This window comes from Puntigrus tetrazona, unplaced genomic scaffold (genome assembly GCF_018831695.1).
Source record: "Puntigrus tetrazona isolate hp1 unplaced genomic scaffold, ASM1883169v1 S000000653, whole genome shotgun sequence".
NCBI lineage: Eukaryota > Metazoa > Chordata > Actinopteri > Cypriniformes > Cyprinidae > Puntigrus > Puntigrus tetrazona.
In genome coordinates this window covers 250,574-363,769 of record NW_025048274.1, presented here as the reverse complement: position 1 = coordinate 363,769, position 113,196 = coordinate 250,574, and the positions used below count along the sequence as shown (strand labels likewise).

Genomic DNA, 113,196 nt, shown 5'->3' with positions numbered 1-113,196 from the left:
CAGTATTATAAATCATTGTTTTTTATTAAATGTATTATTATTCTTATAAATTTCATTATTATTACTTTTTTTATTATTTTATTTACATTACTAATATAATTATTTTTAATACACTCAGTTCGTTCACGCAAAGATTTGACGTATAATAGTTTTGCAGATAGTTTCATTTATAAATCTTGTGCAGTAAAAATAAAGCTCAACATGAGAAAATGCAACAAAATAAACACTTTTAAATACAGCCGAATTTTGGGCCAGTTCTCGCCAGTAGCCATAAAGAAATCACAACCTTAAAGCAGGGTTACGCCCTGTTTCAGCAGACACTGATCAGCAGAGTGGATGTAGCGACAAAGAAGTACGGTCGTGTCGCCAGAGAACGCATCCGCCTTCGAAACTCCGCCGACGACACGCACTTGAAGTTTGCCACGGTGATTTTCAACCGCATGTCAACCGTTCACTATGATTGACACGATGAGGACGCCGAATATGCCGCTTATGAGAAAGCGTTCATACCAGCTCAACGCCGCGCAGGCGACACGCTTCAGTTTCAGCTTAATAACAGCGATTTTGTTAATGGCGTCATGACTCAGCATCACTTCCGAATGGGGATGACCGCTGCTCGCGTTGTGTTGGACACGATTCATCGCCGATGGTCGATGGGTCCATCACAAAGAAACGGCATCATGAATAAGGAACTGTTTGCTCTTGAAGCTTAAGCCTGCAGTAGTGTAAAAACAGCAACAAGGTCTGCTCAAATATTGACACATGTTTTCAGAATTCGTAATACAAGAGTTCATTTGAATACAGCGGTGACAATAAGCAAAGATTACGTACGCCGCCCGCAAAATATTTCAGTCAATAGAGCACCATGACACTGTGGTGGGAGAGGTGGTGAGCAGCTTATGAGAAGCTGCAAGAAAATATGAAATTGAATATCTTCAGCTTGGGATGTTAATAGCCTGCCCAGCTGTTGGTATCAGCGTGTTATTCAGAAGAAAAAGAAAGTTTAGCCACAATTATCAAAATAACAGATTTCATTTTTTTCGGGAAAATAAATACTATTAATAGATTGACGCTCGAAAGAAGCATGCTAATTAACATTGCCGCAGTGGTTTAGGTGTTATCAAGAGCTCACCTTAGTTTCTTTTTTCAAAATTAGAAGCTGCAGGCAATATTTAAAAAAATATTGTTATTGTTATTGTAAAAATTCAATCTATTAAGAGCTAGCATGGTTCATGATTTTCACACTATTAAGATACACACAGCGAGAGCAGCGGTAGAACAGGTAAGCACAATTTTCAAACACTGTATGTCTCTAAAATACGAGCAATTTTCAATGAGCCTTATCATTATAGTCTGAAAACTTGAAAATCTGTACATATTTGGTATTTAATCATTATTATTTAAAGTTAATTTTCATTTGGTCAGTTTTCAGATTTAATAAATGTTATTGTTTTGTTATAGCTTTATGAAGTTGCTTTTTCATAAGCGTACTTCATTGTTGAGAGACGCCAAATTCATTATATTAAAATAGCGTTGTAGCAAATTGATTCGTTGGCAGTAATGTACCTTATTATTTTATTCTTTCTTTTATTTAACTGAATATTTGTTTTTTTAAATAAACATATTTTATGATTTTATTATGAAGACATAATGTTGAGATAAAGATTTCTATCATATTATTTAATAAATACACACATGATATTAAATTAGCAATGCCATTTTGGCTTTTAATATTATATTACATATATATATATATATATATATATATATATATATATATATATATATATATATATCATACATATATATCACTACGTACGCCAGCCGACAAAAATATTTAGGTTAGGTTAGGTTAGGTTAATAACAAATATTAAATGTTTAGAAAATAAAAAATGTATACCAGCCATATCATCGGTAAAATAAGCTGAGAATGAGACCATTACTCGTTGTTAATGAGACTGAATATTCGCTGAATCAGAACCCACGCCTGAGAACAGCGAAGAGCTTCAGGGATTAGTGTCTCATGGGATTCAAGCAGAACTCCAGCCATAGTGATCATTTGTCAAGAAAGAACTTCTGCAAACAGAACAGTCAAATTGCAACTCTTCACATCACCCAGAAACAAAATTGCATCAGTCGCTATAATTTATCCATTTGTGTTCATTTTATTTTGATTTATTCATGCGAGCAGCAAAGCCGATGATCAAATTATTAAATACCAGCCTGAAGTGAATTAAGTAGCAGAGAGCACGAGAAGTTGCTAGTAGGAATGAGCTAACAGCAAGGACAGTGTTGGCAAAAATTGAAAAGATTTTCAGACCTTGTCAATACTCACTTTTACAGTAAAGCCAGCAGTCCGACATCAGGTCTAAACTTCTGCTTCATAAATAAGTTACACTGAAACAGTTAAATAGTTGTTTGTTTGTATTCATCTTTCGAACAGAAACAGCTGTACAACAAGAGATCGAAAGCTTAGATGAGTAAATAACAGAGATGTCGTTATTTGCGTGACTACATTATGATCGAGATCACTTTCGCAGGGGTTAATGTCACCGAAAAGTAACGCATTCGCGAGCGACGCAAGCGTACAGACCACGCGTTGTCGCAAATTAGCAGAGCTGGCGCTGAGTGCCACCCGATGGAGTCACGCTTCTCAGAGCAACGGGAATAATGCTGTAGCTGCCCCCAACAGGTCTCCTTCGAATTTCTCATCGCCTCTGGAAGCTTCAAAAATATTCAACAAACCATGAATACCAGGGTAACACTTTCTTACTGGAAGAAAGTAATTGAAATCACATTAAACAGGCAGATTGCCAATGACCACTAACACTGATTTTGATGGTTCAAAGACGAGTTTTCAGCATGTTGGTCTCTATTTCATCACCTCCCAAACCTGTTAATCATTGTTATCAGAGCATTTAGTTACAAAGGTACTTCAGTTAAATAGGTGCCCAGTGACCATCGCTGCAAATCATAATCGTTCAGGAAATGGTTATAGCTTTAAAAAATTAACAATGATAACAATGAACTATTAAAATAGTAATAAAGTAATATATATTGCAATGATAGTTCAGTATGTAAAGGTGAAAAAGAGAATAAATAAATAATGCGGCATTGACAGTTGCGCACAAGTGAATTCGAATATTTCGTATTTGTGTCCGCAGTGTCATTTAAAAGAAAGATAAAAGAGCAAGATTTAAATGAAAGCAAAGATAAAATAAAGTATCTGTGTCACAGTCAACATTATTTCCGATCAAAAATAAATAAAATAAAATAAAATAGCGCATAAGAATATAAAGTACCAATAATATTTATTATCATCGTCATTGCTTACTTATTCAATCATACTTGAAACTTAAACTCAATTTGTTATAATGATTAGCAGTTATCATTCATATTTTATTTACTTATCAGGGCCTGCTCGATAAGACAGCACAATGGCTTTCTTTTTCTTTGCCAGATGATATGCTTAAATGTCAGCATTCATTCATCCATCAAATACAACAGCGATATATGGTATGGGCCCAGCAAATAAAAGACATACACAGCCTGTGAATACATGACGGTGAAAGAATGTCGCGCTTGAAAATTTGGGGTGTTGTCGCAACGGTTGCCAGTGTGGCATGGTATTGATGTCCATCCGGCTGGCCATGATGTTCATCGCCAAATTACACTACATTTTTTGGCAAATGTATAAGTATTTCACCGAGATCAAATAATAATAAACATATGGCTCACCCCATTAAAATCGTACTCGAGGACGTTACACAAAGGTCAGCGAAGCCGAGACCAATTTCACAGACATTACTCGTCTCAGTCACGTTAACATCGAATTGTAGCCGCTTCAAAATAAATAAAACGTCACACTTCACACAGTTTGGGTGGGCTTAGTACACTTTATTCTTCCAGTTGGCACAAGAAAAAGACACAAAGAACAACACAACGTCATTTCATTGAATGTTCGTTTACTCACACACCGCCGCCTTAGTTACCGGGTCAAAAACATATCTTCGCCTAAAAGAATGGAAGCTAATAGAACTATCAGAAATTCATTGCTTTCATTGTAAATAACATTTTCAGTAAAATTATCATAAAATTAGTTGCAAGTGTTTTGGGCACTTTTCCATAGCGATTTAGGTTTCACCAATGCGCATAAAACGTAAAAGTTGTGACCATAAGATCGAGCGAGCTTGAATGTTTGCAGGTGGCACTTAAGCAGTGTTGGCTGAGCTCATTACGCATGTAAATTGTAATAAGAGCTCGTTTGCTGTGAGTTTTAAGTTTGACAGAAGAAATAAACTTAAAGTAACAAAGAAAGCTGATCATAATCGTTGGGATTAAAAGAAAGGTGTGGCCCGTTTCAAGTCACAATTTCATTTTAAAGACATATTGTTTCTCGGTGTGAAAGGAATTTGTTGACTTCTATTTTTGATGTCACTACGAATATTCTGAATCACCGATAATTAATGATAAAGCTCTTGACAGATGATCTACCACAACATAACCAGATTAAGAATCATGTCAAGTTATTTCACCTGCTCTTCCTTCTGTCATTCCGTCACTTCAATAAAGTAGTCGGGTAAGTGCAAAAGTTAACATTGGCAACAGAATGCTATAGCGACCATCAAAAGTGAAACTATAGAATGCTCATGAATATCTAAACATCTGACTTTCTACTACAGGAAAACAGCGTACTCGTAACACACTTTAAATTGTTGCATAAAAGTTAGTACCTGATGCTGCAGAATTAAAAGTTACCTAATTTAAAAGTCTGAAATTGTAATTATGTTACAATGAGAGCCTAACATTTTATTTCACCTTAAGCTGAAATATTCTTTGGTGAAAGGGGAACAGAAAGATATTATTGCTTTTTCCTTCATTACGATACACGAGTGTTCAAAATAGTCTATTTCTTGTGTTGGTTTAGAGAAAGATCCAGGTGTGGGAATGAGGTAAAAGGAACATGACAGCTGCGACAATGTATTAGTCTCATATAAATATGAGAGAAAGACAGAGAGAGAGAGAGAGAAAGAGAGAGAAAGAAAAGAGAGAAGAGGCAGAGAGAAAGAGAGGAGAGAGTATATCGGCTTGCATGGTCATCATCACAATACAATGCAAACAACACATTTAAATGTGTCGAACAAAGCCTTCATGTGTAAGCGTGAGATTAGCAGCGAATGCAAATAAACAAAACTTTCTTGGTCATCGTCAGATGCGCGATTTTCATTTCAGCTTGTACTCATAAAATATCACAATCATAATTACTGCTATTTTGTTAAGCTTTATCTTCACAGCGAGACTCGTGGCCTCATTTCGGCAAATAGTAAAGCCATTTTCTCGAACATTAAAAGTCACTGTATGATAAATTTATCAAACCATTATTTGCCATTACAGAATATAAGATATCATAAATAAAACAATATCACAAAAAGCCCGCAGAAAGAATTGAAACGATTAACGCCTTCAACATATTCTTAGGTTTAAACAAAAGACAAACCGCAATAATAAGACATGACAATACAAAATAAAACAGATTAAATAAAGCTTTTGCCGTTATTATTTAATTCGTTACATAAGGACTTCAGTATTGTTGTTACTTTCAAAGCCATTAAGTGTTTTCGTTGCCTTGTTTAAAGAATAGCTGCCGCTGCATCAAAACTTCGAACAATAAAGCTTGATTCCACGGCAGTGAATGTTGTCAAAAGTTAACATTCTAGAAGTGTTGTTAGATTTACCTCACAAAGACACACAAAAGAATCCGGTCATATATAAACATTCTCTCATCTTTACTCTGCCGATAAAAGCTAGTTTTAAGTTTCAATTGGGAACTTCTGAAACAAATAGCTTTCTTAACATAGCTATCTGTCATGGTCAATCAAATTCTAATTATCATCATTATTAAAAAGGGCTGTGTTATAGTTTGCTCAAGACGAAAGAAAATTATTGAATAGCTGTTAATAAATTGTCTTAAAAATAAGATTTCACATCATTATATTTAGTTAAAAGAAAATATTTACAAAGTTACTTCATGCACATTTCAATAAGTCAATTGGCCCGAATTGGTTTCTTCTTTCAAACACAAACATAGCGTTATGGCACGCAGCCTGACATACTGGATTATAGGTATTTGGGATTTAATATGCACCATTACAGAGTGCTTTTGTAGTTTATTTTAAAGATGATGTTTATTGCTAAAAGTTAATATTATTGTAGCGCTGCCGACTCGAAATGTAAAACACCTTTCAAGTACTATTGCATAAACTCACAGATGCTTATATGCCGTGATCAAAGAGAGCATCAGTCCGGTTTAGACTGTTATTAGCCGTAAAGATCGTATAGATTAATTTCCACAAGAATATGTCGTTTATTAAACAGAACATCTTCTAGAGTTACGTGAATATTGCAAGAAGCTGCAGTTTGTTGAGCGCCACGCATCACAGGAATGACTGCATTAATGCAATATATCGACTCAGGCGTTAAAGACATTGTATTAAGGTGCAGTAACAGGCCTGTCTGATGAAATAACACTGCAGTTTTCATGTGCGGTCTCGGTTGCGATCATGTTTTCATTTTGTCTTCTGAGCCTAGTACGATTTGCAGCCTGACTTTCCCGACATCGTGACAGGACACAAATACCAGAGCAGTGAGTTACCCACTAGCACACACACACAATAATAATAATAATAATACTGATTTCCCTCTCCTGACACACCAGTGTCGTTGTTGAGTGCATGTTAAATGAGTTCAAATGTACCATCATTAACACACAAAAATAATAATAATAATAATAATTATAATAATAATAATAATAATAATAATACTGATTCCATTGTGAATATTCGTGTCGCTGAGTTAGTGCATACAATGATCAAATGTAACATTAATAACATCAATGGTCATTTCAAAAAATACAATTACATGGCTATTACATTACATTATTATTATTAATACATACATATTATTATTACATACATATTATTGTATTATACTTTCTTTGTTAGATCATTGTAAAACTGGCGTGCGAATTTCATCACAAATTCTCTTCGCTACCAGACAAAATAAATATATTAATAAAAGGAAGAAAAGAAAGAAAGAAAAGAAAGAAAGAAGTTAAAGAAAGAAAAGAAAGAAAGAAAGAAATAAAGAAATGTACTCTACATGGTTTATTGAACATAGAAAATGAAAAATGCTAAAATAGTTAAAATAGTTCATTAAAATGTTCATTTATTTATTTATTTATTTCATATTTGGAATAAAGTGAAAAGCCAGATTAGTTCATTACAGTCTACATTGCAATATATTAGTAAAACTGTAGTATTAAGGTACATATTAGAACTTCTTTTAGGCTGAAGTCACAGATTTTTTATTGTCATTTATCTTCTTGGTATAGCAACATATATGCGTACGAATGTTGGCGGCAGCTACCTAAGTGCCATTCGACAGCTGACAGTTGCCAGGCGGTGCCGATGATGGGATGTGCTCATCGCTCGCTGAATGGCGTTGTTAGAAAAGCTTGGAGATTGTCGTCGCTGTCACATGTGCGGTGCAGCATGTCAGATACTACGAACGCCATAAAACTTAAAGAGGTGAGCAATTCAGACATTGCCAAAGTGCCTTCCTTTCTTCTTCTTTCTGTGCGTAGCGTTTTGAGGTTTTGTTGAGCACCGACGCACTGCCGATCGATCAGGTTCGGTGCGAGACCTTTCCGTCAACACCATCTTCAATGTTTGGCTGGCCATACCTGTGCGTGCTCAATTATTCCCGCAGGCCATGGTTCCGCCTGACTACTAATAAACAAATACATCCTTCAAGTTGCATAGCAATTTCTTATAGGACTCAAGACGAAAGTAAGAAGGTGAAGTATTGATGATAAAGGGCAGAGCTACTGAATATCTTTCAGCAATGCTTGTGCCGCATTCAGCACAAATTCAACTTCATTTTGTTATATTACGTTAACAGATATTAAATAAGAATAAATAATAGAACAAAGTCAATGCTTAATTTTATAATATATTAAAATTATAATATTGTGATATTGCGCCACACTCAAAGATATAAAGACAGGCTTGCTGGGAATTTCAGCTGGGATGCCAAACAAATGTTAAAGAAGACACTTGTTTTCAAGTGACATTTGACTATTACAAAGCAAAAGTCTCACTGAGAATTTCTCGAAAGAGCAGGAGATAGCTATTGCAAATCAGGCCCTCATACTGAATGCATAATCTCGATAGTAATAACACAAGACCGAAATCTCCCAGCTTATTTCACAGTTGAGGATTGCTTCACTTTCTTCGTTCAGGGAGTGGCAAATATTTTCTGAATTTAAAGAGACTATGAATAGCAGCATACAAGCTTGAATTAATAAATGTTTTAGTAGTCTTCATTGCGGAGGTAAGTGAGGTTGACAACAGTTATTTGCAAAAATGTTAAAATTAAACTATTGTTTAAATGAAACTGTCAATACATAATAGAATTGAATACCAAAAATTACTTATTAGTGATGAAATGGGGAATTTCAGCATTTCATACTAGTTATTGCATTATTTTTCATTACATTGCTTCCAGCATTCATTGATAAAATTTCACACGACTCTTTTTACAGTTTGTTACTCTATTATTCACATTAGACAACTGTATTTTTCGTGGGGAAATTGGGGCATGGCACTCGAGCCAACATTAAAGTCTGTAAACACAAAATTGAGTCACAATATTTAGATTCATTATAAAGCATTGCATGGTGCAGATCATAACAAAGAGATATTCCCAAGTTCGTTAGACTCGCCAGCTGACAGCTTGTTTTTGTCTTCAACAGATCAGAGTAGTTAAAACAGCCAGCTCATAAGAAGGACTACACTGACTCCATATTACATCTATTGCCTTCGATTCTCTTCGCTCCGTCTTTAAAGCCTGGTAGACTGGATAGCCTGTAGCTCATTCCTTCTCACATACAATACACTCAGAACAGGATCACCATAACCCAGTGCAGCAGGAAGATTACCTGCCCATACCCAGTCAATGGAGGGGTGTTGGCGTGAGTTTTCCGGCAGAGACGTCACTGATGCCTGTCGCAAACATTACGCCATGCCAGCAGCTACCACCCCGAACATGATTGCATAACACGCAAATTCACGATTGCAGCTTTAAATCACAACACAGATTATGTTGATGTTATTCGTGCTGTAATGTTGCACGATGTAGTCTATGCTGGCTTCACTGTTAAAATATTAGAGCATTACAGACTGGCAGAGGTTAGAATAAGACATCATTTCTGCAGTTATTTATACAGTCGCTTTAAGACAACACTTGAGCATCATCTGTAACGTTTCGCGCATCTGTAGAAAGTGCAGCACCTGTCTTTTTGTATTAAAACATAAATGTTGAAATAAGATGATAGAAAGTTATTTCTCAGGTGAGATCAGTAGCAAGATGCGCAGTTTAAGATACCCAGAACGCCGACATCAATAAGATCATGATTATGAAATTGTGACGGGAGGACAATCCACAAACATGGCGTGGCGTTGTGGTCGAGAGGCTTTATTGAAGAAAAGTGTTGTGGCCAGCAGTCAAGGAAGTAGGGAACTGGAAATCCTGTTAGCCAGAGTGCAGGTGTCGTGCAGTGCCCAGGAAGGTCCGTGGTAAGTCGTCGCACACGCCACTTCTTCTGACACAATCTCTCCCGACATGGCTTATCAACACCATTGTGATTACTGACCATACTTCTTTTTTTGCATATATTTGCAATATTTGGTTGGCATTGCCAAATAGTCGTCATTACGCATACCGTGTGATATCACCAATCAAGTCACTTTACCATGCTGGTAACACAGTTGTCAGCAGAACAACAGTATAAAAGTAGAAGAATATTATCGATAGGGATGTATAATGATCCAGATTAAACAATCTATTATTGCAACGCAGAAGACAGTCTTGGCTCAATTGACGAGCTAACGCCAGAAGTTGTGCAACCTCAAACAAAGCCGCAGTAACAGCGTGCAAAGGAACAAACCATTCATACAAGAATGAGAAATAAAAATCAAACCAGGTTGCCGTTCTTCTTCGACGGAGCGGCTCAGTCTTTAAATGCAGCCGTGTCAGACAGCGTAAATGACCGAGCGCGTATGTATAGATCAGATCTGGTGATTTTCCGAGTGCATATCTAGGTTTCGGTTCGGATGAACATAATCCCGGGCGCCGATGCACGCCTTCCGTTTCCATACAACCGTAGACAGATTAAGAAAGAAACAAGACTAATGATACTTCCTATTAAAAGAGCAAACACACACAATGTGTGTTTTATGAGAGTAATTGTTCAGTTACTCCACTACGAAGTTTCGCAATTTTGCGATTTGAATATTAGCAGTGTTGGTGTTACGTGTAGTGGTTAGTTAAAAGATGTTCGACAGAAGGGTGTCTGGCTTCTAACAAGTTGGAGACAGTCCAGAGCTTAGGTGCTAGATAGAGGTCAACAGTCAATGTTGATATTCTAGTACATCAAATGTCAGAGTTTTATCACAGCGACATGCAGGACATAATGCGCTAAAGAGCTGTCATATTGGTGAGCTAAATATTCGTAAGCTTTATAGATAGTTAATAAGATATTTCCAAATACATTCGATATAATACTTTGGATAAAGCCAGTGCGTGCTGAGAAATGTGGTTAATATGAGCATACTTCAGCAAGCTCTAGTAAGGTTTAGTTGCCGCAGTTTGACTGCTGAAGTTTGAAGAATACGCAGAACAACAACAAATACATTACACACCTAATTTAGAGGTCATAAACACATTAATAATATTTTCGCATTAGATGTTGAAGATAGTGTCGTACTTAGACATATTTTTAAAACACAAGTTTTACAGATGCTGGAAACAGCCAAGAAAGATTGTTGAACAAGCAGCACACCTGTTCCTTACGCCAATGAAGAAGGGTTAGGCCGTGTTTCTAGATTACAGCATGTGGTTTTAGGCTAATTATTAGCACTTCGTTTTTTTCAGAAGAAGTTTTTTATAGTCGACATGTATTTCAGCATTTCACTTGTTGTGTATCATTAGGTTGTGCTGAAATAGTGAAGTTATATGAAATATTTCATACTGCGGCTGCGCTTGATGTACCCCGTGTTGTTGTGCATATATAATAAAAATTACTGATTGATTGATAAGCTGAAAGATCATTAGCATAGCAGTATCGCTTTCAGAAACATATAGTTGAAAGTAACGCCCTAGCACCAAAATTTCATGCCATTTCTTGTGATAGAGATAATTATCATTTACCGTTACAACCGATAGAGGTCAGATAGATATGATCGAACCATGTTAGCAGCGCTCTTTCATCGTGCCAACATAGCTTCTTTTGTGTTCATCCACAGAATGTTGCGATTCATAGTTGAATGTTGCGTTGTTATTTACCGTTAATTACTAATGATAAAATCACTTATCCGATGAAGAAAGCAGGTCATTAGCAATCCCACGAGCAGTTCATACAGCAATAAAGTCATTTGTTCAAATTTTGATTGAAATCTGCAGAGCTGCTCATCTTTTCTAAAAAGCGTCACAGTTGCAGACAGTAGGTTTTCAGTATCTTCGACAGAAAGGGAGATATTAGAGATTGGTTCGTACTCACACCTAAATAAGATGCACATTTGTCAAGAGTAAGTCAGCCAGCTTGAAGGCCTTGGGAGCATATCTCTGACGACAATGATGATATCATCAATGGTCTATGACTGGAAGTTAAGATTTTTGGTTGAAGCCGATGGACATGTTGGTTTAGATGATTTGAACAGTTTGTACAATTTCCTGCCTCCTATAATAGAGTATCGGCAAGCCAGGCTATTTATAGCTCACTAACCGACGAAATCGTAGCCGACCGTCGCATAAAGCCACAATTTTATATGCAGGGCGTGCGCCCGCCACACATTTTAAAGCTTCCGACCAAAATGGCAGAGCAGCAAGCGTATCTACCCTGAACTGCCTTCTTCTCAGCGCCTCGCACAACGTTCATCAAGGCATCAATAGTGTCTTCAGCCAGCGGGGATCGAACCTGTGTCTGCGCTGACCAGCGTCGGCATCGCTGACCTCAACAGGCGCAGGCGCCAGAAAGTCAGCACCAAAACAATCAACTTACTTCGAGGAGTCCAACAGGAATGCGATCTAATAAAGGAAAATGCCAGCAGCAGCTCGAGAGACTACCTGCCGACAGAGGTGCATTGGCAACCAGCGGTGAACTTCATAAAGTCCCCTTCAAGAACGGCTCCCTGACGCCTCTCGGATGATTCAAAAACAGCCGTGTTCAAATGCCGAGTCGAACCCACGAGCGCTTCTTCGGTTCACATAACCTCCTCGTGCCCATCAGTCACCGCACTTTTCCACGACCACCCACTGCTCGCACCGTATAAGCTGGTTGAAACCGCTGATTTGTCGGCAAAGCCGGGGCAAGAGCTGGGGGACAGATAGCCATTGAAACAGGCTTTTAACGAGCATCGCCAGCGATCCTCACGGACCTGGAAAGGAGTAGGCGTAAGACACCGATTTATCTTCCCGATATGCAGCGTCACGTGAGCAGCTTCGCACCACCGCAGCCGAGCCGTCTCGGTGGACAGTCAATACCTTTCGACTACCGCCTCATCGCCGTTGCAGAAGCCAGCAGAGCGTTTCGCAGCTTTCGCTGTGTTCAAATGACAACGTCGAATCTTGAGCAGCGCTGAACACTTTCAAGTTCAGGAATAAAAAGAGGAAGATTTGGCACTCTTCGTGCGGGATTACGTCGGAAGAATGGTACCTTCGCCAGCTTCAGCGGCTCGATTTATCACGTTACATCTTCAAAAGTCTTCTTCATTTCCGATTCACCTTCAACCGCTCATTAGACTGGGGAGGAATTATGACAGATATCATCGTGTGACCTAAAGCCTTCAGAACGGAGGTAACCGAGAACCTCTGAGTCAGAGACCATGTCTGTAGCCACACCCTAAACACATGCCGCATTAAAGCTCTGTTCGGCTTTTGCAGCGGAAGTTTAGCAAAGGCAATAGATGACAAGCCTTAGTACTAATCACTACCACCAGAATGGCCGTATTGCCCTTTAGAGTTTAGGTGACTGTGACAAGTTCAGATATTATGTGTGACTACGGATGTTTAGGACAGGAGGACTTCAGGTGTTCCCGGGATCCAGTTTAAGCAACACAGGCATGCAGCAACAAAAGTCCTGACATTCTTTAAGTCAATCTTTCCTTCAGAGGCTTGCAGCCTCTAGTAGTCTCAGACGGCCAGAGCTGGGAATTACTGCAAGAACATCGTAATCCAAATAGTACAAGAGGCGTTTCCAGCTTGAGCGGCTTATCGGTTGCTTTCCATACCTGAGGCTGTTGCTTGTTTCGGCGGTGGTAAGACGGGACTTCCGGCTTCTTTCGCAACAATGCCTGCGCGGTGATTTGCTGTTTTGATCGGTTTAGAAAGAACAAAATCAAACGTTGTGAACACTGGCGGGAAGCTGAACCTTCTGGCTTCTTAATATAGGTCAAGTTTTTCGTGGTTCGTCTAGATAAGTATTGATGTTGTTTTCCACGTTGGCGAAATTGTTTGTTGAGCGATATCGCAAGACACGACGGATAGATAAGTTATGGGTGATGAAGCACCTTCTGGAAAGTTTTCTTGGGGATAACAGCTCAATTACATTCAGTGACAACCTTCCACTACAAAGCGCAACTTCCCGCAGATCCCGGTTGCCCTCAGGTGGCGCTGATGCTCAGATGGGTTGGGGCAGTGTTGTCCCAAAGAGCCAGGGCTGATACAACAAGCTTCATATCCTTTGTGCTTATCTATCCCACGACTAACTGATGCAGCAGAAAGGAATTACGTATATTGGAAACCGGAGCTGCTGGCAGTAAAGGTGGCATTAGGAGGAGGGAGGCATTGGCTGAGGCCACATACATTCCTTATCTGGACAGACCACAGAAACCTGACCTATATTAGGAAGCAAGAGGTTAAATCTCCCGCCAATCATTGGGCCTGTTTCTTTAACCGGTTTGATTTGTTCTTTCCTATCACTCAGGATCCAAGAATTCCTAAACCAGATGCACTTTCGAGACAATTTGACCTGCCAGAGGAGGAGTCTGCCAGAGTCCATCTTAACACCACTGGGTAGAATAGTAGTAGCCATCCAGTGGGCATGGAGGCAGCCATTAAGAAAGCCCAAAACCAGCAGCCAGATCCAGGTAATGGTCCACCAGGACGCCTTGTACCTAATCAACTACGTTCTGATGTGCTGCAGTGGGTACATGCTTCTCTCTTCTGACATCCTGGGGCTACTAGGAACATGCAAACTTTATCCGGGGTGAGGTTTTGCATAAAGCTGCAGGTGAGGATGTCAAGACTTTTGTTGCTGCATGTACTGTGTGTGCCCAGAATAAGGATCCCAGAACTCCACCTCAGGGACTACTACATCCCCTCCCTATCCCTAAACATCCATGGTCACACATATCTCTGGATCTTTGTCAAGCAGGTCTACCTAAATCTCAAGGCAATACAGCCATTCTGGTGGTAGTGGATAGATTTTCTAAGGCTTGCTATCTGGCTGCCTTTACTCTAAACTTCCCACTGCAAGCCAGACTGCAGAGCTTCTAATGCAGCATGTGTTTAGGGATTCATGGCTTCCCCAGGACATGGTCTCTGATAGAGGTTCTCAGTTTACTCTCCGCTTTCTGGAAGGCTTTTAGTCATCATTGGTCACACATTAGTCTATCATCTGGTTTCCATCCCCAGTCTAATGGGCAGACAGAGAGGTGAATCAAAAAAAAAAAAATAGAGAAGACTTTGAGATGCTTAGCAGCAGATAATCAGACCACTGGAGCCTTGATTAATTTGGGCAGAATTTGCACATAACACTCTCTACTATCTCTTCCATAGGTATGTCCCCTTTGAGTGCCAGAATGGCTTCCTCCCTCTTTTGTTCCCTGGACAGGAGCTCAAAGCATGTGTTCCAGCTGCTGCTCAAATGGCCTGGATTGTCGCATAGACCTGGCAGAAGGCACGGGCAGCTCTACTGAAAGCTTCCTCAACAACAGCGAGACAATCAAACCGGAGGCGGAGGCTGGGACCAATTTGCCGGGCTGGTCAAAGGGTGTGGCTGTCCACCAGATCTTCCGCCAAGTAGTGGAATCTCTAAACTGGCTCCACGTTAGTATTGGCCCTTTTAAGATCCTCAGGAAGATAAATCCAGTGTCTTACCGCTTATCAGTTTCCAAGATCCATGAGGATCCACCCAACGCTTCATGTCTCTCGATTAAAGCCTGTTGCTTCTTCTTCTGTCCCCAGCTCAAAGGCCTGCCCCAGCTGCCCGTGATTAACAACGGACAACCAGCTATACAGTGCGTAGGCTGGGTGGATTCTCGCCTGTCCGTGGAAAAGTGCAGCATTTGTCACTGGGAGGGTTATGGATTCAGAAGAGCGCCATGTTCTCGGCTCTAGACATTTTGACCCTGGAGCTTTTATTTCAGTTTTTCACCGCTCTCAAAGAATTCATCAAGGAGAACGTCAGAGCCGTTTGTAGGGAGTGGACTCCTGTAAGAGTTCACCACTGACTGTAATACACCCTAGTCAGCAGGTGGCGCTCTTCAGGCTTCTGCTGAACTGCTCCTTCTGTTTGCCCTGGATAGGTGACACCTGTGTTCAGCACTATTTAATGAGTTTGTGCCATGCTTGTTTGTTCAGTCTTGAGCCTTGGTTTGGTGTCAACTGTGATAAGTCTGTCTTGAGTTTATGCTTTGACTATCATGTCTACTTTGTTTTTCCTCGTTTATTGGAGTCACTGATTCTCTGTTTTGGTTGACTCTTTTTCCTCAAGTAAAGTTGGATTTATTTTGAAGACTTTTTGACTCTGGGCTTTGCCACTCTGCACTGGAATTCATTTGTTGGGAAGTTAGCCCAGCCTGTCTACAGAGCACTGAGTCTAGTAGACCTGGGTCTGGATCCTCACCTAAAGTAGAATCCACTGTGTCTCCTTTTTGGTGGTTGTTGTATGACACAACCAATACAAGTATGCAGACACTTGGCTGAGAAGAAAATCTGTGGTTCAGGATTAGATACTCACTAAGCAAATTTCATTGCCATTTGAGCTGTAGAAGGGCTAAAATGTGTAACTAAAAGACACCCTCACATATAAAATTGTAAATTCATGTGCAGCAGTCAGCCAGCAGTTCTACATCAGTTAGTGAGCTATAAATCGCTTGATGAAAAATTACACCTAATTTCATTATAGGAGAGTAAGAATTGTACAAACTTGTTAAATCATCTAAACCAGCAACATGTATGTTAGACTCATTCCATCTAAACTATTAAAAAAATCTGCTTCCAGAAGTCATAGACTTTATTTTGACCATTATTAATCCATCATTGTCACTAGGATATGTTCCCAAAACCTTCAAACTGGCTGTAGTTGCTTCTCTTATTATACCACATCTTGACCTCTAAAAGATTTAGTAAATTACAGACCAATCTCTAATCTCTCCCTTTTCTGGTCAAAGATATTTAAAACTACTATCCTCACAACTGTATTCTTTTTAGAAAAACAGAGCCAAGATTTTAATCAGAATTTAGACCGTGAATACAGTACTGGTACTTCGGAGGACTGCTCTCATTAGAGTTACTAATGACCTGTTTTTCCATCGGATCGGTTTTATCTCGTTATTAGTGCTATTAGATCTAGCACAGCATTCAATACTATCGATCACAACATTCTCTTGATAGACTAAAAACTATGTTGGCATTAGAGGAAGCGCTTAGCATGGTTCAGATCACATCTATCTGATCTCTATCAGCTTCAGGTAAATGATGAGGTATCATCCTGCTCACAAGTGAAATATGGAGTTCTTAAGGCTCAGTGCTAGACCGCTACTTTCAACCTATACATGCTACTCTGGGCGATATTATCAGGAGACGGTGTTAGCTTTACTGCTATGCTAATGATACTCAGCTCTATCAATCAATCAATCATTTTTATTTATATAGCTTTAACACAGGTTGCATCAAAAGCATTGTACAGTATGAAATATTTACATAACTCATATTTCAGCACAGCCTGGTGATACACAACAAATTGAGAATCTAACAGAATGCATAGTCGATATAAAAACTTCAATGCTAAATTCTGAAAAAAACAGAAGTGCTAATAATTGACCCAAAACCCCACATGTAATAATCTAGAACACAGCCTAACACTTGATGGCTGCCTACACTCTTCACATCAGTATGAACTCCAGGTGTGCTGTTTGACAGCAATCTTTCCTTCAAAACCATGTTTCCAGCATCTGTAAAACTGTGTTTTAAAATATATCTAAATTAATGCACTCATGCTTTCTTAACATCTAATGCAGAAATATTAATTAATGCTTATGACTCTAGGTTAGATACTATTATTGTAATGCTTTATTTGGTGGTTGTCTGCACGCTTGATAAACAAACTTCAGCTAGTCCAAATGCAGCAGCTAGAGCCCTTACTAGAACTAAAGGGGTTATGCTCATATTAGCCCGGTTTTGTCAACACCGCACTGGCTCCCTATCAAAATATTACATCGGATATATTTTAAAATCTTATTAACTATCTATAAAAGCCCTGAGAATGGTTTAGCCTCAATACTTCTGAGCGAAGCCTATCACATTATAGTCCTAAAATGTCCGCTGTATTCTCAAAACTCTGGGCCATTTGACAATACCTAGAATATCAATATTGACTGCGGGCGGCAGATCCTTTCCTCGCCCAGCACCTAAACTCTGGAACAATCTCCCTAACTTGTTCGAAGCAGATACACTCTGTCAAGACACATCTTTTAACCTAACCTACACATAACACACCAACACACTTTTATTATTCAAACTGCTAAAGATTTTTAGGCTGCATTACTAATTAGATTAGCTGGAACCTGAACACTACTTCATAAAACACACATTGTGTGTGACATGCAAATAGAATGGCATCTACGCTAGTATTATAGTCTTGTTTTTCTTTCTTTAAATCTGTCTCACAGTTTGTATCGACTAGATGGTGCATCAGCACCCAGAGATTATGTTCATCAGAGACCAGAACGCCTAGATGCGCTCTCCGTGGAGAGATCACCAGATCCTGATGCACACACACATACACATTGGCCACACTCAGTCATTTACACTATCTGGACACAGCTGCATTTAAAATTGAACTGAGGTTGCTGCTGGCACTGGTCAGGAGGAGAACTGGCCCAACTAAGCCTGGTTTCTCCCAAGGTTTTTTATTTCTCCATTCTATGAATGGGGTTTTGGTTCCTGTCACTAAGTTGCCTCTGGCTTGGTTTTGTTGGGGACACTTAACTTCTAGCGATTATCGCTGAATTGATTACAGAGACTGTCTCTTACGACAATAAATTGTTTAATCTCAAGTATTATACATCCCTATCATTGTATTCTTCTACTTTATACTGTTCATTCCTTTGATACAACTGTGTTGTTTAAAGCACCATAATTAAAAATGACTGATTGATTGATATCTACAGTATGTCACAGTAATGTGGGTAATATTTGCTTTTAATGCCAACCAAATATTGCAAATATATGCAAAAAGAAGGCATGGTTTCAGTAATCACAATGGTGTTGATGCAGCTAGCGCCAGAGATTGTGTGTTTTAATGTGCGGACTAGAGGGTAGCGCAAAGTGCCGCCCAGATTCCGCCCTTACCTGGACTCCTTCCCCTGAACACTGCCTGACCTGCACCCCCTGAAGCACAACAAGGACACCAGTTCTTTATTTGGACACTTTCCTGGACACTTTATTTGCACCTTTTCTTTTAATAAAAGCTCCTCCGAGGCCTGACGCGCCCACTGTGTTCCAATGCTGGCTCCTGTCAAGGCGCTCTTTAATCATGACTCTGTCTTGATCTTGTCAGCATTCTGAGACATGCGCCTAAGACTGCACATGACTTGCTGATCTCACCTGAGAAATAAGCTTCCTATCATGCTATTTCAGCATTTGATGTTTCCTAATACAAAAGATAGGTGCTGCACTCCTACAGCGATGCCTGAGAGGCGTTACAAAGATGGTCACCAAGTGATTTGTCTAAAGAGACTTTTGCTATAAATAACTTCACAAGTAGATGTCAACTTATTCTAACTCTACTTACCAGCTCACTAATACTCTAATAACACAACAAATGAGAGTTAGTAGATACATAAATGCACACATTACCGCTTGGTTAACATCCAACATAAGTCTGTGTTATTAGTTTAAAGCTGCAATCCGTAAGTTTTGGCTGCGTGCGTGTTGTCACAATCTATGTTTAAAAACGTGGAATTGCAGTTCCTTGCAGAATTATTCCACATGTTGGGTTGTACTTCGGCATGGCTCCAGGAAGATAAATCAATGCGCAAAAAGAACGTGTAGCTGCCAAATACTACACCGGAGTGACTTCTGCACTTAACTCTTTCTCCACGACAAGATATCTCAAGTAGTTACAATGCTTCCTGCCAAAAACAAGATATTATGGTGATCCCTGTTCTAGGTGTATTATATGGTAAGGAAAGGAATGACACAGGACATCCCAGGTCTACCAGGCTCCAAAAAAAAAAAGACAGACGAGTGATCAGAGACAATGTAGACTGCAATATAGGCTCAACAGGCAGATCATGCTTGTAGATTGTGTTTTAAATCTCTTCTGAATCTGCTTTGGGACAAAGTAGGCTAGTCAAAGACGGAGACAATTAACAGACCCAGAATATCTCTGTTATGTTGTTATGTATAAATTATCCGTTTCTGCAGGATCCTCACATGCACTATAGCTAAGTCTAGTAGCTGTGGACTAATTTTTATGTTTACAGATTCTTAAATATTGGCTCAGTGCCATGCTTGAATTTCCTACGAAAATCTAGCTGGATCTAATGTGAATAATAGAGTGGCTAAATAATAAAAAAAGTCATTATGCTTTGTCATGGATCGCAGGGTAATGTAATGAAAATAAATACAATGCTAGTATAAATGCACAAGTTTACTACAGCATTTTTCATCACCTAATAAAATTAGAATTTTTAATTGTTCAATTCTAATTATGTATGATTAGTTTGATCTAGTCACATGGGGCTTTTGTTTAAACAATGGTTGATTTTTATAACTGTTTTACTAAATAACTGTTGTCAAAGCCTCCCTTACCTTCCAGCAATGCTGGAGATCAACTAAGGCATTTATTAATTCAAACATGTGCATATCTACATAGTCTCTTTTAGGTTCAAATATTTGGCTTACCCTGACAGAAGAGGTTGAGCAGGTGCAACTGGTAAATTGCTGGGAGTTTTGTCCAGGCTGTACTATCAAGTTATGCATTCAGTATGAAGTTTCATGGTTCAGAGGTTTTTTAACAAAAACTATCTCTTACCATCTTTCAGGGAAATTCTCAGTGGGACACTTTGTAATGCGCCAAATATCACTTGAGAATAAGTGTCTTTTAACATTTGTTTGGCATATCTAAAGTCCCAACAGGAAATTCCCAGCAAACCCTGTCTTTGTATATCTGGGTGGCAATGTACACATTATAATTTTAATATATTATAAAATTCAAAACGCTGACTTTGTTTCTTTCTGTTCTATTTAGATTTATTCTTATTTATTATCTATTGTTGTGGTATGAGCAAACAAGTTGATTTGTGCTACAAACAAACCTGGAGCACTGAAAAGATATTCAGTAAGCCTGCTACTTTTTATCATCAATACTTCCACCTTCTACTTCGTGCCAGGATACTCTCAAGGAACACTTGGTGCAACTTGAGGAGGATGAGAGGGCCTTCAAATCTTGTATTTGACAGTGGGGGCCTTGAGTCAAAAAAGTGCTGAGAACTACGTATTGCAGGGATGAATTGGAACACCTTACAAACGGGAGGCCATTAACCAGCCAAAGGCAGTGGAGATGGTTATTGGACTGGAAGGTCTCAGCCCACCTGCACACCAGACCTGGATCGATCAGCAGTGCAGCCAGTGTCCAACCTCAAAACCTCCAAAACCTTCACTTTAGGAAGAAGAAGAAAAGGAAGGTACAGCAAATGTCTGGATTCTCTCACCCCCTCTTAAGTTTTATAAACGTTCGCTGAGAGTATCCTGACATGTGCTGCAAATGCACCACATGGCGATAGAAGACTGACAATCTCCAAACACTTTCTAACAACTATCTAACGAGCAGTGTCAGGAGAGCACATCCCATCATCATGAAACCGCCTGGAAGACGCAGCCTGTCAGAAAACTGAATTCCAGATAGCACTTAAAGATCTCACCATGACATTCATTGCACATATATGTTTGCACTTGCCTCTGCATTTTAAGTAAGAGATAAAATGACACAAAATCTGTAACTTTCTAACCTCAAAGAGTTCCTAATGTGCATAATACCACAGACACTGGAATATATTTTGAATGTAAGACTTTATGGTGGACTTGTCTGGCTTTCACTGAAATTCCAAATGTGTAAAAATAAATAAATAAATAAATAGACATTTTAGGAACTATTTTAACTATTTTAGCATTTTCATTTCCTACACCAATAAACTCCTTTACATGTGCAGTGCATTTTTCTTTCTTCTTTCTTTCTTTCTTTCTTTCTTTCTTTCTTCTTTCTTTCTTCTTCTTCTTTCTTTCCTTTTATTAATATATTTATTTCTATTTTATTTAGTCTGGAGCAATCATTGGAAAGGGCTAGATGAAATTCACGTACTCAGTTTTACATTGGCTGATCTACAACAAAAGTATAGTACAAATAATAATAATAATAATATTAATATTAATACATTAATAATAATAATATTAATACACACAATAATAATAATTATTATTTTAATTGGTTGTTGTTGTTATTATTAATTTACATTTGTCATTTAGCATGCACTTTCAACAAAAGCGACTTGCAGATGAGTACAATAGATCAATTATTATTATTATTATTATTATTACATATTATAATTATTATTATTATTATTATTATTTTTTTTTATTGTTGCTATTATTAATTTACATTTGGTCATTTAGCATGCACTTTCAACAAAAGCGACTTGCAGATGAGTACAATAGATCAATTATTATTATTATTATTATTATTATTATTATTATTATAGCGTTACAGGAAGAGGATTTTCAATCGCTCTCGCCTGGAGTGACGTGTGTATTACGTCACGATGTCGGAAGTGAATCCGAACAAGTCGAAGGCGCTGGAAACCAGAAGATAAATGAAAACATGATCACGAAGCCGAAGGACCATAGAGAGAAAACTGCGGTGTTCTATTTCATAAAGAGACAGGTATTTGCTCACCGTTGCCAGTACAATTATACTTTTAACGCCTGAATTCGATGTGCATTTAATGCAGTCGATTCGCAAAATGATGCGTGGCCCTTCAACAAGCAAGCTGTTGCAGTATTCGCATAACTCTAGAGATGTTCTGTTTAGTAAACTGACATATTCTTGTGGGGCAAAATGCATGCAGTCTCTTTGCGATAATAACAGTCTAAACCGGACTAGTGCTCTGCTGATCCACGGCATATAAGCATCTGAGTTATGCACAAGGTATTACTTGAAAGGTGTTTTACATTTTCAGGTCAGCTGGAAGCATACGTAGTATTAACTTTAGCAATAAACATCACATCTTTAAAAATAAATCCTTACAAAGCACTCTGTAAGTAGTAGTTGCATGGTAAAGTCCTGATGCTCCCACTACAGTATGTCAAGGGATTTAACGTACCGTGGCATATGTTTGTGTTTAAAGAAGAAGAAGAAGGTATTCAGCTGTTTAGTGACTTAGTGAAATGTGTATGAAGTAATTTTAATAGATATTTTTCTTTTAACAAATATAATGATGTAGATCTGATTTAAGACAATTTGCCAGTAAACTGAGCTGTTCAATGGTTTTCTTTTCCGTCTTAGTTTCAAACTATGCTTACAGCCCTTTTTAATAATAATCACAATTAAATTTAGTTGGCTATGACTAAATAGCTATGTTAGAAGTTATTTGCTCTTGTAGAAGTTTCCCAACTAAACTGCAAACTAAGCTTTTATGTTTTTAGTTGGCAAATAAAATGAGAGAATGTTCTCTGTTAGTTCTCTTTATTATTTAATGCTTGTGAAAATTAAATCTAAAATAACACTTCTAGAATGTTAACGCTTTGACTGAACATTCTGTTTTTTCCGATGGAATCAAACTTTTTATTGTTCAAGTTTATAGTTGTCAGTTGGCCTAACAATAAACAAATAAACAAAGGCACTAGTAACAAAAAGTGCTTTAATATCAGAAGTCCCTTATGTAACAGATTAAATATGTAACTAAAAGCTGGGTCTTTGTTTAGTCTGGTTTTGTATTTTAGTATTGTCATGTCTGCAGCACTATTGTGCGGTTGTCTTTGTTTTTAAACTCCTAGAACTATGTTAGAGGAGCATTTAGTCGCTTCGGGTGTTTTCACTCTGCAGGCACTGTGAGTGTTGTTTGTTTGTACTCATAATTCTGTAATGGCAAATAATGGTTGTCGTGGTTGCGCAATTCTAATGGTGGCACAGTGTTTCAGAGGAGATGAGCTGCATATTTCTGTAGAGATGAAGTTCACACAGGCTCTCACTGTAAGTTAAGTCAAGGCTTGGAAATAAAATAAACAGTAATTATGATTATGAATATTTTAATGATAATTTAAACTGAAATGAGAAATCCTTAAAGCACACGTATCTGACATTATTCAAAAGTTTTTGTTTATTTGGCGTCGAATGCTCAGTATCACGCTTACACATGGAAGACTTTGTTCATTTTGATTTAAATGTGTTTGTTTGTACTTGCTTATTGTGAATTGGATATTCATGCAAACCGACTTTCTCTCTCTCTCTCTTCTTTCTCGCTTCTCTTCTCTCTTTTCTCTCTCTCTCTCTTTCTCTCTCTCTCTCTCTCTCTCTTTCTCTCATAATTTTATATAAGTTTATGCATTTATGCTCTGTAGGTACAACAAATAAATCTGTTTACCATTCACACACCTCATCTCCACACCTGATAACCTCCAACTTAACCTAAAGTAGATATTTTGAACCTCATTGATTATCATCATGTGGAGAGAAAAAGCAATAATATACTTTTCCATAAATATACACTTTCACAAAAGAAAGTCATTTCAGCTTAAAAGAGGATGAGGTTGAATAAAATGTGTTAAATATATTATAACATAATTACAATTTCTGAACTTTTAAATTAGGTGTTTAATTTGCAGCGATCTTGCAGCAAATTTAAAAGTGTGTTACGGATGCATGTTTTTCCTGTAGAGCAGAAAGTCAGATGTTTTGAATGTCATTCATGAACCCATTCTATAGTTTCACTCATTTTAATGGTCCCCTTTATAAACATTCTGTTGCCAATAAGTAACTTGCACCTACATGTTGACTAACTTTTTATTAGAGTGTTGCAGATTATTAGAAGAATGGTAGGGGTTAGGATTAGGAATAATAACTTGACATGTTCTTGGAAAATCTAGTTATGGTTGGTAGATCATCACAATAAAGGGCTTATCATTTAATTATCAGACAGTCTGTTTATATAGAATCTTCATAAGTGACCATCAAAAATAAAGTGTTAGCAAATTCCTTCCACAAATACTCTGTTTGTCTCAAACAATATAATGCTAAATAAATTGTGACAGAATTTGAATTTTTTAACCTTTAATCTAACTCTGAGTGCCAGTCAAGCTTTCTTGTTACTTTAAGTTTATTTCTCTGTCAAACTTAAAACTCACAGCAAACGAATGCTTATTTTTTAATTTACATGCATCAATGAACCAGCCAACTTGTACTTTAGGGTGCCACCTGCAAAGCTTATTCAAATCACTCAGTCACATGGTTGCAACTTCTATGCTTTTAGTGCGCATGATTGGTGGGAACCTAAACTTTATGGAAAGTGCTCCAAACACACCACAAAAAATAATTTGCAATGGTTTTACTGGAAAAGTGAGAGTTTAATGAAAAGCAATAGAATTTGATAGTTTTAATATTAGGCTTCCATTGCTTTTAGTGTAGGGTATGTTTTTGGCCAGCAACTACCAAAATGGCGTGTTATTAAGCAAACATTAAACAGACATTCAGAATACCGCAATGGTGAGCGCGTGTGTTCCTTTTTGCCCTTGTGTCTTTGTCTGGCTGGAGAATAAGGGTCTTTTATTACACCCAAAACTGTGGAGTGTGACGCTACTATTTAGGCAGCTTTGGTAATTCAGTGTGCTGTGGCCCAGATGAGGCCGTGAGCTAATGTCTGTAAATTGAGTCTCAGCCGCTGATGGCTTTATTAATAACCCGTCCTGTCAATTTTGATTTTAATGGGAATCAATTACATATGTTTATTATTTAATTTGATCTCAGTTACTACTTATATCTACATTTACAAAAAAATCTTAATTAATGAAGACAGCGTTGGACGCCACATAATTGTGGATGGATTTGTAATACCCTATGCACACTGGACAGCCATTTTAAAACAACACCCCAAAATTCAAACGCATTATTCACTTTACCGCCATGCTTGTTCTGAATCCGCTGTATGTCTTTATTTATGATTATACCATATATCATGATTGTAATTTGATGGATGGATGGATAGATTTTAGGTATAATTTTACCTTATAGTGTGACATTTATATATCAATGCCTTTAAAGAAAAAAAGAAACATTTGGTGTTACTTGATCTTATCCAGGCAGATTTTTGGTAAGTTAAATAAAATATATGAGTAATAGCTGCTGAATACATTACATAATAAATTAAGTTTAAGTTTCAAATATAGTTGAATAGAAAACTTTTAAACAGTATTTGATGATAATAAATAGTAATGAATGCTATGGTGCCATCGCTGTTTTACTTTATTTTATTTTATTTATTTTTGATCAAATAAATGGTAAATTTGCGAGCAATTTAAGATTTATTTTATCTTTCTTCATTTCATCTTATCTTTTATCTTTCTTTAAATATTTACGGACTCCCAAACTGCAAATATTTGATTCACTACATAGTTTGTATCAATGCTACTGCATTATTTATTTATTCTCTTTTTTTCACCTTCATACTGAATAACATCATTTTAATATATATTACTTTATTATCATTTTGCTAGTTCATTGTTATCATTGTTAGTTTTTTTAAAGCCTTTTCATAACATTTCCACAGATGCGAATATGGTTACACTTGATGGTCCACTTTAGATACTTTCAACTAGAAGTACCTTGTAACTAAATCTCTATTAACTAGTAGTAGGCTTTAGGAGTTAGTAGAATAAGTTAATATGTAATTTGCAAAGTTTCAGTATCTTTGACCCATCAAAATCAAGTGTTAGTAGTTATTAAGTACTAAAGTCTACTTATATTCTAATGACATGTAGTTTCAAATTTATTTTCTTTAGTAGAAAGTGTTACCCTGAATATTCATGCGCTTGTTGAATATTTTTGGTGTTTAGGAGGTGACTGGAAATGACCAAGGAGGATGTGCTGAGGGAGTCTTCAGAGGAGACTCTGTTCTGGGACGCTACAGCATTATTTCCTGCTACTCTGAGAGAGCGGTGATCCATCAGGTGGCCCCAGCCGCCCATGCCTTCAGACTGAGCGTGATCTGTACACTTGCATCACTCACTAAATGCTGCTTCAGCTTCAGTTTGACATTAAGCCCTCAAGCAAAGTGTTCTGTGCGCTTTATGTAGGCTTCACCAAATGTCTAGGGACACTCTGGGTTATTTATCTCATCAAACTCCGTCTGCTGTACAGCCATGGATTTATTTTATATTTCGTTCAGATGGCCTGGGCTATAAACAAACAACTTATTTGTATTGCTTTCAAGTGTAGTTTTTATTTATGAAGCAAAGTTTAAATCTCTAAATTGTGGACTTGCTTAAGCTGCTGTAAAAGGAAGTATTGACAAGGTCACAGAAATTTCTTTTCCAATTTTCTGCCTGCCGTACTGATAGTTATCATTCCCTCTCTGTACTGGCTTCTCATTCACTCTCACACTTCACTTAATTCACTTCAAACTGAGCTGTTTAACTGAATTTGAGTCATCGGGCTTTAGCATGCTCAGTATGGATAAATCAAAATAAATAGATTTTTAAATGGATAAATTATACTGACTGATGCAGATTTTGTTTCTGGAAGGATGTAGAGAGTTTACAGATTTGACTGTTCTGTTTTGCAGAGTTCTCTTCTTTGACTCCAAATGATCCTCTGTGTCGTGGAGGTTCTGCTGGATCCAAGGACTACTGTCCCTGAGCTCTCGGGCTGTTCTCAGACAGTGGGTTCCCAAGTTCAGCTAAATATTAGTCTCATTGGCAACGAGGTGAGAGTGATTCTGAGTCTCATTCCTGCATTTTTACCAATGATATATGAAACTGAACATACATTTTTTTTATTTTCAAACATTTAATATTTATTTATTAACCTCTAACCCTAACTCCTAACCCTAAATATTTTTTAATCAGCTGGCATGCACAAAGTGATATATATATATATATATATATATATATATATATATATATATATATATATATATATATATATATATATATATAATATAAGTATTAAAATAAAATACATTATTAATTTAATATCAGCTAGTGGCCAACATTTCTTTTATTCTATATTAATGTGATGAGGAAGCACATTCTTCAGCTTACTAATATTAGTTTAAACAATGAAAGTCATTAAAATGTATTTATTTAAAAAAATAAATACAATTTAGTTAAATAAAAGAAAGAATAAAATAAATAAAATTACTGTGCACGAACGAGATCCAATAGTCATTTACTACAACATATTTTAAATATAATGGTTTACGCTCGATTCAATAATGAAATGCCTTCGCAGAAAACGCCCATAAAAATATAATATGAAAAATAATAACATTTTATTAAATCTGAAAAATTTATTAATGAAAATTAACTAAATAATAATAATTAAATACAAATATGCCTGGTTTTCAAGTTTTCTCAAGATTATAAATGTAAATGGAGCCGTTTAGAAATTGCTGCAGTGAGTTTAGACACCTAGTGGTTTAAAAAGAAAATTGACTCAAAAGAATCTGTTCTACTGCTGCCCCTCCGCCCCAATGTGCCCTACCTAATGCCTAATAAGGAAAATCATAGACCATGCTAAAATGTATCGTTAGATTTTTCCAATACTTCAATAGCTTTTCAATATTTTTTTAAATGTTGCCTGCAGCTTCCTAGGTTTTGAAAGAAAAAAAAAGAAACTTAAAGATTTGGGCTGCGTAACACCCTGAAACTGGCAATGTTAATTAACGCAAGAAATGATTTACTACTGCTTCTTCAGACGTGAGAGTCTAATTGGTATATTTATTTTTCCAGAAAAAAAAAAAGAATGTTCAGAGGGAGGGAATGCAATTACACATTTTGATAAAAAATTGTGAAACAAACTTTCTTTTCTCTTTTCTGAATAACACGACTGGATGTATTGTGCTTACCAAGGCCAGGAGACAACATCCACAAATACCACCCCCATAAGCCTTTCGCAGCTGTCATAAACATACCCACACTCTCCTCCCTGGAGTGTCGGGCCCTGTTGACTGGAAATATTTTCGCAGACGAAGCGTTGTCTCTGTCAACATGAAATCTTTAGCAGGTTGTCCCATGCGTATTCAAGTGAGTTTTTTTGTATTGCAGATTCTGAAAAGAGGCTGTGGTGTCAATGACAGAGACGGATCTACTGGATACGACTTTACTGCACTACTGCTGCAAGGCAGGAGCCCAGGAATAGGTGAGTTTGTATTCGTAATTAACGCTTTGTGATAGCTTACATCGGGTAGAAATCAAGGACAGATCGCGATCCAGCACAGCACGGAGCAAACGTCGCTCGATTTCAGGTGATGCTGAGAGGCGCCAGTTTCGCTGGCCAGCCGTTGTCGCTGGAGCTGCGCCGGCCCTTACGCAGCCGCTGATCTAACATGAACGTCACCACGCCAGATTCGACGCCCTCCTCTCATCCGCTGGTCCTGCAGGCGCTACAGCCGAGGTGAGGGGAGATACTGGGATGACTGTGGAATCGGAATTATGCAGTTTGAATCTCGTGGCAAAAAAACTCAAAGTGCTTTGTGCGAAGATGTTCGTGTGTTGGGCTCTGTGGAGGCTGATGCGACTCGTAGCGATTTTGACTTCGGCACTGGCGCTGCACATCGCTGGGCCCAACCTGTGCACCTCTGCAGTGAAGTGTCTGCTAGAGCTGGGAGCCAACCCTGCTTTTAGGGTTTGTGATTTCTTTATAGCACTAACGGAGCTATTTAAAAATTCAGCTGTGGTTAAAAAAGTGTTTATTTTATTTTATTTACCCATTTTCTCATGTTGAGCTAGGGCGCAGGACTTACTGGCCAAGTTTACTATGCATAAGAACTATCTGCAAAAACTAGTTTTAAATATGGTCTACATCATGCCCTAACGTGAGACCAGTTTTGAAGGTGAAGCAAAATATTAAAATACCATTAGTATAATAAATAAAATAATAAAAAAATAATAATAGTAAATTTATAGAATAATAATACATTTAATAAAAACAAATAGTTTGTAATACTGCTACTACTACTAATAATAATATTAATAAAAAATAATTGTTTAATTCAATTACAAATAAAAATTAAATAATATAATATTTTATTATACATGTATTATTATTATTATTATTGTTGTTGTTTATATGATGTTTTAAAATGTTCAACGTAGGAAGTAGATTTTAATAATAATAATAATATTTTAATAACATAAAAATGATATTAGTGATTATTTTTTCAAAAATAAAATCAAACAAATAAATGATTGTGTGACTCTATGTATGTACTCTGTGTAGAAAAAGTCTACTGTTTATTTCCCAATGGATGGTTGTGCTGTTCGCTTATGATAAATGTATATTAAGTGAGCACACGGGTCAGGCTGATGCTCAGCACATTCACGAGCCAGCTTTATTATTTTCCTTTCAGTCTGTCCCCATCAGCACAGCGTAAATTAGCCATGCTTATTTCTCCCTAAACTCATTTACACTCAATGGTGACTGCTCAGGCCATTCTCCTCGCAAACACCAGATGTCACTGAATTATTGATATTATTTAAACTTTTGTAAATGCATGCATTTCGGTTCAGCGGGCCTTTAGTACAAGTGAGAGGTTTGTTTGTATGTAAAGGGTTTATCGGCTCTTTCTGCCAGAACATAAAATAGGAACTGGCGTGATGCTCGACTTCGCCGTTTTTTTTCTTCTGTGTTGTGAGGCAGCCAGAGTTTTCCATCCTTCATTTTACCCTGCATTATTTCTGCCAGTAGTGCGCTTGTTTGTTGCCAGTGTTTTTCTCTGCATCTGTCCATTGCTCAGTCAGTCAGGAGATGCTTTTGAGGTCAGTTTTTGTTTCTCAACTGCAATTTCAATAGAGATATCACAAAGGCCAGGGAAACAAACATCAAATCATCTGATAACGTCGTAGAATAACAGGCTTGGCAGATCTTTCGTCTGTGGAGAATGTTCTGGAGCAGCTGAGGTTTAGCTATAAAATATGCCTTGTTGCTGCATCAACACTGACAATTGGAAACAAAGGTAGAATATGTGGGATACGAGTTGTCAAATCCACGTTGCTCACCGTCACTTAATTACACCTGTTTCGCTTAACATTGGATCAGAAACTTTTAAACAAGTTAACATTTATCCTTGGACTCTTCAAATAGGTTTGTATATACATTTATACATCTATTTTTTTTGGTTTCATTTACGCCCGCTAGTTTCTTACGATATTATTTCATACGCCTGCCAGTGGAATTATATGATCCAGTGAGTCATCCTTTATCCAAACAGACATGGAGCTCTACTGAAACAGCTAAAACGGGTAGCTGGATCTTCCTGCAGATGCTTTTTTCTCACCACTAGGGTGCAGTCTTGTGCAGTGGAAAGAGACGCATTAAAGAAATAGGCTGAACCTCATTTTTTCTTTTTCTTTTTGCTGTGCAGTGTCAGCTTCAGTTTCAAAAAATATCATTTTGTTGTTTGCTCTTTGATACCAGAGGAGCATAATCAGCACGCTTTAATTGTGGAAATTCCTACATTACATAAAGCAGTGATTGAGGCAATGAGTCAAGCTTGCTTAATTACATTTTTTTTTTTTTTTTTTTTTAAAAGACGGTACTCGTGGTTTCAGCTTTTCTAGCTTGCTTTGCCATGCAATACAGAGCTCGAGAACTTTATCTTCTAAGCATCACAAGCTGCTATTAGCGAACCCTTCCGCTCCTCAACAGAAGATGCTTTCAATTGGTGACACGAATGATGATTCAGCACTCGTGTGCGCGCTCATGTTTGCGTTGCGTTTTTATGGTCTGTTTGGATTTATGCATGATTTACTATACAGGGGTATGGATTAAAGACGGCGCATGTAAACTCTGATTATTGTATAAATTACCATATTTTAAGGACATAGCAATCGATATTTGGCAAAGGATTTTTCAGCCGTCTATGTGCAGAGTAACGCTTGTCATGCAAAACAAACTCTGTCAAGATGATGGTGATAAACATTTATTTAGCATTGCTTTGGATGCAGTTCAGTATTAATCCCAGCTGACGAGGATACAACTCTAAGCACGGGTTAGAAAGGTGCTACTTGTCAGACATTCAGACCAACAGTCAGCATATCTCCCATCAGTGTGCGCCTACATCATCCATCTCTCGATATTTTGCCTGACGCTAACAGAGAGTCGCAACTTTCAATTTTCTAGAAGATTCAGCTAAAAAAAAAAAAAGACTCAAAGTGAGGGGTCTGGAGTGTGGTTTGCACATTTTTTTTTTTCACCTGTGAAGCTTAAACCTAGCTACCTGGTAGAACCCACTTACCAAGTGCGACATGTTAGTGGATCAAGTTCTTTGTCGACCCTGGAACAACATTGTGATTAACCAATCAAATTTGAGCAATCAGTTTATAGTATTTGTGAAGTTTTAGGCTACTGTCAGTGTTTGGGTGTGTCAAGAACAGATATAGGTTATTTATATAGCAGGTATATACAGATACAGGTCATTCTTAAAACGTATTAATTAGTTTTAAAACATTTATTTCCAGACTTTTCTCAGAAAATCCATAGATTTAACTTAAACGCAAGAACAACTAAGTGATAGTAACAAGTCTTAATTCATGACTACGAAATATTACATTTCCCCGCGTGTTTACCAGTAAGAGAGATGAGAAAGCAGGATTAGACGTGAACACAAATAACATAAATCATCCCAGGTGGAATATAGAGGGTGAGACAGGCGAGGTTTTTGGGAAAAGAACAAATCATTCAGCAAACAGATCACAGAACTGCATTGCTTGTTTAATGTATAGCGTTAAGATTACACGTGAATAGTCATTATACTCACAATGTTTCAGATGGGTAAATTAACGGCGTTGTTTTAATCGTAGCACCCTCCGGGTGTTTTCTGGAATGGATCACTGGCCGTCACACCTGTGTGATTTAATAAAACAAAGAGAAGCCTTAAATGTGCCTTAAGGCCATAGTTTACAGAGACTTAAAGTGAATACATCTACTTACTATGTTGAAGTTATTTTCATTTTTTGTATATCTTTTGATTGATACAACAGCAAACGTGCTATATCCATCTACTAGATTGTTGAATTATGTGCTGATCTTCAGTCATACTACAGAATATCATAAACATGAAAACCTCTAGAAACATGTTAATTAAATTAAATAAATAAATCTTGCCAGTGTAAGTTATGCCAAGCTTACTATGTTACTTGGTAATCCATACAAGGCTTTTTAAATTTCTTAAAGCATGAAATTAGAAATAAAAAGACCCAATAAGATGTTAATAAGTAATCTAACATGCTATTATTGCAAAAATAAATTACATGTTAAAATATATATAAAAAAATAATAATAATAATAATAATACAGCTTTGCTGGCTTGGTGAGCAGAAGGTAATGTCAAAACACTGAAAATTTTACTGTTTAAAAACTTTTGATTGGTAGCGCAATATACTTACAATCGTGATATTCACACAGCATTACAATGAGTTCGTGAGGCACTTCAATAAATAACTTAATTGTAAAAAAGTAATGAGAAGAAACAGTTTAACTGACCCATCTTGTGAGCAATATCAAAAGTACTTCAAACTCTGAAGTAATGTATTGTTTTTTAATTCAAAAGAAAGCGACAGTTTGAGTAACTATCTTGTTTTTTTACTCCTTAATTTATCATCTACAGTTTGTATAATGCATCTACTGACATCTATAAATTATTAACGATTATAAACGCTGCCAAGTATAAATAAATAAAAAAATATATATATATAATAAATTCTAAATCCAAATATTGTCCTGCTGAGCTTCATCCCGCGCCTGTTTGAATGTTTCTGACACAGACTCAAATAATAAGTCAAACTATATTTTTAGCGCCTAGATAAATTCTTGTCTGAAAATGAGATCGCAGAGTATGTATTACAACATTTTATGTGGAAAATAAGGAGTGGAATTCATGCATTTAAAGGATTCATAACGCCACGAGAATAACACTGGCATAGATAATGTTATAAAATGCTAGTTTGTTGTTTCCCAACTTGTGAGAAGCTCAGATGGCTGATGAACGCCTTCTGCCTGGAAGAAGTCTTCACAAGATTCACTGACAAGTGATATGTCGATATTGAATTGATTCAACACATTTTCGTAGTTGTAGGGAACAAATACTCCAGTTCAGCTTCAATCACAAAACTAGTTGGAGACAGTGAAAATTTGAAATGTTAGTTGAATGAGTTGTCAACTCAAAATACTTTTTTTGACATTATATGTTAGCTTATATGCAAATGTTGATGTATTAGAACAATGCTAGTAACTTCACAAATAAAAAAGAAGTAACACGCTGAATTTTTATTAGATCTACTTCGAACACTAATTTGCCCTTAAGGTTTTTTCTGACTGACTAAAAGTGCAGTTAATTGTAAATTCATTAAATTCAAATACGTCACTTATATTAATAAACCATGCGATCTATAATAATGAGCCTGCAATTTCTGTAGTCTATCAGCACAATACAAGCTTCATACAGTGCACCAACGTAATGATTATGAATGCTTCAGGAAAGAGAAAAAACAAAGATTAGGGCCTGCCCAGCAGTAAAATAATCTACTGATGTTTTCTTTTTTTTTTTTTTTTTATACAACAAGACTGGAATATCATCTCCACAGTGGATTGTGCACGCTTTATACATGTTAGATGAAAAAATATGTTTTAATTGGTTTATTTAAAAGTAATTTAAATGATATTTGTGTAGATATGTTTGTATGTCTGTGAGACAAACAACAATTTTTAGTATTTATTATGTGGTTTGTTTGTTTTAATAAGCTTAGGTTTAGTTAGTTATTACATACTATTAAAAATGTTGTCATTATTGCGTAACGCTCGCATTGGGTTTATATGGGTTTGGTGGGAATTTGACACTTTGGTATACTTTGATATTTTGGCTTCACTTTTCCAGTTTTTTTTTTGTACTCAGTCAAAACAAGCAGTCAACAAAAGCTCACTACAAGGTTTCATCCTTACTGCTGCCACTTTCTCCAAAAATTATGAATGATAAAAATTCAGTTGAGGCATTTAACCTCTCACGCAAGCACTCATTTTCTGTCTCTGTTGTGGTCTCCAGTAGTTTGTTGTTATATACATTCTTAACAAGGCTATTTTAGACAATTTGTCTGCCATTTGTTTCTTCACTGAATTTGGCTTAATACATTTATGTGATCGCATTAAGTAATAAATACATTTGATCCTTCATTATAATTTGTCCAAAAACGACTTTATTCTACCTCCTGACTAAAGGTCATCCATGGACCCTTAAAACGCTGCATAGGTAGGTCACTTACTAGATATTAGAATGGAGAAATTGTCTCATGCTGAGTTAGTAAAGACTCAGTTGATGTGATAGAACTGCATGAGGCAAAAACATTGCCCCAGCGGTGTTGTTTATCTGTGATCCCATTACAAATCGAGAGCCCTAAGTTTCCGTTTGTCAGAGCTCTGCATTTATATGTCTGAAAGATGGAAAGTAACTCCGACACAGCACCCTGCTGTCTTAAGAAATGTGTGGTACATCAAAACCTTTCAGTTTTTCTCGATGCAGATGAGGCTCTCAAAATGGATGTCCTAAACATGGACTCCCTCATTCACATATTAATGAACACAGGGTATGAGGCCAGTAGAGATGGCAGGCACATTAAGCCTAAAGCCATAGGTAGAGAGCCAATGGGCGAAGAAATTCAAACACAGTTACTGCTTGCTCGCCAGCCAAGCCATGTCAAGGGCGACACATTTGTTTTGGCCATCTTCCTTGTCTGGTTCCAGCTCGGTGCCTGCCACAACACATTGTTGGATAAGATAGAAGAGGCACAAGAAGTCCACTGCTCATGCAGTTGGCTGTATAATACATTTAAAAATGGCGTAGAGCTGTGCTGCAGTAGAGGCATCGAGCTGTTTGGCCGGAGGGGGCTGATGAGACATACTGTTAAACATTTTTATCTAGTGTGCAAGTCCTTGCCGTGTCTTTGCATTCAGTTATTCAGTTTAGCCTGCACCAGTATTTTCTGTATTCTCCGGAAATTAAGTTGCACTAGGTCAAAATCACATCGTTGAGTTGTTTATAGAAGTTACATTTGTTATATTACATGAAAGTAAATAAACATTATTATGTAACGCATAAATGTAAAAAAAAATAATAATAATAATAATAAATAAAGTTATAATAATAATTACAACTCATGTATTTTTGTTCCTCTAACTTTAAATTAAATTTAACAAACATAAATTATAGTGGATTATATATATATATATATATATATATATATATATATATATATATATATATATATATATATATATATATTTATATTATTTATATATTTATTTATTTTTAGTATATGCCAATCTAAAAATAAATTATTTAAATAGAAATAAACTTGGGCTTATGTAACCTCTCTCATTTGAAGTGTTTTTAGGTTTAATGTTATAATTGCATTAATTGCATTGCATTACATAAGCTGCTTTGGAACATAAGTGTCAGAGCATATTTCAGACGCTAAAAGAAAATAGTAATGACCATTAACACTTATTTTTAATAAAATGACAACTGAGCTTTATACAGAGTAGTGTAGCTAGAGTAAAATCATTTTTTCTTTGGGCAGCAGTTTAGCATGATTAAATATTGCATTTAAAATTACTATTTTTATGAACTACAAAAAAGACAATTTTATGTCAGCAATCAGTAGTAAACTCTCTAGCAGCCTGCAGCATTTTGCAATAGGAGGTTCTTTTTGATTAAAGAATGTGTCTATTAATATCTGCTACACCAAGCCACCCTCGAAATAAAATAATTTCTGTACTGTTTTTAATAATAATAACCAAATGATGAAAATAGACAGGTTGATATCTTTTCCCACAGTCTAGTTTAATATAATTTCTAGATTTTTTTTTTTTTTGATTTTTTGATTTCTTGAATCACAAAAAAATAAAAAAGGTAGCCATCCTAATTGAGATTCTAATTAAAGCGATCATGAAAATACAGTTTAAAAAAAATAAATAAATAAAAATAAAATATTTCTCCTTTAATGGCTTTAGTATAGTGAGACACTTGTTAGATGCTGGTAGTGAATCCAGATAACTTTTTTTTTTTTTTTTTTTTTTTTTTTTGCTTATTTGCTGCAGCTTAACTACTTTACATTACAAGTAGCTTGTTAGCTGGGGTTTCCTTAAAGCTGACCTGGTAAGGGAAATCCATCCTGAAATTCATCATTCTCCCCTATTTTATGGTGATTTTGTTATGCCTTGTACTGTGGCTCAGCAACTTACTAGAACACTTTAGTTTATTTAAAGGGTTACTCCACCCCAAGATTGTGTCATTAATCACCATAAAAGATTCAGAAAAGTATGAAAGACATCTGCCATCAGTGGCTCAACCGTAACTTTACTTAACAATTGGGTACAGTAGTTGTAGCACCATTTTGGATAGCGTAAACTTTTGTGTCAGCTGAAATTCAAATACATATAGTCTTTTGTACAAATCAAAGCATAAATATGCATACAAGACATACTTTTCTGTCAGTGGGGCCGTCATAAGCCTCCTGGTTTTCATCAAGAATATCTTAAATTGTGTTAAATTTTGGAACGACACAGAAAGGTGAATAATGCCTTTTTGTGTGTGATGATAGAGTAACTCTTTAACATTTTGCTATTTCATTTAGGATGTTTTTATGTATATATTTATGTACGTTTTTAGACATGTTTTCACTGAACTTTTTAACAAGCGTGCTACTTCTCTTATCTTTTTAGAATGATAAGGGCCAGTGTCCTGCTGATGTTGTTCCAGAGCCTCTAGATATGCCTCTTGAAATAGCTGATGCCGCTGTCCAGGCTAAAGAGCTGCACACACACTGCTGCAGGAGGTCCTCCCCAGACCCGGCGCTCTTCTCCCGCTTCTGCCGGGCGACCTCTGGGTCTCCTTTCAGATAAAGCTCGTGCCCAGCTTTCAAGTATGGGACTTAGCATTGGAGACAAAGTTATCATAGCCGGTCAAAAGGTACTGCATAGGTTTAATGAGCAAGCATATTTTATTTATATTTTTATTTGTATTGCACGTACTGTGGCTTGCCTTATCTAAACCTAATCGTCATTATTTTTCACCAATTGGTCTCAACGTAATTTTTATGAAAACACAATAATAATATTAACATCATTTTAACATGCATGTCAGTGTACAAGTTTGTTGAGCTTAAGCATTTTTAACAGGGGTGTACTTATTTAAGTATACACTTCTGAATAAAATCTTAAGACCACGGGAAACTTTACAAGATTTTATGTTTCACGCTGGTGGATTGTAACCAGTTTGTAGCAATGCTTAAAATTGCCAAAAGAAGAAACAGGACCAAGAGACAAAAAAAAATAAAAAACTTAATTTAAACTCAAATAGGCTGTTCATAAGCTGATCAAAAGTTTAAGTTTTTTTATGTCATTGTTCTTCAGGCAGTAACGATGTCATGATTTCCTGATGGCAAAAACAAGTAGTCTTTTAGTGTGGCAGGATTGTTGAGCCCCACTCACAACATCCGATCACTGCCAAATAAGATTCTGAGAGTTATGGGACCAAAAAAATCACCTGCTCTGCGCCGGAGAATCTGACAGACTGTCCGTAAAGACACAGGCTGATCCTCAACCCAAATTAAGGCCCTTACAGATGCTGACTGCAGCTCAATAACAGTAAGACGCGGTATCTGTGAAACAAGGATTCCTCTCCTACTATGACGCAAACCTGCCCGTTTGTAATTTGTAAGATAGCACCAAACATGAGACATTAAAAGTGTGAAGAAAATGTTATTCTCTAATGAGAAACATTTAGCAGTCCTAATGCCTTCCAACGTTACTGGCATGTTAAAGAAATCCCATTGAAGATGTTTTCTACATTGCACAGTGGAGAGACTCCATCATGATCTGGTGTGCTTTTTTCCTTCAGTGGGATAATGGATCTTCATGTTGTGCAGGGAGCCAAACAGTGGTGAAGTATGTGGACATGTTGCAGGTGCATCCTCTAGACTGAGGACCTTGTCTGAGCGGTAATGACTGGGTCTTTCAACAGGACGACAGGATGACAGTGTTACTGCCTGAAGAAAAATGACATGAAAGCCACATTTTTGTGCAGATTTGAACTTTTAAGTTATGCTCTTGAATCTATGCTCTTGAACTTTTGATCAGCTGATGAACAGCCTGTTTGAGTTTAAATACAGTTTTTTAATAAATTGCCTATTTACTATTTTTTGTCTCTTGGCCCTGTTTCTTCTTTTTGGCATTTTGAAGCAGTACCACAGAACCTGGTTACGATCCACCAGCATGAAATATAAATACTTGTAATGTTTCCTCTGGTCATAAGATTTTGTTCAGTAGTTTGTAATCTTATATTTTATTATATAATGCTTTTCTGTAGCATATGTGTCTTAATATTTTGAGGGACCCCTTTGTGTGTGTGTCTAGCAATGAAAAGTCATTGTGAGGGCCATTTTATGTGTGTACAATAATTTATTTACATGTCTTAAAACCATGATCAGCAAGGTATTTGATTTGCTTTAAATGCAGTGATTATGCAAATGTGTTAGGTCAGTGCAAACTAAATTTAAAGATTCACATTGGCAGCAAATTTGTATAAAATGTATATCTGCTTTGAAAATCAAGGACATGTGTGTGCTTGTTGGTCCTCACCTCAAATATAAAGATGGCTTACAGATGCTAGAGTTCAAACGTAACAGGTTTGCTGTGATTGATATTGATTGGAGCAATTGAGAAATCAAATTTCATAGAAACAGGTGCACCCCCACACAATGTTCTGCAAAATGAGAGTTGTCGGAAAGAAATGACTTCATGCACTGCTCCCAGCCAAGAACTAAAATGTCATTGAATGGTATCCTGAAGCTGCCACGCAAAATCAAATCTGTCCTACATTCTGTATAACCGTCTGCGATTCACTACAGCTAAAAGGCAGCCGCATTGCAAAGCTGCAGTCCATTGTGACATCATCAGTAATGGACAGAGATTTAGCCGGGCTCTCAAATCCATTTGCAGAGGGTACAGAAAATAGTGGGTCAGAAAACTGAAAGAAGAGTAAAGTAGAGACTAAGGGCTTGCTCATCTGTATTGTCATCGCAGAAACTAATTCTTTTTACATTTTTCTTTTTCTTTCTTTTTTTTTGACTCCCGCCCGCTCTTACCTACACACCAAATTATCCATTAATGAAATCCTCCGCCACATTGGGACTAAAGTGAGCAGAGTGCCTAGAATCTGCAGATTGGCTAATCAAAACCCCATTATCTTCAGGGATCCTTGGCGCCCTGGCTTTCTTTGATCCCCATTTTACATTTAACGTTATTTTTATCCAAGCTCATTTGCCTGTTTATGAATGTCGCGCATAAGAAAACAAGGTCGGCTCTCCGAAGACCGTCGAACGGGCCTAAATACGTGCCGCTGTGTGCGAATGTGCTTGTTTGTTTCTGGAATAAAGTAATCACTTTTCATTGCCCTCCGGAGTGCACGGAGCAAGATAAAGAGAGCGTGAAACAGGTCTATTGAACATGTATTATCGCCTCGGCAGCCCACGCCAGAAAACTATTTCTCACACTGTCCCCACAGAGCCTCCCCTCCGTTTGTTAAAGTGTTTCAGCAGGATGCTCCTGTGGTCCCGTGATTGAATGCATTAGGGAAAAGTGTAAATCTTAGTTTACTCTCTGGCTGTCGCTTGTTTTGCAAGGCTGGGATTCTGCGGTTCTGCGGCAGTACGGAGTTTGCTGGGGTCTTTGGGCTGGAGTGGAGCTTTACCAACCAGTGGGCAAGAATGATGGATCAGTAGCTGGCGTTCAGTACTTCACCTGCCCGATTAAACACGGTAAGAGTAACTTACCAACTGGAAACTTTTTTTCGCATAATGATACTTGCAAAAAGTTATGTTTTTCGGACACTTTTTTCGGAAATAGGCTCATTCTCCAACTCCCCCAGAGTTAATGAGTCGAGTTTTACCGTTTTGGAATCAATTCAGCCGATCACCGAATCTGGCGAAAGCACTTTTAGCATAACTTAGCACAGATCGCTGAATCCAATTAGACCAGTGATATTAATCTTGTTAAACATATGTAATATGTATAGTTGGTGATGTCTGTTTTTGAACAAAATCATTTCTCTCCGCCCCTTTCCAGGAATATTCGCCCCCCTTTCTAAAGTTAGCAAACTATCGGAACGCCGGAAAAGCAGTCCCCGCCAGCCCACTGCTCCTGTCCCCCACCCAAGACGGATTGATTTGGCTCGGTCACGCCCAAAGGTCAACACAGGTACATTTCTCATTGACCGGTTGTTTAATGATCCCCTTTACATCTCACAAACCCAATATCAGGAGCATCCCAGCGGCCACCACGGACTCAAAGCTAATTACCATCCCAGAGGACCTGCTTGATAAATAAACTTACACAAGTGTGAACTGCAATAGTGGTGATAAAGCAGTTGGCATTACCACTTTATTATGTCCCCTTTGGGGTTGTAGGGACTATAAAAAGCTGTGTGAGCACTGAGGAATCATTGAGGGAGTTAATGTCACTTGTGTGCCATTACAGCCTTCACCCCAGGGCCCATTTATACAGATGTGACACCCACCGATGTGTGTAGTGAATCACACTAACATGCATAAACTCTGCTTTTGTCACGTATACAAATGAAAGAGGACAAATGACTCATTTAAAGTCTTCCTGTATTATCATACGTGACAGAAAAACCCAGAGGGATTTCATACAAGGGAGGTTGATGTAACATACTTACTGAAAATGTAAGATACACAATATTGTATTTCCTTTTGTTGAACTAATTTTGATAAAAGCAATATTAAACTTGCAGTCTTTCTTTTGATCAATGCTTATGTATCAATATCAACTTGGCTGATATGTCATGCCGATTTTCAGTATAACGTCTCTTGCTGATATGATACTATTTGAATGCGTTTTATTGGTTTCATATCATATTCTAGCCTATACTTTATTTTAGAGGATAACATTTTAAAGGAGAAGGCACTGAATATAATATAGGCAAACTAGCCTACTTCCGCCTTAGAGCGAGCTGATGAAAAACAATAAATATAGTCAGTGCTTTTGTTTGGGAACGCAGTTTTGTAAAATGCTTATACCAAAATATTTAGACAACAGACTTTGCTCATTCATTTCAGAATGACCATAACAACATATAGTTGCTGTATGAACGAGATCGTTCAAGTTATCCTGTCTCATAGTGCAAAGTCACATTAATGTTTTCATTGCACATTTCCCTTTTATCTTAGTTCATGCACATTTTTTCTGATTAGATAAAAAGCTGATCCTGCTCAAATATGCGCATAAGGTTTTGAATTTTAGAATTTATATGCATCTTGGCGTTTCCATTCTCTTTTTTTTTTTTTTTTTTTTTTTTTTTTTTTTTTTTACAATAATCCAAAATGCGATGGAAACATAGCTTATGACAGGACCTAAGATGTCTCTGTCTTAAATCATGATGTTAAATACATTAGTGAATAACTACATAAACAAACACATAGACACATACAATTTTGTACATTCAAAGAAAAATTGGAAAAAAGACTGATAATCATATCACCCACACACAGTTCTAAGGGCATCGTTTTAAGCAGTACAGTATAATAACACCTAAATATCCTGTAACCTGCTGAGACTTTCATTTCTCATAATACCCGTCTCATGAAGAGAGGTAGTACCCACACAGACTTCCATTAGTGCACTAATGCTGATATACAGCAGTTTCTCTCATCACCTCTGTTACACTAGAGACGTTGCCTTGCTCTTTCTGTGTGGCGAGTGTTGACTTGACTTGACCAGGTTGATGTAACATTGTTGATCTGTTTGCCTATTATATCAGAGACGAGCATTTCTACTGTGTCTTCCTCTAGGGCACAGGTATTGTCCACTCAGACAGCTAAATGCAGACATATGGATCTCAATAGCTTTGTGTGGCAATAGCACTTTTATGAAGAGCCCTTAAGGCATTGTAATACGACAAATGTTTGTTCTACTTCCCTCTTTGGTTTTATCATCCCGATTTGTGTGTGTGCGTGTCTGTAGTTACGTCCTGAAAAAGTGTAACTCTTTATTAACTGTTTATAAATAAGTAATAAAGTTATTCTTGTTGACTAGTTTAAACTGTACACCACAATTAAATTTACACACTGGGTTTGTAATGATAAAAATATTATTACATTATATTTAGGCATAAGATTTTAAATAATTATGTTAACCATGTAAATAATAATAATAATAATTTGTAATAATGACACCTGTCAGTGATGTTATCTCCCAATAGAAACACCTCCCTACTACAGTCCCGCCTCCTCACATTGTTCGACAGCTTTCTGTAAAGACATAGGAAATGATAACGTAAAAAGGAATCACGATTCCATTTAAGTTGTGGCAGTTTACATGCATAACGCAGAGAAAGTGAAAAAGCAAATGTGGTAATTAATATCGCAATTTAAATATGACTCATATCTAGTAAGACATGGGAGTACAGTTGCAAATGGACTTGGCTTTTTCATTTGAACTGAGTCACTGTGCAATCTCAAAAGCAGAAATGCATACGGTAATTCAAGATTTGCATTCGGATTATCGCAATTTACGCGCTCACATGTGGGAAAAGGCAATTAAAATTACAATTTGCAATTCCTTTTGAAAGAAGTCCAGTATATCCTTCCATATCATAGATATGAACCTGAGAGAATTATCACATCTTTTCAGAGAAGCACAATTATATTTTATCGACAGCTTTGTTATGCCCACCCATTGTTCCTAAACCTCTTTGTCACGTTCTTCTCTGCACTTTGATTGGGAGGGGTTGAGTCACACTGGGCACATTAAGCCTAATATGAACATCCTAGAAAGGCGACAGAAAGCGCGCTCCGTAGGGTACTTGTGAGTCACTCATGGACAGACTCCAAATGTGACGCACATTTAAACACACAATTAGAAGAATGCCACCGCGTGCACCTCCAACACGCTCACAAAAACCATATCCAAGCAACACGTCGTCTTTTAAAATGACACTTTAACGATGTCACCATCCTCTCGGCCACCACAGAAGAAACGACAACTGCATGCTGTCCTCTAATCAGTGCCTTTTCAAGGTGTTTCTTTTTCACTTCTATCCCTGAGGCGATTTGAATAGTGGACTGTGGTGGATTTCCATGTTCCCCGTTGATTGATTGTCCAATGAAGCCAAACTTAATGAGCAGTTCTCACATCAGGCTGAACAGACTGGCAGTAATTTGTCATGAAAAGAACGGAGGAGAAGTGGTGTGTTTGTTATCACTGTAACCCTTTGCATTAAATCTTAATATTTTTTTTTATGTGGTTGTATAACCGTCTTAATTTCACTTTTGATGTAAACTGTTGATATTTAGTAGAAGATCATTTTTCAAGAAAATAATAACAATAAAAAGTTCATATTAAAAGATCTCCAAAAGTCCAACTATATGCAAACTGAGAGAACTTTTTATATTTGATGGCCATTTTGTTTTGTTGATTTCAGTATGATAAAAGGATATTTCATTGAGCAATGCGTTCCATAAAAACAGATGATGAGTCTAGCGCGCGTTTAATGCTTTTGCTTTAGGGTGGGCCATAAATGTTTTGGCTGCATAAGAATGAATTCGTAAGATTTTAATGTGCATGTTGTGCTTTCATTTTGGGGCGTCTTTAAAACACTCCACGTATACCCCATTTGAATTGAGTGAACCAGATTTCACGGACACTTTTATAATTCATTTCCATTTTGCTACTTGGCATTCTTTAGTGTTTATTATGTTCAGCAAAGCACAATGCACAATTTTTCCAAGCTTTATATCCTAAGGATGCTGAAATTGTTTCTCTTCAAGATTCACAAAGGCAAAGTTAATTAAAACTTTAAAGTGAAAATCTCTTTTTCTTTACTATGTAGCAGATGTATTTGATAGAGAAAATGTTGATGTCTGTATAATGTCTGTATAAGAAACTAAAAGTTGGTTCCCAAAAAACCTCATACTTTATTATTGTATAATTACAGTTTATTAATTTAATATTAGGAATACTTCATTTTCATAATCACTCTACAGCTCCTCATAACCGTATCACTCCTGTTTTCTTTTTTTCTCTTTATTTCTGTCTCTCAAATATCTGGATCTTTTATACATTGGTTTGTTTAAAGTATATCATATTTAATTGTACAATTACTTGGTGTTTACCCCAATGACCAACCTGTTTAATTTATTAAACATTTGCTTATATTTTATCAGACTTTTGTTCTAGTAAAGTATAACATGAACTGTTTCCACTGTTTGTCTTTTCATGATATTTATTCCAGCGTTAATATTGAACTGGTTAGTCTTAATAATGTTTGTAAAGGTCAGGGATGACACGATCTTGGTTGTTTTGGTGTGCTCACTGTGCATATATTAGCATTTTGAGGGGTCCTTGGGGACTGCGTGTTGAAACACTCCAATAGATGCTGATTCTTTGTGTGGGCCTCGTGTACAGAACTAATGATTCTGATGCTTTTGTTTTTGTGATTTCAACATGATGCACATTCCCTGTTTTACATGATTTATATGATGCTGAGAAACTGGCGTCCAAACTCCAGAAGTCTTTGAAAAGACTGATTGTATGAAATGTAATTCCACACAGGATTGCATCATAAAACAATGTCGTATTGAGGTGATGGGAGGTTGGGGGGGTGCAGATACGTTGCACCCAGTGACGTTGTTTCAACTTGAAATTACTTGTTACCCCGCTGCCTAAACATTTTTAGTTTAGACAACAGTTGTCATTTAAATTAACATCATTTAACGTAACTTGCCTCAAATAAAAAGTGCATTAAATTTGTTTGTTTTTTATTTTTTTTGTCCCTTCATAATATTCAGATTGAACCATTGATGGAGTATTCTGATGATGTTTTTCATTCTTTCCTGGACCTTGAAAGTGCAATTTACTTGGCAGTCAATGGAACAGTCACAAGTCTCCCAGTTTCCATCTGAAATATCATCTGAAATTGTGTTCTGAAGAATTATTACCTTAAGCCAATTCAAAATTAATGCTCTCTTTGTAGAGACAATATCTTTATCAAGCACTTTTTCTGATTAACAACTTTGCTGACAGTTTTCCTTTAAGGATAGCCATGTTAAAAACCGCAAAAGAGATACTTTTCAAAAACTCATACGACCTGCTCTTTAAAGGAGATTGTATTTTGATGTTATGTTATATAATGGAAATAAGTCTGTCTTCAACTCTACCTTTTAGAAGTGTGCTTTTCATTTCATTTTGAAGCTATGTCTCTAGCTTCAAGTACAGTTAAAAGAAGATGTCCTTGGATTTTAATTCATTCTACATACCACTGCCACCTCTTAAACGAGGGTGGGCTAATACATTGGTCTGAGATAACATTTTTGGACTTTGTATTTTAACAGACTGTGTTTAGGGCATTAACGTCCGCTCCAAAAAGTCTTGGCTCTCGCTTATCAATTAGCCTCTAAACTCACTGCATTAATGAACTCTTTAGCCCATGAAGGTCTGTGAATATGATGGCTTAATGAGAGCCCTCATTCCAAACTGCTTTCCAAGGGCTGGAAGGTTAAAGCTGCTTCTCTTGTGTGGCCTATTTCTTGGTCCTTTAAGTGCGGTAGATAAAGTTTTTAGGTCTTGTTAGATGTCTGCGGTACTCTGCCAAGACTTGGGCACTTTTCCATGCTTCCACAAGATTAAAATTTGGCTGGAACTCAGGCAGGCTTCAAAGACTCCATATGAAAGGCCTGAAATGCTAAAATAATTAAATAAAGCGATTTTTGCATTTCATTTAGTGTCTATTGGTAAATTAGTTTTTATTAGTTTTAAAGCAACAACTTTGAACAAACCGTTTACTCTGTGTATACAACTTTACATTTTACCACCTGAGACTTGCATTAGAAGAGGGTACTGAGCCATACCTAGGAATCAGAATGTAATTGACAATTTTTATTTTATTGAATTACATTTTTTTACAGTTCAACATGAATGTCAAATGCCTAGTTCACAGAATTGCAGACTTTATATACCATGTTCTTTTAGCTGCATGTGCATCTGTAATATAAACACATGAAAACCAACAAGGTAATCGATAGCGTTACCCAAAATTCTGTGAAGTAACTTTGTATTAGTATGGCCGCTCTTCCAGTAATCTGTAGTAAGTAAAAATAGAAATGTTATTTTCTGTTATTTTTCCAGGGGCGTTTGAAGTTTTGTCATTCACCCAAAATAAATAGTTTGAAATTCACTCAGTCTGAAGTCAGCTGGGAAGCAGATTGTTTAGCAGCATTCTCATAACATGTCACGTGACCTTTAGATGTTGGCAAGCCTCAATTGCTATGTTGGGTACTTGCGACTGTTCAGTTTTAACATTTATTTTTTCAGTGCAAGGACAGATTTTTGTGCTGCTCATATTCGTTGAGGTTTTTCACCTGGTTTATCATGCTAATTATTTAGTATGATAATCACTGGTTAATTATTTAATTGGTTTGACCACTTAGTGACATTATAGAGCTTAGCTGAATTAATTTTAGCGCTAATCCATGTAATGCTTCTCCTGCAATTACCGATTGCAGCGTTATGAACCTTTAACACTTGGCTCATCAAGCGACATTCACACTGACAGCTATTTGCAGTGACAAAGTGACCTGAAGTCAGTAATTTTCAGAGTTGGCAGTATTACGTGACATGAGTGGCGGCGACCAATGTCGATGTGTTAAAGTTTAACTTTATGCAAATGAGTAACACAACATGGCGAATACCAATAGAAGTGATATCCCTTGAGTGAGATATTATACAGGCAAGAAGGAGGAGAGGTTAATGGTAACTGGGAGTAATTTGTCTGTTCCATATGGTAATGTGGGGCAAAAAAGATGTGTAGGAAAAAACTAATGTAAAATTGTATTCATCAAATCGTGATGCATTTTTTTCTGGAGTTACTGTAGATTCGGTGGCACCACCAAGAAATGTTTACTTCCAAGAGAAGATTTATATATAGTTATATAGTTCCGTTCTATCTGTCTGTACAGGTCTTCTTTCACGCAGTTGTTCTACCTCCTCGTCCTCTTTGGACTCCAGACAAGCATCCAGACGACCACCGCGGCCACTCCCACGTCAAAGACCACCGCTGAGGCCATGGCAGGAAAGGACCCTCCTAGCACCAGATCTGCTCCCCTCCCACCCGCTTCCTCACCGCAACACCATACTCTGGTATCTCCTCGTTTCAAAGTCTAGTTTTTTGCTGTCTACAGTAAACAGGATTTTGTATTTGTATTTTAAATAATAATGTCCAATAACATTAACACAAAATGAACCCTGAGGAGGGATTAGATTCTTAACACGGTCTTGCGTCACCCACAGAGACTAATCCCACAGCAAATATGTGAACATAATTGAGTTGATTATCCAAAAAAACTACTTAATAATGCATTATCCCTTTGCTGACTCATGCTCTGCTGTGCGCTATTCACAGCACTTACAGATAGGAATGCATCGATCAGGATCGGTATCAGGTCATTTTCTGTGGATCAGGTATCGATCAGACGAGACGGATCCAGATCCGATATCGTTCGTACACTAACTATTCCGTGATATCATCGAGCCCCAAGAAAGGCAAAATAAACATTATAAAGCCCCATAAAATGCTTGTGCACTACATTTCAAGTGTTTTGAAGCTGTTCAGTGTGAGGTGCAGATGAATATTTTGTCATTATATTCAAGTTCGCTAAACTCTTCTCTCTCAGCTGCGGCTGTCTGTCATCAATCACTTTTATCTACAGCGCTTTTAACAATACAGATTGTGTCAAACCACTAAACAGCATCAAATAGGAAAATAGACTGATAGTAATGTATAAGTCATCCTCCATTCAGCACTCAAACTGCGCGTCACGTTCAGTTCAAAACAGTTAAACTCTCCTAAAGAGCACTCAATAAGAGATTTAAAGCTGTCAAGAGAAATGCTCAATATAGCATCGCGCAGATTTAATACACCACGCATCAACATCTCTTCCTCTTTAAAGTTTTCTATGCGGACTCGGAGGGCTGCGCAGCCTGCCCGCTGTGACTCCATGTTGTTTCAAGCACATCGTTCTGCACATGGGATGCGCATAAGCGTTTTGTGCTGGTCTGAAGTGAAGCCTTTCGTATTAGGATACTTTTCTGCGCAATGAAAGATTATTAATAGTCTTCCTTGTTTGGCTTTATCTACCACACTTAGCTGCCTTCATTACTGTTAAAAGAAATACATTTAAAAGAAATGTCTTGAGAACCATAAGAAGGTTTAACGTTCTTTAAAGTTGTTCCCTGCTTGCATTTCTAAAAAAAAAAAAATATGTGTAGCTACAGTAGCCTCTTACTGGGGAAAATCCTTGATAATTTTCTTGATAAATCTGGGTGGCCAGCACTCTCTCAGATTTAAAAACTACTAATAATTATTATTATTAATTTAAATGTATTTATTTACTTAATTTAAACTTTTTAAACTTTCTAAGTGTTTGTAACCTTTTCCAAGTAACCTTCCTACATATTTGGTCATTTGACACATGAAATTGATGATACATTTATCATTTTAGTGTATGATATATAAGATACATTATCCGTTGCAGCTTCACTTACATTCTCTTGCATTTTGAATGTAATATGTTTAACCTTTTTAGATGGATATTAATAGTAGAAGGATCATCCATATAGTGGTAATTTATTAGGATAATTGGATGGCGATTCTACAGTGTAAGAGATCATGATTTTACCAAAAAAGTGTCTGATTTAGCATAAAGTGAAGAGATAATGAAACTTTTTTTTACACCGATTACATCCTTTCATCAGGGATTGCTCGCAGCAGGACCCCTTCAGCCAGCAGCACAGCGCAAGAGAGTCTAGAGGTGCATTTGGGGGAGCGTGTATTGGTGGTGGGACAAAGGACAGGAGTTGTCCGATATTACGGCAAGACCAGTTTTGCTCCAGGTACGACACTATTGCCTTTCTAATAACCTCCTGCAGTGTACGATATCTCTGGAAAGTGCATTACAGGTCAGGGTTAATTGCGCATTTAGAGAAATTCGATGGCTTGTCTTTTTGCCAATGTGCTTGAATTGCTCTCCGTTATGTACCCTCTGAATGAATTAAAGCCATATTTCAGCAGCAGCATAAATGTTTCAAAGACGTCTAATATTACACAATGGAGAGAGAAACATTTTATAAATGAGTAAAAGGCCAGCCACTCAGATTCGCTTAACGCACACTTTTACCTGTCAGTCTGCTGGGATTTTATATTTGCTACGCTGCTAAGTCTTTAAGTTGAATGCAGCAGTTTTCAAACGTATACCACATAAAGGTTATTCACTTAATGGGGCTGGGGTTCAGGTGAACTCAGCAGTTCTTGAGCATTATGTGAAGTTATTTGCTGTATTTACTGCCGTATAAAGTACACTAGATGTTTTGGAGGATTTTAGGGACACTTACTTGTTTTCCAGGCCTCTTTGTTTGGGCCAGATTATCCAGATGAATGCTTGGGGGGTGTATTATTGTAAATAGTATGAAATAAATAAGTAATAAAAAACTCAATATTAGAACAAAAAAACGCTATATTGCACAATATTTATTTTTAGCTTGACTGTTTTGGATCAAAGAAATACAGCCTTGATGAGCTCCTTAATAAAACAAAACAAAAACGACATATAAAATCAATTTTTTGTGAAGATTATTGGAGTCAGGAGTTATTTGAAATATTCAAGATGTTTCAGTGTTTGGCTGGAGAACAAACATGGGTTCACACAGATTGGTATACAGAAAAAACTCGATTTAATATTGTTTATGATTGATTGTGGATGAACCATAGTCAAGAATCCGGTCGCAGTTGTGCTTCAGTGGTACATTATCACTTTATGGCCACTGTGGAATGAAACGCATTGGTTTTAATACTTGAAGCTAGGCAAACAGCTCAATATGCTGTTTATTCTTCCTGGGACGTTAAATTTTCATAGTTGATTTGTATTGTATTGAATAAGCCACTGTGCCATTGTGCACATGAGCTGACCCATAACCGTATTAACTACTGGGGCTTGTGTTATTTTATTTTTATCAAATTTATCCACAAAGTTAAATACATTTGATTTAATAACATGCGATTGAGTAATTGTGACTGAATGCTGCTGGTGTGTGGTTTGGGAAACTAGATTAGCTGAACTATTGGCATAAAAAGCTTAAACACGCTTGTTCCTGTACGCTAATTAATGACCGCTGAGTGCTGTTGAACTCGGCTCTGAGGTTTGTGCAGAGAGCACTTTCATGTATCAGGCAGCTCAGCCATTTCATCAAATCAAAAGCTGAACAACAGATTTCCAGGAGCTCTGGGATCATTTATTTTGGCAGGTATTATATTGGCTAGATGCGGACACAGGAGGGACAGTGTATAATAAAATACATTATATCCATGATACAAATATTTTTAAATTTTGTTAATGCAATTGTTTACAGTACTAGTTGTAAAAAAAAAAAAAAAAAAAAATATATATATATATATATATATATATATATATATATATATATATATATATATATATATATATACACATTATTAAACTGCTAGATTATGAGACCATACCATATAGTGTTACCTTTTAGTAATGTTTTAATCAATACTCAAATAAAAATATTACTGAATATAGAAATAATAATTTAAAATGGTTAATCTCAGTTAAGGCTTAAAATAATAATTAGAATATTTTTAATGAAAGATTCTTTATTTCTAATAAATAGCTAATATTCTTCTAATATGCATGCTTATAAGCATAAAGCATAAAGAGACCCTAAAATAAAGTGTAATAAAGTTTTTTCTTTATAAATTTTCCTTCAAATTATTATTTTTTTTTGTCATATTTGGAGGCTGTGTAGATCTTGGAAATGCCCTGCTTTACATTTGAAGACCAGTATCATTACCATATTGTATTATCACAAATCAATTACATTTCAGACATGCAATACCGTAAGCACTTCCGTCCCCTTCTAACACCATCACGCTTCTATAATGAAACACATGTAGTGCATGTTGTGAAGCTCAACAGCTTTTTTTTAAACCGAGTTCTGGTTTGCCAAGGGTCGATAGTCACTTATGAAGGCTTTGGACTTGTTGAATGAGCCTACTGAACAGTGGATTTGCTCATTTGCTCTAAGCAAGTAGTTATCTTAAAGTTTGCTGCTAGAGAAGAACTGGATTTAAGTGCCCTCATTTGGAAGTAAAGATTCAACCAGACAGTAATGACTTGCCATTTATGTTTTTTAGAAAAGAACATGGATCTTATCTGCCTTATTCGTGGAGTTTTATTGATGGGGTACTGAAAGCCCTAAGGTGAAATCCATCTTCCTCTCAATGTGCCCTTTTCATCTACCTTTCGTACATTCATAGAATAACGCTCACCCTGCGCTCTGTGCCTTGCTTACTAAAAAGCAACTGTTTGTTTGTCCTTGCATTACAAAGCATTACAAAGCTTTTTGGAAGGAATAACTGGATTTACTCAAATCGCAGGATTTGGTATTCGTTGTTTAGGCTAGAGCTGTACTGAGAGATGACAGATTGGAGATTGTTTACCCAAGCTCAGGTCGGCGAGAAAATCGCTACATTTCTCAAAATGCGTCTGCTTGTACAATGTGTGTGTTTGTGTCCCTGACAGGATTTTGGTTGGGGATTGAGTTGGACAAGCCGAGCGGAAAGAATGACGGATCAGTTGGAGGAGTACGATACTTCAGCTGTCCCCCGAAACACGGAGTCTTCGCCCCACCCTCACGAGTTCAGAGGCAAGTGTGCCGTGGAGAATTTGGCGGCCGTAATAGCATCTTAAGAGTCTTAATTCTGGTGTCTTGCTGACTTTTACTATGATTATTTCTAGCCGACTGTGTCTTTGATTGTTGGATGGACATTTTGACCTTTCTGTACAGAAGCATTAATAAGATTGTGCATCGACATTTGCAAGTCATTTCTGCATGAGGGACGTAACGGCCCCTACAGAAAATAACTGCCCTGCCCTTGTCCTCGGAAGACATTTAAAATGAGATCCCAAGATGGGATCTCTGATAAAATAACTGGACATTTTGGGCATAATAAACTTTTTTTTAGACAAATAACATATCAGCACTATATAAATTAGCTGTGCCATTTTTTTTATTTTATAATATACTTACTGTTATATAATATTATATTATATATTCTAAACTATTCAAAGTACCTCAGAAGGTGGACCATAGTTTATATTTGACTTTTTTAATAAATTTGACGGAGGATATTGGAAAAGGAATTACCTTCCTTTTACTTTCTTTTGATTAAAATCAAGCCTCTTTTTCTTACTCAATTTACTTTTCTTCAGTCAGTCTTCTATTATGGCTCTAATCCTTCCCATCATCAGCTGTCTGCCCTCCATTTGTCCCTCTGTACCTTTTACGGCTTTATTCCCCTGGTGGTTATTCAACAAATGATCAATGTTCATATCTTCTCCATCTGTCATGAATCATATATTCTTAATTCAGAACCATTCACCTATGCCATACTCCTCTCTTTCTTTCTCACTGCATTTCTGTAAAGCGACTGACTGACTGATAAGCATATTGTTCTAGAAGTTTTTTTTTTTTTTTTTTTTTTCTTTCTCGTTCAGACTTCTTAATTAACCCTCGGGGCAGCCACAGCTGAACCAAGAAAGATTACTTCTTTTTTTTTTTTTTTTTTTTTTTTTTTTTTTTTGTTAGAAGTCAAACTGAAATCAAAATAGACCCTATTTACTTACGAAATGCATGCCTCTGGTCTTAAAGCAATTTTCTGACCAAAAATGAACATTCTCTCATCATTTACTCACTCCAGTGCCATCCAAGATGTATATGGCTTTTATCTGTGGAAAGAAGGGAACTGTATTTTTAGTAAAAGAATCCATCTCCACGAGCTTATGCAATAAAGTGTATGGGAACCTCTAAAAAGTGACTGTTGGTGTGGATGCTAATATAGTTTTAGTTATATTAATTCTCTATATCATTAGTCAATAATAGTTAAGTTTATTATAAGCATAGACTGTATTTATTTCACCTGCCTCTTTAATTATTCAAGCTTTTTAAAGTTGGTGGATTCTAATTGGCTTTCAACTCTTTTATTATTTATCAGAGAAAAAAAAAAAAGTTCTGAAAGTGATTTAAGTGATATCAATTCCCTGCACTATTATAGTCACAGTTGTGGTATGGATATAATTAGAAATTAGAATGATTATTACAACGCCATTTTAGTTTTTGTCAATGGGCCTTTAATGTGCATCATTCATCATTGCATGTTCTTCTAAAGTAAAACTTCCTTTTCAGCTTGCATCATCTTGTATGTGGAGCGGAGAACATATTGTTAACCAATAAACGGTAGTTATTGTAATGTTATTGTAGTTTTAGGCTGCTGTTGTTGGTCTTATGTATTGTCTCTGTTCATGTTAGTCAACAAAGATTACAGGAATAATAGCAAATGACAATACTTTTACAAAGAAGTATGACTATTAAGATACAGCCCCTAAAAATGCTTTGTTTATAGTAAGTGATGGTAGTATTAATTTGAATCTGGCTGTAAAATGGCAGACATTCGCTTTTGTTGAAATTTGAAATTGTCATACTTTTAAATTGTGAACATACTGGAGTAGTTCTCCGTGCTTAAGTAGACCTAAAGGCTCCACATCCTCTTGAAAAAAGCCTCCTCGCTGGGTACCTTCAGCCAAGTCAGTGTGCGGTGCGGCGGTTTTTTCAGGAGAGGAACAGTCCTCAACAATTACAGCAAACTAGTATTTAAGTCTGGCGACGTTCTGGTACGGAACAATCATGTTTCACGATCCAGTCAGTTCCTAATAGACTATTTCACTCTGAAGTGCATCACATTATGAAAGTAAAATGGGTTTCGAGTGCCATTTTACGTGTACTTCAGAGATTTTACCCGTCCATTGGAGAATCTTTCTTCTGCTTTTTTTTCCGTCCTAACGTATATATGTTTGCGATTTTGTTCCTGCTACGTATTTACATGTCAAATTGTTTATGACAATTTTGACAAGCATTTGTCAAAATAAACCCATGTGACTGTCACTATTTTGAAGCGATAAATTTGTTGTTTGACAGCTAACGGAGTATACGCAAGGGTAAAATAATGCATCTTGACAGTTTTCTGGCAGAGCGTCAGTTGTAAAAGTGCAGTGGAAGAAGTAATACTGAACATTCGCTTTGTTTTAACTAGCAGGATTCATGGCTCAGTGGACTGTCTGTCAGAGCTGTCCTCGTCTCGGATGAACTATTCCTTCACAGGTGAGCCATTCTGTTGTCTGCTGTCTGATTCCCTCTTCTCCGTCAAAGCTTTTAAGACTGGAGACAGTTTAGGCATTCCTTTTTCATATAATATTTGGTCACTTTCCAGCGGATGTTTTTGTGTTTGCTTTAATAAGGAATCCGACGCACTCTCAGTACTTCCTCAGCTATTGCCACACAGAGGGAACCAAGCCGCAAAAGCCAAGCAAGCAGGTGAGAATAATGTGCGAGTTGTGATTATAATTATGATTTCATTTTTATCAATGGTTTTTGAGATAATCGACAACACCAGCTGCGGGATAGTCAGGTCTTATTAGACCATCATTTAAAGAAGCCCATATCTCAAGTATCCTGGTCAATTTTTTAAATACATTGCAAATTAAATGGAACTAAAATGTTATTTTAACTTATAATTAACTAATATACAATAATTAACTAATATAAAATAAGCAGAAATGTACATTCATTAGCATTAATTAATGATGACCAAAATAAATTTTTACCAAAACCAAAATTACATTTTTCGTATTAAAGTTTATTTAATCAACAAGCAATCGATTGGATTAATCAACTCCCAAATAAAACATTGTTTGTTTTTTTTTACAGTGACACCTATTAGCTGTTTAGTAGCATGTATATTACTAGAATATTAGAATATTAGCCATTTATTAGTGCAAATTAAGCACAAATAAAATAATAAATTAAAATACAAAATGGTAATTGTTACACTCCATTTAACAACTTACTCCGAATTATGATATAAACTTATAATTGCACAAAAAAGTTTAAATTGTAAGATAAACATGCAATATTTTTTTTCTGCCAATTATGCCTTTTCTCAGAATTATCAGAGTTATTTAAAAAAAGAATGAATAAAAAATTTGAAATATGAATAAATAAAAAATAAGTCAATTGCAATTAAGTCAGAACCTTTGAAACTTTATTTATTCAGTGGTGGAAACAAGTTTCCATCGTTTTTGCACCAATTTGTTGTTGAAATATAAACTTATGACCACAGGTGTAAAATACTTAAGTAATTTTACTTGATTACTGTACTTAAGTATAATTTTGGGGGGACTTTCTTTTGCAATAAAAACCTACATTTATTTTCACTTGATTACATTTCTGAAGAAAAAAAACACTTTTCACTTCTTATAATTTTAAAATAAGTAAATAAAAATATAAAACAAATAAAATAAAAATGTAATATACTTTTTCCTATGCACATTAAATATGGTTAATGTAAGCTCAAATGTGCATGCATTATGTGAGAACCAGTAAACGTTGTAGCTTGCATCAGATAAAAGTCTAGGTCCAACAGTTCAGTATCAAATCTGAGGAAGCATACTGAGGTAACAAAGTCGTGTTTTCCCCCTAAAAAGATTATTCATTATTATTTCTATTTTGATAGACCCATAAGCTGTGTGATATATTGACTGCACAAGATTGAATGCAAATAAAATCAGTGATGAATATTTAAATATAATATTTTTGTGGATAAGTTGTATTAACTATCTATTAATTAGTTATCCTTTTTTTTTTTTTTTTTTTTTTTTACTCAAGTATGTTTTTGGCCAGATACTTGTACTTTTAATTGAGTAGGATTTTTACTGAGTATCTTTACTTTCACTTGAGTAAAAGTTTTGAGTACTTTTTACACCTCTGATAATGGCTGTCATAAAAACTATTTTTTATAACATTCATTTAAACAAAATCAATTTTAAGTAAAAATATAATACATTTACATGGTTAGCTGACTATGAGCTATAGATTGGCTTTCTTGAGAAGGTTTAAGGTTATGCGACAATGTTAACAAGCTGTTTTATTGACATCTTTCTTATTCATGAAGTTGTTTATAAGGCATTATGCATTATAATGCCTTAAAATACACTTAGAATGTATTTTGAAAACAGGCTTCATAGAAAGTGTTACCAAAATTTCAAGTGGCAGAATTTTGGTGCATCAGTAATATTAATTAGATTCTTGTATCCAGTTCTCAGATTCTCTTTGTCTTCTGTTGTCGTCTCTTAGGAACCGCTCCAGTAATTTGCGCGACGCTGGAGCACAGTCAGCGCTGGCTGGGGTACATCAGGGCAACAGCAGCGCTGGCCCTGGGCCTAACCGGTGGGTGGCACCACCAGTTCCTCTGGCTCAGATGGCACTGTCAAACTCCACCTGGGCATGCAGGTCTTGCTAATTAGTGCCAATGAGATGGGCACCATCCGCTACATTGGCACAACTGACTTTGCCCTGGCCTCTGGCTGGGCCTCGAGCTGCGCGAAACCCGAAAGGAAAAACGATGGTTCTGTGGGCAGCCGACGCTACTTCAGCTGTCGCCTGGCCACGGGGTTCTGGTGCGACCCAGCAGGGTCACGCATCGCGTATCAACGGGCCAAGCTGGTGGATGAAAGCAGCTGAGAACGCCACACGCCGAATCATGGGCTTCCCATCTCTCCATCCATCTGGCTTTCGCTTCATTTCATTGCCGTGGATTTGTTTTGACATTTCTGCCAACCTGAGGAGACATTTTCTTTCTAACTGCACTAAGACTCATACGCTCACAGCTGATAAACTGTTTACTCCATTTTCAAACGAACTAAATGTAAAGTGAGGGAGAAAATAGTCCAATTTCATTTCTTCTGAGGTTTTAATTTTAGCCGGAGGTTCGAATTCAGATGCTTCTGATTAAGTAAACCGCAGTCTCTGAGCACTTTAATAAACATGGGTGAAGACAATGACTTGAATGGCAGGATTTAAGAAGTTGAGACGATTTAATAACTTCAGTAACTGTGACTGTATCAGCTTCTCAAATCCCCTCAGACGTTCTCTCAACAGAATAAAGCATCGCTTAGTGTTTGTCTAGTCCTGTCAGAAGGTGCGAATCCCTTCAGAACATGGCACTTATACATTCGGAAACTTGTAATCTTTCATATCGATGCGAGACCAGTTGCGATTAAATATAAGCACTTTAATATTATCATAATCCAAGATCTAATCAGCTCAGAGAATAAAAACTTGATTGTACTTGATAGTTCCACAGATGATGTAGCAGTTGTTGCTGCTGACAGACTTAATCAGGTTTTTTGTTTTGCCTGCTCTTGACTGAAAGATCCCTAATAGAAACTGGAGTCAGTTTTACGAAGTCATTTAAAGATGATACACAGACCAAACAATGAGGGCTAAATCAGGAACTGAAAATATCTACCATTATTTTCAGTTTAAACTCAGAGTTTAAATATCAGAGCGTGTTTGTGGATATGTTTTTGTTTTGTACGATTTGGTCTGTAATAACCGTTAAGTGACATTATAATGAACCAATTAGTATTTTTCATATATACAGGCATTTCTACATAGTTATATTAGATAATAAAAAAAGTTATTAATGAGAATAGATTGGCATAATTTCTCAAATGCAACTGTTCTTATTTTATTTAACCCATTTAATGTTGAATACCTTTTCCAAATTCTAGGATGAGTATGCATTCGAAATTACGGATGTACATCATTTTGCACTAATGAGAAAATTATGAAAAGAATGTTTATGACATTGACTAGGTATCAGAAAATCCTAAAAAGAAATACATGAGGGTAAGAAATGGCAAAGAAAACCAATAAAAGAAAAAGAATATAAAATGAGATAATTTCCAATGGAAGTTGGAGACTTATTGCACATTTCAGCCTGTTTCCACAGGGATGTTTTGTACTGTCTGTACATTATCTGCTTAGTGCTGGTTGTATATTTTGTGTGGATTTAAATGTAGTATTTTAGTATTAATTTAAATCTGAATTATCAAATGTAATGCACAAAGAATGTTTGTCAGATTTGTCCATTTCAATTACAATAAAAGTTACAATATTTTAGTTTTTTTACTTTTACTTCTTTTTCTTCGCCCATAAAGGGTTTCTGTTCATACTACACACATTTCTATGAACTATTTGTCGATAAAGTTTGTCGCTCATTCAATGTAAAACCTACTCACTATTTGATTTTGGCCAAAAAAGTGTGAGCTTTAATGTATCGAGTCAGTTCCCATTAAGTTTAATGCGATGATCTGCTCCATTTTTGACATGTTCAAACTAAATATATAATCAATTAGAGAAAATAAATTAGATGCAGTTTGTTGATTTATGAGTCAGCATGTTCGATTTAAAGATCCTCTTTCTGCACTTACATAATTAACACAATCTATTATTTATTGACATTTATTTTGCAGCAACTTTAATTATACATAAATTCGTACTGCACTTAATAACTACTTAATCGAGTAGAAGGTCAACTCTCCCCTTTACATAAGGTTTACATCTTATTCAGGACAAGAACCATTCACTAACCCTTGCATGATGTAATAAGTTTCAAGCAACAAGCAGTTTACACGGAAACGGCATGACGATCACAACCCATCAGAAAGCACGCTTTTTGGACCAATGAGATTTCACAATTGGCTGTGCTGGTCACCATTATGCTGCAGAAATAAAATAAAAAAAAAAACTAGGCTTTTGTCAAACGTATAATTGCTTGACATGGTTGGTTAAGAAAACATTAGGATTTTGTTGTGAAGTATCACATTGTGACTACGGAACCATCTGCTCCATGTTTACTCAATATCGTAAATAAAATGGCTCAGTCCATTGCGCTGTCATATTTATGGAAACAGCTTGAGATGATTTGTGACATACTGAATTAGTATCCATTCGAAAATGTGTGGACTCTAGCCACGAAAGGCCCCACATGGTCAACGTGAAAGCTTAGGTATGCCATGATTTTCACATTGGCTTAAATATTTTTAATAGGCCTAATTTATGAGAGAGACACATTCCCAAGACATTAGACAGAGTGGATCAATGGATTCCTGCTGTTTGTGCCAGATTCTGATCCTGCCATCTGCATGTCAAAGCAGAAATTAAGATTCATCAGACCATTCGTCAATGTTCAATTATTCAATGTGGCGGTTCTGTGGAACCCCGTGACCTTGACTGACTTGAGAAAACGCTATCACAATGTCCTGCTGCTCAAGCCCATCAGCTTTAAAGGTTTGACATACTGCGCAGTCAGAGATGACCTTCTTCACCTCGTTGTTGTAAAGAGTGTTATTTTGTTTATTTGTGATCTTTCTACTGTATCAGATTGAACAGACAAGGTCATTCTCAACAAAGGCAAATCTTATAGTGCAATGAAAATGCCACTGGCTGGGCTTCTTGTGCAATTCTGTGCAAGGTTGACTTTGTCTACAGAATGCATGAAAACGACAATATTAGTATAGTATCTAATCACATTTAATAAACATGGAAAATCATATAATTCAATAAAGAAAATGGTGAGCTAAAAGAATAGGCCTTTTTAAAGAATATGATACATTCCCCAACTCTCTCTGTGTCTTTCACTTTTACAAAAATCTTGGAAACACTATTTTGCTCATTTTGCTTAGAAAATGTAGCAAAAGGTAAATAAATAAACATGTCTCCCGTTCACCACTAGTTTACACATCCATGAGGATGACCACTTTTGAAAATCCCACGAATGTGAAAGCGGTCCATTAGGTTGATGTTTGCATTTATTGGGCATACTTTTACAATCACAGGCATTTGTTAGATTGACAGCTCATGCATTGACATCAGAAAAATAATAGAGGAATATATAGATTTTACATTTTTATGCCATAGCCATTTATATTGCTTATTTTCTAACACTTAACCAGCATATTCATTTTTGTGCTTGCTATTATTGGAATACAGCTATTTTCACCACCATGTCCAGCTCGTTAACTTGGGTGTCCTCGAGAATTCCCAATTTCCCCATTTATAAATATTACTTTGCTCATTCATGTGCTTGGAAGCTGTAGGCTAAATAACATACTTCTGCCTCATCAGTCTTAGTAAGTCAAAATCAGATTATGTCTTAGATGTTAGACATCGTCAAACACCATACACATATATTGTTCCTGTTTCACATTTTGAAGTTATCCATGGAGTGCTCTGTGCATTCTGCATCTTGTGAACAATGATGAATGGATTTTGTCAGCTTTGTATACCGAGAAGGTAAATCGTCACTGCTCCACATGGAGCGTGTTTTGTATTTTGTAAAAATGTATGGCACTTTTGAAATGCAGACTGTCACACGGTAAAACAAGCACAGAACATGTTGGCATATGGCGACGTTTTAATTGATATATAAAATCTCATTAAATGCTAAATGTCTTTAATAGTATTTTGTGAAATATTTGACAATTTAAGTTGTAAACATGTTTAGAAAGCATAAAATACAGAAAGCTATTAGCTTTTTCATAATTCATAATCAAGTAAAAACAGATGCATTTCATCTCAAACTTTTTTTTCTCATTTAATGGTCAGCAGGCAGAAAGGATGGAAAATCTTGGAAGTTCTTGGTCTGAAAAATTAAAAATATATAATTACTATTTATTATTTTTTTAATGGACAGCATGGACAACAATCTTGTCTTATCTTCAGATGACACCACCTCTAAGGTAGAATAGGGCAGTAAGCTTTACCAACTCTGTCCAATCCTAATGAAAATAGTTTATTAGCATTAGCATGTCCTGTAGAGTTTAGCACTTCTTATTGTTTGAGTATTGCAGTTTTTTTTCAATGTATTCTGTTCTTGCAGCTAGCTGTTCTGAATTATGGTGATTGGTGATATTTTATATGTTAATGACATTAATTAGGAGTCGTTTACAAGGCAAAGAGTTGAAACCATTTAATCAAATTGATCACAATAATAATAATCAAACAAACTCATATTCAAGAGATGATCACATTTAGGATGGCTTCTACTCAACATTTTATGAATGAGGCCCCAGCTCTCCAGGGCTGCATCCCAAATCTAAGACAGCTGAATTGCTGCCTTCTGTGGCAATGACATTGCAGGTGATTTTGCACAAGGGAACCGCACAAAACTCAGACAATAATTTCAGACAGACTTCTGAGGTAGGTTAAGGATTAATCATCTATAATAAGATAGAATGAGATTTGGTGAAACAACAAAAATATTTATTGTAATACTAATGCTAATTTCTTGTTAGAAATAACATCCAAAAGATGCTGTACGTAGGATTGACACAGAGTGGTTGAACTAGGTATTGTAGTCAAATTCAAAATATTCAAACAGTTTTTTTTCTCTGTGTTACTCTGTGTTTTCCGCCAACTGGCAACCCAGGGTTCCGAAACACGATTGGGTAAACTGGCAGTGGGCGGGATTCACAAAGCAAAAACCAAGTCCTGAGTTCTGGGCTGGGAGAATAATTGACTGTAGTATTGTTTTTCAGATAAACAAGTATCTTAACTTAATATTTTTTTAAAATATTATCATATTTTTATGCTGTAGTAGAGTCAAAGTCCTACAAACAGCACCTTAAACTCACCACCACATGCGACTTTCAGATGCCGTCTTTATTTTTAAGATGAGATGTCACAAAATGGAACACACAGGATTGTGGGATATCAAAGGAAGCAAAGGATACATCTATGCTGTCAACAAAATTGATCAGAAGAAGGTATCTCATGAGGTATGAAGTGAAGCTAACTTTGGATTCAGACATGCCTTGATGCCTTTCTACCTTGGAATGCTGCATCTACCTCAGAGCATTTTTCAGCATTTGGATGCAGCCCAGGAAAGAGTTTGGACACCCCTACATTACACCATATGGAGCATATCATATCCATATCCTTTCAGAGTGAACACAAACTTAGTCAGGAGGTTGGACTGTCTTGCCCCGGAGAGCCAATGTTGTGCAGAGTTTCAAAGTTCTAATGTGCCCAATATTTATGAAGACAGTGATTTACTGGTTCAGATGTGTTTAATTAGAATTGGAGTTAAACTCTGTAGCACACTGACACTCCAAGAACATAAAAATGCGTGGGTGAAATTTTAACATTTCAGAATCATGTTTAAACACTTAGGCCAGATTTACTAAAAGAACAAATTAGCAATAGACTGTAAGTTATAAGCGACAATGGGAGTGGAAAGTGCAGTGGGTGATCTACTGACAATGTGCAAATTAAAGAACACAGATGCAGCCAAATCATTTACATAATGGCCCATGCAATCTACCAAGAGCAGCACAAATTAGCAACTTCCAGGTTGCATGATTTATTTAAATACTCTCCTACTATAAATTTTGCATCTGAAAGGAAAACTCTTGCAAATGCATATGCAATAGGTCAGCCACAAAATAACCCTGTCCATGATTTTTTATAATTAATTTTTTAACTGTGTTACTTTAATAAATCCTGACAGTACTTTTTATGCCAAGAGAGGGTGTAAATCTGGTGTTCAGCAAAATAACCAGGTTAATTTGGATGTGGTTTGGAAAGGGAATAATCTTTCCATTCGTTCTTCAAACCACTTGTCCCGTGTAGAGTTTGTAGGGATGCTGAAGCCTATCCCGAACAAGGTACGAAAATTCTAGGCCAGTTCATCGCGGGGTTAACACACATGCACGCTCACATTTAAACTGAGGATCCTTTTTGCTATGAGGCAAAAGTGCTCCAGATTGAAACAATGCCTTACTGTGGAAAGTGAATAATGCATAGATAAAACCTTAAAGACAATGTTCAAACTTTAAACATATAAGCCCTATTCAGATGGGCTTACTTTTGCAAGGCTAGATGAAATAATGGAATTTTACCAAAGGTTGTCCGTAAAAAAAGAAAAGACACATAACAGCTCAAACCAGCATGAACATATCTAGGGCAGAATACCTATTAACAGCAGCATGTATTTCTTGACTTCATGTATTTTAAAGAATTAATTTATTTCAATAGGCTTGTTTGAAATGTGCCTTGTCTCGCCTGAAATGTAGACAAGAGTAGGTGGCTGCAGTCAGGGCAGGAGTGAAAAAAGCGCAGTCAATACGGACAGTTTTATCTAGCCGTTACATTATCAGAGGTAAAACTGTAAATTATTGAACTAATGTTTGTTTTAATGGTATCCCATGGCAAAAGAAAAGAGAAAAACCTGAAGTAGCCTATAATAACACTTTTCGAACAAATTAAAGCTGTAAGCATGAAAGGTTCATGGGTGTAGGCCAAATGACTTTAGAAAAAAATTGACATTAAACAGTTGTGTCTATCTCAGTGCACTGCTGTTTTTTTCCCCTCATAGTCACTATTTTCACATAATTAAGTATTCTCTAATCCAACATTTCTTTATTAGGGTAAAAAAGATAACTTGTTTTCAGTCGACAGATTAAAGAAGGTAGAGGCACCCAAAAAGAAGGAGAACCTGCAGCTTCACCACTGACAGATGAAGATGGTGAAGTACTGGAAAAAAAAAAGAAAGCTTCTTCTGCTTCTGTATTTCTAGGAAATAAAGATGGCCAAATAACTTGTGAGTTATCTGTGGTTATACATCTAATACTACCCTTACGTCTTTTTATTCCATGGTAATCAGTTTAATTTTCAGAAGGTGTGATGATGGAGATGCTTGTCATCAGTGCGTCCAACCACACTAAAATCCTGAGGAAAGTTCTGATTACTTCCAGAGGTCGCAGCAGTCAGGTTAGTCTCATTTAAAGTGATTGCTACACCACTGTCATACCATCACATGACCCTCCTATATTATGGACAATCAGAAAAAGCGTGAAAGAGAAGCACACTTTCCTTAAAATCTGCATACAGTGCGCTCATCAGTGTCCCCTGCATCATTTAAAATGGTACCGCCAAATAAATATGCATGTGTATATGGAAAAAAACATTTTTTTAAAATAAAATAATAAAAATAACACAAGGTAGCCTATTCAGTCTTGTTTCTGTGAAGTAACGAAAAACAAATTTAAGTGTATTTTTCTCTTATTTATTAACTATTCTTGTTTCCATTTGCATTAAGATAATTTTTCTTATGGCAAAAAAAAAACAACACAAAAATCCCAGAGGAAGCAAGACTAAATTCTACAATTTTTCATCTATAAAAAAACCCATCTTAACTTAATTTTTAAATTAAAAAAAAAAAAAATTCTCAGCAAGAAGAGCGTTTTTGCAGTGTGCATGAATGAATAAACTATTTAAGCAATGTTTATGCTGTAAAACAGGGGAGGAGACTGAAAGAAACCCTGGGTTTAGTAAAGAAAACCTGCATCTGGACATCCAGACACCTCGCGACGTACATCTCCATAACAATGTGCATGATACAAATCAGTTTAGTGCTTCCTTTTTCGGTTATTGTCTTTTGTCTGCAAAAGAGCGCCTTGAAAAAGGCTTTTTAGTAAATCGACAACAAGCTCTGGTGTAGGCGACGGTGACTGCAGCTGTCATGTTCTTTTCATTGAATTTTATTTTCGTAAATCCCAGAATAAAGGGGCAAGTTGGGGGAAGTGCTGGGCACGTAGCAGGACCCAGAGGGCGGTCTGTCATTGAACATTAAACCTCGATTGGCTGATGAATCTGTCAATCAGCAAAAGCGAAACAATAGGTATTGACAGGTGTGTTCGACTTGAAGTGGCGCTGCAGTGAACGATATACTTTGATACATCAGTGTACTTTGATGGCAGACTTTTTTGTGGTTGGGGAGGCCAATGAGGTGTCCTGTGTCATTTTGACATCTTAGAGGCGCCACTGCATACCTAAATCCCTTTCCAGAGATATGACATACTGTGAATATGATTGTGTGCATTTTTAAGTATATGATTTTCTAATTTGTCTGCTCCCTGAGAGCTACTGTCCTGCAGAGCTCAGCTTCCACCCCAATCAAACACACCTGAACCAGCTAATCAAGGTGTTCAGGGTTAGGCTACTTGATAATTAGATTACTTGATAAATTGGAGTATGTTTGGAACGGAAGCCTAGAGGATGGCAGCTCTCCAGGAGTGGGGTTTCAGATTCCTGTTTAGTACATAAAAATAATAAATATACATAAAATAATAAAAATGCATTAAAAATGGCAAAAAATGTTGTGCACCATAAAATCACTATCTCCGTTGGAAATGGAGGTGTACAAGAGGTAAAAACGATACAAATACTGTTAGTTTTTAAACACAAACCACTTGTAGTGTCTTAGGCCACCAATGTATTGTTATGATGGGATATGGTTTAATTTTTTTGTTCTGTGCATAAGTTCCTTATACCAACAATTACATGACTGACAGACTACAACGATTTGACTTAAAAATCAAAAAATGGATCTACTGAAGAAAAAAGATACCTACACCTTAAATCACCTTTTTTTATCATATTCGACGTGTCAGTGAATTATTTATTGATCCATCACAAATGTATCACAATTTTTTTTTTTAAATTATGCTTTATTTTGTCACTATGATGTATGGATGTAGAAAAAGCATATTGTTTAGGGGGTTATTGTTTGTAGGTGTAATGTTTAACAGTTACTTTGGGAAATGATAACTTCTAAAATGAATGAAACAGCCTAGCTTTTATTATAACTAGTATTTGAATATTTGTCATATTTCACATTATTAGACTAATTATTAGAATCAAAACCATGTTCCAGCTTGTCATCATTATCTCCTGTGAGACATGATGCTTCTGCTTATTTTTAATACAGAGCAATGCCAAACTTATTAAATAGTAATTTATTAATTTCTCAGATCTCATCATTGAATGTCAAATTACAGAGATTAACAGATACATGATACAATAAGGTTTTACAACATTTTTACAAGTGTGGTCACTTTGTAATTGCGAAGCGAAATAAAAATAAAGTAAAAGAACCAAATAAAATAAATTAAAATAGCAATAAAAATCCCATTTTCATGCAATAACACTCAGATTTATGAATCTCCCATAAACCGTATCAGATATCTTCAAACCTATATCTTTATGTTTTTTTTTTTTTGTTAAAGTCAAGAAATATTTATCTCTCAAAAAAGTAGCATTTTACATTGAAATATACCATTTATGGTAAACTGTAGTATCAATGCTAACAAAGTGTCTATGACATTGTAAATTATGATATCATAAAGTCAAGAGGGATATAAATGAGTCAAATATTTGAAACATATTTCAGTTAATATTCTGTGATGATATTAATATAGAACTTTATATGAAGGTTAAAAATAAAGATAAAATTATCATTTAAAATAACATAATAAAAATAAAGATAAAACAATTTTTTTTCCACAATGAGACCACTATTTAACAAAAAATAGTGTAAAAATTGCCACAAGATATTCCTTTGTAAAACCCTCACTATTAAAGACACTACAGCAGTTCTTTCTGATAGTATAAAAAGACCATCCAACATTTGCTTCGAAATAGCAGCTTGATAAAACTGAACAGTAAGCAATATGACTAAAACAATGAATGTTTAAGACATTAAAGTGACAAAACAGTATGTGAAAAATTAATTTTCCTCATCAGTAAGCTTAAAGGAAAAAGTCCTTCAATTAAAAAAACAGGACTTGAGATTATGATACATAGTTAATGATATTCTGCTCAAACAGGTGTAAGGCTCTTATGTACACAAAGTAAATGCCAAATCGAAAACTAATGGAATGATGCCTATTAAAATAAAATTTTGAAATGTGTTCTTATACAGCCAAGTTTCATACAACACAAAGCCCTTTCACACGACTCGTCAACATTCCCTAATGCATTGAACTCTCTAAGTCTATACAGCATCAGACTGGTCTTGTGTTGTGTGCAAGGCAGACTTTTTACTGATGCTGAGTGTTAAAACAATTTTAAAGCCACTTTCTGCTGGCATTTCAAAATGCAGTTCATGGTTAGCGAACAATTTCCAAGATGTATCATTATGTGGGTGGTTTAGGCGTACTAGGAATAAGCCAAAGGCTGTTCCAAGCTTAAAAGAGCATCTTTTGATGTTCTGTTATGCTAAAGCTCCAACAAAACTTCACTAGCTAAGCAGCTTTACCAGAAATACCCTGCTGGTTAATAACCTTCACCGGCTAAGGTGTGCTGGTGAACCTCTTGGCTATGTTGGCTTTGTTGATCCAAAACAGCATCAAACTTGGAAATTCACACTAGCTTAATATCTCAACAAGGTTGAGGGAATTTTTTTTTTTGAAAAGTTTTTGTAATATATTAAAGCAACTGTCGGTCATGAAAATTTCATATTTTTTCATTTTGGGAGTCCCAACAACAGGTTGACAATTCATGGCAAGGTAAAAAAAAAGCGTATAATATAATATTCTTATAATATGCATTTAGTTTTACCGTATTTGTTTGGTTGATTTCATGTAGAGTAGAGTTTGTGAACTTTCAACACTCCAAAAGTGGCACCTAGAGGCAAAAAACCATTTGCATTTTCATTTAGACCAACGTGAAAAGACCAACAAATAGGCAGGCAATATGTTAATGTTTCATTTTGACATCAAAACAAAACAACTTAGGACTCGTTTGAACAATTACTCCTTTCAATGATTCAGAGTCGACTCTGAGACAAAAACTTTATATCCAGTAAACTTTCAGATTTGAAACTTTGCAGGATGATTTCATTCAGCTGTGTTACACCCTACATGAAAGGTAATTAAAAAAATTAAATAAATAATCCATAATAGTGGCACCTTAAATTAATAAATTTAGTTTTAATGCATTTTTTTTACAGATTAAATCACTATCACAAGTCCTGTGAAAGAGCCTTCATTTGCTGACGAGTATGCTACATGTTTCAATTCCAACACCATTGCAACAGGTAGTCTGATCACCAAAGGCCATAAACACTCATGAGTTTCACACACACAAGCCATTAGAGTATTCTGTTATTCATGTTGTTTGGTGATAGATGAAAACTGCTGCGTTTAAAAAGCCAACCAAGTCCAAGAATGAACAAATGATACATAATGAATGGGGGCAGTTTGCTTTCTGAAGCACACCCATTAATAATTTACATGACCTCCAAATAATAAATTAACAAATGAATAAATAAACAAGCAGGCAAGCAAACATCAACAAACCCGTTTTATTTTTTTCTCCCCCGTTATGGAAAAATATCACTGATATAATATAGTCTTTTTTTACAGAATTAGTCCTTGTGAGGGCTTAATCAGTTTATTTTAGTCTCTCAATTGTATGTTCAGAATCTCAGCAGTGTTGTTACTTTATTCAAATGACAATTGCTCTCTTTTAGTGAAACTTAGTTTCTCTGAGTTTCCAGCAGAGAACCTTTCTAGTCCAAGTCTCATGGCTGAAAAGCACAAAGATAAAGCACAAAGGGGCTTGGCAAAGGTGGACATAAATGGACAGCACAGTGTTTTGCAGAGTGGGCACTGATAGAGAACGTGCACAGTTACAGCACAGTGGCGTTGTGCCCTTCCATTTTCGGGAGTCTGGAGTCCTGCACTGTACCCATGGTGACCAGAAGCGGGCGACTGTCCTCAGGGCCGCTGGCCCTAGCCAAAGTTATGGGCCTCTGTTGGCCAGGATGAGGTGGGGGAGGCTGGGGCCCTGGCATGGGCTCCATGGGCAGGCCCTGCTCCTGGTAGCCATATCCGATGTTCCCACATGGGAAACGGCGTAGTCTGTAGAGTGGAACCGGTGCTAGGCTGGCCGAATCCAGAAGTAAAGGGGTTGGGGCAGGTGGGGGAGGAGGGGCAAAAGCGGTCGACACAGACCTTGTTGTTGCTGCTGCTGCTGCTGCTGCTGTTGTTGTTGCGCTGGAGCTGCTGTTGGTACTGCTGCTGTTTGTGCTGTGTTGCTGTAGGCCCAGAGCTTCAGCTACTGTCACAGTCCGGCCCGCTTGTTCCTGCCCTTCACCTGGGATTCGTGGGCCGCTTGTCTGCCTTTGTGCCTGGGCCTGCTGTCTTTTCTGCTGCTGCTGTAGAAACCAAGAGCCGTAGGTTGGGTTCCAGAGATTGGTGGGCTTCCGTTACGGCTCTCCTTCTCTGACTGGACGGCCTGCATGAAGCCCAAATTCACATGGCCTCCATCTTGGGTGGTCAAGGAGTTGCAGAGGAAGGTTTGGCAGCTGGTATGGGTGCAGTGACTACTGCGGGTTGATGGAGGTGATGGGGGTGAGGTTGAGGTTGGGGAGCGGGTGGGAGTTTGCTTTCAGAGGAGTGGCTGGCCATGAGAACAGCCTCCCATCTCTCTTAGGCTGATCGGAGTGGGTGGCAGATGAAGCCTCCTCTGTTCCCTGAGGGGTTACAAGCAAGGAGGGGGCCGATGGGTCATCGGGACGCATGGGTACCCTCTCTCTTCCTCAGGGATGGGGCCGTACTCGACAGGCAAAGGCACATTCACCACATCTGGATCCTAGGGGAATTTGAAAATCTGAGTAGTCAAACTTCTCAATACACTTTTTAAAAAAGATTTTTAATAAATGTTAATAAAATAAGATAATAATAAATCCTAACATAATAATTAATCAAAGATAGCATTGTACCTTATTAGAAATACTATTTTTTTAATTAAATTAAATTAAATTGAATTAAATTAAATTAAAACAAATTCCATTTAATCAAATCAAATGTAATTAAATTAAATTAAAATGAATAAAGAATATTACATAGTGGCATTGATTGTATAATATGCTCAACTCTGTTCTGCATACTTTACCAATTTCCTTCTGCACAGTGTACAGAATGCATATTACAATACTGAAATTCAAAAATGCTGCTCCTAACAAACCTATAACATGATTTTAAGATGTAGTACCTGCAGACAATAGTCAATCCTCTCCAGAATAGTTGAGAAGTTTGGTCTGTCTTCTGGCTGATGCTGCCAACTCTGTGTCATTATCCGGTACCTATTTTTATAAACAAAATATATATTTTCATTACATGATAGAACAATTTAATACAATTTAAAGATTAAAAACTAAAAACTCTTCAATATGGTCCCCAGATGAGCTTAGTAACTTAAACCAAAACTTAAACCAAAACAAAAGTTAGATTAATATTATTTTTAAAGACAGAAATCATACAGCAATGGAAAGGATAATGATGACTGAAAAATCGAGAATCAAAATTCATATTCATTAGATAACAACCGATTCTTGACATTTAAGTGTATGTTATAAGGAAGTGCTGCATAAATATCTTGCATATTCGAATTTAAGAGTCAACTCACACTGGCCCGGGGCAGTTCTTAGGTGGGTCCATCCGGCCTCCATTAGTAACAAACTCCAACACCTCTTGGTTACTGCGGCTGGGGTATGGCATATAGCCAAGTGAAAAGATCTCCCAGAGCAGAACACCAAATGACCTGAAAAACAAGTCAAAAAGACAGAAAATGAAGAGTAGAGAGGTGAAAGCATAATAATTATGGAAAGAACAATATCAGAGGGTGAGAAACAGTGGGGTTGCAATAGCATAAGACAGAACTTGAAGCAAATGAATCTTTTAATTATGTAATTATATTACAACGCTCACCATGTATCTGTTTTTGAGGTAAAGATTCCCTCCATAAAGGCCTCGGGAGGCATCCATTTGACTGGCAGCATAGCTCGGCCTCCTTTCCTGTAATAGCTAGCTCTATGGAAAAACACATGCCCAGACAAAAGAAGAGACATTGTTATGAATGCCCACAGTAGACAGCAGCAGAGTGACTTATTAACTCCAGTCACAGATCAGAGAGTGAAAAAGCACTGGAAAATGAAAGGAGCAAAAATTATGTAAAGACGCAATTGAGAAACTTAGTCCATGTGTGACTTACGTAAGAATGGAAAAATTGCCATTTTTTTGGTAGGTGATTTATATCCGCGTCTTCTTAAGCCTTGACTTCATCCTTGGTAACTAAATTAGTCACTAAATGAAAACTGCGTGCATGTGGCTTGGCTTTGTGTTAAAAAAAGTAAAAGCATTATAAAATAATAACAACTTGTTTAAAATGGGAGTCTATTGCTTGAATAATCTAATAGTTTTTTTTCCCCTCCAGGTTGAAATTAAGAGACAAGTTTACTTAAGTGGATTATGGAAAGTGACTGACCTTGTTCATCTGAGATGCACAACTTAATGTTTTACTTATGATATAAAAAATGCAGATGTTTTAGACAAGCAAAGTAAAATAACTAAATGTTGAATTTAGACCCAGTCGCTGGATCTGTCTGTCTTGGGTCATAAACTGGATCAAGAGGGAAATTAGGGTTATGGTAAATGAAAAGTGACTGATCTAGTTCACTGGAGATGCCAAATCATCTCAGTCATCTATCGAAAATGATGTCATTTGAAACCAGAGTCATTGAAGCAGTGATTCATTTGGATATTTTTCAAAATATCTTTTTCAGTATATAAAATATGTAGATCTTCTGGACCAGCTAAGTAACTTATCTAAATGCTGTGTCAACATCCATGTCATGGGTCCTTACCTAAACATTAAACTCTCAGTTCATTAAACATGCCTTATTTAATTTGTTGTTGAACTCTATGTTATAATGGTTTAATTATACATGAAAGTGTTATGGACAAGTTACATCGATGTCCTGAGATATTTCAAATTAATCAAGACAGTTGTTTTCCTATCATATTCGTAAAGTGAATATGGTATAACAAAAGTTATAAATAGTCAGAAAGCAATAGAAGACTGAATGTAGCCACTAAATTCAAGTAGGACATTTCTAAAACATATCGTTGTTGGTTATGGAGCAATATTCCTATTAATCAGATTTTAGGGTTAAACTTGGGACATTATGGAATTGTGATATTAGAGGTAAAAACTGAACTAAAAACATATGTGGATCTGGAAACATATAAGATATATTGAACTTTAGATGCAATTGCAGATGCAAATTTTAGTCAAACTTTCCTATGCAGAGCGCAATCATTACTTGAGTATCATCAGCTCTGTGCTTTTAATGCTATATGCAAGATACTACATTTGCATGCAAGTGTCATGTAAAAGTACAATAGTAGCAGTACCAACATTACATTCACATTTACATTATTCATTTGGTAGATCCTCTTACGTGTCCCAAAGCAACACACATTGTATTCAAGGAGAATAAATTAAAAATTACATAAGTAGATACATCCTGTCTGCTACTTTTTGTGAGCTAAATTTTTCATGAAGCAAGTCCTAATCTAAACCATACCATGGAAATAACTTTTAAATCGATGCAAAACTGTTATAAAACAGTAATTATTTACTTATTACCGTATACTTATTATAGCACACCCAAAAATTACATTTCATGATTATTTCTTTACTATTATTTTTTTTTTTTATTTAAGGATGTTGCAACTTTCTTACTGAATGCCGTATCTGAATGTCATATTCTTCACATTTCTCATAGTGTGATCACTGTGAGTCTAAAACTATTTTCGTCATCCAGAGCTGATGTTATCAAGATCTAGTTCCAATATCTGACCCTCTGCTGACAACAGGGAAAAATAAATAAAGTGAGAGAGAAAGAAAAAAAGAGACAAATAGGTCTTGTTTTTTGCCTTCAGCTATCCTGAGGTTGCTAAAGCAATATTCCTGGGTGTGTGTTATGCTGAGCATTTATCACAAAAGAAAAAACGAGAGACTGGAGCTGAAAATATATACTGGCCACTATCTCCTAAACAAAAGCATTTGCACTTTTTGTCAAAATCCTGATGATCCTGGGTTTATCGAACTCTAAGCTCTATATACACTAGTTTGTGGCTTACTGGGGTTGTGGCAGCGAGGCCTGTTTTACCTCCCTCAGGAAAACACACCTCACAAACCAACATTACACTCATGTTTCCACCAATCTCAGTCATGCGAACGGATTTCGCAAGCCAGGACTCAAGGGAAACCAACAATGGAACCCTTTGAAGTATAAAAATCAAGAATATCACAGAAAACCTTTGTATCGCTACTGACTACATGGTCCCTGGTGTGATGGTTTGCTGCCACAGGCGAGGAGATGGAGAACAAAAGGCTTGAGTCAGGGTAAGCTAAGTTTGGGATTGTGAAGTTCATAAACTCAATTCAAGAGAAAAAAAAAGGTAAGTATCTTCTTCTGTGTTCACGTTTTGAATGTGAGCTGTGTGTATTGCTGCATCTTTCTAATTCTAAAGATCAACTGGCTGGACAAAATACTGTTTAGTGCAATATGAGTTATTAAGATTCAGTTCCAGAATTCCTGCTAAAAGTTATAGTTAATTTTGTTTTAAGATCAAGGTGTTTCAGGAAGTTTATAGGATGTTCCTGTTTAAAAAAACAGCATGACAGGACAGGCTACATATAGGTAATTTAACATTTAATATTCAACAAGTAAACTCTATATTAATTTAATGCTCTCATAGTCATTGCAAAATAATGAATTATGCATAAAAACAGGAACGCTGCTCACAACAAATGTTTAGACTCCAACGGTAACTGTCAATTTTTTTTTTTGTTCAGTCGGTGTGCTGAATTTAAAACACAAGCTGTGTTTTGATGGCTATAGTGGTTTTATTTATTTATTTATTTAAAGCAAGATGCTTTAAAGAAGACCAGCAGCTTGTCAGAAAGTTTTAGCTTGCTAACATTCTAACAGTTTGCTGTTTGTCAGCACATTAAAACCCTCTCCAGGCATCATGCTAAAAAAGATTAAAACTAAAAGAGAACTAGTCAGCTTCACTAATTGGTTGTTGGGAGACTAGTTGACCATCCTGACCTGTCCCTAGTGATAATGAAAAGCTGTCAAAAAATTCGAAGTAACCTCTAAGAGTTAACTATGTCCATTAAAACTGACCACATCTAAGAATCCTCATCTCTCAGAAGTTGAGATGAAATATTCACTCAAACCTCCACTGTAATTTTTCCCATCACCAACTGCTTTTTCATCACAGTTCTAAACTCCTGTCCTGTCTGCAGAGCTCAGCGGGAAAATGCAAGAAAAATCTGCATCAGCAATTAGAGCACACTTTTACGGCAACTCTCCGGAGGGAGTAAAACAACGCACCATCTTTTCCCTTCAGATTTTCTCTGGCTAATAATACCCTTCTTTCACCAGCTAAGCAAGCCATTTTCAGACACACTTTTCAGTAGCGGTTAAGAGGCAGTCAAGCTCACAAATCCTTTCACTTCGTTGCACTGGTGCTACCATCTCATCTGATGGATAATGTCAAAGGTTCGTAATAGTGCCAAATTGAGTGATTGATTGATTTGTTGTCCAGTGCTGAGGCAAGTTAAGATTTTGTTGTTGTTAACCTAAAATGAAGTTGACAGTCATTGTGCTTTTTTTTTTGAATTAAGGAAAAAAGCATAATAGCTCCCTCAGTGAACCTTCCAGGGGAAAAAGTCGCTAGAGTCTTCACAAATGATACATGCACATGTGAGTAAAGAGCAACAAAATGGGACAGTTACTGTGTGCTTGAACATGAATTTAATTTATCTTTGAGGAACCAGCGACACATTTACAACAACCAAAAATGGTGTGGAAAATGATTTTAGTTCACTTAATATATATTTTTTAAGAGGTTTCTTCTTTGATTCTCAACAAAGATGCATTTATTTGAGAGAAAAAAATACTGTTGTGAATATTATTGCAATTAATACAATAGTTTCTTATTTTAAATTATTTTTAAAATGATTTATTTCTGTGGGTAAAAGCTGGATTTTCAGCAGCCATTACTGCAGTCTTCAGTGTCACTGAAAAACTTTCAGAAATCTTTCTAATGCAGTATGCTGATTTATTATCAATGTTGAAAGCAGCCGTGCAGCGTTTGTTGTTTTTTAACTTCTGAATTACAATGTATGTACTGTATAAAGATACTATAAGAGTGGCATGTTATATCTAACAGAGCCATGGTTTATTATAACCATGATAATTTTTTTTTGTATAAATAACAAGGACATAGCTATCTACCCTTTGAATTAGCTGAGCACTTATTAAATAAGTTTGCTTGGCTCTTGCCTTAAAATGAGAAATATGTCGGTAATAAAATCTTGCAAATGGGTTTTCAGAATGAGATATGCTTTCATCTTTTCTGAACTGAAATGCTGTGGAAGAAAAACACAGCCACTAAACAGTCTTTCGGATTTAATAGCCAATTGAATATTGAATATAAACACGGATGCAATATAGAACTGTCAAGGTTTTTTTTTCTGTCTGTCATTTCTAATTGATGCAGACTGGTGTTTGCATGTTTAATACATATTTTATTTTATTTATTTGTTTGTTTATCATTTTTATGTTACAGTAGGATAACTTTGAGGTGAATTAGGAGATCATAAGGCTTACCTGTAGATGTCTCTGGCCATGCCAAAATCACCAATCTTGGCCACCCTCCCCGGACCTTTGCAGGTCAGAAGACAATTCCTGGCAGCGATATCTCTGTTAAGAATAACAAGTGAGTAGAAAGACACATTTATATCAGATATTTGTCTGATTTTAATTAAAAGAATGACAAAACGATATTCAGTATCACAATATAGTCACAGTTGTGTTGTCTCTTGTAATATTTATTGTTGTTTCTCCCATGGATTTTCATCTTTTTTGTGAAATATATTAAAGAAATGCATTTAGATCACTCTCTCCTTGTTACCCACCAGGGCACATATTTTATATATTATGACATGTTTTATATTTTCAGTAACTTACACTTTGCCAGCTTAAATTTTTCAGCATTGTTCAGCAGCAGTGTTGTTTTCAGTCCTGTTACTGTAAATATCCTTGCAAATGCAAGTATACTAAATTGGTTAACTAACTAGTTAAAGCTCTGCTTTAATAAGTCTAGTCCTAAATGTCCATTGTGCGTGTCTAATTACTGGTGTCCATTATTCGCAACATTGTGAGATGCTGTCCACATGAATTAGAGCATGTAACATGAATGACACCCCATCAACATCGCTAGTAATGCACCAAAGATAGAATGCTCCAATTATAAACGATGAACATGTCAACTCTGCATATGTTTGAAAAAAAAAAAAAAAAAAACGGTAAAGCACAAGCTTACAGTTAGTAAAGCACATTAGTTCCAGTGACCTTCAGAAGTCAACATCACACACTAATTAAAGTACTTTGTTTTGTCATGTTTCTTTGTTGCGTGTTGATATTATAGCAGTATTGAACATTCATTTGTTGTTTCACCGTCTAATTTCTTATGACAATGCTAGAAGATAAAGATTCATAAACCTTCTCTCCGCAAGTACAATTCCTTATCGGCTCACTCTCCTCCTGAGAGTGCGACACCCTTATGCTTTAAAAGATAAGATAAGTTCTAAATGGATTCAGAAGTCTAGGAGAATGTCGGTGAAGATGATGCAGAGCTATAGGTCTTTAAAGGATCCCTAAGTTTTATCAAATAATGCAGTTTTGGCATTCATCAAAAACTTCTGCATCGAAACCTGTTCCTTCTTGTCAACAAAATTTCAGCAATTCTCTTCAGGACTCTCTTTTACACAGGTGTGACCAGCAAATAACAAATTGGTCTCATTAATTGAGACACTAAGTATCATCTGTCCCCATTTTTACGAAATTGTGTTTGAGTTAAGAAACTGATGTTTCCTTCAGGCTGTAGATCTGCTGAATATAAAATATTGCTGTAACTTCATTATTTAATATGCTTCTAAGCTAGGCCGATTGGAAATACGTTGCACTCCCTACATTTGTGCAAAACCTAAAAAAGTACTTATACATATGAACTGCTGCAGGTTCCAGTTGAAATGAACACTAGAGGCAGTAAAACTCACTAGAGGCAGTTTTTTTCCTTTTCACATAAAGTATGATTTGCAAATCCACAGTTTCAATTAATAAAGCTTTGCAATAAAGCCTTGCAAAGCCACAGTTTCAGTTCAACAAAACATCTAAAATATGCATAAAGTAAAAATGTATGCCAGGGTTATGTACTGAACTTGCGTTTAGCGCCACTCCATGAAACTTCCATGAAATAGGCAGTCAGGTATAGAATGACGATTCTGCTGAAGTGTATTTACAGGAACGTATTTCCAGTGAGCCTGGGTTGTATGCTTCAGCTTCGTGAGTGTGTGCACCTAGTATTCCCTACATTTTGGGCACCACATTTCCCTGCAAGGATAGCATTACAAGTACATTATGACATTTTTGTTCCCAGCTTCTAAATCATGCAAAATTATGGGTTTTTTTGGAAAATCTATATGCATAATGTTTTGTGTTGGGGTACACATAAAATATGGAAAACAAAGATGCGTGTAAGTGTTTAGTGAAGTTCAACAATGACAGCTCTCTGAAACGTTTAGCGTGATGATGAAAATGTCAATGCATTTGGTCTTAGATCTCAGAATAGATCTGCTACACTACTGCGTCTGAATTGTCACTGCTGTTGGTTATTGCTATAGTTGAAGATTATTGCTGCTGTTGCAAACAAGTACATGAACTTGCTACTCTCAGTTAACATGGCAATACTGTGGTGAGAGTATTTAATATATACACTGCTACACAAATAGCATTTCAAATAACCCGTAGAAGAAAACATTCAAGCCAAGATTTTTTGTCTTGTTTCCAGCCACAATATCTAAAAATTCTTAAATAAAGAATGGGTTTCTAGACAAGCAAAAATTTCAAAATTAAGCAACGTTTTGCTGTGCGTGGAGGTGGAGCTTCGGAGAGTGCACTGCAGGGATCTCAAGTGAATGCAAGCCAGTCATATTAATTCAAGGCAGTAAGCTCATTTGCTGCATATGCGGCATATACAAATCAGTTTGTCCTTTAACTCTCTGAATATCACCAGTTACATTAACAACCCATAAGTACACACCTTCTAGAGTTTTATGATTGAACTACTTAATCAAGTCTTAACATCCTAATCACCAAACGTGTTACTCAATGCAAATACTTTAATTGATCACACTTATTTTTTATTTATTTCGTTCTGTTTTGGTCTAATTATGCTGCAATGAAAGTCTAAAAGTTGTGTATAGTTATAGTTCTGCATCTTGATCTGCAAGACTATTCTTGTTTCCCTTTGAAGGTCATGTCATGGAACTCATGTTTCCAATTACTCGCACTATTTGAAGGCATTTGGTGTTTGGTTGACAGCAATGGATTACACCTTTTATGCAAAAAAAAAAAAAAGAAAAAAAATCACAGAAAGGGCAAAATGATCAATCCCTCTGGGTTTTGACCAAAAAGTTGAAACTGAACACGAAGGCCCAGATACATTTTAACTCGGCTGTGTGAGGAACTTCAGTAGGAAACTGCAGATGGGTAAGTGTCTCGGCGTCCCTGTTCTATACCGGGATTGATGACCGGACTGCTCATGTAGCATAAATGAGCTCTAAGTGGACTCATTTTTCATGCCATTCTGGATGAGAGTGTCAAAAGGAAATAGAACTCCCACCGCAGGTATGAAAGGGAAGCACAACTCCTGAACGGAGTCAGGAGCGCTGATTTTGTGCTGACTTCAGAAAAAAAGCAGATCATCCATCTGTTGTTAAATCGATCTGTGATGTGTGAAGGTGTGTTGGGTTGTCGGTAATTATACCTGTGGATGAACTGGTTCTCTTCTAAGTACTGGCATCCGCGGGCGATGTCTCTGGCAATGTTGAGAAGATCTACCATGGTTAGACTTGAAGGATGCTCCTGGAAAGCATTACAAAAAGTCAGAATGCTGAGTATTCCCTTGTCAAAATAATTGTTAACTTTAGCAAAATAATAAGTTTTAACATATTTCAATAATATATTTAGAGGAATTTACGTAAGTGCAAATATAATATGACATCTTTAGAGACAGGACTGCATGATATTTGCATTTAAATATACATTTATTATAGTTTAATAAATATTAAATGCCATTAGTTGAACTTAAGTCCTAGTGCTTTTTTGATCCATGTATTTGTACTTTCATAATAAAATCTATAGTCCTTGAAATACCAATAAACATGCTATTGAATCTTCTTGTGCACTTTTTAAGTTTGTTAAGTACCCCATTATGGATTTTTGAAAATAGCCTTTGTGTTTAACACAAATTTAAATGAACGAAAACATCCTGCAAAGTTTTAAATGTAAAAATGAACCGTATATAAAGTTATTGGTAACACTTCATTTTACGGTAACAACTATAAGTTGCTTATTACCATGTGTATTACTAGATTATTAGCCATTTATTAGAACATCAATAATAATCAATAGAGCATCAATAATCAATAAGAAATAATTGATGATGGGCTGTTGAATTATTAGAAAAATAATGCCTATCTGAGGAGACTAATCTCGAAAAAGTGTTTGGCTAATAGTGAAACTTTAAGTTAATTGTCTTTAGTAACACAGCCATTATTACCTCGCTTGTAAAAAGTCAAGCTGTTTTTAAGTTGATGGGTGAAGTACTCAGGGTAGTGCTAACAATATTAGTGTGTATGTTAATGTGTGTGCGTCTATAAAGGGAGAGAGTGCAGCAGACATCAGGCTATGTGCTTTCCATGCATAATAAAACAATTTTATGGCAAAAACCTGGATATCGTCTGTCCTTTTTAGGTTGGGTTAGAAGGCTAAATCGTTTTCCCATCTAGTTATTGATATTACTATTGGAGCATTGTTATATGATATACGTTTATAGAGTTTTAAAATTAATTTATTGAAATCTGTGATATTCATTAATTCCTCCATTAACTAAGAAGGGTTAAATGGGTTATTGGTTATTAGGACTTAAATAACTGTGCCCCAAAGGCAATTCCTCTTTCTCACCTTTTTGGACTCAGCTCTCACGATTATATTTGTTGGGTACTGAGATATGTTGGACTCTGTGCCAGTTATTGAGTGAACTTCTACTCCACGCATGAATGGCTTTTGAGACCTCACTTTGTCCACCCAACAAAGATGTCTACTGTTAACTGTTCTCACAGCAGCAAGAACAAATTGCTAGTCAACCACTGGAATCCTTCTCACACAATGGACAGATGAACCCGAACTGTGTATTTGTTGGACATTCTCTCAAGAAACTCTCAACTTCTTGTATACATGGATCTAATAAAATTGTCAATTTATGGCATTTTGTGTCATTTTTTTCTTTGTAAAAACGATTTTATTGATCTCTCTCTCTCTCTCTCTCTCTCTCTCTCTCTCTCTATATATATATATATATATATATATATATATATATATATATATATATATATATATATATATTATATCGAAGTTACACAAAGGCAGGGTTTGGAAAAATTAATCGCAAAGTGAACCATTGAGCAAATAAGTTACAAATAAATGCATATTATGTGAAAATGAATGTTTTTTAAATTTACATGCATGCAGACCTGTTGTTGGGGACTCCCAAAACAAAAAATGCGAAAACTTTTATAATTTGACATTATTACAGTATAAAGTAAACTGTACTTTTGGGCATTTATTTCATCGGAAACTATCTGCAAGCATAGTAATATACACAGAACAAAAACACAACCATCAAATAAATAATCTAAAGCAAATCACAAACTATTCATTCAATAAACTAATGAAAAACATAACTTAATGAGGTTTGCGCAATACAAGACACTGTGCACACTCTGTGACATGTGTGTTCTTACTAGTCTTGGTCTAGTTTCCCTCAGGAAGCTCTTGAGATCCCCTCCGGCCATCAATTCCAGCAGAATGAAGCGAGGCAGAGCTTGCAGACTCACCCCAATACACCGCACAATGTTTTGGTGACTAAACTTGCTGTCAGAGGAATAGAAAGAGAAATATGGTATTTTTGCTATTATGTGCTCATAAATTAGCCCATTGGAATGATGGATCTTGCATTTTTCATTGTTACCTGATTATGAGAGCTTCCATGAGAAAGTCTAGCTCATCCTGCTCAGAGCACACCTCAGGAAGGGTCTAATAAAAGAAGAATTTAATAATCGCATCTATGCTAAATTCATATATAGCAGTAATATTAGTACAGAGCATAGAAACACACAGAGACACAAATCAATGTATTCATGGTTACAATCATATATATATATATATATATATATATATATATATATATATATATATATATATATATATATATATATATGCAGATCTTACCTTTACAGCCACCTGCATTGGACTGGGCTCCCTGAATCCCAATGGCTAGTCCTTCATAGACCTCTCCAAATGCGCCATGACCTAAACCTCTACAAACAAAACATTAAGAGTATGCTTACTAATTTGGTCAACAATATCACTCCATTCACATACTGCATTTAGGAAGTTTCAGACTTCACTTATTAGGAGATTATTAAGACCCATGACGGTCAAACAGCATGCTAGCACATGAAACTTCTGCAGCCTAACTGAACTATAAGGAATTATTGATGCTCCCAACCTGGTGAGGGAGATGTTACGCCGTGGCACCTCCTTTAGATCGTTGATGGAGGCGGTCTTTCCACCAAAGCAGTAGTTGGGATTGTAGTCGGTCATTATGGTAGAAGCTCTCAGTTTGCTCAGCTTACAGTCGGGACTCTGTAGCTCAAGTTGAATAGACTGGAGCTCGGTGTGTTTACGTCTGTACACTGGACAACAATCAGCACAGCGTGATATATTTTTTTCCAGTTTGCTACATAACTATTAGCATAATGGGATTGTTGCCATTGTCAAATACATTCAGATTGTATTCATCTGGAAATAAACCATCAAACTGCAATAACTAGTGTTATAATGTTTTGTTTGAGCACCTTTTGGAAAAGCTAAATTGGACTTGAATCAGGTTTAACATAAAATCGGTTTTAAAAGCTATTTTGTCTATCATTTTAATCATTTTAGTTAACTACAACAACCTTAGTGGTGACATTTTCTTGCAAATTTGCGGATGCCATGAGAAAACACTGGACACTTCAAAACAGTTTTCACGAACAGGCATGTTAGTCCAAGTTTGGTGGGCTTGACCCACACAGTAAACACATCGGTGCAGCATGTGGAAGTGATTTATTCATAAAGTGGTAATCGACAAGGCTTGTCAGAGCTCAGTTAACAGCCCATTTATCACACATCTACTCTATTTATCACTCAGAGACTGCTACTACAGTGTAGGTGGACAGATGATGTGTTCGATGCCATGACTCTGTGTGTGTGTGTGTGTGTCTCAAACGTAAGACATGAATCCTCATTTTGAATTCTGAAAGCTTGTGTGGCATGTGTGCAGCTGAATGATTATACTGTTTCTTTAAAAGTGCATTCAAATGGGTTTTTCTTCCAAAAAGCAAAAAATAACAAAAACAAAACATATAAATATACAAAACGTATATATAATTTTAATAAATTTGACATTTTGCTACAGTGGCATCGAGATGAAGCTACAGCCACACTTATAGGTGTCCATGTACTGCCTAAGACCATAGTCATATTGGCCAGTAAAAGTGCAGGTTTATCCGCTCTGTTTCTAATACCCAAAAAAGTAACAAAAACATTCCCCAAATGACTTGGCTCAAGTATTGTGTTTTGTTTAATCTCTGAGACTCCATGAAACTACGCTTATAAAAAGGATTTGACAAGGTCTACTTACTGATCATAACGCCAGAGACGCCAACAGCAAGGCGGCGATGAGTGCAGAAGTCCCCACTGACAGACCCACTGGCAGATGAGACGGCTGGGTGGGCAACACTGCTACACAAACACACAGCAACAAATATACACAAACAAATTAGAGCAGAAATTAGTAATAAATTATTCAGAAATTAGAGCTTTTCACATTTAAAATAGGTAAATCCTATGGTCCATTGTTAATAATTGTTAAGCACCAAAAAATAAAAACAAAGTGTGTTCATGTCAGGCATCAAATCTACTGAAACCAAAGTTTCATTAAAGGTTTTGGATAAGAATTTTGTCTTAAAACATATTCACAGATAAACCAGTTTTATGCTTTGTGGAATACTTTAGGAGAAAAATTTAGGAGTTCTAAATGTAGTACTGACACGCCCATTATTTATAAGATTTTCTACTAAATAGAAGACTCTAACCTACTGAGCAGAAAGTTGAAAAGTTTTTTATCTGATGCAATTTAATTCTTATTTTTCTCACTTATTTCTTAAAAACCTGTCAAAGTGTTTACACTTTTGGAGCTTTTTTTAGAGCTTCGAAGTGTTGATATTAGCATATAATTAGCATGAACCCATGGGCACCAGCTCACTTATTAACTAAACACTTGTGAAGTTGAAAACAGTGCTGGAGAACACAGGGAATTTCAATCGATTTGCATATATGAGCAGATGTGTAAAACATTCTGAATTAATGGAGCTAAAAGAGGTGTGTAACAGTGGAGAGTGTTTTTATCTCTTTCTCTTTTTGGCAAACGGAGCTACAGCTGACAGTTATGACCTCTGCCAGAGAGACTGTAAATGACAGAGAATTGAACTTGGCTTTACGGAGGTAAGTGCCACTCTTGAGAAAGAACTTTGTCATTGTGAGAACACTCTTCCCAGACATTCATTTTACCATTTTATGAGATAGCCGCTCATCTAATGGTGGTGAAGTGTGTTATGAATGAACTAACCAGTTGAGTTGATGCAGGACACTCCATCTGGGGCCAGCGAGAGCTCTTCATCACAGTAGCACACCGTGCCCTCAGAGGTCTCGTGGCAATCTCCTGACTCACAGTGACTGCAGTTCTGCACTGGGTTGATAATAACTTCACCGTCGCCTTCCATCCCTGGAAATGACATTACCATACTTATGGGATGGTGAAGCACAGTAGGAAAGCTTGAGGCATATAATCAGAGGATTGTTCGCTTGATCACAACAGGGGTAAGTTTTTGGCCCTTAAGCAAGGCACCATAATCCAGGTGGTTCCAGGGGGATTGACCCTATAATATGGATCCTGCACTTTTCTGTTTAGAACTCATTGATCTAAGGTTTTGAAAAACATTTAATCAACTCAAAATCTGAGGGGGATAAGCTTAGATCAGTGAGGCTTACGATCAATAGCATCCAAAATGAAATACAAAACATGCCCTAATTGAAAGAAAATAAGGATTCAATCCAATATTTGGAAACACTGTAACAAGAGTCATTTTTGTACGCCAGTCATAGAAACAACACAAGTGTTAAAAAAAAGCCTCATGTAAGCAAAGTCAGTAAGTTTAGTGCAACGCAATGACATTAACTAACATTTCCTGTGAAAAAAATTCTGCCCAGGTCGAAATGAACAGAAAACAACATGAGGGTTAAGGTTGTCATATCAATAAGAGTCTAAGTCTCACTGTGAACAGGTTTTTATTGCTGGGTCTACAGCTTCTGAATCATGCCATTAATATGTAGAATTTCTTATTTGTTCACCAGTGAATGCTTTGGGGAAGTAGTTTATAGTTCTGCGACTTTTACATCATAATTTCATAGTACACAGTATACTTTCATAGTACATCAAACTGTTTTATCTTCCTTATAATTTGATTGCCTCAAGAAGGAAAATTGCCCTATTATTACACAAGACTCAAGCTAAAGATAAAACTTTGATGATCCAATCCTATTTCCAAAGTAGAAGTTCCTTTTCATCACTCCCAGTCCTGGAAGCATAAGCACCTTCTCTAAGGCAAATTGCTGCCTGAGAGGAACTGTAAGAAACCGTGTTTGTGTCACCTTCAACTTTAGGTACAAACTTTGACTAACTAACAGTATACCACCAATAGCCCTCTATCATCCAGACATCTGTTTTCCAAGATGCTTGCTATTGGCACTTTAATATTTCACTGCAAATTAAATTAAATGTCCCTATTAAACTTTCCACAAAAATGTGAAATTGATTCTTGCAATTAATTTAAGACCTTAATTTGACTGCTAAAGAGGTGTTGGCCCCTGTTGTCTTGACTGCATCCTAATTCGTGTGCTTCTGCTATGTTCTAAAAGTACTTTATCTACCTCATTAGTGCAGAAAAAACATGTCACTGAGTACACTGGTAGACAGTATGGCGTATTTAAATGTCACCACATATAAGTATGAATGCTAGCAGCAAATTCAATGTATTGCCTTTAATTCAATAATAGTTAACCGTTCATATTTTTAAAAACTAAAGTTTGGCTCAATGTTTTTTGTTATTCTTTTCAACTGAAAATAACCCTCTTCTTTAGGGATTAGGAGATTGTGTGCAATGCCAGCACAAAAGCATACAAGACGTGCTTTGAAAATGAAATACAAACAGTAACCTATACCATCTGGCCCTTTTTGGCTTATCATTATTAATGTACTATGAGTTAAAACATAACTTCATGATCTTAATCTTAGTTGATCTTAGTTACAATCCATATATGTCTATGAGGAGCTTTGCAAGTTTATGTCAACTTATTCTACTAACCCTAAACCTACCTTAACAGTCTAATTTGAGAAACAGTAGACATGTAGCTGCAAATTGTTGAGAAGTTGACATGTAGTTACAGTTACTTACAGTTAGTAGAATGTATAAAGTGTAACCGAAATGTAATCCACCAAACTTTTGCAAGTGAATGGAAGCTATAAAATTCATGAAATACATAATATAGGACATAGTATAAATGCATAGTGTATAGTGCATCATTTGGGACACAACTAAAGAATGTTGTATTACCTTTGAGTGGCTCCAGGTACATTTCCCCATCAAGACTTATGAACGATGTTCCATCATCTCCATCCTTTCTTGGATCATTATCGTGCCAGGCACTGCCCCCTATGGTCATGGGGTTGAGAAACAGTAATAAAATGAAACAAAACTAAAAAAGTGAAGATATATAAAATAAACAAGGTTAAAACCTAACCTCTGTATCCTCCAGCTCCTCCACCAGCTATGCAGGCCCCTCCACCACCTCCAAAACCTCCTCGGGTTTTCCAACCCATGGCTTGACAGGGATCTCCACCCTGACCTCCTAGAATGAGTGGTCTCCCGCCTTGAGGAACAGGGGCAGTGTCATTCCAGCCTCCACCACCGCCTGAAATCCACAGAGCCAGACAGATCATGAAAATGACACTAAAAGACACTCGTGCTCCATTTCAGTTTCTCTCTGTGGCTAACTGGTTTCACACCAGGTGACCAGGTGACAATATAACTTTTATATATATATATATATATATATATATATATATATATATATATATATATATATGCTCAAACAGATCTATGAATGCAGAGTGGTACAACAATTTCTCCAGAGAAAATAGACTCCTATGAACATCCCTGTTCTTCTAAAGCAGGTCAGTGCTGTTGCTTAGCATGAAAATGTTAAAATAAAAATGTGGCAAATTATTTCAGACGTCAAAGCTGTCCCATTTTGCTAACTCTCTAATGGTTTCTTAGCAGCACATGCTTTGCTGGAGAGAAAAAAAAACGCTCAGACCATTTTAAATACAGAAGATTTTTAGAGACAAAAAGAAAAAAAAAAGATTGATGTATTTGCCATTGATCATTGCTAATGACTGCTAAGGTGTTCTGGGTGTTTTTTTTAAGTTGATTGCTAGGTCTTGCATTGACTTTATACTTATTACATTTCTGTACATTTCCTAATGGGAATGATTAAAAAAACATAGTGAAAAGCATTAGAAATTCTAGGAATTAAGAAAGGTTTTGTGTAGTATATAGAGCAAAATGGGGGAGCTGGCCTTTAAAAAGAGTGCCACCGATAGAAGCCATAATGAATGATTGTCAGGAAACAACCAGAACACCCAGAGAATTGATGCATAGACACAGATGTGGCTTCAATTGCTTAGACTTAGCAGAGCACACTATTATTACTGTTGTTACCACCTTCCTATATGTGTATCAAGAATATCAAAAATCCAATATTCTAATACTAATTTTCTGCCTCAGTCTTATTCAGGCACTGCTATAAGAAATTTGAAGGCACCACCTCAAAAATCATAATCAATCTCAGACTGGATAAAGGACTATTTTGAAGCCTAGCAGAAAAGAAAATTATCATGGCCATGTCCACGTAGGATAAAAGCCTGGGGGAGCAGCATTTTTTTTCATATCAATCAAACTTTCTATTCTGGTAAACAAAAGCATGGTTCCAACATCTACATGAAGTAAAAAAATAAATAAAATAAGAATCTCTGCTCTGCTTTGCTGCTACTGTGAGCTCCTGTTTGCCCAAGCAGTAATACACACTAGTTCAGTATTGCTAAAAGTTTTCTAATTGATTTACAATACAGGAAATCTACTGGGGTTACCTGCAGCACCAGATTTTCCATTGCGGCCAGGAATGCTGGGATCCCTGTCCAACACTTCCTCTAGGGTTTCCGATTGGCTGCTGTAGCCACGGCCTCCACCTCCAGCAGCAATGAGTAGTGGAATGTGAACTCCATTTACCACCTTTAATCAACAGAAACAGGAAGTGTGAGACTATGTTTGTGTAAAACTTGAAAGGCTGTTTCCAGAGTGTTGCTATGCTAAGATTTTAGAATGGTTTTGCTCTGCTCAAGTGATTGCTTACTGGTCCATCCCAATCTGTATATATGGAAGCATACTTCCTATTTTTGTAGGAACACCATGCATAAAAAAATGTATGCATAAAAATGACATGACATACATATTGGCAGTAAATTGCAATTATATTAGACAATATATATATATATATATATATATATATATATATATATATATATATATATATATATATATATATATATTATTTATTTATTTATTTATTTATTTATTTATTTTTTATAGTGTCACCTTGAAAACATAAGTGCCACCTCCTCCTCCACCACCTCCTCCCTTGAGTTGGGTCCTGTTGATGGATGGTCCTTGCTGTTCCTTGCAGATCCGGGCCATTGTAGGCACCATCTAATAATAATAATAATAATAATAATAATAATAATAATAATAATAATAATAATAATAATAATAATAATAATAATTAAAGATTATAAAATATATAATCATATGCAATACTTTCACATTTTTAGAAACGATAGCATGGGATGTTTTGGTAGAAAGGAACACTCACATTTGGGCAAGCGTCCTCTCCTTTCTGTCCCACCAGAATATAAAGCAGCTCATCCTTCTGTAACAGGAAGTCTCCAGTCATGTACACCCCATGTGACTTGTGAACCGCCTGACACTGCGTCCTCCAGCTGCTCCATACGCCGTGATCCTAAACCCAAGACAAGTAAGTAAGCAGTCATTTAGCAGCTGCTTTCATCAAAAGTGACTTATGGTGCACTTATTACAGGGACAATTCTCCGTGAGTGACCAGGGGTTAAGTGCTTTGCTCAAGTTCACAATGGCGATGGTTCTTCACACACTGCTTACGGGGATCAAACCGACAATCTTCTAATTACAATCCCTGACTTTTAGAAACTACACCACCATTGTACCAGGGATGGCATGAATGCTCTGTTCCTAAACCTAGCAGGCTACCCTGCATTATACTGTCTACAGCTGCCTCCTAACTGAGATGGAACATCATAAGTGGATGAAACACAACTTTTAGTAATGATCTCCACTACTGCAGTTCCAGCTGATTTTGATATTAGCATGTTGCTAAGCAATCAATGCTTTACTGTATTCCTTTAAAATTACACAGCACGTTAATATTATGAGAAACAGTCCATTTTAATTACTTCACTTTTCAGAAAATAAGTCAGACATAACTGTAATTTGCTAAATTTGTGAAAAACACAGATAAGTTGCACTGTCAGAAAAAGAGAAAAAAAACTTTCCTATATAGGCTGTCATTCTAAACAACAAGTGTTTCTCACGATTACTGCATCAGCCATATTGGATGGATTATTTGAGCTGAACTGATTTATTTATTTATTTACTCCCACAGGAGCTACTTACAATGCCATCTCAGTATACGGCCAAATGAGATATTCCAGCAGACAGCATAATATTACCTTCTGAAACAGCATTTGCATCAGGAGCATGTCTTAAAATGTCGTCTAGATAGGCAGCTCACTTTGAACAGAGCTGGAAAAAAACAGAGCTGTTTTCTTTACAGACTTTGCTAAGTGAATGTCATTATCAGTCTGGATGCTACTGAAGCAGTGCAGCTGATGAAATGTGTTTTCCCATTCCTCCTGCTCCACGGACAACAATTACCTGAATGACCTGACGGGCTTGATAACAGGCAGCAATTGTGCCGAAGAAGAATGTTTTCCCATTTCATGGTTGAAAAACTAACTACTAAATTCCTAGAGGCTCAACAGTATGACATTTTAGCTTGGGGTGGCTCAGGACATAATGTGTGTATGTGTGTACCTGTATTTCCTTGTCTCTGGAACCCTCCACATCTGGATGCCCTTGAATGGTCCCTTAGTGCCTACAGTGACATTGACATTGGTGTTAGGTGTATGAGTTACTGCACTGGGTCGGCGTGAGGGCCGTCTTGTCCTGTTGCTCCACAGGTATGGAACATCCACTTGACAGCTGAAAACACACACAAATGTCCACAGCAAATGTATTAGCTTTGTAAAATAAAAATACTTCTTGTTCGGAGAAAAAAAAAATCAACACTATAACTTGGACAAAACAAGTGTGACGAAAAATAGAAAGAGATGCTATGTGATGTGTTTGGCGGGCTGGGCTGTTCAAAAAAGCCACAGACAATTTATGATTTCTCTCTTCTTAGCTGGAAACCTGTAGAATGTCTTTCACAGACCTGAAAACAGCACTGCATGAAAAGTTCATTCATTGCTAAATGTCAAATGCACTTATTCATGAGAGGAATGAGGTTCTGATTGAGTTCACTTCTTAATACTGACAACATTCTGATAAGATATATAGTAGGCTCACATCCAATAGATTCTAAAGGTTAAAGTGTATTGCAGGTATGTTGCACCACATATCATTTTTTTCTTTCTGAGATCTTTATCAGCTCAGTAGCTATACAGACTGAAGGCTGACTTACGTCATCTTCATGTGCCATTTATTATCTTTATTTGTGGTGTCCTATAACAGTGCTTAGATTAACACAAATATGGCATTTGGATCTTTTAAGTTGGGTTACTTGGGCGTTCAGTGAGGGACAGGTTTCATTAAAGATATTGTAATTGGTGTTTCGAAATTGAATCTTTCGGGTTTAAATTAAGGTAGCAAATCACGGTTGAATTTTCATCTATTCACTATCAACGTTAAGTGCAAACTTTTTATTTGTATTATATTTAGTTTCTTTTTTGTCAATTTGTCACGTTAACACACATCAGAGACATGTTAATTGCAGTTAAAATTGGATGGGAGTGGAAAGTTCTATTATTGATCTACTGGCAATGTGTAAATTAAATAACACAGATGCAGCGGCTCATTTATTTAATGACCAGTGCAATTTACTAGGAACAGTGCAAATTAGCGTTGGGCTGCAAACAAGCAGAGACAATGATAATCAGGTGCGGGTAATCTACTAACAACACAAGTGTATAATAGGTTAAGACCCGTAAATCACCTTGCATGATGCATTTCAATACTCTCCTCTTTGTGAAAATTTCAGGTCTGAAACGGAAACTCCAACAAATATATGTGCAATAAGTCACAAAAATAAGGATTTTTCATTACAAATTGTGTACTTTTTGTGCTGGTGCAGACTGGTTCTAAATTTATATCAAATAACAAAATTACAAACAAGTAATTTTACATGTTAGTCAACACATCAAAATGAGGTATTTTAACACTGTATTTTAAGGTGTACTGAATGTACTTACTATTATAATTGCAATAAATTAAGCATAATTACATGCAAGCTAAAACCAAATCCTAACCATAACCATATAGTAAGCACACGTAGTAAATTAATATTACTCAGTATTTAAATGTATAATTACACTGTAACAATGGCACATTAAAATAAAGTGATATGTGATAACAATTGATTTAAATAACTTTTATTCAATTAATGTATGTCTTCAAGATATATATATATATATATATATATATATATATATGATTTGAAGATTTGAAGTATAGACTTGAAGTGCACATTCAATAAGCTTTTTTTCACCTATCTGTCACAAGGGTAGATTGGGGCTGGAACTAATCGAATAGCAACCAATCCAGTTTTGAAATGAATCACCAGAGCTGACTGAGACCAAGGTGAGAAATACAAAGTCTCTAAGTTATAAAACATCCCCTGGAAAAAATAGACCTCTTTTCATGCAGTGATGTTGTTCTAGTCTGCAAATAAAACATCCAAATAAAAGTTTATTTGCTTGCCAGGAACCTACAGAGATCTGTAATTAGATCTGGAAGATAAAGGAAGGTTTGCGTTGTAAGAGAGGTTTGTGGCAGACAAATATCACCAATTATGGTCTTATACAGCTTCCTTTTATTAGAGTTCTTGAAGGTTTGATTGGTGGAAATGGCTGAGTCATCGGAAGCTGAGCGGCGGCGCTCAGTGCATCATGAGGTTAGCGGCCCGCTCTCTTTTCTCATCAGAAGAAGCAATCACGCAGACAAAGTCAGAGGAAGTAATCAAGGAGACAAAGGCCGAGGAGCTGATCTGACAGAAGAACATGCTCCCTCTCTCTCAGCACTTCAAGATTTGAGTCAGCGTAAGGCATACTCCCACATTCAACTGGGCTTTACTCGCCAGTGAGATGCCTTGGTGGCAAAGGGAGAAATCAATAGTGGAAGACGTAGGAGGGCAGGAACAGAGAAGAGAAGGTAAAATTAGAGATAGAAAGAGGGTGAGTGGAGGCAGGGCACAAAATATCAATAGTTGCACAATTTATCAAACGATCAAAACATTTTTAAAGTTTTATCAATTATACATGACTGAATCAAGGGAAGACTGGTGTGCAGCTTGATTTCCTTTGAGTTTAAAGAAAACAACTGCTGAAAATAGAACTTCAGAAAGCTTTACACGAGTGTGCCTGGAAGAAAGTGTTCAGTGTTTAATTATTAATTGTCTTGAGCAGTTGTGGTTTTGAACAGCTCAGAAATTATAGGTTAAAACTAGGAGGTATGACCAAAATACTTTTAATAAAGCACTAATTTAAACGCAGGGATGACTTCATATTGGTTCTGTACTAATTACACACAACTAACAATGTCTCTTTTAGGTTCTTTCTCTCTCTCTCTCTCTATTTTTTACTACAGCGTAAAAACATTGCAAAAAATTTTCATCTGTTTATACGTTGAGACTCAAACACTTCAGAGATTAAATTATTATATACCTTATATAAAAGAAAATAGTCTTTTGTGCAATGCAAATTTGATTCAAATTGCATGCAGATTCTAAATCCAAAAATTTCAAGTAATAAATAGATAAATTGCAAAAAGTAAATTAAATTAAATTAACATCGATGGGCATGACATCTATCCTAAGTTGTAATGACTCATATACTCACTATCACATGCAATGGTTTACAGGGCTGAAAATTGTAAAGTGCGCAAAAAAGGAGGTGTATAGAAAGAAGTGAAACAATTAATTTCATAGAACATTCAGTACCAGATAGTTATCCTTTGACTTTTCAGACACTGCAGAGACGGTGGAAGGTGTTTTTGACCATTCACAGCTGAACTACACCACAGAATGGCCTGTGTGAGTGAGTCTTGATAATGAGTCTTAATGAATAGCAGATTAGCTGCTCATTCAGATTTATTAAGGCTGAAATGGCGTGGGAGGCATTTCACAAACACTCAAGCTCACCATATTGATAAATGGCTATGCTACAATGAGCATGAACATAAAAGGAACACCTGTATATGCTATGAGCAAGCAGATCAGTCTTCCCACTGTTGATGGCATTTGGTAGGACATTTTCAAAGGTCATGCGCTAGATGGCTGATTTTATAAACGATTTATGCATGTTCACTAGGAAATCATTCTAATATGAAGCAATGTTATACAATACAGGCTTCATGAGCAATTCTAACAATTCGAAAGCATTAATGTGAAATACTCTATAGTATTTTGACAAAATATGTTTTAGGCCAGTTTACAGAATGGATCTTGTATTTGTCACAATTAAGAGTCTGGAGGAATGAGAGCTGTTTTTAGAGAGAAGCAGATATGAGACATTTATTTTTCTATAATATATGTGAACAGGACCAGGCAAAGATGCAAATCCTTTATCATCAATATCACTTCACCTCCACAATTTAGTACAGATTATGACATTACTTATGTTCTGGGGCGATTAGTATGTTTCCCTGGTTTTAATAGCCACATACTGGCTCAGATGTGCACTTGTAAAATCTTTAGTGTGAAAGCACACTTAGATATTATTCACCTTTCAACAGTGTCTGAATGGAAGACAATGGTGCAGCAATAGTCCAGTAGATGGCACACTTTCTTTTTTCTGCAGTGCGCTTCCATGACAGAGAGAGAGGAAGAGAGACAGTATCTGAGCCCTGTTCATAAGCATTCATCTTTATATCCATTAGAAGTCCAACATATTTGGTGTACTCAAGCATTTCAACAATTTCAATGTGCTCTAGAAGGAATTACGTGGTCTGACTTTGAATTAGGTGCTCTGATGTTTGCAGCGCATAACTCATAACTTGCTGTGAAAACAAAGATCCCAGAGTCTTTATAAAGCATGGTGCTAATATTGTTGGAGCTGGGAGAGTTGATTAGATATGGCATCTGTTTTATCAAAATATGCATTGGCTATCATGTGAAAACAATTTGTGTGTTTCAATTAGCATTACCCCTCCAAAAAAACACTTGGTTGACACTTGGTTTTTATATTTTGGATGTGTTTTCTATTTTTATTTTGCTTTGTATGTTGACATAACTGCTGCTTAACAGTACACAGTAGTGTGATCATATCACGGTAGTGTGATCATATCTGCTGCACACAGTAGTGTGATCATATCATTAGAGAAATTATCTAGTTAGTCATGGTTTTCCCAAAACCGTAGTAGCATGGTTGTGTTTAAACCACACAGGACCCTCAAGTAATGACATTGCATGCAGGTGGAGGAGCATTAACTTCTGCTGTTTAATCAATTTGATAATTCAATTTAAATGTCCAATTATTGCAGTGCATTTGCACAAACAACAAAAACAGCATTTATTTTTTTATTATAATCACATTAAAATGCAGTACGTAATTGATGTACACTTCATTCTCCTATGGGGTTGCTATGAGGTGCTGTTGTAATGTACATGGACTACTTCATTATTTTTATTCCACAGTTGTTTTGCTTTATTTGATGCATTATATTTCAATCAGACAGATGCTTCTTGCCTTCAATATACCAGCATAATGACTAACCATTAAACAATGACATTGTTTGTTTTAGTGCTCATGCACTCTACAGTTTCAGTACAACAACACGAATAACTGTGTTCTGCACCAAACTTCAGACTTGTAATCACATTGGGGCAAATTTCAGACAGAACAAGCCAGATAAAAGTTAGAAACAACTCAAAAAGACAAACAGCTCAAGCACATGAAAGTAGCTAAAACTCACATTCTGTAGACGCCCAGGCCCTCCATAGAGTGCTGTAGTGGTCTTGATGTTCTCATTGCTCGGTGTGAAACAGCACTTTTGCGTGGTTTGTGGGAGCCACCGAGGAAATTCTCCATTGGCTGAAGATGAGAGAAAAGACACAATACATTGTTGTGGTCCAATACTCCTGCAGCAAGAGAAAACGTTGCAGGCATTGTTAAAGCGCAGTTTCTGTAAGCCTATAGATAATAGCTGTATTTTTGCTCAATAAACATACTTTTAGATAATACATATCACGACAATACCCATTCTCGGTGCTGGTAATGATATCCACATTCTTGTCTTGAACTGTTTGAATATACGAGACATGCAGTGAATAAATGGTTTCAACTGTTTGCATATCTTTCAAATGTTAATGATATGCTAATAAGGTTGCTTGCTGATGATGTAGGAGTCTTAAATGGGTGAACACTTGACCTCAAAATCTTGATATGCATTACTCGACAGGGAACATTCCATGTCACTTAGTGACTACTTAAAAATGCAGATCACAAATGGGCTATTATTTTATACACAAATAAAACATAACCTTTAGTGATAATTGCTAATACATCAAGCATTTATGGCTATCTGTCATTTTTACTTTCGTTGGTAAAAGCTGTTACTGGGGTCATGTAATATCTAAGCTAGATGCCTTTGCATTTCATGAGATTTTTTAAGATTTTTCTCTCTTTGACTGGAATTGACATTTCCATCACCTCCCCTCATGCGATTTTCATGGGGTAATATTTTATGGACCACTCAATGCTAAAACATAGAACAGTGAGCACTGGGGATCTGTATAATTTTACACCAATTGCGTTGTCCATTTCTTTGATTCTGATTTGCTGATATGTTGATTGCACGACTACGAGGTAGCACTTGTTGGCAGCCTAACATTGGCAAGTCAAGTTTCTGTTTTTGGCCATTTCTAGGAAGATATTTTATGTGTGAAGGTCAGAATATGTGAAGAAAGAAAAAGCGGAATAACTATGATTCCTTTATTGTCATGGGTAAGGGTAATGGGTAATTTTCAAAGAATTCTTCAAAACCTTAGTGGGGTAAAATATCTGACAGAAACAAATATTTAAGCATTTGTCTTCAAAGAGTTTCTAGACAGTTCTAGTTTAATTATAAAGTATGTAACACTTGTACTCTTTGGACATAAACAAAACTAGACAACCACCACCAATGGTGTGCTAAGAGTTTAGTCTCATATTTCTTAATTATTATGACAAGCCACATGAGCTTCCACATTGTTCCAATTGACAATTCCCTGTGAAGACAAATCATCCTAATCCCCAAACGTAGCTGTTCAGACAATACTGGGACTCGGTGAAAAAATGCCACCTCTCATCTCCATCCCTTAATCATCTCTTTAAAAATGCTCATCTACTCCCACGAAACTCCTGCACCACTCTGACTGGAGTTGGTATCATTCATCTCAATCTGGACTTCCTGTTGCAAGTGCTTTCCATGAAGCACCATGTCGCAGGCTTATTATCTGTCGTCCCATTTCAGGAATCAAGAAGGAAGTTTATCTGATAAATTCCTATCTCTGAGACACCCTGCCTTGAGTCTCGTCACATCTGCTTTGTGTTTCGCTCTTGCGATGAACAGACTAAATCAAAGAAATGAGTAGATAGCAGCTACTAAAGAAAATTACTAAAGACAATATGTTTAAAAAGACACACAAAAAGCATTACTTTAAAAAGTACTTTACTAGTACTGGGTTGGGAACCTACTTTGCCCTCATAAATGCCTTAATTGATCATAGCATAGATTCAACAAGGTCCTGGAAATATTCTCATGGACTTTAGTCTATATTGACATGACAAGCATCATGTAGTTTCTGTTGACCTCATCTATTATTCTCACATCTATTATTCCACATCTCAAAGACGCTTTTTGGATTGAGCTCTAGTGAATATGGAGGCCATTTCAATGCAGTGTACTCAATGTCATGTTCAAGAAACCGTTTTAGATAATTTGAGCTTTGTGACATGGTTCATTATCCTGCTGGAAGTAGCCATTATAAGATCGGCACACTGTGGTGATAAAGGGATGGACACGCACGGGTCAGTAATAATACTCAGGTAGGCCGTGACATTTAGACAATGCTCAAGTAGTCCAAAGTGTAAAAAAAATTTTTAAAATACTTCCCACACCATTACACCACCACCGAATGGTTGATACAGGCAACATGGATCTATGCTTTTATGTTAGTTCTGACCTTACTATCTGAATGTTGCAGCAGAATTCAAGACTTATCAGACCAGGCAGTCTTTTCCAGTTTTCCATTGTCCAATTTTTGGTGAACTGTAGCCTCAGTTTCCTCTGTTCTTAGCTGACAGGAGTGCTATCTGGTGTGCTATCTGTAGTCCATCTACTTCATGCTTCAAGCTTCAACATATTGTGCATTCAGAGATGCTCTTCTGCAGATCTCAGTTTGTAACAAGTTTGAGTTGTTGTCTTTCTATCAGCTCAAAGCAGTCTGGCCAGTCTCCTCTGACCTCTGGCATCAACAAAGCATTTTCGCCCACTACAGAACTGCCACTCTCACTGCATATTTTTCTCTTGTACCATTCTCTGTTAACTCCAGAGATAGTTGTACGGTAAATCCCAGCAGATAAGCAGTTTCTGAAATACTCAGACCAGTACCAACACGTAAGATTGTCTGACTACATGCCTAAATGCATCAAGTTGTTACCATGTGATTGGCTGATTAGAAGTTACATCATGTTACATTATTACTTTGTATGAAATAAACTCTTCCAGATAGCAGTGCTATACTTGGCAGACGGTCACCCTATATAGAAACTGAAACACTTGCAATGCAGTTCATTGATTTTTGTTGATCATAACATCATTCTTTTGTTTTGCACTGCTCATTTGCAGTCTAGACACGGTGTCATATGCAATGTGCCTATCTTAGGAAGGGCAGGGTTTTTCAATTGGATTTGTCAATGCATAAATGAGATAAATAGAATAATGCATGCTTCTTATCTGATTTCAACTGAAGCATGTAAATGTAAATTTAAAAGTGACATTCTATATTCTACTTCCAAAAATGACACAATAGGCTACTTGTAATGCATTACCTATAATATAGTAACCACTAGGCCATGGCTCTGACTATTCATGTGTTTTTAATTTCACTATGTATGACAAGTTATGTATAGATTGACTGCAGCAGCACACACTGCAGCAGACAACTTTGGCTGGTGGTCAAAGACAAGATTTCTTGAACTATGAAGAATGTAATCCTTTGCTCCAGGGAGAACTGTCACTCAGCAGTTTTTTTTTTTTTTTTTAAATCTGCCAGGACAATCAGAAAACAGCTTGAGTCATCACTCTTCAAATACTTCAATATGTCTCCATATCCAACTGGCTAGTTGTGATAGTAACATGGTAGGTCAATGATAATCCAAATCCTAAAGCCTAGAATGACCTCAAGACCTTACAATAATAATAAAAAAGTGTTCCCTGATCATTTTAAGCTCACTTAATTGTTCAAAAGTAATGTTTACGAATTGTCCAAAAATGTCTCCATGTTTGCTGCTGTCTTTTAATTTTACTCACATAATTGGACAAATACACACAATGCTGTGCCAATTTGAAATACTGCGTTGATCAGATTGATGCCACTTTTACTGATAATGACAAATATGGTTAATGCGATTTGGATGATGCAAGTCAGGCTCAAACTTGTGTTTCTCAAATCAGAACCAAGGCTCAATGTGCTGAGAGGCTGTGTTAGGGCAGTGGCTCGATTTTGTGTTAGTATTCTAATCTCACATATACCCTGAAGGTCTGAAATGAATTCAGATGAAGCTGGAAGTCAGAGCGGTTTCCTGCCCAATACTGTCAGTTTCTCTTAAGGGATGTCAGATGAGGACTTTTATATGCATGCTTTGTAGTCTAGATAGCAGTACTTATTGGAGAGCTGCAGGAGAACGATAAATCAAACATGTGCAAACTTGTAAAATTCCTCTTGATACAATAGTAGAAAAGAAATGGGAATTGTAATTCTAGTTATCTTTAAGCTTTCTAAAACTTAAGCCACACTTTTTAAAAATATGGATTAAATTGCATCACAACAAAGCATATTGAACAACAAAGCATCACCTGTAAATATTAATGTCTATCTATCTATCTATCTATTCATCTTCATTCATCTATCTATCTATCTATCTATCTATCTATCTATCTATCTATCTATCTACATGTATTTATTTATTTCATTTAATGGCAAAAAGATATATAGTCCAAACTATTATTGTTTTAAAGGGTATGTGTGTAGCTGTCAGTCATACACGAATGTTTACTATAGTCTTTAATTTAATTTTAATTTAGTTTCATAAACAGATAATCCTTTCTGGATTACAAATCCAGAATAAAAAGCACTTTCAAAGACTGGTTGGTTATGTACTTAATCAAATATTGATTTTTTTGAGATAATTTTTTCCCAAAAAAAGTTACAGACTGCAGCTTTAACTTTGGACAGTCTTTATCTCCCTTTGTCAACAATTCAGTATTCCAAATGTCTCCATCCAAACAGCATCCCTGGCCCACATAATCCCTGTGAGATACATTGAGAGCTCCACTCATGCTGCTGAGAAAGCAAAGCATTCCATGTCACTCGTTAGGGAAACACTAAACCATCGCTGAGCAGCTGGTATTGCTGCATAAAAGCAGCACTGGATGATTTTATTTGAGGTTTTGGGCACCACAGGTATTGCCACACAATGAGTGTTCAAGATAAAAATCCTAAAAACCTAGTATGACTTTCCCCTGACAGCTTTTTTTTTTTTTTTTTTTTACTGTTCCATCACAGGCTGCTGCTCTGGTTAGGCTATGCCAATTTTCTATTGATATGACTCTGTTCCAAAGAGGAAACTAATAAAACAGGATAAGAGAGACTGCCGCCATGCCAAAGCCAGGAAATAGAGGTAAACACCCACACAGTGAATCCAATGCCATCTGTTTCAATCGGAGAACAGTGAGATTTGCTGTGGCTCTTACAGGAAACACACAACAATAGAATTGATGAATGCATTTATCACCATTTGACAGAGGCCACGCCCAGAGCAAAATTTTTCATGCATTTTTTCACCATTGAATGTTACTACAACCTCATCAAGCAGGGGTAGACCTACTAGAGCCATCTGCGGTTAAGAGCTTTGCACTATGAAACAATTCTCATACATCATGCATCATAACGTGATTTGTGAGAATAAAAGCAGCCTTCTGGGTTACCAGCTCTGAGTTTAACTCTCTAAACCATGGCTTTTAAGCTCCAGGCCTCAGGCCACTGTCCTCCAGATTTAACTTTTAAAATTCAAACATGTTGAGAATTTTTGCATTAGTTACTGAATTTTAATAAATTATCATGATGTTTTAGATATTTTAATGCAGTAGTTGCATTTATTACTTATGTTAAAGTCTTACCAAAACCACTTTTATTCTCCAGTTTGATATCTTTCCATTTTGAGTACAGTTTGTGACACTGAGATTAGATTTCTCCTGGAAAGGAACCTGATGTCAGATAACTACAGCATTTTTTTTTCCTCTGGAGAAGACTCAGATTCATCCATTCTATCTCTTTGCTGTCTAGAGGAAACAACTGATCTTGTGTGATTTTTCTATCCCAAGGGCCCTGTCCTCAGATATGAAGTTGGTACCAAATTTTAAATAATTACATTTTAAACAACCAGTCATAAGTGTCAATGATACACAACACTCAACCTTTTGAAACAATGCTAGATGCTTAGACAGCAAACCCTAGTGTGATGATGTATAACTATAATATTTCATTTAGGCGGGAATGAGGGCATAATGTATAACTCTCACACATTCCAAAGTGTCATCGGAAAGGGAAATGGCAGAGAGGATGAATAAAATGGCAGCCGAAGTGCTGCTGTAAGCTAATCGATGTGTGTCAGAAAAATGGCGCTAAATATAAATTGCTGGGCAAATATTTCATGGAGCAAGTGAGCCATCTCAACATCAGTGGCACTCTCTCTCTCTCATGCCAACCGAGAGAGAGATTAGATGCTTTGTGAAGCGCCAGATCTTATAAAGATATATATCTCATCGTGTCTAATGATGCTTTAAAATCATCACACTGTGAGGATCAAAGTGCCAGCCATCAAGACGGAATATTCTGCACATATTATTTATGTATGTTCAGGTTAAGCTGTCTGCTTTGCTGTGTATTAGTTGTCTTTAATGCAAGGATACATTATTGAAAGCTAAAACAAACTGGAATTATAAATTAATGTGTTTTAAAACAGCACAGCAAATAACTGTAAAGCCCAATACACTCCTTCTGGGGAAGTAAACCACTTTTTCTCTCACTGCTGCCAGGGTCTAGAAGGGCAAATGTATGATGGAGTCAGTGCCAAGTTGATTCTATCTGCCAAAAGTTGAAGTGCATTGGTTCTTTCAGAGAGAGAGAAAAAGCTAGATACCATAAGGCACACAAATAAATGATCTTATCCTGTTTAATCCCAGAGGTTTGCATTAATGATTCCTATTCCTGTTCTTTTTCCCAGCTGTGCAATATCCTGTGCTGATCTCCTTCAAATCCTCTAAAGAGCCCTCAGACAGCTCACAATTCCATTCACAATCAAAATGTGGAACTCAAGAGGATGCTTTACTTGTCAATGTCCTCTTAGCACTGGCTAAAAGGTCTTGTCATTCTCAAATGTCATCACTGACCTGGCATTTCATTGAATGTGTCACTGTTTGAAGAGTTGATTACAGCCTCAGCAGAGAGCGATTTTGTATGAAATATTCAGAAAGACCTGAATCTACATTGTGATCTGTTTTTGCAGCTTCATATTTGGATTCATACATTCCAAAAAATATTTAATAAATAAAAAGTGTACTCTACTCACTATGAACTATAAGGCAAAAATGTTAAGTCATATTTTTTGAATATCAGTTAATTTGGTAACACTAGAATCAATAACACTTGTTAAACTATTAACTACGATGCTTTGCATGCTAATAAAATGTTACAGTTTTATATATATTATATATATATATATATATATATATATATATATATATATATGGTTACATATGTGTGTGTGTTTGTGTGTGTGTAAATACATCTGCAAATGTTTTCATTTTGTAAATGGTAAGCATAAAAACTACTTTCTTGATTTCAAGTTAAAACAGCTATTTGCTCACAGCAACAAATCCTGTCAATTCGCCAGCCTCTAGAACTCCTGGTCATTATGAACAAAAAAGTTGATGTCAACCAGTGAAAGTCAGCCAGTCAATAAATACTTGGTGATACGCCCACAGAGGATCAATTTCAGGTACTTCTAGCGCTATAATCATAAAAAGAAAAAAAGACTCACTGCTAATTAAGGGGTAGTTTCATAGCTCTCTTTTTAGGCAAAAGTCAGTCTTCTAAAAATTATATTTCAGCTTGAATAGAGTGGTGGTATCAGCCACTAAAAAAAGCAATTAGTGGGTGGAAAATGCTAACGCGAATAATTTTTTATTAAAATAGCTACTTCCTCATCTCAAAAATGGCAGAGAATGAAACAGTTAAGCTGCGATACTTACTTTCAAGGCATGAAGCACTCCATGCTCAGAGTGAAGTTATCCACAGCAAAATGCAATTCCTGCACTGAGGAAATATCAGCACTGAACTGCAGGTAGAATCTGAAAGTGAGACAGAAAAACAGAGTAACATTAAAAGAGAGACAAAAACACAAGGTGGTAATGCAGTTTATAAAGGCTTACGTAATATGTATATAGTGTTAACTAATGTAGTACAGCAGACGTAGTAATGTATACAGTAAAACCATCATATTCCCTCATGCTACATTGTTTTGAATAAATCCCTGGATTTAAACCCCCTTACCTCTATAAATTAATATGTCTTATACCAATAAATGGGCTGTGAATTGGTTCTTTGGGTCACAGAGCATAAGGGTTGCAGAAGTGTTGAATAAACTCAAAAAAAATTGACTACAAATAAGAAAAGGAAGGAGGCCAGTGAAATGAAATTTTAATCGCTCTCTTCGTGGACTGGAATTAGCTAGGCTCCGGATAACAAGAGAGCAGAGGTTGGGGTTTGGGGAATTGTGGGGGCTTTGGGAGGGTTAGATGAGATTCCAATCAAACATGTAGAGATGTAATAGTCTTTATTTTCCTCTCTGCCCTCCTTAATCTTTATGCTTAAGAGCAGCTAAGTAATTGGAGGAAAGTGTGATGAATGGTGAGTCTCTTTCATTGATTTTTTTTTTTTTTTTTTTACTTCTGGGTAGAGTGATATGTTGAGCATGGATGTGCAGGGCTGTGCTGGGACCACAGGGATTCATTAGGATTTTAGAGTAAATGTGTGGGTTTGTGTAAATCAAAGGTGTTCAGTCTCTTCAGAAGGCTGTAGACTTCTCACTACAATGTGCACAATGGTGGGGTGAACTCATTGCTTTGGACCTAAACTTGACTTCTTTATATTAAATCATTCTTTGCAATTGTTTAAAGCAAGAATGATTATTCTTGATTGTAAAGCATCGTAGGGTTTTAAATCAAGTGCATACTCATACACAGGTTGTGACTAGACTTACAGATCCACTGCTAAACTGAAAAGTGGTAGGGTAATGAGTTTCCACCTTTCCCCATATTAGTTTCTTCACTTGTTGAGTCTCCAGAGACTCTCCTGACCCTCAGACCCGGTGTGCTGTTCTCTACAATCCAGAGCGATAGCATCTCCATTCGAAGATCCACACACCCAGAACTTCACCTATAGAAGAAAATCACAAAATCAGATTTAAAACATTAAATAAATCTATTCCTTTCCAAAGTTGGCAGACATTTCATGCAATGAATATGCATAATCGATTCTCAGCCCACAGTTCTTTCAGCTGATCGTTTGATGTATATTGCACAAAAAGCCAAACATTGGCTGAAAACCAGCAGTAACAATATGCTATAAATTTAGTTTATTACAGAAAGTGCCTTATTCACAGAGGTTTTTCGCCAGGAGCCTCTGCCAGCCACCTTTTGAGTGCCACTATTAACGCTTGTATACATTTACTACTAAGCATTTTTGCAGTAATTCATCAAATGATTTGAGACAGGCACATATGTGCAGATGTTCAGATAAGAGTGCAGTCAAGCACACTTAAGGCCTTTTAAAAAGAGCAGCCAGGTGCTTGGTTTGGTGGTGAAGTTGATACTGCATAGTCCCTGCAAGTATACCAGACAGTGATAGTCTGCTGGATTCTTCACAATGTTTTTCGTATTTTGCATAGCCATTTAGGTAACAGAATTAAAACAATCCGCAGACAGTTCATGCAAATTATTATACCAGGTAAACATTTTAACAACTGGGCATTATGTATATCCATAAGCCAGAACAGGTTTTTGAAGTCATATGTTTTAAGGAATCAGATTCAACAAAGTTGAAGATGATGGTTCTAAAATTACCATAAAAGTATTTTTTTATTTTATTGTGTATGTAAGTTAAATTAGTACCCACAAAGGAAGAGAGACCAATGATAAATTAAAAAGAAGTAAAAAAATCTATCTCTCTTTATTTTTAACTAATGTGCATTTGCTCCTAAATCCTTCAAATTTCTCTCAGCTGAACTTTTACATACTTGATTAATTAGTTTCAGAAGAACATAAGCTATGATGATAAAGAAAGTTTCATGCAATTCCACAAACATATTTGTCATTTACAAACCAGGACTGCACCATTATTTTTTTTTTTTACATTGCAATCAGAGTTCATATTCAACACTATCACAACAAAATGTGAATTGATCCTTTTCCATGTTAATTAGAGTCCTTGATCAAATAAGCTTTGCAGCTTGGACAGAGCTTTATATCAATATCCAAAAAGTCTGGCTCTGTAAAACAGCACTTGATCTAAAGTGCAGGTTGTAGTAAGCATATCACATCTGCTCTAAGTTCATCTATTTAAAAAGGACCTTTATGTCAGACGTGTACGGCGGGTTGTGGCCAGCAGCTGTTGAAGGAGCAAGGCTTCTCCTATTGCAAGTCACTTTGAAGACAGTGGTGGGGAGATCACAGTCATCAATCTACAGTCTAGTTTCGTGTCTGGATCTAGTCCAATATGCTGTCATGGCCTGCTGTGCCTCCACACCACTCCTGGGCACCATTCATACAAGGAGTAAGCCTTCCTCCACATCTATCAAAACTCGATCAGACTTCTCATAAAGCCAAACCAGCATTCTTACTCCACCTGTGTTTCTATTTATCTACACTCCATAATCACCCTTGACATTTTCTCTGTCTTTTTTTTTACTTTCATTTCTTTTATCCCTGTTTCTCTCTCTTCTCCATCATCTCTATCCCAGTCTGCATGCCCTCCGTTCCCCTCTGAAACTGGCTGTTTGAGTGTTTTTTCTTCTTCAGAGTCTTTTTGCCATTATGTAATTCACCTTCCCAGCAGGCTTGTGTGTGTGAGCCACAGACTGGTAGAGTCAAGATCTATAATTCTGAATTTAAAACAGAGACAGTGTTTCAAAAAGCTTTCCATCTGAGTAAAAACCAGACATTTTCCATTCTTCAAAACAAGACATTAACATTTTCACATTTGGTTGCCATTCCGTAATTACATTCAAATGACATTGAAATGTGGGTACAACTAATAACCTTCTGACACTGGGCTACATTCTGTGTTAGCTATTGCAAACAACTCATTAAAGCTATTGTGCATCTAAAATGCTCACATCTGTATAAACACCTAAGAAAAGTACTAAAGTCAAACTAAACCATATTTTAGTGTTTCGTAAGCTCTTGCAAACTATAATGCAACCATTTTGAAAATGGCTAAATGTAAAACTATTATAATCCTTGTGTGTTTAGCAAAATGTAACTCCACCCCAAAAAAACTAGATTACATACAGAAACTGCACCGTTAGCAAAGATAACCAGTATATAGCAGCACTGTAGTCACAATTCAGATGGAGTTTCTAGTAAAAATGTAAACATATGTAATTGTGTAAATGTAAATATGTATTATTATTCTAAATGAATTAGTCAAAAAAAATTGTTTGATAAACCTTCTTGCAATCAGTGTTAAATATATTCAATAGTTTAATTTACTGAGATAACTATTTATATATTTTTACACTGTTTTCTGCTGTGATAATGTTTTTAGACCAATGTCAAATTGGATTTAGGTATTGGGTAAGTTAGGCAGCCTGTTCTCCTACCAATATGCCCAAATAGGTTATTTTGTCCAAATCACAAATACCATCAGAGTGTATACTACAATTGCCCCAATCAGCAACAGAACATTTTATAGATTTTGGATGTGGCTCTCCTTGCATTTCCAGGCAGCCTATGCTTGTAGTGTCAGTGCAAGGAATATTTCATGGATTATTGCATTCTTTGTGTTAAGTCGAAAGTGTGGTAAATTGTTACTTTGACAGTCTTGCAGTATTTAAAGGAAATGTAGTGTAATTGTCATTTTTGTCTGTTAAATTAGTCTAAAAGGTCATGTCTTATTCTGGGGGTGTGAGTCTGCTAACAACACCAATGCCAATAACAACTGGGTACCTGTTACATCATAGAAGTAAGACATTTATGTTGATATTAGTTTAATTCTTATTACAAATCACAGTAGTACCAGTTCAGTCTGTATGTAGATCAGATGATTGAGACAACTCTACATTACTAAATGTCAGTAGAGACCATGTATCAATTAGATGAGGCCTTCACGAGCCTTCACCTTTAAGGACTCATCATCTTAAATTATGAAATTATTCAGTTCCTTTATTGTAATTTCAAGAAACAGACTTTCCTCAATTTGAAGTCAGCTGATCACTTTTGCAGTGTAAATGCCAATACTTCCTTACAACTATTAATTTACTGAGGAAAAAGTATTAGTTAACTAGTATACTAACATATTTTATAGTATTCTTTTTTCTAGTTATTACCATGTAATAGCAGCTACTGGATGTGCATATATAAAATAGCTTACTTTTATTGCAAGATAAGGTGGATGCATGATAATGAATAATTTGATCATTAAATTTTAAAGAACTTAGATTCCCCTACAAAGGATATCATATTTTCAGGTCTTTGGTGGTTTGAAAAATGCCTGTTGCAAATATATCACAGGAGTGGCTAACACACAACAAGAGCTACCACCAATCTCCTCTAAACAGAAGGAACAAAATCTTAATATCCCACTTAACCTGTCATTCAGTCTACAATTACTAAACTAAATGTGGAATACATCAATCATAAGTACAATATTATTTTGGGACATAGTCTCTCCTTCTGCTTATCTGTGGCCATTACCTCCTGTGGACATTATCTGCCAACCATATGACTCGTATCAGTATTGAGCATTTCTAAAGGTGTGGCATCGATGCAGCTGCATGCATGGCGTGAATACGTTGCAAATCAAGGCTTGATGGAAACTTCATTTCCTCAGGATCCAAGACGGCATGCATTACGGTCACTTGGAATGCAGAAACGTCGTCTTCTTACCATGCAGGGCGTTCCGTGGGGGAGTAGAAAGCGGGCTTCGCACCTGGGCTGATCCTGTGATACCTTTGGGCTGACTATCAATGGTAACAAGGCCCTAGAACACATGAAACAAACATGACACAACATATCGTCTCCCCGGATGAAAGATGAAGATAAAATACAGATATGAAGCCAGTCAGAGCGTATTGTCAATCTGTGGAATTATTTATTAACCATGTCTCGCCACGGTCTTTCACTCTTTTAATTTATGAAGTAAGAACTCTCAACTTGAGTCAAACAACAAAAGCTCTGTTTTATTTAGATAAATAATGGTTAATCAGCACAAAGGTTAAGAAGTTTGAGTGGAGGACCTGGGATGGACAGCTGCTTCTGAGGCTTTGAGGAATGGATGGATCAGGCCCCTCCATTGTGGGAGCCTCTTCAGAACTCAGCTGCCAACCGCAATCCTCTCTTCCAAGCGAGCAATGGCTGCCATTGAAGACAGCCTGGTTGAGTAAAGAAGCAACGTGTGAGACATTTTGAGAGTACTGTGAGACCTGGGGAAAAAAATTGGAGGATGAAATAAAAGAAAAATATGGGCTAACAATTGTATCCTTTAGCTAAAGGAGCTTAGAATCTTTGATGAGCAATGAGTACTCTCGCTACTTTTAAAATGTCTGAAGAGGCATAAGAACAGATGAGTGTTGTTGATGAGTGCAAGTCAGGATATGGTTTAGAGTAAAGGAACAGAAGGCGGAAGAAAGAATGTGTAGGAAGGCCATGACAAGAGTGGCCTCAAAGCCCTTTACATCAACAGACAATTATTCAACCCCATTGCTGGGATAGCTCACAGCCTTAAATTAGAAACATGGGGAAAGAAACATGCGTTTTGCCCTCAGCGATCCACTGCATTACAGAGGATAAATTGCCTGCTGGCGGGCAACACAAGCTGTGAGGTCTGTACAATCAGGAATTGTAGAAAAGACGTAGCTACTGAGCAGTGGCTACATTCAATAGGGAACAAAGTGATTGCGATCGTGGCTCATTGATAAATGAAGAAGAATTAGAAAATATATACATTTTCTTTCTTTCATTCTTATGCTAAAACCTTTCTCTCAAACAAATAAAATAACTTTGTAAAAAGAATACATACATGTCTATGTGCCTGTTTTATCTTAATAAGTGCCATATGAAGCCTTGGCAGGATTCTAATAATAATAAGAATAAAAATGGGGTTTCACAGTATCATTATGGTCTGGTTAAAAATCATAGCCCAAGCACTTGTATTCACATTAATTCAAAATGTTAATAGAAATAAATGAATAAAACAAAGTAATAAAATAAAATAAGTGAGAATGAATGTAGGTGTATAAATTGGTGACATAGTTTTAGTTGTGCATTATTTTCTGAGTTTTCATTCAAATGACTGATACATAGGCATTTTACACAAAATCATAACTGCAGTGACCTGTGCATTATTCTTCACGTGGTCTTACAAGTCAATTGTCAACAAGCTTCCAATAAAGAGACAATCAAATCTTGTTATTTATAAAATAAATGAGCTGAATGGGTTGAAAGGGCAGTTAATGGGTTTTGCTAATCAGCTAATATTAATATCTAGAGTGGCATCATCGAACATGAACAGTGACATTTAGCATTGTTCTAACAATAAACAAGCCTGGAATCTGTTAAATCTCAAAATGTTGCCTTTCTCTTTTACACCTGAATGGGCCACTGAAATTTGATTACAGCTGCTGCTGCCATTGATCTGAGGGTGTGAGGCAGGATCATGGCTAATCATCCCGCTGAGGGAGATGCTGCAGCTCTGGACTCACTGCTGTGCTCAAGGGAGAGTAAACACATCGACCAGCGCGGCCACACTTTCATTGAGATTAGCATGAAAACCGTAACAGGAATAGAGAGAAAGATTACAAAAGAAAAAGAAATGCTCTGCGCGATTTGGGCAGATGACACAGGATTGAGATTGCGAGCTTTCCATTTTGCACCAAAATGCCTGCTGGCAGTATCATTCATGCTGTCTTGCAGACCTGAAGGAATGGATCCTTAATGATCCTCTACAGTGGAATGAGTACGCCATTACAGGATAGATTATGGCAGAGTATGGAAATAAGGATCAGTACAGTGTGGCATCTGATCTTTAAGGTAAGAGAGTTGCAAATGAAGAATGGAATGATGGAAAAGGTAGGGCCTTCAGACAAAATTACAGGAAAATAGGCTAAATGTGGGAGATGTATGTCATCAGAACTGAGAAATTGTTTGGTGGGAAAAGTTTAAAAGTGCAATGCTGACATTGGCGTCTGAAATATACTCTCAAATTCCAGTGAGAACAATGAAACGTTTCAACTAAAGTGACTAAATGGCGTATGGATTTTCACAGTCCTGCTAATTTGTATATCTAGAATCAGTTCACTCTACTGTTATTGGGATCAAACTAACTCAATTTTATATGATGTTATCTTTCAAAGGTCCTATACTATTACTTTATTTTAAAAACACGTCTTATGTGTTTTATTGACTTTCAATGAATGAATAAGAATGAATTGATATATTATTCAAGCATGCATTCAATTAGTAGACATTTAAATATAAACAAACAAACAAACATGAGTAAATAAATAATTACATAAAGTTTCTTTTGATTTGTTTGAGATTAAAGATTCCTTAGAGTCAGTATATCACAGATTTATACAAATATACTGAATAGCAAAAGCTAATTATATTAATAAGAACCATTATTAATAAATTGCTCTATTTTCCAGCAGCTCAAATGTGATCAAATATACTTGTATATTATCCAGCCCCATACACAGACACACACACACACCAATTTATTTGTCTTTGTCAAATTACTTTTATAAAAATGAACTTTTACAACGATTTATTAAGATTATTTACAGTATCTTTTATTCTTTAAGAATCTGTGTTTTGGTGTGTGTATTGTAATTTATATCCTTTTTTCATTTCGGAGAAACAGTATGTCTGGGATGACAGTGACTACTGAACCACAAGCGCTCAGAGTGTCAATAAGCCTGGCCTCTCTGATATTGTGTATTAGGCAAATACACAATGGCTTCACATTAAGGAGAAACACTGTTGCCCTCCTGAGCCCCAGTCTGCTGTCACAAATCTCCCGAGCAGACAGCACTAATACTACGACAGTGTTCCCCTCATCGTCCCCTTGTGGACAGTCAGGAGGTTGAAGTCCTCTTACAGCCGGCTCACATTGATCTCCGGCCCCTCTGCAGTGATAAGCGGCCCACGAGTGACGTTTTGCGGGGTTCCTGGGCAGAAGACAAGAAGGGAATCAGAGACACTAATTACGAGACAGTCCCCTGAAGGAGCCGAGGTTTAATCCTCAAGGGCATAACGCGGTGATAAAGCAAATTTCAGTCAGCAACTCTCTGATTCAGGGTCACGCGGCAAGTAACATTTGAGCATGCGGCCTGATCATTAACCATTAGCCCACACACCTCATTTTCTCATTACATAATCTTTTACAACCACACATTGGGTATAACAGGTATTCGAAGGGTTACTTCATGTCTTTCGATAGACTTCATGCCAAGAAAGTAAATCAGGGTTACATTAAAGCTTCTGTGCAAACAAACACAAAGAACATCAAGTAAATTCAGCACTTTGTGAGCTAAATAGAGACAGAAAGAAGACATAAAGACAAACTCAGTAGTCATACGTAGCTGACAGGAAGGATACTGACAAAGGCTATCAGCTGATAAAGCACAAAGGCGTTTCTGTCCGTAAGATGCAGCAGGCACTCGGAAACCATGTTAATATAATGAGAACTGCATTACAGCTCTAAAGAGATGAACAAAACATATGCAACTTCTGCCCTTTTTGTAGGACAAGACCTGAATCATTTTTACTGTAAATAATATAGTTTTTCTTTTTTTTTGTATGGGCGCTAGCTTAATACACTAGAATATGTGAGACAGGCTCAATGGTTCCCAGATAAGTAGTGTGTCATCTGGATTTATGATAGTTAAGTCTGTAGCATCAGAGTGAACACACACCGAGATGTAACAACGGTTTTATATCTATGCAAATGGGGAGCAATCATGAGCTGTACAAATGGACCCGCTCACCAGGGTTCATCATACTGCCTTAATGATAAAGAAAGTGGTGTACAGAGAAAGAAATATGGAGAAAAACAAGCCGCAGTGTATTTACTTCCTTCTTTAAAAAAAAAAAGTTGATTTTATCACGGCAGCGGCTACAGGGAGCATGTGCACCTGATCTGGGTGATGGCAGATTTGTTGTGAAGACATGGCGAGAATGTTCATACAGGATAATGCCAAGCTAACCACTAGATAGAGAATCAGTCAAGAAGATAACAAATGTACAATATTGAGTGATTTCCAAAATCTGCAGGAATTAATTTTATATTTTTGAGATGTATTTATTCATTACAGTTCAATGCTTATAGACTTTAAAAAACAACATTGTAGTCTCTGAATCGTCAGTGTATGATAACAGAGATAAAGGAGATGCATGAATGTGGTTTGGTTTCTACTTTGCTGCTTTGTGTAGATATGTGACCCTATGCAGTAATGACACTATATTTGAGTTGATTCCATCGGTGCTACCCAAAAAAAAAAATTCTAACTATCATTAAATGAAACAAACTTCTGATTCTGAAATAAATGCTTTCTCTAGCTCATGTTGTATGATTGTGGACTCACAATTATTATGACATCAGCATAAGCATAGCTATGAGTTTTTCTATTACAATATTTGAAAGAACACCTGATAGAGATCAGAGAGGTCATTCCTTCACACAGTATCTCTCTAGATCTCTCAATTTTACTAGTAATGTTGAGTCTTTATAACTGATTACCACTCCTTAACATGAGGTTTGGTACAGAGAACTGGGACATTGTGACAAGCTCTGTTTATTCGTGTGACCATTTTTTGCGTGATTTTGATGTTTTGTTTTACAGATTTACTGTGCTGATTGATTCAACCTGACCTATTATCATGATAACTGTCAAATGAACACACGAGAACGAAGGGTAATGGTCTGTAATAAATCATCAGGTAAAGCCGAAGGCTGCAAACTTTATCTTATACATCCATAGGACCGACAAACAGCTTAAACCAGCAGAACTTAAATACACATGCGTATTAGGAGAATTAAAGACACAGGTGTAATCAAGAGAGACAGAAAAGAAATAAATAAATACAAAAAAACCTTAAACTTTAAAGATCAGCAATATATTTGTTACATTTAATCGTAGACACAGGGTACTTTTATACCTGTTGTACTCAAACTTATCTTACTGTCTGTTTACTACCAAAGCTCTATTTTTGTTGGTTTCGCATCTGACCATAGAAGTGATATACATTTGAGATTTGTTTTGGATTTTAGAAGGTTTTCTTATTCCCCAGTGATCTTGAACTGTATTTTTACAAACTTTTATTTAAACTCAGCAAATCTCTGCAATTCTGTGATTCTTCTTTGGGTTCTTGGCATTCAAACTACATAATTTAGCTTCAACGAAAGGTTAGAATTTTTGCTTACATTTTGAGCGACAGTTAAATATCAACAATGCAGACTCATTTTTCACAGCCACCTTACGTTCATATTTACCAGGTTGCCATTATTAATGTCGGCACTAAGCAATGTGCAGACTAAATGTCTGAATTTTGTTCTTACCACTTGCTTGAGAAATATTTACACT

The 113,196-nt window shown here is 36.4% G+C and overlaps 3 pseudogenes; 2 read left to right on the top strand and 1 right to left on the bottom strand.

Moving 5' to 3' along the window:
- Nucleotides 1-26,461: 26,461 nt before the first annotated feature.
- Nucleotides 26,462-28,753, top strand: LOC122334850 (annotated as a pseudogene).
- Nucleotides 28,754-28,940: 187 nt separating this feature from the next.
- Nucleotides 28,941-57,461, top strand: LOC122334849 (annotated as a pseudogene).
- An 11,455-nt stretch (nt 57,462-68,916) lies between these two features.
- Nucleotides 68,917-96,490, bottom strand: LOC122334848 (annotated as a pseudogene).
- Nucleotides 96,491-113,196: the final 16,706 nt, after the last annotated feature.